We start from the raw sequence: 144,179 nt of genomic DNA on the forward strand, positions 1-144,179 counted from the left end.
AAAGAATCATATCAAATTTTAAAGTTCATGCCAACAATTTCTTTGTAATGGTTATGAGTGTCCATTGAACAATATTTTTGGCAACAATATTTGTAAGAAAGAAAAAATTCAAAATTGTTTATATATACATGGTTCAAAACTCAAAATGCTAGGAGACAAATACCTCATACAAGAGAAAGAGCATAGATCTTCTTTCAATTGTAGTACCATTGATCTTGAACTTATAAGTTGTATTGTTTAAAAACTCCAAGGTGGCTCTTACACCCTTTAAACTCCATTGAGAATTTACATTAACTTCCTTCTATTCTTGTCCAATTACTTTTACATCTCAAGTTTTAATGGAATACAATCAACATCAAAATCTAAAGAAACCCAAGTACCCTATCTAAGTTTATACCTCCTATAACTAAAAGCATAACAATAGATTGTCAAGAGATCTTGTAAAATATAGCCAAAGGCTAAGTGCATGCATTGCATCGTATAAAATCACCCTTGTGGCCACAATCCCTATTTTTTCAAAGTAGTCCTTGAATGTTATCCAAATCCTCCTATGAAAACTTTATACTTAGCCATGAAACCTTTATCCTCTATAAATTCTATACGAAGACATGTAAGGATACAAACCATGTCAAGCATATTCTTCTCGAGATCCTTCTAAGAATCATGGCCTTTTAAATATCTTGGGATATTCTAAGTTTGAAGCTCTGTATTGTTGCTTCATCAAGAGTCTCCAAATTTAGAGGTGCAAGGCTTGGCAATGGCAAATCCCTAATATATCCATACACACCTACTCTTGAGGGAACCACATATTGTGCATAATAGACAAGAATCCTACCTTCAATAAAAAACTTGCGGTCTAATCAATTTAGATAATGTCTACAAATTCTTCATGAATTACATAGGATGTACCGTTTACGCTCTTCATGAGTTGCCATTGAAAACTTGTTGATGGAAAAATACCTAATACCAACAATCTACAACTTACTACATGCTTTAACAAAAAAACTATATTCGCATACAATATTCAACTCAAAACAAAACATATAATGGGTGTGTTAAGAAAAACATTCGTTTGTGTTAAGAATAGCAAATGATGGTTGCCCATAGAGGTTAGATGTATACCCTGAAGAGACTAGAAGATAGACAAATGATGTATGTTCTAGGAAGAGGATTCAGAATCCCATATGCACAGTGAGGAGAGTGGTACTATTCAAAAGGCTATAAAGGCATGTACTTGACACTCCTTTCAATGTAATGGAACTACCAGTTTGAGTTACTCAAGACTGTCTTTATGAGTTCAAGCTAATCTATCTTGGAACCTAATTCACTGGAGTTACAATCTCTCATTCTGATAATGTATCGTGTGTTTGATTTGCGTCCACCATAGTTAACTAGCTCTAGATGTGTGTTTTACAACAAGTTGGGGGTAAGTACATATCATTCGCCACATCTAAAAATGGGAGCACATATAATGTGCAAAGAAAGTTACTCAAAGAGGAAAGGTTAATGAACTTGAGCGAATGTCAACGAGAATAATGAGAATACAATGGACACCAAGAACAATATTCAAATGCCTAGTTTATTGAATGAGAAGGCTACCTTGTGGATGCTAAGTAAAAATGGAAGTGCAGATAATGTACAAAGAAAGAAATTCTAATAAGAAAGTTTGATAAACTCAAAGTGAATGTCAACGAGACTAATGAGAATACAATGGGTACCAAAAAGAAAATTCAACTGGTCCTCAAAAGTTTCAAAACATATAAAATTAACTTCATTTCACTTTTATGACATCTTTTGTTACATATGCTCAATACCCTACCCTTGTAAGATACCATCAATGATCCATGGTGCTCTAAGTTGTAAGGCCCCCATTATGAGGAAAAGTCATGTGTGCACCCAAACATTGATTGAGTCCTAACTTCTATGTCAGATGAGGTCTATGTGACCGAATGACAAAAAGATGACCATTGTGGATATAGGCTTTGGATTAGATAGAGTACTTATACTAATAGCAACTCAAGGCACAATGCATTGAATTACAAGGTGTGGAGTTATCATCACGGACAATGCCTCCAGCCCGACGATAAATGTAATATTCTCTTGTCAACTAGGAAATGTTCATCATATGGTCAAATAGGTTGACAAGACTACCTTCTTGTGCTATAAAAGGAAAACCGCTCCAAAGCCATCATCAATCTATCTCTAACTCTGTCACAGTTATTTTAGCTAGCCTTGAGCTCTTCACCTATCATCTATTTGAATCGCCATCTAAGTTTCATAGTGGAAGCGCACGGGTGGACAAAGATATCTTTCTATCAATTCGTTTAAAATTAAAGAAATGTCTATTTTTCTCATATTTATTGTGTATTCTTTACTCCTTGCTTAGATTCTATCTAGTGTGTCGTGTAATTTCTACACTTAAGTTAGCTCTTGTTAGTTTTAGGAACTTTGGGACTACCAAAAGATATTAGGTTTCGAATATTTTAGCTTTAAAAAAGAAGAATCCTTGCACTCTACTATCTCCAAAGGAGAGGAGATTAGGATACCATATTCTTGCATACATTGCAAACTTTGTTGACCATTTTTTGAATCCATGATGAACATAAGTGATATTTTTTATGTTTTTTGGCCCTGATACTTTGTGTTTTTCTCCTCTGTCTAGCACCTAGTCTTCCTTGCCGCTCTCTCTCAATCATCTTATGAGGCATGGATCTTTCCCCTATAAATATATACTTTAATACCATGTAAAGAAATAGTGTGTGTTTGTAGGGAGAATATTGAGTGTGTTATAGTAAAACTATGATATAAAACTCAAAAACACAAAAAATGAATGAAACAATGAAGCATGAACAATGAATCATGCTCAATGGTGATGCAATGGAGGAGAGGCTCAAGGTCTTGTCTTCGGACCAATACTAAGGTGAGCAAAGACGAGTTGATGATGTTACTCAAAACTTAGAAATGATTGCACTATCCTAGTAGTTACCTATGGATTAGAATGCTCTATGATAAGAGTAAAATATCCTTTGGAGAGGACATGTGATAGCAGACATTGGGTGATGATGGTGACAAAAGTCAAGTGAATGCAACACAATCCTTAAGAGTTGTGGATGATGAAGATGATGACATAATCTTTTTTGAATGATGGTTGTTGTCAAGTTGACTATTGGATGGTGACCTACAAGAGAAAAGGCAAAGATGTTCGACACCAAAGAGAAACTGTTGAAACCACTCATCCTTGATGGAGAGGATGGTGATTTACTTGATTTTACCAACAATTTACAACAAGCAATACTTTAACTAATAACAAAATTAACGACTTATCAATTTATAAAAAAACCAACACTTGATTGGCTCCAAAATTATAGTTGACTTTTGAGAACTGTCTTTAGAATTTTATCAATTTATGAGAGACAAGCAACACTTGAATAACAATGAAATAACTATAAGTGGATTTTGAGTACTGCCTTTAGAATGTTATGATTGCATAAGATCCTATGTGTAGTAGTAGTAATTTTTCAAAACCCCAATGGTGACACCATTAAAAACCAAGAAAATTTAGGAAGGACTAGGTTCAATTGGCTAAAGTCAATCGAATTCAAAGAGGGTTGAGAAAGGGTTGAAGTCAATTGAATCCAAAAGGGGTTGAGAAGAGGGAAATTAGTTTGCTTAGGTAGGACAAACTAGAAGAACTCCGAGCAGATAATCTATCCTCTTAAATTAAGGACTTTGATGTGTTCCCTAAAGAATTGACTCGCCAACCCCTAATAAGAAACTCAAACATGAAATTGAAGTAATCATTAGAGTTGAATCTACATCCAAGAGACCTTACAAAAGGTTCGTTTCAAAAGCCTTCCAACTCAAGGAATAACTAAAATGGTGATTGAACAAAGATTCATTTGTCAAAATAACTCACCTTAGGATGCACACACTTACCTTCCAAAATAAGGTAGATCCATCAAACCTTGATCTAATAGAGACTCATACATGTGAGTAACCACCTTGGGATTCACCTATTATTTTCCAAGATGGATCCCTCAACCTTTGTACCAATTTCAAATATCTAAACCAAGTAACATCAAGAGCAAGTATCCTATTTTGCAAACCGACAAACTATTGGACCAATTATATAGTGCCAAAGTCTTCTCTAATATTGATCTAAGATGAGGATTCTATCGAATTTGAATTAAAAAGCAAGACATTCCTAAGATACCCTTTAGTACACACTATGGCTATTATGATTTTTGCCATTTGGATTGACTAACATGCTAACAACATCCGATTTGTTAAGTTGAAGACGTATTTTATTCTTACTAGGATGATTTTGTGCTAATACAAGGCTTCTAAAGGATTATGAAGTCAAATTGAGCATTGTGCTTCAAACTCTTTGATAAAATAGCTCTATGCCAAGAAGAGCAAGTGCATGTTTTACACAAATCAAGTCAAATACAAGTTATATTGTTTCTGCCAAATGAGATTTTGTCAATCCTACCAAGTCAAGGATACTCTTGGCACTACGTTCCCAATATGATCAAGAAATTCCACAAATTTTTGGGCTTGGTAGGACCATATCATATATTCATCAACGATTATTCTCTTATAGTAGCACCACTGACTAATCTTTTATAGAAATACATTTAGAGGATTTGGCTATTAAAGCATCAATAGAACTTCAACAAACTTAAGAAATATACCACAATGGCTACTATACTAAAACTTCCAAACTTTATCTATGAATTTAAGGTAGCTACTAATGTAAGTGAACTTGCAATTAAAGTCCCTAGCATAAGAACGAAGACATGTGGCTTTCACCCACCACAAATTGAAGCCATATGGAGCTAGTTATATCATGCATAACTTGAAAATTGTTACAATAATACAAGTCTTGAAACTATGGAGACATTATCTTCTAGAAAGAAGATTAGTAATAAACCACAAGAGCCTTAAGTTAATCTTCATCTCAATATGAGACTATAAAGATAAATAGAAACCCTAAAAAGTGTCCGACTTTGAAATTTTATAGACATCAAGGATACTACTATGGTAAACTACGCTCTAAGTTGGAAAGGATTCTTGAATAATATTAGCAAGGGTACGCCTTAGAACTATTGCTAGCCCTAATAACCCTATCCTAGAACTTATCCACTAAGTTATCACCCTTCACAAAGAATATAAAGCACTCGTGGAAATTATTATTCAATATAGCTAAGCAAGCAAAGATCGATATCTTTACTTCTAAATTTGGCATTGTATTCCAAACAATCATAAAGTCGATCCATATTTTGTGAAAGTCACATGACAGCCCCCTAGTTGGACACTTGCGTCCAACACCTACCCCTAGTCAATTTGTCCACAAAAGTACCTATCAACAAACAATTAAGAGGACTCCTTTTATAGCTCTTTGCAATCAAGAATCTTAAACACCCCTAAATTTTTTTATCTTATCCTCAAAACTCAAGCTTCAAAAGCAATAAAGAAAAGGATTAGAAACTCTGAGTCAATCATCAAGATATTGAGACATCCAAAAATCAACAAAAGATTGCCCCTAAATAATGGCGAGAACATTCAAGGAAACATTGTTTTCCAAAGAATAGAGCCCAAGAAATGCTCACTGTCCTTGGGAAACTATAAGAAACTTAGTCCCAGACACTATGGACCCTATGAGATGATTAGGTCTCTAGAAAAGAAAACTTACAAACTCAAATTGCCCTAGCATCTTAAGGTGCACAATGTATTATATGTAGGTCTACTCAAGCCCCGTGTGAGTAATCCAAATCGTGTCCTCAATGATAACTAAATCATAATGCAGAGTCAAGGGGTTTTCTAAATGCAACCAAAAGGGATCCTTGATACAAGAGAAAACCTCACAAGGTCTCACATCTTATGAGGACCTCACATGCAATGAAAAGACAAGGATATACCTCATGGGTAGAAGAGGCCACCGTTATTAAACATGCCAATTATTCTGAAGGGGGAATGATGTAATGTTACACTAACCTTGTACAATAACCTTGTCAAAGGGAGGTTATTTCTCTCGAGTTGGCACATCTCAATTTTTCTCAAGGGTGAATTTCGTAATGTTAGACTAACCTTGTACTTCTAGAAAACTAGTGTGCCTTGAGTTATGAACTTCGAGTTCAAGAGCCCATAACTAGAAGTTCTCATGAGAGAAAGATGATACAATAGACACCCAATGGATTTTAGTAAGGTTATTGACAAGCGTAAGAAGTAGAAACTAGCTTAAACTCACTAAATACGAAAAGCCCAATAATGTTAAACAAGACATTAAATGATAAAACCAAGAGAAACTGGTAGCGTAGACACATAAAGCTTGAAACTGATCATCCTAGACTTTTCCAGCACGTTAATCTAACATAGGAGCTCTCTAGACAAAAACCTTAAGGCCAAGGAGAATGGCATATTGACCATCAGCATACCTCACCAATGGACTGCGTTATACCTACAAGGATCTCCACCTGCACTGTCCAAGGCCATTTGCAAGGAGTTTTCATAGGACGGGAATCTGATCAACAAATTGGTTACAGTGACGCAAAATAATGTAACAATACACATTCCCAGATAAGACAAAAAAGACAGAAAAACAGCCATAAATTTAATTTTGACAGTAATGTCACTTTGTACAACACATGCTGTGCGTAGCAAGGCCCCATATTGTAGGCTCAAATACTTCTATGAGTCATAGTATACTTCAGAATGAGAATGACGATTATAGAATGTATTCCAACACTACCTGAGGTCTGTATCACTTACACCCAGACAAAAGAGAGAGCCTAAAAGGGTGCCGCATTCTTGTCACAAACTTTTTGCCCTGCAGGACTTTGAACACTAACAGTGATCTGGATTATGGTTTGCTTTTTTTTACTAGTGGCTGTGGTTAAAATAATCGTCTGACAACCAATACCTCACCTTAGAAATCTGTAGACTAATAATAATCAAGTAGGCGAGTCAAAATCGCCATTAATCTATGTATAAGACGCCTAGTCATTCCATCAGGAAGAGATAATCCAGTTTTATTTCTGACTAGGCAAGGAAAGACAAGAATAATGTTCCTGCTGTGAAAGGAGCACTAGATGGACTGCACATAACAATCATATCTAGTAAAATGGGTACACAAATTGATGATGTTCCTGCTGCGAAAGGAGTACTAGATGGACTGCACATAACAGTCATATCCAGTAAAATGGGTACACAATTTGATCTTACATGCGAGCCTCTCTAGTATACCACAAAAGGTTACAGCATTGTACAACCAATGGGAGGATTCAAAGAATTAGAAATTTCTAAGGGTACCCAGAATGGAAGATGAAGCTCTAAGTGGATGAAGATCCTCCTTGAATACTTATACTCACCAGCACAGCTGTCAGCTGACTGAGAATGCAACTGTACATCTTTTCTTATCAGCTTTTCAAAAGTAACATTCGTGGTTACCGCTCACATTCCATGGTTGTAACTTGTTGATAGACTTTAGATGCAAGAATGTTTGCAAAGAGCCGCAGCTGCTATCTGCTGAGTCAATGCCCTTGAGAGATGCTCATCAGCCAGAGTGAGTCAATGAGACCGATAAACACAAAAAGTCCAGAATGCTGAACTATATCCACACTTCAATGAAGGGATGAAGTCATTGATAATCAGCTCTGAGACTACAAATCATTGGGGCATTTAAGAAACTAAGGACTTTTGTGCTGGCTGGCAACAGACTTTCATACCTCCTCGAGACGTGGAACACCATTTGTCAGCATCATCCATTCAGCTACATTTGCCACCAACTAACAACTCTTCTGGAAAGATTTACTCTTAAGGTGCACAAAAAGTCTCTACTCTGCGAAGAGGAATTTCTTCCTTGGCAAACTCAATTTCTTGTCGCTTTAATACCACAAATCTTGAGGAAAGTGATGGGGCCAATCCTGTAAATGAATCTTCCCCATTCCCACAAAACCCACCACCAAAAATTATTTGAACAATGACACATCCAAAGAAACCTGCAAGTAGATTGAAGGTTTGAAGCAGCTCAAAAAAGAACAAGTGGAAAGGCACTGAGATGATACCAAGTCCAGAGGTCATGTTATCCCCCATGTCTTTTGTTGTGTGCAGTAAAAAGGTCCCGGAGAGAATTGTTACAAACCCACAAAGTTCTGTTATGATCTGGGAAGGGTTTTGCCGATCCCAATCCTGCAAAGCAAGAGAGAATATTGAGACACTGTTACATATAGATGCATCTTGAATCTTGAAATATAATTAGTAAGAATGGATACCTTAAACATAATGATGCTTGCTAATATTGTCAAAGACGTGAACATCACGTAATATATTGGGGATACAACTGCAGTATTAAAGGTGTCCAAAGCCTGTAAAATTTATTCAGAGCGTCAAGAATTACGATTCAAGATTCCAATAGGTAGTTACAGGTCTACCCTGTGCTGTACACAACTGCTGGACAAAATACTGTCATGTGAGGAAGGAGGGAAGAAAAGTATGACACATGGCGGTAAACAGCTTGCCTTGTTTAGATAATTCATTTGTGTAAGTATGCACGCAATGACTACTGTAGCAAAAACCCAAGTTTCAGGGTAGACAAGTTGATTCATCCCCTGAAATGTCAGCTTGAGAGCAATACCCAAAGCTTTGACACTCATCACCTGGATAACAGGGACATCAATAGCCACTTGAGTGACACACAGTAAGTAAATATTCTGATGAATTTGAACCAAAAATCCATAATTCTGAGGCCCCTGAAACCAGCAGTAAAATATGAGAGAGATCTAAATGACACTCTAGAAGGCCCCAAGGCGGCCAGATGCAAGCAAGTCTACTGTATTGAGATCTGCTACAAGCTCCTTGTTTGAAGCCAAAACTTGTAAAACATAATAATAATCTGCATCAAATATGAAAAGGAAAAAAAATCAATTTGCTTTCATCTCCCCTCCTAAGTAGTTGTCATGTGGACTAGTCAAGGACATAAAAAACTGATCCCAATGTAGACATACATTTTTCAACCACAGAAGGGGGTATTGCAGAGCTCGTGGGAACTAAAACTCTGTCATTGTGGTTCTAAGGAACTCTTTGAGGATTTATTCACGTTGTTAAGCTTACCCGAGTAAACATGCTGACTTTCCATACATCTTGTAAAATGTTTCACAAGATTGAACTTAGCCTTAGAATTATAGCCATTGGGAAAGTGGGGATAACCATAATCTTATGTAATTTGCCAATGCCTTGGTAGGTAGCCAATGTATAACCTCCTCTAGCATGCTTGGAAGTTGGTTTCTGTTAACAGGTTTGGAACCATAAAGACATTAGACTTTACCGCCACATTTTTTGCCTTATTTTCCAAGAAGCTGAGCTCTTCTCCCGTGCAAATTGTCAAACAGTAGCATAGGAAAAGGGACTAAAAGTGTGGAAAAGAGAGAAGACTGGTCAATTAGCCAAAAGTTTGAGCAAGATGCCCAAGGAACCCTAACCCTAGAATTCATGTATAAAAGTAATGAGCTTGAATGGAAGTGTGCAAACTTTTCTCCTCTACTTTTTTTCTCTAAAGTCTTGTGTGAGAGAGAGTGTGTGAAGAGTGTGAGATTGAGGGAGAGAGTGAGTGAGTGAGAGGTGAGCGACAAGGAGAGTGCCTCTAGCCTCCTCTCTAGTACTCTCTCATGCCCACCATGCTTTCTCTTGCATGACAAGGGCTGTAGAGAGTTGAGGGGCAATGGAGTGCTCACTTGGATCATGGAGCTAGAGCTTGCCACCTTCTTGGTAGGAGACACGTGACCCTATTCTCAATACAACGGATTGCTTCAATTCACATGCAAGTGACTAGGTGAGAGCTAGTTTACGATGTGTGTGTTCAAGCTCTTGAAAGAATAAGAGAATGCCCAATGGCCCCAACATGTTGAACATGTAGCACAACATTTTGATTCCATTGCCAAGGCCTAGGGCACGTGGACCGCGGATCGCTCGTATGGGTGTTACCACGCAATAGGAGAGTACTAATCGTATCAACTCCGAAATGTGTGCGACACTTAGTTAGGTTCGGTTTCATTTTCTTAATGATTTTTGGCAAATGCATTATGTAATTGATAAGTGGATTTTGTTTTGCCTAGTGTAAGATGCATTAAGACTCACGTTCTTTCTTGTAAATATTTTTCATTTTTATTTTTTTATTTTTAGGAAGTAGTGCCCATAACACCCTCTCTCGTACACATGCCGAAGTGTGCGACACATAAAAAAGAGAGAGTTACTCAAATTATTTTTCATTAATGAGTTTTCCATTTTAAAAAAGGCCGCTCGTGCCTTGTAGCACAAGAAGGGGCAAGGATCTAGTTGGGAGCCTCATTCTCAAGTGAATGCACTACATGGAGAAGAGAGTCGCAATTCCAAGGGGGTACATGCGTCAAGTGGTACCTTGAGAAGGGAAATCACCATGTGAAGGGGGGCTTCCGTCCTTATAAAAAAATAACCACGTGAAGAAGGGGGCTTGGGCCCTCCAAAGAAAGTTGTGTGGAAAGAGGGAAACAAGCCATGTAAAGGAGGGGAGTTTAGGTATTTGCAAACCTTGGGTGAAGGGAGGCTTTTTTCTTTTTAACAAACACTTGTTGCTTTTGGAAAGAAGGGGGGCTTTCCTCAATTAGTCATCCCCCCCCCCCTCTCCCTCCTATCATCATTGTCTTCTTCTTCATCATTCTCATCTTCGACTTTCTTCTTCTTCCTCGTCTTTGCCTCCCATCGCTGATGTGCAGCCGCTGCAACTCATTGAAATCCACCACAATGCTTGTCACTGCCCTATGTAGCCATCACCACCGCAACACCTACCGTCACCACACTTATGCATGTCGCCACCCCGCTGTTATCATCGTCGCCACCCCTATGCCATCACTACACTTGTGCTTGTCGCTGTAAAGAAAAATACCCTAACACAAACATAAACAGAAACCGTACGACAAAGCACAGACTATTAAAAAGAACATAGTTAGGGTTAGGGTTAGAGTAACTCAGAGACAATGAACACAGTGAATAAATGAAATGATATGACTACTAATAATACAATGCTCATGCAGCAAACACACTATGCAATGAATGAATATTGAACCTCGAACTCCTATATCTCTAGGATCAGGGCAGGGGTAATGAGCTAGAGAGTGTGTCGTACTCCGAACGGATCCCGAATCGTAGCAAGGCAACCTCCGGATATCAAACACCAGCAAACGTAGCAGTGAGAAGCTGGATCTAATGCAGACAGCAATAAGGAGAAAGAAAGACTAAAAACGGAGCCTGCAGGAGAGAGAAAGACTAAAAACGCAGGAAGGACAGCTTGCAGGAGAGAGAAATACTAAAAACGGAGCCTGCAGGAGAGAGAAAGACTGAAAACGCAGGCAGGACAGCCTGTAGGGGAGAGAAAGTCTGCAGCAACTGCAAACAAGAGAGAGTGAGCTGTCAGGGCGGCAGCTGGAACCTGCAAACGCAGCAGTTTGCTGGAGTGGCAAGCTGTACGACAGCAATCAGTTGCCAGGCAAAAACAGCAGCAATCAGTGTGTGGAGGGCTAAAAACAGGCGCCAGACTGTAGGGAACAGTGATGGATAACAAGGACTGAGATGTCCTCCATGACCGGGGTGTGGGCAGCAAGCTGGTAACACCTGAAACCTGCAAAAACGAGATTGTAAAAGAGTGGAGGGTTGGTTGCCAATTTATAGAAAATTAGGATTCTAGATCCTCTCCCACTTAACTTTCTCAATCCGCTCCCTGTTTTAGGGTTTTGGCTAAAATAAGCCTAAAATAAGCATGTTTTGGGGTTGTTTAAGTGGCTAAGTGCATTTCTTAGCACAACAAACCAACTCAGGCCCAAAATAGGTCAAGAAAAGTAGGCCAACCTAAATTTTGATTTACCCCAAGGCGTCCCACCCCAAAGCAACCAGGGCGTCAGACAAAAGGTGCATGTCGGTTGCTCAGTGGCCTACCAAGACTCCAGAGGCCATGGATATCTTACCAAGGGAGCCCAAGTGATCACCCCAAAGAGGTCAGGGCATCGGACCAAGGGTGCTTGTCGGCTGCCCAAGGGCCTACCAAGGCCTACAAAGGCGGATGGAATCAACAATGGACTTGTTTATTTTGTTTTCTTTTTTTTTCTTTTTTTTCTGAAAAGTGTTTTGAAAATACATAAATAATATAGGGGCAGTGGCCGATTAAGTGATAGATAGGAAAAGATAAAGAGAGTTTTAAACCCAAGTTATTTACAAAACTAGAAAGCCAATCCCTCGCACTGACGAGGATAAGTGCCTAAGGACGATAAAAGTGAGTGTATGTGCCAATCATGTGTTGAATATGTGAGAGGCAAAAAAACCGTGGGCTTAGCAAGACAAGCAAAGCAAGCAAGGGTAGGGTAACTGCCTTTTGGAGAATTGCCATGTGTTATGCTACGAATATGGTGGATCCTAGAGTCGACCACTCCAAAAGACTGAAAATGAATAAATGCACACAGATGCATGTTGACATGAACAGAATGCCAATGCATAGGGTAATGCAAAGGGAGATGCAAGATATCATGCTCATGCAATATGCTATGCAACGGTGCCACTGGGACAGTGCCCTCGCAGGGCAAGTGTTCACTTGTCCAAATGCCATTTTACAATCAGGTCATCCTGATAGTGTGGATGAAGTTACAAATGCCCATAATACAATACAAAAGAATAAGTGAATGTAATGTCTAAAAAACTGTAAGCATCATCACTGTCACGATCAAAAGTAGGAGTCGCCCCCTCTCAAACTGGAAGGGAAAGCAAGAGGAAAGCACCCTCTCCCTGTCAAGCTGAAGAAGTAGGGGAGGGTGTACCCAAGCCGATCCTGGGTAGCAGGTACTGAAAAACCGGCCGGTTGACCGCTTTGGTCAAGATATCTGCAAAATTATCTGATGAAGGCACAAACTCTAGACGAATAGGGCCTAGCTCAACCTACTCTCGAGAAAAGTGAAAGTGGACTCCCACATGTCGTGTCTGTGGTGTGATGATCGGATTGCCCGCAAGGGCAATGGCACTCTGGTTGTCGCAATAGACAACTATGGGAGAGTCACATGGAAAATCCAGTGCCGCCAGTAAACTCCTCAGATAGATAGCCTCGATGGTGCCATCGAAGAGAGCCCGGTACACAACCTCGGGCGTGGAAGCTGCCACCATCTCTTGCTTACGGCTAGACTAAGAAATGGGAGCCGTGCCCAAGATAAAGAGGTAGCCGCCATGGGCACGCCGAGTGTCAGGATCTCCTGTCCAATCAGAATCAGTGTACCCTTGCAAACATAAACTAGAACCATATGTCAAGCCATAAGAAAAAGTACACCGCAAATAACGCAACATACGAAGACATGCAATCCAATGTGACATCCTAGGTGCTGTGAAATACTGACTGAGTATGCTAACTGAGTAAGCTAAATCTGGCCTAGTGTGAATTAACCAAAGAAGTTTTCCTACAACAGAACGATAGGTGAGTGCATCGAAGGGCTGTCCTAGGGTATTCTTCAACAAGTGGACAGTAGGATCAAGAGGCATGGCCACTAGCCGTGTCTGAGTCGAAGTGGTAAGCTTATCTATCTTGTCATCAGGCGTGTGTGTGCACACACAACACTCGAAGACTCTGAAATGGAAAATAACTGACAGTAAGCCAAAAAATGCCTCATACAGGGTCTTCTGAGGAAGAGCCGCAGTCGGACACCGATTAAGGATGTACACCGAAGTGTTAACAGCCTCATCTCAAAGGCGCTCAGGAAGCTCTCTTGCGAACAGCATAGAGCGTGTCATTTCCATGACTATGCGGTTCCTACGCTCTACGACTCCATTCTGACACGGGGAGTTGGTAGAGGTGAGCTAGCGAGAAATGCCATGCTTGTGTAGAAACTCGAAAAACTCGTGGGAGATAAACTCACCACCGCTATCACTCCTCATGCACCCAACATGATGACCAATCTTGTTATGAACTAGCAACACCCAAGCAGAAAAATATGTGAAAGCATCTAACTTATGCTTAAGAAAGTACACCCACATGTATCCAGAATGATCATCCACTATCAAAAAGAAGTACAGCGCGCCGTTCAAAGCAGCAGTGAATGTCGGCCCACAAAGATCAACGTGAATCAATCTAAGAGGCTCCTCAGCTCCATATGTAGATTGCTGAGGAAATGGGATACGGTGCTGCTTCCCGAGCTGACAGGCTTTACAGACATCTCGAGCTAGCTTCAGGTGTGAAAAGCCCTCAACCAACTCACGGCATGACAACTCGTAAAGTGAGTCATAACCAAGATGCCCTAAGCGAAAATACCAAAGACGCTCATTGTGCGTAGACTCCCGAGATGTGGCTAAGGCCTAGAAGCTATGGAACACGGAGCCTTCAGCGGTCGGCTCGGTCAGAAAGTGTGTCATGTAGTATAGGCCATTAGGCTGTGCCTCACCGCGAGAAAAAACTAAACCAGTCAAAGAGTCAAGGACCTCGACTGTAGTCGCTGTAAAAAAAACTGCTCGCCCCAACCGGCAAAGCTGTTGAACAAATAACAAGTTCACCCCAAGCTAAAGGACATGATATATATTGTCCAGCGAAGCCAAATCCGGACCCTTGTCAGTGGCAAAACTGACACAACCTTAAGCTTGAATCTTGACCGAGGAGTAGTTTCCTACACGGACCGCCCGACTGCAAGGGCTCGGGTGCGGAAAATGTCCTCTATGGGAGTCATGCGATGTGTAGCTCCACTATCTACAATCCAAACAGAAGCTGAAGTGCTCGGCTGTGACAAGTGGGCCTCTGCAGTAACCTCGTCGGGAGGCAACTCACAGATGTGAACAAGACTCACATCTGATGTCTCTATGGAGACGATATGGGCCTCTACAAACCAGTCAAACAAGCCCTCTGGAGTTGAGAACGTTGTCGACTGAGATGATTGTGCGGTGGCAGTGTGAGTCTGACCTTTAAACTGCCCCTTGCCATCACCCTGCCTCCCCTGCTGGGGATTGCTCGAGTGAGGGACAGGGGTCTGAGACTTAGGTTTTAGTGTTGTGACTCGTACCTTTGATCAACACTCCTCATCAAAATGGCCAGTCTTTTGACAATGTTGACAATACCTATTCTTTTTAGGTATCTTCTGCCACCCATGTTTGAGTTGTGACTGGGAGTTTCCTTGAGAATCCCCAGATTGATTTAGCTTCTGAGTTTGATTTTGATTTTGATTTTGAGTGGAGGTTTGGTTTAGTTTGCCCTTCCCTTGTTGCCCTTTCTGAGAATGAGCAAAAAGAGCCCCCTCTAAAGAGGAATTCATATGAAATTGATCGAACAACCGTGCGTAACGCAACAGCTGACACTCAAATTCATAGAATGTAGGCATGGTAGGCTTTGAAACTATTCCTTCCACAAAATTGAAGTATTTCTTGGGGAGTTTATTTAGAAACTATGTGACTTGATTGTTAGAGGACTTGGGAGTCCCTGTAGTGGAGAATTCAGCGAGGAGACGCTGATACTCAACCAACTTGACTTTCAAGTCATCCCGGTCAGTGATTTTGAAAAGCTGAAACTCATGGTCAAGATTAATACGACAGGTCCTATCTCGAGCCGCATAGCGGTCAATCAAGTGTGCCCATTGCTCTGACGCCAAGTCAAAATGCTGAAGCTGAGAATGAAACTCTGGCAATAAGCCCTGCATCAGCTCGACAATAGCGGAGGCATTCCTAGCCTTCCATAAGCGGACGACCTTGTATGGAAGAAATGCGGAATCAGGTTGGGGTTCCAACCCCTACACTAGATCCCATAGGTTCTGTGAATCAATGACATGTCTCATCAAATTCGACCAAGTAGTAAAGTTTGACCCGTTAAAACGAGTCTTCTCATTAAATGCATTCTTGGCAGAAGATGAGCTAGAACCATGAGGTGTCGAGTGGGTGGAGTAAGATGATGGTGGAAAATATGGTGGAGGTGAGAATGTCTAATAAGAGTAAGAAGGAGGGCAAAGAGGTGGATAGGCAGAAGTAGGCTGAGTGTCCAATGAGTGCCGATTGATGCGGAGGCACTGGAACATCAATGTTTCCATAAGTTACCGGTATAGGTGGAGGCACTAGGACACAGTAGCCTTGTCCAAAGTAAGGTTGGGACACAGCATTATGACCAGAAGGTCCACTAGGCAATGCCATGGAGGCAAACTGTGAAGGCAATTGATCCACACTCGGGAGAGACTGAGTGGGATACTCAGGCTACAATGATCCTGAAAGTGTGTATGAGGTAGATGAAACACCACTCGGCTGAGAGAAGGATGAGGTCCTAAAGGATGTACCTATGTTTCTATAAACCCCCGATGTGATGTGTGATGCAATATGAGATGTCTGAAATGGAAATATAAATTGTGTAAATGGAAGTAGTGAAACAGCAGAAGAATGTGGTGGGATGGGTGGGTTTTAAAAGTGAGGTGTATGAGGTATAAATTCTTTTTGTTCATTTTTATCATTTAAAGACTGAAAATGAAACTGTGAAGATGATGATACACCATATAATGAAGTGAAAGGAACACCAAATTCAATCTGATTACGTGAAGTAGACGGAAAAGAAGGAAGGACAGAATAAGAGTTACGTGGCTTTTTCTTATAATCCCCGTGACATGTGTTAACATACAAGAATTGATCCTCTAGAGGACCTTTTCCGAGTCAACAAACTGGACTCTTTCTTCCACATAATCTCTACTAGTATATTGCAAAACAGAAGAGGTAAAAGAAGAAGGCACAAAAGACAAATCAAAAGTACCTTGCACCGGAGAGGACGGAAGAGTTTAAAAAAATGGAACATACTCCGGATCTTGCTCTCCAAGAGGAGGACCCATCCCTGATGGAGATCTCGACGTCCTTGCAACATCATCAGACTTACGCGCAACATCTGAAGAGTGAAATCCATATATACATTCATTTAGAAGCTTTTCTTAAAGGTCAATCCTTCGGTCGAGCTCCTCAATCTTCTTTTGTCGATAGGCTATGATCAATTTATATTCCTCAGTGGTCAGCTTGCTTATACTTTCTTCCATATACTTAGATGTTTCTCCCACCATGTCAGAACTTTGTGGAGCAAGCTGATCGGCCCACTCTCGCTCGGTTCTTGGCATAGGCTGATCTGGAGATTGAATCGGTGTTGATGTGTTCGAAGTCATTTGAACCTACTGTTATTCTTGCTTCTTGCAAAGAGCTTTCAGATCAAAGACCTAGATTCTCAAAGAGTACCAAGCTCTGATACCATATAATGAAAAATACCCTAACACAGAAACATAAACAGAAACCGTACGACAAAGCACAGACTAATAAAAAGAACACAGTTGGGGTTAGGGTTAGGGCTAGAGTAACTCAGAGACAATGAACACAGTGAATAAATGAAATGATATGACTACTAATAATTCGATGCTCATGCAGCAAACACACTATGCAGTGAATGAATACTGAACCTCGAACTCTTGTATCTCTAGCATTAGGGCAAGGGTAATGAGCTAGAGAGTGTGTCGTACTCCGAACGGATTCCGAATCGCAGCAAGGCAGCCTCCAAATATCGGACACCAGCAAACGCAGCAATGAAAAACTGGATCTGATGCAGACAGTAGTGAGGAGAGAGAAAGACTAAAAACGGAGCCTATAGGAGAGAGAAAGACTAAAAACGCAGGCAAGACAGCCTGTAGGAGAGAAATACTAAAAACGGAGCCTACAAGAGAGAGAAAGACTGAAAACGCAGGCAGGACAGCTTGCAAGAGAGAGAAAGACTAAAAACGGAGCTTGCAAGAGAGAGAAAGGCTGAAAACGCAAGCAGAACAGCCTGCAGGAGAGATAAAGACTGCAGCGACTGCAAACAGGAGAGAGAAAACTGTCAGGGCGGCAGCTGGAGCCTACAAACGCAGCAGTTTGCTGGCATGACAGGCTATACGACAGCAGTGCAAATGAACAGCAGTCAGTCGCTAGGCAAAATTAGCAATAATCAGCGTGTGGAGAGGGCTGGAAACACGCGCCAGACTGTACGGAACAGTGATGGACGGCAAGGGCTGAGATGTCCTCCATGACCAAGGTGTGGGCAACAAGCTAGTAACACCTGAAACCTGCAAAAACGAGATTATAAAAGAGTGGAGGGCTGGCTACCAATTTATAGAAAATTAGGGTTCTAGATTCTCTCCCACTTAACTTTCTCGATCCGCTCCCTGTTTTAGGGTTTTGGCTAAAATAAGCCTAAAATAAGTATGTTTTGGGGCTGTTTAAGTGGCTAAGTGCATTTCTTAGCACAGCAGTCGCCACCCTGTTGTCATCATCCTCGCCACCCCTGCAACCATTGCCACACCTGTGGCCCATAACCACCTTGATAGACGGCTAGCTGTCCTCGTGGCCCCCGTTGCTACTATTACAGCCGCACGTCTGGCCTTGCAAGACAGGCCACCACTACGATCATCTGCCACCACAATCACTCCGCCTACAGGCCATGTGGACGCTTGCACCCCCTGTCATCATCGTCACCACCCACCATCCTCACCATCATCATCATCTCCTCTACTATCACCACCACCGCTATAGCAATCATCTCCTCCCCATCATCTTCTTTCCCCCACCATCATCGCCATCCTCACTCCCTATCCCACCACCAGCATCATCACCATCTTCACCCATATCTTCTCCACGATCATCATCACCATCTCCTCTGCCATCATCATCTCCCTAATCCCTATAACATGTATCGTTGTGCCCCATGGAGAAGGAGAGAAGAAGAGAAGAGAAGCAAAACCACCATCGAGAGAGGAGCAGCAACCCAAAGCCACCACACAACACAAGCAGCATCGCCAAGGACACCATGGCAACCCAACAGCAACCACAAGTAGGGTATTTAACCTTTTCCGTGTGAAGTTGTTGAGAAGCAAAAAATCTTTGACAGGTTGGGAATCCACCTCACCCTCTCAGTGACTCTCACCCATCCTAGTGGGGTGAGTGATTGACCAAAAGGGAAGTGTGTGTCAAAAACAACCTGGACACATAGATGTCATTAATGATTGCACGAGTAAAAGATTCCCTGATGCATGCATGGACTATGAAGGCTTGGCACTTGCTTCCCCTATGTCAATGCATTGATTACTACACACACACTTTGGCACACAAAAAAATGAGTTATTTATTATTGCTTTTGAATTTGGGTAAAAGAGGGTAATGTTGTTTTTCTCTGTCTACACTATGTGCATCTGCTTGCACATGTATGTAGCAATGTGAGCATAAGGCTCTTCCCCCCTCGCACACTCAGCCATCCAACCTATTGGGCAAGAGGATTGGCAAGAGTGGCAAGGCCGGTGGACACTTAGTGCACCGCGGCTACATTGTGTATCCTGAACCACATGAGCCGCATGACAATGAAACAATCGTGAGTATAATTGGATTTATGTGCATCTTGTGAGTTCAAATTGGTTATCTGCGTGTAGGTTTTATCATTATCGAATCTGATTGATTCTCTGAGTAAAAATTTTTATGTGGACACCCCATTGTGACTCTCACCACACATAGCATGCTACATATATACATTGTCTGCAACGAGCCTCGTCTCCCCCTCCACAACCCAAGTCCAACCTAGTAGGATGGATGGACAATGGGAAGTGAGGTAAGTAGAGAGACAAGCTATGTGCGACACTATGTGTGCTTCACACACACACCCTGCATTCTTTTAAATTGCACATTACTCCACTCATATAGGTGTAGAAAAGATTTCTCACAATGTGATGTGCATCCAAGTGCCTAATCTCTGTCTCTACAATCCAAGTCCCAACCTAGTAGTATGGAAGGACAATGGGAAGAGAGGTAGCAGGAGAAAAATTGGGCTCATACCACCGTGTGCAGTCAAGTGCAGCCGAACAAAACACAGCATGCAGCCGACTGCACATTGGAAGCACCCATCTCATTACCCACAATGCATCCAATTACTCACATTGCTTTCATCGTGTATACCCATGTAGTTTAACATCTTTCCTTGTGCATCTATAATCTCATTGTCCCAATGCATCCATAATTCCATGAAACCCTGTGGATCCATGTCCTTTTAGCCCCTTCATCTCCATACACACCCATACTATAGAGCATCCGCTCTAAGGGTGCCTCTAGTGAAGTGCATGTCAAGTTTTGTTTGTGCTTGCCTTGTTGCCCCCTCTATTGAGGACATGTTATGAAATTGATCGAATAATCATGTCTAACACAATAGCTAACACTCAAACTCATAAAATATGGGCATCTAAGGCTATGAAATCAGCTATTGCACAAAATGGAAATATTTTTTGGCAGCTTGTGAAGGAGCAGTGTAACATGATCGTCAAAGGACTTAGGAGCCCCAATGCTTGAGAACTCAACAAGGAGACGCCAATACTCTTTCAACTTGACTTTCAAGTCATCCTTGTCTGTGATTTTAAAGTTTTAAAGCTCATGATCCAAATTGATATCCAACCAGTCTTGAGCCACATAGCGGTCAATCAAGTATGCCCAACGCTCAAATGCTAAGTCGAAATGCTCAAGCTAAGAGTAAAAATCATGCAATAAGCTCTACATAAGCTCAATAATAGCAAAGGTGTCACGAGCCTTCCATGGGCGATTAACCTCGTATGGAACAAAGGTGGGATCAAGTTGGGGTTTCAACCCCCCTATAAACCCCTCCATAAGCTCAACAATAGCAAAGGTGTTACAAGACTTGCATGGACGGACAACCTTGTATGGAACAAGAGCAAGATCAAGTTGGGATTCCAATCCCTACACTGAATCCCGTAGGTTTTGAGAGTCTAAAACATACCTCATCAAATTTGACCAAGTGGTGTAGTTTGATCTATTGAAACGAGTCTTGTCATTAAATGCACGCTTGGCAGATGAGGAGCTAGAACCATGAGGTATCTGTAAAGAGGGATAAGTGAGATAATATGGAGGATAAGATGGTGGTAATGGTAGTGGTGGTAGATAAGGAGGAGGAATGGGTAAAGGTGGATAAGATATCCAAAGAGTGCCAATTGCTACAAAGGTACCAAAAGGAACATAGGTCCATACAATATCATAGGTAGAGATGGAGACACAAGGACACGATAACCCTGTCCAAATATGGATTGGGGCCCAACATAATGATCGTATGGTCCACTAGGTAAGGCCATAGAGACAAACTGTGGTACCAAACGATTCACATTCGAGTATGTCTAAATATGGATTGGGGCCCAACATAATGATCGTATGGTCAACTAGGTAATGCAATAGAGACAAACCATGGTACCAAACGATTCACATTCGAGTGTGTCTAGGATATACTCCAGAGGGTAACTCAAAAGTATATGTGTGGGAGGTCAAGCCTCTGTCACTAGTACACCACCTGGAAACGGATATATAGAGATCCTTAAGGCTATGCCTAAATGTGCAGAACACCCTAATCTGGTGTGTGGTGAATAACAGGGTGCACTTAATGGAAGCGGAAAGAAAGGTGTAGCAGATGATAAGTGAGGGATGGATGGGAGTCCAAATGGATTTGTGATGGATGTTATTGTGGAAAACATGGTTGGTTCCTTTTGTCCATTAAATGAATTACATGAAGATGCACCTACTCCAAATTGACCATGAGAAATAAAATCATCTGAAGGAAAAGAAAGGTAAGGAATACTTACAAGTTCTTCTTTCAACTTCTTACATATTTTTAAGTTCATAAAGAAATACCTATCTTCCTCATTAGTCAAAAACCAAAGGTTGTTTTGCAGAGTCCCTTCTTGACGAGCATCCCCCGATCCAACACAAAATACAAAATCAGTTGACATAGAATCTGAAATAATAGGATTCATACCTAACATTGAAGAAAAGATGTACTATGGAACTGATGTGTAATACGAGCCACGTTCCACTCACTGATGGCCAGGAGATTCTAAAGATCCTACAAGATCATTAATTCTGTGCACCGAATCTAAAGGAGAAAACTTAGGCTTATCTTTAATCTCCTACTGAGCCCTATGCATAAAAATGAGATCATACTTAATAGCAAAAGTCCTATATGATCTATGGGCTCCATGGTAGTCCGATAGTTCTTCAACCATGCCAGATCGAGCAAAAGCAAGTTAGGAGGCCCACTCCTGATCGTTTCTGTCCATGTTTCGATGTGAAGACTAAAGCGATATAAATGAGTTCGAAGTCATCTACCCTTCTGTTGTCCCTGCTTTTGCGGATGAGCTTTCTAATCAAAGGTTAAGGTTTCTTAGAGAGTACCTAGCCCTGATACCATGTGAAAAAATGCTCTTAACACAGAAAACACAAAACCACTCGTACAACAAAGCACAAACTGATAAACACAGAACGTTCATTAATTAAACATGTATTGGAACCATTTATGTTAGGCTAATGCATTTTTAGCTCAACATAAGCTACAAGCCCAAGTCTCTGAATTTGCCAAAGCCAAGACCCCACAGGAGACCACTATAAACAATCAATAAGAGAAGAAGCAACATGTAGAGTCCATGAAAAGTACCCACGGCCATCCAAAACAACATGGGAGAGGAGGAATTGAAACCCTAGAGAGGATGCGTAAGGAGCTCAAGAGAGCAAAGACTGACACACTTAAAGAAAAATAGGATTTGCAAGTGAAGTTGGTTAACTTGCAGGAGGAGTATAGAATCTTCATTACAGAAAAAGAGAAACAAGCAACAGAACTACAAGAATAACTTGAGGAGAAGGAAGCATAACTCCAAGAAAAGAGAGAGAAACTTGACACAACCAAGGCCACAAGGGGTGAAAACATCCAAAGAGCATTACAGGAAAAGAAGTCCTTGCAAGTAGAATTCCAAAAAATCTAGTTGGAAAAGGAAAACCTCCTAAAGAAACAATTCTAGAAGAAAATGGAGGAGAGGGAAAGGGCCTTGAAAATGGAAAGTCAAACTACCAATCAAAGGGAAATAGCACTTCAAAAGGAGCTGGAGTATAAAGACGGTGTTCTCCAAGACACCAAGGACATGCTTGAGGAAATACAAACGACCTACAAAGCATATCAAACAGAGAATGAAAGGCTTAGGGAAGAAAATCTGCAATTGAGTCATGCACTCACTAAAAGTAAATTAGTTATTCCCCAAAAAAAAGCCAAGGTGCAATAACAAGAAAGAGATTACCAATTGCATTTGCAAGAATGAGAGCAGTGGAAAACAACCTTCAATACCTTGCAACACCAAGTTACAAATTCTATGGAAAAAGAAGCTACAGGGAGGCAACCACTAAAGCATGCATGCCACTGTCCGAGAATCCCAAGGGATAGTGCAAAGTATCTTGGAGGAAATGGTGCAGATCAAGGGACTATTTTATTGACCACCGAGCCAACAAGACAAAAGGTCATAAGGAACTTATTGCAAAATGGATACAAAGGACGGGAGATAGAAATGATGGGGCTAATAGATGACAAATCTTCTCCCCCTAAGTCTCTACTAATCTTACCAGCTGCCATAACCCCTCCAACAGATCTACCCGACTTGCCAAACTTTGACTTTGGAGAACCCATGGAACACCCAATAGAAGAAACCTCAAAACCAAAAAGAAGCTTATGAAGCCATAATTGAGGAGTTGCGGGCACAATTGCAAAAGTTCATCGATTGTCCCTTCCTTCTAAGCTTCTAGTTGATGCAGAGCAAGTAAACCCTAAGGAATCACTATAGAAATACCAGGCACAGGAAAAATGCAGCACTACAGTGATTTTTGACTTTAAGATGGACGAGGGAAATAAGTTCAAGGAACCACTACCTCCACACACAATACGAGTTCTCATCAAGGCAGCTAAGAGCATAGCAAAAAAGTGGATAGGGCAACTTGATATAGAAGCCTTCAAGGAATCTTGTCGGGTCATGAGAGGCAAAAGCAAATACCTCATCTTAAAGCCAACCCCTAGCCAAGGCAATCGGAGTGGAGATACCCTATCCTGGAAAATGACAAGACAACTTGGCAAGTTTTTGTCTATTCAAGCAACATTGCAAAGGTGAACCAGATCCCCTACCCCTACCCTTGTTGACATGGCAAGGAATACACAGAAGAAGAACATGGTAGGTATAACTTTCCCAAAATCCCAAATATAAGAGCCAATGACAAGAAGAAGACCTACCTATTCCAATCCCTTGACCTCATCCCATCATTTGCCGTCTTTGTAAAAAGACTCACCAACTGCCCTGATCCTTCTTTATTCACCGCTTGCAACTATCTCTAACTCTTCATTACTTTACTCCGAAAACCAATCACACCAAATGAGGAGTGACTTCCACCACTATTTTTTAATGTAATCACAGGAATTAACCCAGTGGCAATGATACAACTTCATCTTCGAGCTGCACTATTGCCTCCTTATTGAATTGAGCTACTACAGGATATGGAGATAGTCGGTTTGCACTATATACACATCCCTTCTACTTTGCATCGCTCCTACAACAACGCAATTCATTGAAAGAATACAAGGTCAACATGGGATACCTTCTTTAGTATGCACTAAACCTAGTTCCTGAGTAGTGTGCGTACTTGTCCATTATTCCACTCCCCAAAAAAAAAAAGCACAAGACCACGTTCAAAGCACCTAGAGGTCCATCTCCTAGCCCATTCCCCCACATCATCACTTTAGGGCATGTCAAGGGAAGGGCATCCCAAGTTTGCTTGGCAGACCTATCTCCCTAAAGTCAGCACCACACCAGAACTTTCCACAAACTGAATTCTCAAGTGTGGGAGAACGCTCCAAGTTTCCTTGGAACTTGACCCATCTTCCAATTCCACTACACAAGCACTTCACATCACTGGACAAGTAGTCACCCCACTCACGAAGCGCACCACAACATGGCAGGTAGCTAGAGTGCCTAAAGGCCCATCAACACTTAATTGCTCACATCAACCTCTTTCTATGAACTTTCCTATCTCCGACCACCACAACCCTTCTTGTTTCCACCCTATCCAACCCTCACCATCACCATCTGAGCACCCTCTCCATCAAAACTACTGCATCCATTATCCTAGCACTTTCCACTGGCTAGAGAGAGTGCCATGGGACTAGCACTCCATTAGGAGAGGGTAAATGTTAATGGATTTGGAAGCATAAAGACATTAGACTTTGCAACCACGTAATTTTTGGTAAATTGTACCCATTATTAAAAGCCTTGTATTAATTTTCCAAGAAGCCAAGCTCTTCTCCCGTACAATTTGTCAAACAGTAGCATGAGAAAATGGGCTAAAAGTATGGAAAAGAGAGAAGACCGATCAATTAGCCAAAAGTTGGGCAAGATGCCCAAGGGAAAGAAAAAACCCTAACCCTAGATTTCATGTATAAAAGTAATGAGCTTAAATGGAAGTATGCAAACTTTTCTCCTCTACTTTCTTGCTCTAAAGTCTTGAGAGAGAGTGTGTATGTGTGTGCTTATGAGATTGAGGAAGAGTGAGTGACTAAGAGGTGAGAGGAGAGGAATAGGGAGAGTGAAACATCTAGCCTTCTCTCTAGTACTCTCTCATGCCCACCATGCTTTCTCTTGCATGACGAGAGCTATAGAGGGTTGAGGGGAAAATGAAGTGTTCACTCGGATCTAGAGCTTGCGACCTTCTTGGTGTTGAGAAACCCTTTACCCGCAGTTTTGCGTTCTACGTTTTGCATTTAGGGTTTCACAGTGGACAACCCCAAAAAGGGGTTGGACGCCCACAATGGGGCACCACCTTAGATAGCCGGCGCCCTCCCTCCAAGCGCCACCCTAGACAATCTCTTGCCTATTTATAGGTTGCCTTTGTTACTCATTTGACACGGCTGATTCATTCACTCCATCACCTCTTCTCTCCAACCTCTCCACAGCCCTCACACCCCTTCAGAGGACATTGCAGTTCGTGGTTCGTGGCTGTCTTCATCATCTTCCTTGTGCTACGGCACCCTTGTTCCCTTGTATCACATTCACTCCATGATTCAGATCTTCATCATTCCATTCATCAAAGTTTCTTCTCTCTTCTCTTCTCTTCTCAATGTTTACCGAGTTCACTCCATGTTCCTCCCGCAAACCCTACTATCTCGCTAGTATGTCATCTTTTGACACTTGGTAAGAGGCTCGTGACTCTATGCTCAATACAACGGTTTGCTTCAATCCGCGTGCAAGTGACTAGGTGAGAGCTAGTCTACGATGTGTGCATTGTGCATTCAAGCTCTTCAAAGAATAAGAGTGTATCTAATGGCCCCGTGTTCAACATGTAGCACAACAATTTCATTGTGTTTCTGTCTTGATACTTCTTACAGCATCTGACTGCTGACATTAACCTCAGCACTTTCTAAGGTACTCAGTCAAAAAACAGCTGTGTGCCTGACCATTCTTGCTACTGTTCTAAGTTACCCACATAAGCTCATGGATATGGCACACTAACACCCTGAAGACTATTCCGTCTCTGGATGCATCAGAGCCATGTAGAACCAGGTTTTCAGGGATTCCAAAAGCCTCACTAAATGAACCCAGTTACATGCTGGTGCAAAGTAACTGCTGGATCACAAAAAAACAGATCAGCATCGTGGAGAACTACACTAATGAATAGTTGGGCTTCCAAACTTCCTTTCCAAACAGATGTTGGGGACTTCTCAGGGATCAGCCAACAAAAGGAAAATTGGCAAATGGGAGCCTGCTTTTGTGTATAATCACATGCAAAAGAATATACATCTGTTCAAATTCCCCTGTCCTGAAAGATGCGGCATTATGTTTCATAGGTGCTGAAGACTATATCTGTTCAAGTTCCTGCACCCTGTCCTGAAAGATGTGGCATTATGTTTCTTAAGTGCTGAAGACTACATCTCTGCAATCCTGCAAGCTAAATGATTGGCTGTTTTATGGGAGCTCTCGAGGCAATGTGAAGGACAAACATCTTTTCCACTCCCTCTGTTGGTTGGGCTTTTGGCATATTTAGATGACATAGAATGCCTTCATTTTTTACTTAACATGACACGTCAAGCCTCACTTTACTAGGATTTAAACACTACTTGTGTTACCTCTCCAACAATAGGGACAGTAGGGGTGTGGGTGATGACAAAATAACATCATTACTTAAAAAAGATTGGTCAGACGCACTTAGATGTCTATGTGACCATTAATCAGACAATCACTGCCCCCTCCTGGGGCCAGGGGGGTTGGGGGTAGGTGGCGCCACTCTCCTGATCACCATGCATTATCTACAAACTGAGCTACACCCATTTGGTCATCCAGCAAGCCATCTGCTCTCCTGATCACTACATCTTCAATCTACAAACTGAGCAACACCCATTTGGTCATCTAGCAATAGGAATTAAAAAGGATTTCAACCTGGGTCTATGAGTTGATAACTTAGTGGCTTACAACTAAGGGGTAGCCACTCAACTTTTGCTTTTTTCTTTGGGGTTTGGGGGGAGTTGTACGCATTAGGAAGGGGGCTAAAGTATAAAACTGAAGACATTGCCTTCCATTCATTAACCTCTCCCCCACCCCCCCCCCCCCCCCCCACCCACCCAACAAAAAAGAAAAAAAACACATTTTTTTGGGAGACAGGAAAACAACAAAACAGAAAACAAAGAACTGCTTGAAATTTGTTAAATCATGCAAAAAAGGAGATCTGAAGGTAATTACATTCTACAAGCAAGATTCTTGAATCATACCGAAAGGGAACCCATAAGGGAACAAATCCCTATGTATACCATTACATGTGTGGAGCCGTACTGAGGAACGAAGTGAAATATGAGAACTAGTACCAATGCCACCACAGAAATTGCATAGAGTAGAAATGCTGAAAACACATGACAATTTGTTAACTATCAGATCTAGCCAAAGACCAGCTACTCAAATAATAAATTACATACACATCTAACAGCCAACCCTCTGGTATTTTTCTCTCTGCCTAGAAAGGCAAATGGCATAAGCTCAGGTAGAAGCAAACCAGGTTCAGTAGCCAGCATCCAAACATCTTTAACAGACACAATCTCACGTTCTGCCGGTGCATGGAGTACAATGGTAGTAGAGCCAACCACACAAAGAATGCAACCAAGTATCCCCAGCACATGCAGTCGCTCCTTCAAAATAAAGTGTGCTAGCCCTGCACTGCAAAAGAAACCCAGATTCATTTCTGGTGATTAAAGATGCAACACAAAAGAGAGATGAATCAGATACTGCAGAGATGCTGCACCTCACAATAATACTTAAAGCTCCTAAAGGAGTCACGAGAATGGCTGGAGCAAAGGCATACGCCACAAAATTGGCCACCTCCCCAACAATCACTACAACAGTGAATCTCTAGAAAATCAATGCATAATTTGAGCTTAGGAAGAGAAGTAGATTCCAATATTCAAAACAATTATTGATAAGGCACTTACTGGTAATCATTCCTGTCCACCAGAGCGGTTCATACAAATATGAGTATCCTCCCATTCCTGCCAAACATTTCATAAAATGGAAGTTATATCCAAAGAGTAACTATCAAGCCAACCAAGTTTAAAGGATAACCAGCAACGTGTGCAACCTATCCAAAATAACTGCACCAATGTAGACAAGACCTTGAGAAAACATAAATGTGCTCCTGCTAGCAATTACTCAAGGGATAATTTATAAGACTCACCAGGGTTAGGTTTTTATTATGATCCTAAATCAGTGGCATAGGGGAAGCTGTTGAGGAAAGTGAAACAAAGGGTGGAGTGTCAACATTGCTTGTTTTATAAGGAGCCTGCCTTTATCATGACACAATTGACAGCATGGTCCGTTAACATCTAGGCATTACTTTATTTCGTCACTTGTGCACCGACAAAGGAACCCTACAAATTCCCTTCCATTGCATTCACGTACCCACATGGAAAGTTGCCATTGCCAAATTAAACTGTCAAAAACAGCAAGAACTACCCTACCATTTCGTAGAATTACCTCAATTTGGCCATTCCCATCCTCTTGCCCATTGTGTAGGTGCATGTTCTTGGATTATTGGAGAACTCATGCAAAGGATTTGATGATGCATCTCTGTCTCGTACTGTACTCTCTCTCTCTCTCTCTCTCTCTCTCTCTCTCTCTCTCTCTCTCAGTCGCAAGCGGCCAATGTACTACATGATTAATCTCATCTCTCTCTCGCTCCCTCTGGAGTCCCCCTCCCTCTCCCTCTCTCTCTCTTTCTTCCTTTGGAGTATGCTCTAAGCTTTGTCTCTCTCTTTCTTTGTGTCACACACAGCTTCCAAGATCCAATATGCCGAAGCCATGCAACCCCTATTGGCAGGAGCACACCAATGTCATCCGTGTTATTAATACGCCGACCCAAGCTGGTTCTGGCACGCATAGATGGCAATGCAAGTATTGCAACTTCGAGCTCACGACTTGACAGGTATTGGCACCACCGGAAATTGTGGTGGGTGCAAGCAGGTGCCACAGGATATCAGAGACAAGCTCATTGCTGAGAATTCATCAACAGCAAAGGGTTCAAAGAAGGTAAGGGGCAGCCAACACACTCAAGATGCACTTCATGATGCGCTTGTGGGGGAGATGGGTGATTCTTCCACACAGGATAGCCAGCCTACAGGAAGCAAAAAGAGGGCCCGTGTCATCATGCAGGAGGTTGATGAGGATGAGGATGCACATGTGCTGAGACGAAGTACTTTGCCTTCATGTGTGTCATCTCTTTCGTGGGTGAAAGAGAGACAAAAAGTAGCTGAGATGGAGATTGCTCGCACTCTTGTGGAGTGCAACATCTCCTTCAATGTACCGAGAACTAATCAATGGAAGAGAATGGTGAGGCCCTTAGCAGAGGTCGGCCACACACACTCCTGGTCTGGGGTGGAGTATAACAAAATGTACCGAGAACTAATCAATGGAAGAGAATGGTGAGGCCCTTAGCAGAGGTCGGCCACACACACTCCTGGTTTGGGGTGGAGTATAACAAAATGTGTACCACGATGCTTGAAGAGCAAAAAGCCTTGATAGACAAGGCATTGGTACCTATCAAGGCAGGATGGCAGTATTTTGGGTGCACCATCATATCTGATGGCTGGAGTGATATGCATAGACGACACGTTATCAATATTTTGGAGTCCTCATGTCTTGGCACATACTTCTTGTGAGCTGTGGATGCAAGAAAGGCAAGAGAATCCATCAGTGCTGAGTTTATTTATCACCACATCAAACAAGCAATTTTGGATGTTGGGCCAGAGAATGTGGTCCAAGTGGTGACAGACAATGCTTCAAATTGCAAGCGTATGGGTGAATTGGTCAAGGCAGAGTTTCCTTGCATTGCTTGGACTCCTTGTGCTCCACATTGCTTGGACCTACTCATGGAGGATATTGGAAAGTTTCCATGGGTGCAACCTCATGTTGCAAATGCCACGAAGATTACTACATTTTTCCTAAAAAAACATTAGGCTTTGGCCATCTTCATGAGCCATAGTGCACTTGATATGGTGCGACCCTCCAAGACCAAGTTTTCTTATATGTTCCTGGTCTTGCAGAGGCTTTTTAGATTGCGGGACCCAGTACTACACAGACTGTGATGGACCCGAAATGGAGATTTACGCACCATGCGCAGACAAAGGCCACTAGATACATTCAGCAGAAAGTGCTTGACGAGGCCTTTTGGACAGAGATACAGAGCTTGACAATGGCATTGCAGCCTATCCATGTCCTCTGAGTCACAAATATGGAGGACTGTACTCTTGGACTGTTCTATCATCTCTTCATGGAGATGAAGCGCCATATTGCTGCTTGTACGACATTAACGGAGTCTCGGTGAGTGTACACTTAGATATTGTTCTTGGCTGATTATATTAATATTAAATAATATGCACATTGCAACAATATGTTTAAAGTTATATTATATAATGACTATTGGAATGTTAACTTGTCAATTTGTAGCCGGGGTGACATCCTGGCTATTGTAGAGCGGTGATGGACATTTATGAGCCATCCCATTCATGGAATGGCTGCATTGCTTCATCCCTTCCACAAGAAGTCAAAGCTATTTAGTGAGAGCACTCTACTCACGCAGAAAGACCAGTACATCAACATAATGTACGACGAGGATGAGCAACTTGAGGTTGATGCAAAGATGGTGAGTTTTATGAACAATCTAGGACCATCCTTTACTAGAGCGGTGGTTTTGAGAGAGGAGGAGACGAAATTTCCTCTCACGTGGTGGCAAAGCTATGGAAGACAAGGTCTTCCAAAGCTGACTCATCTTGCTCTCCGAATCCTCTCGCAAGTACTCTTGACTCTTTCATAATTGCATCCATCTTTAAAGTTTAATTCATTAAGGGTTTTGACTCCAAAATCGTATCGTGATTCATGATCGTAGGATTGTTCTAATGGTGCTTGTGAGCGCAATTGAAGCGCCTACTCCTTGGTTCACACAAAGATCCGCAATCGACTTAGTACCGCTCAGTTGGAGCGATTAGTGTATTGCCGAGCTAACATGAAGCTCGTACGAGATTATCATGCTTTGGGGACACCCAAGCACGTATATTTAACTCTCCAAAGTTATACATCTTTTGATACATTTCAATATAATTAAGTCATTTCTTGTGGTTCTGACTTGTCGGATTTTGCTTTTCCACAAGCAAATCCGACCTGTGTGAAGATGGTGCCAACCTCTGCTGAGGACGACGTGGAGCAACGTGTCAAAGACGAGCAAGCAGATATTATACGACTCCTTTATAGAGAGTTGGAGAGCATCGATCACCATGTCATGAGGCCATGCACACGAGCTTTAACCATACCTTTGCGTGAGGAGGCTGCAGATTCAAAGAGCGCTAGATGGAGGAGCATTCATCGAGGGAAGCTGCATATTCGTACGCAACGGACTCGGGCAAATGAGGTTGTCACTCTCATTCATACTCAAAGAGAGCCAAGAGATGATGATGTAGAACATGGATCTCATGATACATCTTTCACATCATCACATGTGCCCGCGATGGCAAAGCCTGAGTATGACGACGAGGGCAATGTCCTGACAGATGGGGACTTGCTCTCTTCTGGTGCATCATCATCATCATCATCTTATGAGGAGTTTTGACTCTTAGATCACGTTTCATTGTGGAGTCTAGACTCTAGACTAGCCCTTATGGACCTTTTGAGGACATTTCTATAATGTAGTGTTGCAACTTGCTATGTAGTATGTGCATTGTATTCAGTTTGTTTTGATGCATTCGCAGCCTTTTAACATGGATGAGAGTCAATACTTTTGTTGTGTAAACACTGATTCATCAGTTTATATAGAGCTAAGAGTGGTGATTGGTGATTGAAGATTGATCTCCGATTGAAAATTGGTTTTGGTATCTAATGTTTGATTTCTGAAGTAATAAGTTTTACAGCGTGCAGCAAGGGTTTTGTGATTACTAATCAAATGCGTATTAGCAAAGACCTTACTAGATTGTCTTATAGGTCTCTCTCACAATTTAAAATGTATTTGGATCTTTTTATGTTTATTTTGATATGAAATGCCATATAGATTGATATTTTTAACAATGGTACATATTTTTACGTACACAAAAATTTTATCTGTACGGAACAACGTACAAATACGTACCGTACATTGCGTACAGTACGTACACATCAACCTTGTATCAGTTCGAGCTGGCACCCACTGCTATCTATCATTCGGCACCTCGTGTCCAGCCTATCTACTGCTGTTTGCAAGTGTTTCCAACCTTCCAGCTTGCTGTCCAGCCAGGCAACTGCAGACTGCACCTTCTCCAACTGCCACCTGCTGCCACATGGCCTGATTTCCTGCATTTGCAGCCTGTACAACTAACTTGATCTGCATTTTGCTCTTCCTAGAGCTGCTTGACCTGCCACATCATAATTCACATCTGCATTTGCTGTTTTTGGAGCTGCCTGGTCTGCCACATCATCATCTACGTTGCATTTACCAAATTCGCTGCATTGCCAAGCTGACACATCATCAATACTTTAGGTGTTTGCTATCCTTGTGCTCAAACTATCCATCATTGATCCGCCGGCCACCATAGAGCTGCATTTGCTGCTGCCAAACATCTTCAAAGGCTACTTGCTATGTTTTGGGATCCATCATAGTATGATACACTCTTCTACTCATACTCTCTACCCTAGTCCTTGAGGCATAAGATTTTAGGAGCCAATTTTCACCTTGCATAGTGTGTTTGCTGCATTAAGCATTTTACCTATTCATTCATTATTCAAATATTATTATCTTCGAAGTTCATTGTATTTGTGTTAACCCTAACCTTAACTGTGTTTCTTTATCAATCTGTGCAACACTAAGATAACTTAAGAGATGGCTAGAGGATGAGAGAGAGAGATTTCAAAGTTTCATCATGAGAAAGGCTGAAAAACTACTGTTGCCTTGCTCAAACAGCCATGGAAGCTATCAGCTATGGCTTAGAACCATCCCCAAGGTTACTGCCCACTCCGGTATACTATCATTTACACCAAAAGGACCTTAGGTTGCTGTCACTTGCACCTAGAATGCTCCAAACTGATATCACTTACTATAGAACTAGCCCTTGGTGGCTACACAAATCACATTAGCAGCATCTCCTTGCTCTCTAATAGCCTCCTCTCTCACAATGATTGGATAGACTTCCACCATACCCCAAAACGTTTTTTTCACTTGCATGGGCAAGTTTTTCCAAGTGGCAACATTCTAATCCCATTTTCAAGCATTATCCAACTTATTAAATTAATTTTTGAAATTAATCAAGTTTTGCCAAGTGGCAACTTTCTAATCACATTTCTAGCATTATCTAGCTTATTAAATTAATTTTCAGAATATTATTTCTGAAAATTAATTTAATAATTATTCTAGTGCTCAAAAAAATAATTCCACCAATCAATAATTAAATTGGCTCAGCCAATTTGTCTTCCAAGAATCCCAGAGTAGTTATTGACCCTTACACTAGCATTAATTAATTAATTAATGCCTAGTCTCTAAGATCACCGCTAACATAAGTGGCCAATAAGTTTATCTAGGCCCAAATCTCACACCGCATACGACCTAGTACCTATCATACATAACTTATTACAACTTTTACCTCTAGCATCAGATATTTCAAGCTCCTAGATCCACATTGAAATAATTAACTTGCACCTCACATGTGCAAGTCACATTTGCACATTTGATTAACTTTTAATCAAATGCTAAGCAAATCAATAAAATTTCATATCCTTGTTACAAATCACCCCCTTGAAATCCTTGCAATCGTCCTCGATTGCATTGCAATGTGCCAAAGCATCTATTGCCACCACTGAAAATACATGCTAGCATCATAGTCAAACAACATGTGCATCTATTGCTTAACCATGCTTATACCCTCTGCATTTGAAATTCCAATCACTTAAACTAGTTACAATCCACACACATAAATCATAACAACTATCAGAACCATAAGGGATACATCCACATGCCAAAACCCAATACTAGTTTAACAACCAAGGCATTGTAATGCATAAACTGTGCATAAACTGAGCATAAACAACACCTCATCAATGATGTACCACATGATAGTCATGTAAAGCATATATCAACTACAAACCACATGTAACTTATGCAATTATACTTCTTTTGCATCACCTACAAATGTACACTACATACCATCCATGTATCCCATACATGCCTTGCAAATGTACATCATCCAATGTACATTCCATGTATTCTATACATGTTAGCAACCTTGCAAATGTATAGTTTCAAAGCCTAGGTGCATACCAACTCACAATGACTAGTACACTAAATAGTGATCCCAATGGTAAAAATACTGTCAATATACAATACCCTAGATGCAAACTAAGTACATCCAAGATCGACTATATAACCAAGCTATCCATCACCAGGAAAGTGGAGATACAAGCTCCCCCTTGAGTATTAGAGAATACTCTAGATCTTTTATGCTTTGTTGAACCTTCCAATGGTCCATAACATTGTATCTAAATACTTGTTGGTACAACTCTCTCATGCCAAATATCACCCTCCTCTCCTCATTATTCTTGATCATAGCACCTGTCTTGTCATCTACAAGGTATCCGTACCCTATCGGGGAATATCTAAGGTGTGGCCTCTCCCACCTGCCGAAGAGGATAAACTACAATTCACCCCCCTTCATCCAATTGCATTATTTTATAGGTGAAACAATGTTGAAGCTTCACCAAGAAACACATAGAAACTTTACCACTAACTTTACTTGCTTCAAAACCTCCACTAGGTTATAGGCATTTTTCCCTTTTAAGCATTGCGGTGCTTTATACTTTCATATTGCCGCAATTCCAACTTAACTAATATGCAACATTTCATCCAGTTGACTAGCCCCTCATGTATACCTGACATACTAGAAGCACCATATATATTAGGAAACATTCTTGTTTGCATACTTTGAACCATTGCAATGTGACCATGCATGGGAATTTACATACTACCAGCCATACCAAGATATATTTTACCATACATTACTAGTTGCATTTTTCCTGATGCAAGGATTATTAGTTCTTTTTTTCTCATGACCAACACTATGCGGAGCATTTGCATGACCAACATTAATGCCATGAGTCCCAAACACAATGGTTGCATACAAGCATTGTCAAACTTGTCACTTTTGTGCCCCAGCATCATGCAAACATTGCTATACATGAGGTTATGCACATTACCAGTCATACTCAAATACATTGGGTCTTGCACACCACGCATTGGTTATTGCATACCATAAGGAATTGTGTTATACTTCCCCATATGCAGTCCCTAACCCGCCATAGCATAAAAACTAGTGCCACCACCAAAGTACTGTGGCTATCCCATCCTTGCATGCATGCCTTGCAATCCAAAAAGCATTGGATTGGCACTTCCAACTTGGCCTTGTATATGTATCATTTGATTAGCTTTTAATCAAATGCTAAGCAAAGCAATAAAATTTCACATCCTCGTGACAAATAAAACCCAAAACTCAACCTTGGGAGATGGAGAGAAGCCACAAGCTCTATTACTCAATGTTGGAAGGTATATGAATGCCATGGCTAAAACATCCAAAGCCCCAAACTAGGAAGAACCTGTAGATCCTGAGTGTCAATGGTAAAAGAAGAATGAGTAAATAGATAAGGAAATGGGTGATCTCACATGAAGATGTAAACCACCCCAAGGGTTGTCCACAAGGTGTGTAAAGAACCATAGGATGAGAAAGAAACCCCTTTGAAGCCAAAGAAATGAGATCCCCCTCTGATAAAGAGAGATGAGCCTTCTACGTAGCTCCCAGAGGTGGCCTCTCAAACCTAAGTAGAAGAGGGAGTGGAGAAAGGAATATCACACAGAATCTACTCAATGCCCGTATCGGAGTTGGTATTCATAGAGTAATACAAGGAATGTGAGGAAATAGATAGCTCCTATAGAGCCAGGGGTGGACAATGGTCACTATCTCTCAATGGAGTGAACTGTGGAGCCAAAGAAATGAAAGGAGTCGAACAACCTCTATCTCTCAAAGAAGCCAATTGATGAGAAGACGGTATCCAACAAGCACTCTCTCTTAGTGAAGTAGATTCCAAAATTGCAGGCCATGGTTGTCAAAGCCATTGAACCTGAAAATAGGTGGAAAAAACCGTTGTAGCTCATTGCAGTGATCTCCAATAGATCGTGACGGTTGATGATTCTCCTTTTACTCATAAGGACTAAGTGTGTGTAACCAGTCTTCCTCCTCAGATAGGGTGGTAAATCCCTGATTATAACTTAATTACAGCAGCAAACAATTAATGCAAATCTGAAAATACAAATTTACCTACTAATCTTGGACAATGTACACCTGATTGGCCCCAAAATTGACGCCCCTTTTGGTATTTCTTTAGCTTTATTGAAGAAAATGTTGATTTACAATGGGATTCTCCAGATTCCCTTCGCAATCCAAACTCTCCTTGCTATCCAAAGTGACCAGCAAGTATTCAATCTATTTTGCCCCTTGATTCGAGCACTTAATTGGTCTTGGAAATGCCCCAAATTCAATGGCTCACTAGTTCTCCACTTGAATTTTGCTGATATTCACCTTCAACCCTCTTGAATCCAAGTCCTGGAGCTTTTTTCACACGCTTCCCGAGGCTGCTGCTAAACCCTAATTTCTGCTGTAAATTAGGGTTTACAATAGAAGTCCTGGAGCTTTTTTCACACGCTTCCCGAGGCTGCTGCTAAACCCTAATTTCTGCTGTAAATTAGGGTTTACAATAGAGAAATTTGCAATTTCTCAACCTCCAAGGGTCCAAATGCTAAGATCTTTGGAGCAAGGCTATGAAATGGCTGGGAGATGAGAGAGAAAGCTGTACAGAGAGAAAATTCAAAGTTTTGTCGTAAAGAATGACTGAAAATCGGTCAAATGCAACTACTACCCTGCCACAACGGCTTGTAGATGCAAAGAACTGAAGAAAATCAGTCATTTACTGATATTGCTCTGCCTCAACAGCCTGTAGATGATGTCACCTGCTGTTGATTGGTCTTCTCTTGCCCCTCACTGCCTCAGAAGGTCCTCCAGACCAGCAGCATCTCCTCCCTGCTGAATACACTAAAAATGCCTCTCTCCAACCTCTAAAGACGTTTTTCAGTCTTGCTTGGGCATATTTGACAAGTGGCAACCTTCCCAAATGGTTTTTCCAACATTATCTATAATTAAATATTAATTTTCAGTCTTTAAATACTAAAAATTAATCTAACAATTATTTTGGTGCCCTAAAAAATAATCTTACTGGCCAATAATTAAATTGGCTAGGCAACTTCCATTCCCGAGTGTCTCTGTGCCATCTTTGACCATCAAAATGGTGTTAGGTACCATTAAACACCACTTCTCTAGTGTCACTAACTAACACTTATGGCCAAATGAATGACCTAAAGCAACAACTGGCACCAGATACCACCACGTACCTGTGCGGCATAATTTATAGCAACTTTTGTCTTTGACATCTCGTGATTTCCTCGGGTCCCGAGGTCATAAATTTACTCTAACCCCAGTTACACCTCACATGTATAACATTTACTTAACTGTGATAAAAAATTAATCCATATGTTAAGTGAGGTTTCAAAAATATATGTCCTCATGATAGTGTGCATCAGATGCATCTTATTGCCTGGAGCGTAATACTCTAATAGCCGATGCAAAACAATCAATATGGCCTAGAATGGAGATGTGACACAACGAGTGCATGGTGGTGGACGTGTATAGTTTAGTGGTATGGGGAGCAAAGATCAAAGTCAACAATCCTCATTAGTATGACCGTTCTTGCCATAGTAGGAGCACCTGGTGGACTCTTCGTCAGGAGAATCCATAGCACTAGAGTATCAACCTGTACAAGGAAAGGTGGGGGAGAGAAGATAAAAAGGATAACTCCCAATGATGTAGCAAAAATGGAGGGATAATCAAACAATGTATCTGCTCCCGCAACCTGTCTTTGTCTTCTCTGATGCAAAAACTTGTCTTGGCTCTTTGAACACCTTTGGCCAACTGCTCTAATATCATGTCAAAATATGACCATTGTGAAAGTAAACCAAAGAAACAATAAGGTTTGCTAGGAAAAACATAGTGTATCACAAACACTGAGAGAGAAGAGAAACTCAGAAAACACAGAAGAAAAAGATAATGAATGATGAATCACTGAGTCATGCTAAGTGAATCAAGCTGATACAGTGGAGTCGAAGTTTTGAAGATAATTGCAATGTTCTATCTAAATCAAGCGGCGACACCTGTAGGGAATCTACATAGTGAAGGGAGCAAAACACAATTCTCCAACTATAGGATATCAAAGATAATCCTAAACGGTGAGGGATAGGATGGCCGGCTATAGAGGGAGCAAAATGCAATCCTCAAGAGCTATCAAAGATAAAGGATATGCTGAAATCTCTTCGAGATGATGGCTGCTATCAAGGCAACTGTTAAGCCTAAAATGCATTAGCATGACTGAAACAACCTCAAAACATGCTCAATTAATGAAAAAAAAACTTTTATTTTAAAAAGAAACGCGATCCTAGAGAGTTCTTATGTCCCGCATGCAAAACCCTAATTTGGGTGCTCCAAACTTTCTATAAATAGACATGCAACTCACCACTCTCCCTTAATCTCATTTTTGCAAGTTTCAAGAGCCATGACTCACCTGCCCATACCCCGTTCATAAAGGACATTGCAATCAAAGCTTCCACCAGCCACTTGCTACCATCTAGTGCCTAGTTCCACTCTTCGTCATGCATATGCTACACTCGCCAAGCTTGTGGAGTTGTCGCCTACTATTGGGTACTGTCGCCTACTATTGGATGCTAGCACCACCTGTTGTCTTTGCTATCACCAAGATTTTCTGGCTACTGCCTAACATTCTCTCACCTCTATAATCTGCGTTTGCATCTAAGAGCTGTCATACAGATTTTCTCTCTCCTCAAGTACATGTGTTTTTAGTCTTTCTCTCTCCTGCACTGCCATCTGCATCAAATCTAGCCTCCCTTGGCTACGCTTGCCAGTGTTCAACACTCAGAGCTGTCTTTGTTGCGATTCGAGATCCGTTCGGAGTACAACACACTCTACAGCTCATAACCTTTACCTTGATCCCAAAGATACGAGAGATCAAGATTTAGTATTCACTACATAGTGTGTTTGCTGCATGAATACTATATATCCACTATTCATTCGCTTTATTATTCATTGCGTTCACTGTTTGTGAGTTACCCTAATCCTAACCCTATCTGTGTTCTGAGTTTATCAATATGTGCTTTGTCATACGATTGGTTTCATACTTTTTGTGTTTAGAGCATTTCTTCACATAGTATCAAGTACTCTTTGAGAAAACTTGGCCTTTGACCGAAAAGCTCATTCGCAAAAGCAAAAATGATAAAAGGGTCACATGACTTTAAATACATTCACAACACTGTTCCAATCTCCACAACCAAACATGGACAAAAACGATTAAGAGTGAGCCTCCCAGCTTGCTACTGTCTAATCTAACCTGGTCGGAGAACCATTGGACTACCATGGAGTCCACAAACCATATCAAATTTATGTCGTTGACTATAATCTTATCCTTATGCATAGGGATCAGCAAGAGGTTGATAAACCTAAGTTTTCTCCTTTAGATTTGATGCACAAAACTATACCTTTATAATCTCCACTATGAACCAGTCATCCACAAGTGAAACCTGGCTCAAATTACACATCACTTCCATAATACTTCTTTTCTCCAATGCCAAGTACGAACCCTATTACTTTAGATTCTATGCCAACTAATTCTATATTTTCTATTGAAACCGGGAGATGCTCATCAAGAAGGGACTCTTCAAAACAAGCTTTGGTTTGAAAATAATAAGGAAGACATGTATTTCTTTATAAACTAAAAACTAGGTAAGAAGCTAAAAGAAGAACTTGTAAGTATTCCTACCCTTCCTTTTTCTTCAAATGATTTTATTTCTTATGGTCAATATGGAGTAGGTGCATCTTCATCTAGTATATTTAATGGACAAAAAGAACCAACGATGTTTCCCACAACAACATCCATTACAAATCCATTTGGGCTCCCACCCATCCCTCCCTCATCTTTCGTCGCACCTTCCTTTTTGCTTCCATTAAGTGCATCATATTATTCACCACACCCCACAACGAGGGGTTCTGCACATTTAGGCACAGCCTTTAAGACCTCTACATATCCTTTTCTAGGTGATATACCTATGACGAAGGCTTGACCTCACACATACACTTTCGAGTTTTCCCCCTCTAGGGCATTCTTGGAGTGTGGATCGTTTGGTGTCGCAGTTTGCCTCTATGGCATTACCTATTGGACCATCCAATCATTCTGTAATGCACTAGCCAACATTTGGACAATGCTATCGTGTCCCAATGCCTCCACTTACACCTATGGTATCTCATTGAACCTATGTCCATTTCGGTACCTCCGCAACAATCGACACTCATTGGACATCAACTACCTATTTCTGCCTATCCACCTTTATCCCTTCCTCCTTATTCACCACCACCACCATTTTATCCTTCATCTTATCCCATCTATCCATATTCATAGTCACCTCATGGTTCTAGTTCTTCATCCGTCAAGCATGCATTTAGTGACAAGACTCGTTTCAATGGGTCAAACTACACCACTTGGTCAAATTTGATGAGGCATGTTTTAGACTCTCTAAACCTATGGGATTTAGTGTAGGGGTTGGAACCCCAACATGATCCCGCCCTTGTTCCATACAAGGTCGTCCACTCATAGAAGGCTCATAATGCCTCTGCTACTATTGTCGAGTGTTGGGTACACTTGACTGACCACTATGCAGCTCGAGATAGAATCCATCACATCAATTTGGATCATGAGCTCCAAAATTTCAAAATCACAAACAAGGGTGACTTGAAAGTCAAGTTGGCTAAGTATTGGCATCTCCTCGTCGAGTTCTTAACCACTCGGGCTTCTATGTTCTCTGGCGATCAAGTTATACCTTGTTCCTTAACAAGCTGCCAAGAAAATATTTCCATTTTGTGCAACAAGTGATTTTACAGCCTCAAATACCCGCATTTTATGAGTTCAAGTGTTAGTTGTTGTGTTACACATAGTTGTTCGATCAATTTCATAACACGTCCTCAATAGAGGGGGCTCTTGTTGCATCTTCTCAAAGGGGGCAACAAGGCAAGGGTACACAAAACTCAAATCAAAATCAAAATCAAAATAGGGCTAGTAAATCCAATGGAAACAATCAATCTACACTTATACCGCAATGGCAAAATGTACCTAAAAAGAATAGGTATTATTAACATTGTCAAAAGATTGGCCCTTATGATGACGGGTGTCAATCTAAGGCAAGAGACACACGACCAAAATCCAAGAATCAGATCCTTGCACCCCAGTCGAGTAACCCCCAACAAGGGAAGTAAGGTGGTGGCAATCCTCAACAAGGGCAGTGAAGAGACCAGACCCACACTGCTACCAGTCCATCATCACAGTCAATGGCCTACTCAACTCCAAAGTGTTTGTCTTATTGGTCTGCAAAGGCCCACATCATCTCCTTAGAGATATCGGATGTGAGTCTCGTTCGCATCTGCAAGTTGCCTCTTGATGAGATACCTGCAAAGATCCACTCGTCACAGTCGAGCATATCAGTACATGTTTGGCTTGTGGACAATGGAGCTGCCCATCACATGACTCCTAGAGCAGATATTTTTATTTCCCGAGCCCCTACAACCGAGAGTATCCGCATAGGAAATAACTCCTCGGTCATGATTCAAGCCTAGGGTCGCGTTAGTTTTCCCACTGACATGGATTCAAATGTTGCTTCATTGGATGATGTCTATCATGTCCCCCAAGTTGGGGTAAATTTGTTGTCCATTCAATAGCTTTTCCAATTGAGGCGAGCAGTTTTCTTCACAGCAACCACAATCAAGGTCCTAGACTCTCAAACTAGTTTGCTGATTGCTCACAACAAGGCACAACTTAATGGCCTTGACCACATGACCCACTTTCCGACTGCCAATGATTTGGAGTTCCACCGGTTCTAGGCTTTGGCCACTACACGAGAGCCTACAGACTCTGAGCATCTTTGGCATTTTCGCTTAGAACATCTTGACTACAACTCTCCCTATGAGCTATCACATTAGGGGATGGTTGAGAGCCTTCCACGCCTAAAACTATCTCGAGAGCTCTATAAAGCATATCAGCTAGGTAAGCAGTATCATACACCCTTTCTTCAATAGTTTATCACTCATGTTGCGGAACCCCTAAGGCTCATTCATGTTGATCTTTGTGAAACCACATCCACTACGGCCTTAAATGATACACTATACTTCTTTTTTATAGTGGATGATTTCTCTAGATACATGTGGGTGTACTTCCTCAAGCACAAGTCCAATGTCTTTACTTATTTCAATGCTTAGGTACTATTGGTCCATAATAACCAAACTGGTCGCCATATGGCTACTATGAGGAGTGATTCTAGTGGCGAGTTTACCTCCCACAAGTTTTCTGAGTTTCTACAGGAATAGAGCATTGCTCGCCAACTCACCTCTACTAGCTCCCCTGCACAAAATGGAGTTGTAGAGCGTAGAAACCAAAATGTCCTAAACATGACACACTCTATGCTATTCGCAACAAAGCTCCCTGAGCACCTTTGAATCGAGGTTGTTAACACTCTATTGTACATCCTCAACTAATGCTCGACTATGGCAATCCTTTAAAAAGGCTGCACACAAGGCATTCTTTGGCTCTCGGCCTGTTATTTCTCGCTTTAAAGTTTCCGGTAGTCGTGCTTATACACGTACTCCTGATAATGAGATAAAAAAGCTCACCCCTCGAGCTTCTCTCTTGATTTTTTGTGGGCTATTCTCTACATCTCACTGTCCATTTGCACAAGGATATCTCGGGTCCGCCTTTTGATACTCATACCTATCATTCAGTTGTAGGAAAATTACTTTGGTTGATTCATACTAGGCCAGATCTTGCATTCTCAATTAGTTTGCTTAGTCAGTATTTTAATGCACCTAGAATGTCTCATTGGACTACATGTCTTCGTGTGTTAAGATATTTAAGGTATACCTATAATTTTGGACTAACTTATGGTCAAGGTTTATGCTTACAAGGGTACATTGATTCTAATTAAGTATAAGATCTTGGCACCCGACATTCTCATGGAGGCTACCTCTACACCTTGGGCACGGCACCCATCTCTAGGGCAAATCGTAAGCAAGAAACAGTGGTGACTTCCACAACCAAGGTAGAGTATCGGACTCTCTTCGATGGCACTATAGAGGCCGTCTATCTGAGAAACTTATTGGCTGCGCTTCAGTTCCCTTATGAGTCGCCTACAGTTGTCTCCTGCAACAACCAGAGTGCCATTGCCCTTACAGGCAATCCTATCATCTCACCTTCGATACGGCACATGGCGATTCATTACCATTTCATCAGAGAGCAAGTTAAGCTACACACCATTCGCCTAGAGTTTGTGCTATCAAGTGACAATTTTGCAAATACTTTAACTAAGATGGTTACCCGGCCAGTTTTATAGTATCTTCTACCGCGGATCCGCTTAGGTACACCGTCCTCTACTTCTTTAAATTGATGAAGAGAGTGCGCTTCCCTCTTACTTCTCCTTCCAATTTAAGAGGGAGAGTTTCTCTCTCTTGATAGTGACAGTCATGATGTTTGTAGCTTTTTACTTTCAAACATTTATTTATTATGTATTGTAGTATTATGTGTTAGTAGATATGTCAGCTCATGTGCGAGTCTGTGCATACAGAGGCTAGGAACATTACATAGGATATTTTAGGCATTTTTTACAATCTTAATTTTGGTCATATTTAGCATTTATTTTGCTGGCCGACCAACATTTACCTGATCATATTGAAGATATACTTTTGTCCTGTATATTCAAGCTCCTCCTCACTCAATGACTCATCTGCCATCACATGAGGAGACTCTATGGAGAGAGGAGCCAATGCCGATGCCCATGTAACCAATGACTCACTCTTGTATGAGACTGTCTCATGTTTGATATATGGATTCCATTTCCCGAGCATACATCTGAGTTCTCATCTGTATTGTCTTCTCTCTTTCTTTTCTTTTCTCTTTTGTCTTGTGTTCAGTAGTTTATTTCAGCACATGTTTATGCTTCCATTGCTACACCACTTCTAACATTATGGACATTTGTAACCTCATCCACATTGTCAAGATGACATGCCCGATCATATTGAAGACATACTTTTGTCCTGTATATTCAAGCTCCTCCTCACTCAATGACTCATCTGCCATCACATGTGCCAACTCTATGAAGAGAGGAGTCAATGCCGGTGCCCACGTGACCAATGACTCACTGTTGTATGCGATCGCCATCTCATGTCTGATACAAGGATTCCATTTTCCGAGCATACATCTGAGTTTTCATCTATATTGTCTTCTCTCTTTTTTTTCTTTTTTCTTTTGTCTTGTGTTCAACAATTTATTTCAACACATGTTTATGCTTCCATTGTTACACCACTTCTAACATTATGGACGACATTGTCCAAGTGACACTGTACCATAGCATTCTACATGAGCATGAATATTTGCTGCATTCCCTGTTGCATTATCCCATGTATTGGCATTCTGTTCAGGTAACATGCATCTATATGCATTTATCCCTTTTCGGTCACCCTTGGAATAGTCAACTATGGATCCATTATACTCATGGCATTGCACATGGCAATCTCCGAAGGCGCTATTTTTCCTATACTTGAATGCTAGCTTTGCTTGTCTTGTTTGCTTTCTCATTTTTTCTCTCTCCATATACTCTCCATATGATTTACACACACACATACTCTTAAGTATCCCTAGGCAGTTATTGAAACTAGCCTTCCTTCCATGGATGGGTCGTAAATCCCTGATTACAACTTAATTACAACATCAAACAATAAATACAAAATTATCTACTAATCTTGGACAATGCACACCCTATTGGTCCCAAAATTAGTGCTCCTTTCGGTATTTCTTTAGCTTTATTGAAGAAGAAGTATATTTAGAATGGGATTCTCCCAATCCCCTTTGCAATCCAAAATCCCCTTGATGTCCAAAGTGACCAACAAGTCTTCAATCTATTTTGCCCCTTGATTCGGGCACTTAATTGGCCTTCACCCACTTCATAGACGATGGAAATGCCCCAAATTCAATGGCTCGCTAGTCCTCCACTTGAATTTCGCTGAAATTCACCTTTAGCCCTGTTGAATCCAAGTCTTGGACCTTACAATTTCTGGCACACTTCTCAAGGCTGTTGCTAAACCCTAATTTCTGTTATAAATTAGGGTTTACAGCAGAGAAATTTCTCAACCTCCAAGGATCCAAATGTTGAGATCTTTGGAGCAAGGCTGTGAAATGTCTTAGAGATGAGAGAGAAAGCTGTACAGAGAGAAAATTTAGAGTTTTGTCGCAAAGAATGACTGAAAATCAGTCAACTGCAGCTGCTGCCCTACCACAACAGCATTAAATGTTGTCGCCTACAGCTAAGACATCCAAATCAGCTATCACCTTGTACCTCGATGCAATCGCCTAGCTGTGGAGGATCTGAATCTACAATCGCCACCTCAAAACTCACTCGTGGCCGGTTGCAATGGCTGAAAATAGGCTGGCCATGGTTGCTCACAGCTCTCCCACATTTGCTTCAGCAAGAATGATCTCATTTTTCCTCTTCTTCAATCTTTTACCAACTGTATGGGCAAGTTTGCCAAGTGGTAGACTTCCCAAATGGTTTTTCCAACATTATCCATCATTAAATATTAATTTTCAGTCTTTAATTACTGAAAATTAATCTAATAATTATTTCGGTGCCCAAAAAAATAATCTGACTAGCCAATAATTAAATTGGTTGGGCGTGTTTCACTCCCGAGTCGCTCTATGCCATCTTTGACCATTAGATCGGCATTAGGTACCATTAAGCACCACATCTCTAGTGTCACCAACTGTTTCTTATGGCCAAATGAATGACCTAGGCCAACAATTGACACCAAATACCACCAAGTACCTGTGCAACATAACTTATAGCAACTTTTGCCTTTGACATCCCATGATTTTCTCGAGTCCCAAGCTTGTAAATTTACTCTAACCCCAGTTGCACCTCACATGTGCAACATTTACTTAATCATGTGATTAAAAATTAATCCACATATTAAGTGAGGTTTCAAAAATACATGTCCTCATGACACTTATCCTAGAACTATATGGGATTGTTTTGTTTTTTTTTAAGGTCATAGAGCTATCCTTCCTTATTTTCCTGTACTTCGAGGCATAGTGACTTAATGGGATGAAAATTGACTTGAAACCATCACTTAATGCTTAAAAAAATTTAAATCACACCAACAACCCTCAAAAAAAAAAAAACAACAAGTCCATTGTTAATTCCATCCACCTTTGCAAGACTTGGTAGACCCTTGGGTAGCCCACGCGTACCTTGGTCAGATGCCCTAGCCTCTCTAGGGTGATCACTTGGGCTCCCTTGGTAAGAGAACCATCGCCTCTATAGTCTTAGTAGGTCACTAGGCAGCAACGTGCATCCTTTGCCTGATACCCTCATTGCTTTGGGGTGGGACGCCTTGGGATACAAGAAAAATACATATCAAGGGCTTATTTATCATGGTTCTATTTTGGGCCTAAGAGGGAGTATTGAACTAAAAATGCATTAGCATGACTAAAACAGCACCAAAACATGCTTAATAAAGAAAACCTTTTAATTTAGAAAGAAACGTGATCCTAGAGAGTTATTATGTCCCACATGCAAAACCCTAATTTGGATGCCCAAACTTTTTATAAATAGATATGCAGCACACCACTCTTCCTTAATCTCATTTATGCAAGATTCAAGAGCCATATCTCTGTTGTCCACATTCCATTTACGAAGGACATCGCAGTCAGAGTTTCCACCAATCACTTGCTACCATTTGGCACTTGATTCCAATCTTCATCATGCGTATGCTATTGTCACCAAGCCTGTGGAGCTGTCATCTATTGTTGGGTGTTGTTGCCTACTGTTGAATGCTGTCACCATCTCTTATCTGTTGTTGCTAGGATTTTCTCTCCTCTGAATGTTGTGTTTGCAGTTTCTAGCTATCGCCTGACATTCTCTCGCCTCTATAATCTACGTTTACATCTAATAGCTATTATGTCAATTTTCTCTCTCCTCAAGTACCTACGTTTTTAGTCTTTCTCTCTCCTGCACTAGCATTTGTATCAGATCCATCCTTCCTTCATTGCATTTGCTGGTGTTCGACGCTTGGAGGCTACCTTTACTGCCATTTGGAATCCGTTCGAAGTACTACACACTCTATAGTTCATAACCTCTACCTTGATCCCAAAGATACGAGAGTTCAAGGTTCAGATTCATTGCATAGTATATTTATTGCATGAGCACTATATATCCATTATTCATTCACTTTATTATTCATTGTATTCACTGTCTTTGAGTTACTATAACCCTGATCCTATCTGTGTTCTGAGTTTATCAGTCTATGCTTTGTCGGACAATTGGTTTTCTGCTTTTTACGTTTAGAGCATTTCTTCACATCAGCTAGAGAAGAAAACACAAGAATATCTTATAAAGATCTCCTTATGTAAGTGACTGCAAATAAGCCACTACTAGTAGGTAGCCCATCAAGAGTGAAGAAAACATAAAAACGCAGATACCTGATATAGGGCTAATAAAGAGGGTGTAACCTACTGTAGATGGCCTAAATCTACTGCAAATGCATCCTAATGATGATGCCATGTGAGGAGGGCTAATGCCAAATGATGTAGGTTACAAAATGTCAGGTGGAGATGGATGCAAAAGCCACAAACCATTATGTCCTCCTCACGAGATGTGAACGGCAATGGAGAGGATGGAGAAAGAAGAGAAGAATATGGAAGAGAGTCACAATGTGTCAAAAGAAATGAATGCGTAGGATAAAGAATGAGGAAAGTCAGTGCCATATTTATAGACACAAACTGTCTCAAGTAGTGCCCCAACTCTCTCAAGTGTGGTGCCCACTGAGGTCTCTGGAGTGGCACCCCAGCTCTCTTGGATGGAATCCAAAAAGCCTTTTTGGGACTGTAAATGGAAACCAAAAATATGAATAGAGGAGGAAAATTTTATTAAATGACTTGGTTCCTCAACATCAAGTGTCCAGCATACCAAGAAAACATTAAGTCTTTTATGTCTCAAACCACCAATAGGCATAGTGTCTATACTAGAAAAAAAGAGAACTTTACTAGAGCATTCGGCATGCTCTTTGTAGAGAAAAGTGTGTGGGAGATGGAAAAAAGGTGGGGCTACTGTCCTCGGCTGTTGGTGCCTGTTTTTGGGCTGCTATGGACATATATTTTGGAGGGTTTTGAAGGGTAAAAGGATGCACATGATTAGGACTGAAAAAAGAAGCATTCTACAGGGCATACATTACATGCATAAAGCTGAATATTAATATGTACTTCAAGCTGATCAAGGGCTATTTTGTAATCTCTTGTATGTTAAAATGCACTATTGTATACACAAGAAAACAAGGCAACACTGCTATTATACATGTTTTCCTACAGTTTCATGCTCATAAAGCCTTCTTCTAAGAAGAATAAGTGGATTCTTTATAAATCTTCTTATATGTATATTGTCCTAAAGATCAAAGCAAGAATTTGGAAAGATTTTGTAGATTGTTCTTGTTCTTATGTAGGGCTTTTTGTATGTGTATAGATGGTTATAGAACAAGACTATTCTAAGGACTATTCTTCAATACTTAAAGCATAATATATTATCTACTCATAGCCATAACGATATATAAGGATTTCGGACTGATATTGGCCATGTCCATGATGAAATATGGACCCCATAATTGATATATATCTTGGTTATGATTCAGATTTATGAATCTTGGAAGCTTTTATGAAATACAGATCAATTTTAAACCCTACATCTTGAATCCTTGTTTCATAACTATCAATTCTTCTCCTCTTCGTTACAAGTCTGGAATTGTTTCTCCTTGTCTTGGGCTCTTCTTACCTAAGTCTCTATGACTTTTGGACATATATGAAAAATCCCCCAACACCGGTCTCAAGCCACTCAAAGCATATTAGACCACAATTAAGTGAAGACTTCATTTGACAATCTAATTCCTTACACAATTGAAGCTAGAGTGCTCCTACACCACACATGATACTTGTTGCCCCCAACGCCTAGTGCCCATGTCACTATTTGTTTAGATTGCTAAAGAATGCACAGAATTAGATACAATTGGCTGAATTTCCACCCAAAGCGCTCAATGACTTTAACACCATCATTATTGGACTCTAACCAACTTTGGACCATTCAAGCACCCACCTAAAGACTTCAACTTGCCAAAACCTAAAAATAACCGCCAACAATTTTAAGTTAAATTTATGGAACATTCGCTTAGATACTCTCCTAGACATTCACCATAAATCCCTACACTATTCCTCTCACAAACAAAGGGATTTCTCTCAATAGAACAATAAGAAAATCACTTTCTCTCCAACAATAGAATTGTCCAAAAAGTGCACAAAGCTTGAGATTTCAAAGAAAGGGAAATAATCTCAGCCTGAGGTACTGAATAGACCTAACTTGATGTGATTTAGGTCAAAAACAGCAGCTTATACCTACTGGTAATGAAATTTTGAAGCTGCCCTATTGATTCCCAATTCCAAGAAGAGAAGATTGGTTGCTTTCCCAACTCCCAACATACTATAGATGCATTCTTCATGGCTAAAACTGAAAAGAATTACAACAAATTGATTCAACAATCAAGAAACATGGGATGCATTGCCAAAGAGGAAGAGTGAGTTGCAACAAGCATACATATCATCTAAATGAATTCTTCCTCTCTAGAATGGATAAGCTGCATTAAATGACAAGGGGATTGCCTAGCATTTTACAACAGCTACTCACTATGCAAAACTTTCAACGTAACTTGATTCTAGGTCCAAGCTTCCAATATGTTTCACATTTAACTTGATCATTTTTCCCATAGCCCATACACTTGTCCATTGCATGCCTATTGTCAAATTCTCCATTGTCAATGCAATTGTCACCATCCATAGAGCTAGGGGTACCAAAATAAATTAAAAATTTATTAAATTTACTTTCATGTTTATCATTATGGTGATACATTTCACCAACCAACCAAGCAATACTACTATCACTACATATACTGCTAATGTAAAATCTCAAAATGGTAGTCACTGCACTAGTAAAAAAACCAAGCCCAACTGTATAATCCACAGCTATCAAAATGGCACCCACTATCCAGTGAATAACCAAGCACTATTGTAGAAACATGAGTGTCTACCGCACTGATCATAGAACTCAACTGAAATACAGTCAGCACACAATACCTGTATGGAATCAAAAAGATCTCCAACAACCTCTACATATCTGAGCATATTTGTACCACGGAAGTCAAAGCACTACCACCCCCTCTTGAGCATGAAGCAATACTCTAGATCTGTGCTCTGCTGAGCCTGACCGAACCATGACCAAAGTCCACTCTAACAAAGTATCAGAGTGATTATTCTCACAATGAGTTTTCTTTCACTATCCACATCAGCAAAACACATACTGTAAAAACATGCTAAAGCATAAACAAGGAGCAAGTTGACAACAAATGGCAGCTAGTTGGCAGCCTGACACACCAGCTGCAAGCCAGGCAGGTGCACAGGCAGATAGCCAAGGATGGCAGGAATGCTTTAAATCTTGAAATGATTCAATCATTTTATTAGTTCAGAGTGGGTTTGCACAGTACAAGCAGCAGCAGTGTGATGGGCGGCAGCATACCACAAAACAGCAAGAGAAGCAATACACAAAACAGCAGCAAAGAGACCATAGTCCAATACTATTGTTGGCCTCAATGGCCTTGTATGGTTCAAATTTTAACATGGATTGCATGGAAATATGTATTATAGACACATGAAGATGTAAGTTTTGTTGGCTACAACTCTGCTTAGTCAGAACACTACGACAATATACTCTATCGTGACATGCCATTGATCAGAGTATACACAAATAGATATTTGAATACTGGTAAAATCAAGCTCACCAAACAAGGAGAAAAAACACAGCTCATGCTTTTCTGAGTGAATTACACCCCATTTCTTTGCAACAGTATCATAGTAAAGAGTCTATGGCTTCCTGCAACAGTATCTTAGTAAAGAGCATAAACATGTATGTCTACGTGTCAGTTGCAGAATGTAAAATGTCACCAAGAAGCAGCATGCACCAGATTATCACCTGCTCTCACATTTGAAGCACCAGCTCGCTTTAATCCCTTCTTCTTTATAATGAAGCTGGAGCCTATGAAAAGGCTTGAGGAGAGAGCGAGAACAAGCCCCTTCACATTGTCAGAGGACATGTAACCAAATGGTGTCCCAGAAGCTTCCGTCATCTTCAAAATGCCAGCCTGTTCTGTGCTTTCAAAACCTCAAAGTGGAGTTCATTCCACTAATAAATCAATACATCCACACTTGCTGAGCATCCTATTCAAGAATCGATTCAAATCCTGAGCATAAGGGACACTTGGTAGATGACCGCAACACCTGCTTTTTGTGCAAACATTAAACAAGAAACATCATGAATTCGAAAAGGACAAGTTGCATTGGCTAATAAGATCCATGCTTTTAAAGCTGACAATGGATTTTATCTTTCCGCATCGTTAGGGTCACATGAAAACACGGTTGCCTGAGAATTACATTCTTTCACCTTTCCTTCTCGCCCATTACTGAAAACCCAAGTCTTTTTCTTAAGAGATAGAAGACTTTGCATGCAATAAGCAGGAAAACTAAGATCATGTGAAACGAGCTACAAAGCCCTGTTACTAATTTACTCGAGACAGAAAGATAATCTGTTTTACCTTTAAAGGAAGTAAGATCTCGAACCATTGACTACCTGATTTCTCGCTGTGAGCAGATCCTGAGAGCGCCTGCATCTGAGAGGAACCACCGAACGCAAGATAGGAAAACCTGTACATCAATAGCAATCTTGTTCACAGCTCCTTCTGACGATGAAGAAAGGGCCCGGTGGAGTTGATGGGAAGTCTTAAGAGACGAAAAACGACTTTTTCAATTACTTTTTCTTTTTAATTTGGGTAATGTGGAACTAAGGCCACAAAGCCAATATATGATGGTAGAGGCCCAGTAGGCAGAGCTGGGGACGATCAACCCACAAGCTAGACAAGCGAGAATGAAGCGTCGGCTGCGACCCACAAGCTAGAAATGCAGATGCAGAGGACCCATCAGTGACCCACAATTTGCTCCGCACTTGGCTTTCACATGATAGCGAGAGAGGGTCTCTGTCAAACCAGCTTCAAGAAACAGGAAGCTGCCTAGCAAAAACAATGAAGGATAAAAAAAGAGTAAACTCCTTTTGTTTAATGAATTAATTGATTAATTAATTAATAATGTGGGCCGTCTTTGGTGCTCGCTTTCATGCAGATCATGGGATGAAAAGGCCTCTTCTGTTACAGTGACGTGTATCAGCACTCAATATTTTATTTTTATAGGGCAAAAGAGATTATCAGCGGGGTGAGGTAGAATGTGTGTGGACTGCGGGAATAATTCGCCTTCTTAACAGCAGCAACAACAACAAGAAAGAGATGAAGAGAGAGAGGATCAACGTGATCTCTCTCTCTCATATGATCCATCGTTCGAAATTTTGCTTCTCTCTCTCCCTTCCAAACGGCGTGTCGTCAGGATAATGAAAAACAAAACTATAGTTATAAAAAGTCCAAATTTGTGCAACCCCCAAGGCCCACGGTCCCCCGGCCAAACAAACAATGGTGCTATGCCCATGGTAAACCAACAATGATGCTATGGTAAAGGCCAAGGGGGCTTCATAAGAGGATTTTCCCACGAAGCATTCTACAACCGTGCACGGTTGCGTGGAAACAATGCCTTCATTTTTTCTATCTCCTTCTTGCGATGACTCGTGAGTTATTCAAATTGAGAGCAGCTAAAACATCTTCTTCTTTTTTGCTAGACTCACATACCCAAACTCCCACAACGGGAGGCACCTCCCCTCCAATATTAGCCATGAAACAACGTAGACATCTCCTATGGACACCAAGGAGCTAAGCGACCGGGAAGCTTCATCGCAACTAGATTCCTACTACTCAAGCCCCTCACGAGTCACCAATTATCTATTTCAAGAGTAGCAACCAAAAAAATTTGTTTCACGAAATACTACTACACCTATTACAGCAATCGTTGAGATGAAACAATTGGCAAGGTTATTATGGAACTTCTTCCTTTTGGCAAAAGTTTCCTTAAATGCATGGGTTTTCATAAATTTGTGGAGATGCGCCATGGGAATGTAAAAAATAGTGGTTCTTCAATGGCAAGACTCACCAAGGAAACCCCTCTAAGAATGTCTTGGAGTGGAAACCATGGTTATATCCAGTGTTTATTCTACTAGACACTTGTTTCAATTTCATGGTTGATTTTGGTGTATCTATCAACTATCTTCTCCTTGTATACATTGCTAGAGTAAAGGGATGATTGTTGATATAAATCTTCTCTTGATAATGCATGCTAGCGCATAGTGTACACTTGTGTAGTGCACATATACCCATGTGTTTATGTGCACTCAAATGTACACAAGTATCTCTGATCACAATGCCTATTAGAGGGAGTATGATAGAGTCCTCATCTTAGTCGTTAAAGACTTGGAAAAAATAATAATTCATGTCTCTAGACCTACAAACACACTAAATATAGTGTTTTTTGCTATGGAAGAGCCCAAATGGAGAGGATAATTAGCTACACTTGCAAGAAATCATTTGTAGATTTTCCATATTTATCAAAAGCACCCATAGAATGTAGAAAACTTGTGTTTTTTATAACAAACACTATGTTGAACATTTGTGCATTTAGGGTGGGCTTCTCTATAGGAAACCTTTATGTCCTCAGTTAGGTGATTATGCAATATGAGAGTGCACAATGGAAGAGGAACACAAACATTGAGAGAGAAAGAGAAGAGAAAGATAGCAAGAATGGAAGAGAATTTTGCACTCAATCTGGAAAGAAAGTTGGATACAATGATGCATTGATCAGCCCCTGAAAGCATTTGTAAGGGCACCAAATTAGGCTAAAGATGATGGCAACACAAAAGATGGAGATAGAGATGAAATATGCAACTTGCAAAACATAGAAGATGATCATCCCCAACTAGTAGGGGATTATAAATAGCCAAAACCCCCAAATTTGGTCAACCAAAAATCTGCCCCAAAAATATGTAGTTGGTTTACTCCAAATTTGGCTGACTAGCCTAGTGTGGTGATGAAAATGCTGATGAGGTACCCTTTGGGTAGATTGTGGATGTCAAGGGGTTGCATAACCTCTAACAAGACATGTGCAATGGTTGCATACAATGTATGAACATGCTTCATACCAACTAGGGAAAGAAATGCACACAAAATTGAATGGAAAAGATATTCAAAGCTCCATGTCTTCGTTATGAAGAAGCTTACAACTAGGAGATGGTAGAATGAGAGAATTAAATGCAAGCTAGCAACATCAACCAAACCGGCGATACATTGTTTTCAAGGTAGATGAGATTGGTTAATTTGCTTTCTACTACTAAATTCCATATGAACGGGTTGATGTACTCTATTGTTTATGTACTCGTGTTACATAACAAGGACTATGATAAGTAAACTGATGGGAGAGGTAACTTTTCCAAGACCCCCAATGTAAATGCAACAACAACTGAAAATATTTACATGCTCCAACCACCAAAGATCTAAAACCTTCAAATCCCAAAGAGTATGAACAAGATGACTTGTAGTTTCTTGATTGCCTTTGATAGCATTGCCTGTTAGGGCATATGCTATTACATATAGTGATTGGGAGATTCTTCTCTAAATTGTACCCTTAGTTCATTTATGTGGCCTAAATTTAGGAAAGAATGCTAATAACAAGAGGTTAATGCTTATGTGCCCATTGATGCACCCTTGTTTGCTAAGGTAAGGGGTTCACAAGGAGGCCATCGAGATAATTCTTGTTGGAAATCAAGCTCCACCCCATCTCTCTTTATTTCTATGTGACTTACCAACATTAGCTGGATACATCTATACATGTGTGTGTCATTGAATAAGTCCGTAGACTTTACATAACCATAGTTAGATTATGGTTAGTCAAACAACCTATTGTAACTCTCTCTTTCAGTGTGTGACTAGGTGAATGAATAATGTGAGGATAATGAAGATCAGAGCTGAAGGCTCATGGTTTTGCTCCACTCTCCATCTCTCCCTCTCTTCCAATATGGTATCGAGCCATGCTAGGTGGGCTCTCTAGAGTAGGAGGCTGTAAGAAGACCTGAAGAACTTGAAGGCCAGAGTATCTAAGAAGAGAAGTAGCCTACCATTGTTTCTTGAAAGGTATGCATTGAGACATTGAGTTTGCATTGCTCAAGCATTCTCTTGGCTTGTCTGGGAGTGTACTAAGGCTCTATTGAGGATGTATCAATGGCTAATGAGTACCATGGGTTGCTAATTTACTAGAGATCCATTCTGCCCAGATTGCGTGATATGCGCCTGTGTCAGGCTAACCTTCATTGATTGCAAAGACATCATATAAAGTGGCTATTGAGTGGTTAAATGCTTGCCTATACCCTTGGGAAGGTGCTTGAAGATTGTAGGATGCTATTGCCTTTGTGGGAGCTCATCCATAAGCTGTAACAGGGAATTACAGATATGAAATACAGCCTAAACTACTGTACACAAGTAGTATACATCACTTACTTGGCATTGGAAAGAGCCTGGAGCCTTTTGACATGCTTAGAAGGCTTCATTGGAGCACATATATGCTCTTATAGACATATGTATTGGCTGTAATACTTATGAGTTGGAATATTTAGTCAAAATACTCAGATCTAAGAGTTTTTTTTACTAGCTGGAAAACTGTCAAAATTTGTGGGCAGCAAACACTTAATGGTCTTAGAACATTGAATGACTTTGGTTAGCTTATGTCTACTGTATGACTTGGTATATGGCCTACAAATGTCTTGTGGATCAAGAAGGGAATTGAATGCAAATGTCTTGGACTGAAACATATGTCTTGACATGGTCTTGGATGGCTATGAACAGTAAATGCATTGTATAACACTGGGTCTTGAAGACGGGACACTGTTGAGAGCTGACAAGTTTATGCATTGATTCTCATGTATGGTGGCATATGTACATGATATCTTGAGGAGGTTTTGGACTAAGATACCTTGTGTTTTGATGAACATTTGTTGACTGCAACCTGTGAACGGGAGTTTTGACACTTGTACTTGCTGGTTATGCACTAATTTGTGCCTGTATGGTCATATTTGGACTGGTACATGTACTAGCAGATGTCTATGAAGTTTCAGAGCATGTATGACATGTATACATCTTAGTTTTAGCTGTGAATCAACTATTGTGAATCAACTACTAGTCACTGATAGCTTACAGATTTCAAACTGCATGTATGTACTCAGGCAGTAAGATTGCATGAGATAGAGTATGGTTATGAGATGTTAAGGGCTGAAATACCTTGTTTTTAGCAATGAACTTGTTGCAGAAAGTTGTCATGAATAGTCAAAGACTGCAATTAGTCAATTGGACTTGTTGGCTTGCAGGAATTAGACATAGTCTATTGTAACATGGCAAATGCATAGGGCACTGATAACATTACATAGATTGTTGGTGAAAAGCTCGACAACAAGAATTTTGCATTGTGGAAGTTTTGTATGAAAAACTTCTTGGTCGACAAAGGTTACTGGGATCTATGCACTGGTGATGAAGTTGAACTTGAATTGCCTAAACGGCTAACACATGATCAAGGAAGAGCTCATAAACAGTGGACGGAGAGAGCATGCAAAGTGCCACATTGGTTTTCCTTATGTATATCTGATGCTATAGCAATACAGATTATGGGATGTGATTCCCCAAAGGATGCTTGGGACATACTCATGAAGAACTATGGAAATGTAACACATTCCAGAAAGACACAGTTAAAGCAGCAATTTAACAACATGTCTAGGAATGGCAGAAGCATCCAAGCCTATACGATGGAGATTAAGACCATAAAGGACCAACTTGCCACTATTGGATCTATAGTGTTTGAAGATGATATGATAGCAGTCACTCTAAATGGACTTGGCAAACAATACAAAGCATTTGACACTTCTATTTCTATTAGAGCTGAACCCCCTGACTGGGATGAGTTGCTTGCCCTATTGTTGCATAAAGAAGTGAAGCTTGGGCTGAACATAGGTTCTAGCTTGTCTCAAAGCAGAGACATTGTCCTTTATTCTAGCCAGTGTGCCAAAGGCAGTAGAGGCCATGGCTCTTTTTGAGGTCGTGCAGACACTCAAAACACCTATGGGCAGCAACAACAAAGTAATTGGCATGACACGAATACACAGGGCCAACTTGGATCTGGCGGCTTTAGAGGCAGGGGGAGATTACCTCGTGGCAAAGGTGGTGGATCATGGTAGTCAAATAATCAATCCAACAGGGATAAAGATTATCATTACTGCGGCAAATATGGGAACATTGCCAAGGATTATCATAAGAAACAGGCAAAAATGAAAGCTAAAGGAAGACAGCATGGGAATTATGCATCACCTAGCGGTGCTCATGATGATCAAGGTGTAGATTGTTTGCCATGCAACATGTTTCCAATAATGCACCTAAGCAGAGCAAAGATGAGAGATGGTACATTGATTATGGGGCTTTTAACCATATGACACCCCACGAAGAGTGGTTCGATGAGTTGGTTGCGGGTTCACATGGTTATGTGTGTACTGGGGATGACACCCAACATGATATTCGGCACATAGGAGTTGTTGGGTTGATGATGTCTGATGGCAAGAAAAAGAGTCTGCATGATGTATTGCATGTACTGTCGATCACAAAAAATCTTTAGTCAGTTGGATAGATGGCAGAACAGAATCTGCGTGTGAGATTTAACACAGATGGATGCTTTATTGAAGAATACCGTAATGATTGCAAATTAATTGCTAGAGGCAGAGGAGATGGCAGGATGTTTACATTGGACATTTCCATTCCAGAACTTAAGACAACCATGTTTGCACATGATAAGGGTGCTATACGGGATGTTGAGATTTGGCATAAGAGGATTGGCCATGTTAACATTCAAAAGCTGAAATCTATGCAGCAAAAGGAAGTGGTACTTAGATTGCCCAAATTCAAGTATAATGACTTTGGCCATGTATGTCCTGCATGTCAATTTGGAAAGCATGCAAGGTTTCCCTTTATGAAGCATATCAAGAATAGTTTGAGACCTTTGCAATTAGTGCACTATGATGTTCAAGGTCTGTCACATAGTGCTTCAGATGTGTTAGGGATAAAGGCGTCTGTGCCTAGCTGCTCATGTATTACTACACTAATAGTACTTGCCACTACACACTGCAAGTGGCAAGCACCTGTCACCTCACTTTATTCTTTATTCTTTTAGTGACAGTTTGAATAAAGGAAGGCCTGGTCACATATTGTGACTATTGGAGTTCCCATTTGTATCTCTCTCTCTTCTTGCTCTTGCTCTCTGCCATAGCTCACTTCCAAGAAAGCTTCGATCCTTCTCACCTTTCAATTGGTATCACAACTTTGGATTAGAGCTTGATCATGGAGCTTGGCCCGGCATTACTTGAGCCCGGATTGAAGACCTAGAGCTTGGAGCTTCAATGCCAGCCATGGCTTCTTCCCCCCGATGTAAGATTTCATCTCCCGTCTCTTTGTACTTGTAACTTGAGTAACTAGGGTTTTGGGATGTGAAAAGGGAGAAAGAGAAAAAAAGAAAAGGACCAAAGCCTGATGCTCTAATACCACTTGTAATGAATGAAGTTGAGAGGAGAGAGGAGAAATAACTGAAGAGAGAGAAAGAGAGCAAGAAGAAGAGAAAGAAAGACTAGAAGAGGAGAGAGACATATAGAAATGAGGGGAGAAAGAATGAGGAAAACATGGAAGTTGAAGATGAAGGCGAAGAGTATGTTCTTGATAAATAATTGATTGCCCTAAACTGGGACTCTTACACCTTATATACCCCGGTTTAGTGTGATGGTGTCTAAACCCTAGTTTCTACGTGTCTTACTTAAAGGTGGAGTCTACCCTAAATGCTATATAAGCTACCTTCCCAAATCCCACTTTCAAATATGGATCAAGATTTAGCCACATGGTCAAACATTTATCATTTATTTGAAATTGGGACTTGGAAAATTTACAAATTATCTTACATGGTGTTAATGGCATTTCGAGTAGTTGTAAAGCCTCTTCATTGAAATCAAACTTCCTTGCTATATTATCCTTCTCAAAATCAATAAGAGAACTAAGAAAATCATCCATAATAGCATCTTGATTGAGAAAACCACAATCCTCACGAGTTTTACCCATGAGAACATCAGCTTCTTGAACACAAAAATGATCTTGTCAATCACCAAACTGATCCATTCCCCTAATGATGATAACTTCATTACTTTAAGCTCCTTCTTTAGCAAAACTGATTGGAGATTGATTATGACATTTTGCAAGACACCAAAATATGCAAAATACCTTTAAGTTATTGATGTAAGGTATGTGATGCTCCACTCTCCCATTGGTAAGCTTCTTTGTTTGATTTGGGCACTCAAGGATCCTTGGCTGCTTTGGCTCTTGTCATCTCTCATTCCCTTGCTTCAATCTTTGGCAAAACCACATTTAAAGGGTCACAATCATCATCATCATCACTTGAACTTGAATCTGAATCAGAAACTGGAACATCTTCATATTTCTCATTAATCTTCTCAACTAGTCTAAGTAATCTCCAAACATGCTTCAAACTAGAGTAAGATTTAACTTTATGGCCTTCATGGTCATCTTGTCACTCATAAGTATCATCAATTACATTCTCAAAATAACTCAACTTTTCCCATGCTCTATCCATCCTTGAACATGTACCAATTCTTACTGTTGATGAAGAAAGCTTCTTGCAGTTACCATTCAATTGTGTACATAGATCAACCATGCAAAAATACTTGCAAGATTTTCCTCTTTCATAGGACTCATAAATATATAGACAACATCTTTAGATATGTCCATATTCAAAGCATGATGAAACATGCCTAGGTTTGCAAATGACCTACTTTTCTTTTAGCCAACCTCCTAACTTTTGCAATCATGATGAAGTAGTAGGTTTTTAACATATGATTTTTAGGCTATTTCTACAATATCTATAGTTCAAGAGGCATGAAAAACTATTTTGTAGGTATTGCCTAAAAACTCCTATATTGATCATATTTCTCTGTATTTTTTGGCTGGTCTTTAATAAATCTTTGACAATTCAGGTTATTCTTTCCATTTCTACAACTCTTGATACTTTTGCACTTTAGATTATACTTGAAAGTACTACAATTCAAGTTATTATTGTTATCTCTACAAATCCTTGACACTTTTGCACTTAAGATTATCCCCTTAGGATTGATTTTCGCAAAGAAAAATCCTTTCTTCTCCTTATGCTTTATCTTATCTTCTTCTACATCTTCCTATTCATCATTTCTTACCAATCCATTCCTGATTATTGCATTTTATTGAAGTTACTTCTAATCTCCTTTATTGTTGGTAGCACTTTTCTTTTGATGATTTATGGTGATAATCAATGGTCCAATAGTGGATTAATATAAGTTTTAATTACAACAATCCCTCTGCCTTACAAAAATTTAACAAATCTAAACTAGAATATGTACATGGATTTAAAAGATGCATTCTTAGGTAAATTTGGAGAAACAATATCATTGATATGATTAAGGGCACTTACTCTAGAATCTAGAAAGTAGTAGGTTAGCTTTGCCTACCTCTAGATCTATCATGATCCAATAAAGTGTTGGTTTTAGATAATTTTCTTTGATCTAAACATGATGTAAGAAGTAGGAAGATCGAGGGAGATAATTATGACTGACATGCAATGTATGAGTCTACAACCACCAAATTTATAAATGATTCATGTAGGTAAAATGGGTGAAATTTCACTTCTTTAAAAAACATACATGCAAATATTTCATTAAGTAAAGGGTCAATTATACATAGCTAATGATGAGTACAAGCAAAAATTAGTGATGACTAACCTTATTAAAGATAAATTACCTAGTATTCTCTAGCCTGAATGAGTGTAGACAACTAATTTTAAAAAGGGGGAGCACACAACCTTGAACCAAAAGTTGGAAGATAGAAGGGAAGAAGATCGCAAATTAAAGTAAAATGGAGAAGCAATCATCTTCATTGGTTTATAGGTCATTGATTTCATCTTTGTCATGACAACGTGCTAAAAAAGAATTAGTTAGCACAATATTAGCCAATGTTAGTCGATGAAATTAGGAAGAAAATAGGTAAGCCATGCGCCTTATTGACAAAAAAAGATTTTTTGAGTGTTTATTAGAGTTTGAATCTTCTATATGCATGTATATGCCTATTGTGTATCTTTTTGTAAAGACATATGTGAATGTGTGTGCGTGCATGTGTGTGTGTGTGTGTGTGTGTGTGCGTGCGTGCGTGCGTGCGTGCGTGCGTGCGTGCGTGCGTGCGTGCGTGCGTGTGTGTGTGTGTGTGTGTGTGTGTGTGTGTGTGTGTGTGTGTGTGTGTGTGTGTGTGTGTGTCCCCATTCCAGGGAGTAGGGCTACAAGATCAGGAGTAAGGCCCACCATGATGCCCTACTCCCCAAGAAGAAGTGTTATGAGCTCTTGCACATTAACCTTAATTCTTGGAAATATTCATTTCTCTAAAAAATGTATCATATGTTTACTAATCAAATTTTAAATCAAAAACATTTTTTTGAAATGGTCTAGTTTAATGAAAAGGGTCTTCAAGAGAAATCAATGTAGATGAATCATTACACAAGATCCAAAGAGCACAATGAAATATATACCTTTTGGGCCATATCTTTAGGCAGTTTCCAAAAGCATTTGTTTGAAATGGTCTAGTTTAATGAGAAAGGTATTCAAGAGCAATCAATGTAGAATTACACAAGATCCAAAAAAGTAGGCATGTTTCCAAAAGCACTGATGTAGGAGATGCTAATATAAGGGACTTTATCATTTTTCCAAGCAGTATGGGTGATGTAGTCACCAACGAATGGTCTGGAGAGTTTAATATATGTGTTTAAATATATGGTTTAATATGTGCCATATGTGTGTCTAAGTGAAATGATATTTAGGGGATATATGCTTTATGGGTTATCATCATGTACTAGCTTACCGTCCATAAGGAATTGATTCACAATTGGATTATTTATGAAGCATAAGCCATCCATATAAGAAATGAATGTTTAAAGGAAGGCATCATATCAAAACATTTCAAGCCTAGATAGTTTCTTGATGAATTCAATTTAAAAGAAACAGAGATATAAGTTGCACCACAAAAAGGAGAACAATTATATCCCATGGGAATCCCTTTTATTGATCTTTTAATTATGTTGCCTACTTTTATAAATCAATAAAATAGTATGTCTTGGCTCAATCTCAAAAAATTGTAAAGATCAATTTGAACATCAAATTTCCTTTTTTACAAGAACCATTTAATTTCTAGATTATTGAAACCAAAAAATCCAAAATTTTGAGCAATTTTTATCAGTCCTTTCAAGGAGTCCATTAAATTAAATTCCCCTTGATGAGGGAGTGGCTTCATATCATGGAATAATATCAAAGGTGTGAATAGAGACAATGTTACTAACAATAGAGATTAGTTTGAACTTTAGAAATCAAACTTAGACCTTTATGCATAATTTCAGTGTATTCTTGGATAGCAAAGTCATTAGAGCTTATAACATTTTAGCTAAAAGAGGTATAATGGATGAAAAGAGGAAATTATGAGCATTTGTAATCCATTCAAAGGATTATTTATGTATTTTTAACATTCCCATTAGACAAGGAATGTTAGTGGACATGGGAGGAGGCATGCTGTATTCTTTTAAAAGGAGTAGTCAAAAGCCATGGTTATGTCTTCTTCACCTCGATTGGTATTTTCAAATTTAGGGCTATCCTCTTTGACAAGCTACTAACTAGTTTTCTACATAACAACAAAGGGGGTTTGGGCTACTTTGTCAAGACCAAAAATAAAGATATGCTTTTTGACAAATTCTAATTCAACCATAATATGGATCTTAAAACCAAGGTTTTTGGTTTTGATTATTTCTAGGAAAAATTTGACTAAAATTTAAAAGAACTTTATTCTTCATGGCTTGCTTATGCTCAATACAATGCTCATATTTAGAGAATGAGCACATTTTTTGCCATCCTACTCATAATTCTTCAGTAAACTGTAAATCGATTCAAGGGGACTAGTAGACTATGCTTCAAGCTATTCTTGAAATTCCTATAGAGGAAGGGTGAAGAAACAAATTAGTATCCAAAGTCAAGACATGGGAACCAAAGTTTAAATTTTTTTTTTCTCTAAGGGAAATTTTTTTAAAGCAACATTACAAATACATTCCTTATCAAGATTGAAATCATTATCAAACACATCCCTTAGTTTGTATCCAAAGAAAATTCTCTAATTGTGAAGGAAAGGATATAAATTAAATATTTGTACTATCTGTATAAAAAAATTTCTAGGCTTAATGAGGTAAAAAATTTTATTTTTATGAAGAATATGCATAAATATTTTACTTTTATTTTTTGCAATATTAAATTTAAGTAATTTATTACTTTTGACAACTAATTGTCTTACATGTTTCGAGTTACTTGCAAATTCTAAATTTTTGGTAACTTCTTCGATGTTAATTGCTCATCTACATTATCTTGGTTTTTTTGTTGAAGAAAGTCCTTTGATCTGGAAGATGGAGTTGATAAAAATCTTTTGCTAGTATTATCTTCCTTTTGTGGCTTTAAGATAATGTCTATGGTTGGCAATTAAGGTACTAAGTAATTTGGGGAGCAAATATAAGATGTCACAAACATGAAAATTTAAGGTACTTTAATCTTATAGAGAACATTTGATTAAGTTATTAATCAAATGTGCAAGGTTGTTTAGCACATGTGATACACATGGTGGTTATTTCATGGTAAGAGGTCAAGAACCCCAAGGAAACAATGGATGCCAAATGCAAAAGTTATAACAACATATGTTTGATAAGTACTATGTGGTAATACTTAGTGTCAGATTTGGGCCTAGACCAATTTATTAGCCACCAATGTTAGTGGCAACATTAGAGACTAGACATTAATTAATTAATTAATGCTAGTCTAAGGATTAATAAACTGCTCAAGGATACTTAGAAGACAAATTGGTCTAGCCAATTTAATTATTGACTAGTAAAATTGATTTCTGAGCATTAGAATAACCATTAAATTAATTTTTAGAATTATTATTTTGAAAGATAATTTAATAAGCTAGATAATGTTGGAGAATGGGATTAGAAGGCTACCATTTGGCAAAACTTGCCCATGCAAGTGGAAAAAACGTTTTGAAGGGATGGTAGAAGTCTATCCAACAAGTGTGAGAGAGAAGCAAGCTGTTAGGGAGCAAGGAGAGGTTACTGATGCAAATTTTAGCCATCAAGGATTAGTCCTACAACATGTGATAGCAATTTGGATCCTTCCAAGAGCAGGTGATAGAAGTCGAAAGGTTCTTTTGGTGTAGGTGATAGCAAGCAAGAGGGAGCAACAGTCTTCTTGGTGGTCCTAAGTTATAGGTGATAGCTTCCATGACTGTTTAAGTAGGGAAATAATAGGTTTTTAGCATTTCTCGTGATGAAACTCCAAAATTTCTCACTCTTTAGTATTCTCTCTCATCCTCTAGCTATCTCTCAAGTTATCTCAGCATTTTCTAGCAATTTGAGCCATCAAAGAATTAGATTTCAATCAATCTCTATTGTAAACCCTACTTGACAGTAGAAATTAGGAATTTTGACAGTCACATTGGGATGTGTGCTTAGAATGGAAGACCTAGGACTTGAATTCTAGTAGTTGAAATTGAGGAATTTTAGGGAGATTAAAGAGGCTAGCTAGCCAATATCAGATTGGGGTTGAATTTTTCTTTCAAGGAGCATGGTGAAGGCCAATCCCCAAGCAAACCAAGGGGCAAACGAGTTTGGAGGCTTGCTAGTTAGCTTCGATAGCAAGATGCGATGCTTATTTTAGTGGAGGAGGCAAAGGATCTTAATTGCACTCCCTCCATTTGAAATGTAAGATAAAGAAATACCACAAGGGGTGCTAGTTTTGGGGCCAATAAGATGTTCAATGCCCAAGATTATTAAGGTAAATTGTGCATTTCAATTTATGTTTCTTTGCTAATTACTGTAATTAAGTGCCGAAGCAAGAAATTACCACCCTCTCCAAGAAGGAAGGCTGATTTCATAGTAAAAGAATAGGGATAGATGTAATCAAGATTATAAAAGCAATGACTTGGGCTGATCCAAATGAGAAGGGGAGAAATTTAGGTAAGTTTTGGAATACAATACAAAAAATAATAAAGAGCCATTTTTAATTATCATCCAAATCAAAATAAAAAAAAGACTCAAAGATCTATTTTAATCATATCAAAATGAGATAAAAAGAGTTCAACTATGGAACTCATTAACATCAATAGTGCTAAATATAGGTTATTTAGCAAAGATATCAAGAATGTAGTATTGTGTTGGCAATTTTGGAAATCCCTCTATAGCATAAATCATTGTGCCAAGATCTTCTCAATCATCACCGCAACTCTATCTAGTGGAAGTGCGGAGATTACTTCCTTATAGATATAGAAGTTTAGATCGATTTGTTGGCCATTAAAGTGTAAAAGAGAGTTTATTCTAGCCTCTCTAAAGACGAAGATCTTGTAAGTTGATCCATCCAACAAATTTACTTAAGATTTGTCTCAAGATATGCTAAACAAACATCATCAATCAAGATATAAACTGCAATCTATATCTAGCAATGCTCAACATAGAGGGGAATGGATTATAGATCTTATCAAGGATCATTACCAACTCATCTCTCTAGATAAAGTCCATGGAAAACATCACTAATGTATACAGACAATTGAATATTAGGGATTGGAACCATGGATCAATTCGTTGTTGTCACACAAGGAGAATGTTGTTTTAAATACCAATTTCAATCTTAATTCAAAATTCAAACAAGTCACATAAGTCAAGTTCAAGAATACAATTTATTTATCCATTGCAAAGATTTTAAAGAGATAAGGTATGATGAGAATAATATCCAGGTTAAGTGATGCTCTAGGGTGAATGATTTTTGCCTTCGGATGTGTCTCAGATAAATCAATGGTTATGATTGGAGAATCCAGCTCACTAGAAAATTTTAGATTTGGGATATATAAGACTTACGAGGTTGAATCAAAACATGCCTAGGGTCAATTATCCTAGCAAGCCAATCATACACATACTAGTTTTAACTCTTAAGCATCGACAAGGATAGAAGTTTCAGACTCTTTGGTCTTGAAGAACAAAAAACTTCAATAAGATGAACCTGCTTGAGGGCCTCACCTCTTTTAAGGTATTTGTCGATGTAAGTAACATTCTATGCATCAACCAAGAGACATCCATTCTACTATTACCATTCTTTTGCATGGGCCTCCACAAAATCTGGGCCAAATATAGCCTTCAGTACCATCAAGGCAATGGAACGATGAAACTAATAATCACTCGACCCATAGGCCAAAGCATATATAGTCTCAAAAACCTCCTAGTCTATAAGCTGATCAAGAATGACCTGATAAAAAATCCATCCTCTAACACATTTCTTGAAAGTTTAATTCAAAAAGTGAGATCAAATAGTTCTTAGGCCTCATTTTTAATTATTTTTCTTGAATGTACTCGTCTTAAGTGATTGGACTCTAATATTATGTGATACATACCTACCTAAGAAACCATGAGAGTAATATTGGGTACTCACCTAGTCACTTGTCCTAAGTGTTAGCACTTAGATGCACATGATTAGATGGTCAAGTTGCTTTTGGGTTAGACTTGATCAATGAGGATCTACTTGAGGTTCCTAAAGACTCAACTACGATTGCTAAAAGCATCATAGAGTGGAATAAAGAAGGCCACTATTGTGTGAACAATCAAAAACTTGAATGGGGCAAGCACCACACTTGGTTCAATGAGAGTGAGGAAGGAGGGAGAGTAGAATGTCAATCCCTCTACCCATGAGGCATATTCTTCCATCGGGCCCCTAAAATGGCAATATGGCAAGTATTAAGAGCTTGACCCAAGGAAGTTGCCATTTAGCTCTAAACTTTAACAATTGAGAAACCAGTCAATTGATTGAGTTCACACAATCATGTGACAACTCTCATGTTGGAAGTTGTCTTCTCAATTTCCATGCACCTAGCCAAAATATCTTTAATTTTCTAATTAAGGTCATAGCACATTTAGTTTGGACATTCAAAATTAGTTTCCTCAATTAGTCATTTAGCATAGGTTTGTTTCATGCCTTTATATCACATACAAAAAAAAAAGTGAAAAATAGTCTTTTGTTTTAAACAAAACAAATAATGGCCATTGGTCAATCACAAAATTGTCTTTGGACAAAAACACCCTATATCGAGCCAAAAACCACTCTAGATACACCCCATTTGATATTGAGAAAACCACTTTGGATTGAAACTATTGGTATCAAGTTTTATTCTTGATAGATTATATGATATCAAGCAAACTCCTCAAAACTAGAACTTTTGATACTAGACCTTCACCAATCCATCTCCTAACTAGTATAAGGACCTTGTGGAATGTATCTAGGATCACCAGTCACACATTGATCACATTTTGGACATGTGAAGGTCTCTTTAGCGCCTTAGTATTTATCATGGTCTTATGTAATCAATCACACCTTGCAGAGAGACCTCTAGTCTGCAGACATGGTCCAATCACACATGAGATGAAACCAATTCCTAGTGGTGTAACTTAATAGTGTGGTTGGTGATAGCAACACTTACTCCCCATACTCTCTTGTATGAACTCAATCCATCAATAGTTTTCTTATTAATTTACATACACAATTATAAAGTAGGCATACCAAGGCAAGGAATACAATCTTTTTCAAATAGTGCTTTTCTTAATTACATTTATTGAATCAAAGCAACAAAGCAAGCAATATGCTATTACTTAACAACTACAAAAGTATACTATGTTTCTCTTAAAAAAGCAAAGGTCTTGATTCATTAGGTCTTGATTAGAGTACAAAAGTTTCAAATTTATGATTTTAAATGGAAGGAAGAAGTGGTCTTTCCACCAGATAAAATATAATTGATCTAAAGTCACTTGGTAAACTAGTGGTAGAAGCAAAATAAGGATGGCAATTATCATCACTATTGCTTGCTCAACTTTAGTTATGGATGGAACTTGCCCTAGACTTATTGCAATCTTATCTTTGAGGCCATCATATTGTATTGAAGTAGAGTGGATACTAGAGAACTTGGTTAGGAGAAGGTGGTGGAAAGTTAGAGAGCTACACCTAAGGTAGGGGAGTTCCATCCAAGGTTGATGATGATTGTAGACCCTTCCTTAGAATCATGGTGTCCTATCCTACTCGTGGTGTCCTTACATGATGCCTTTCCCCTCTTTATATCATAGTGACATTTGGGGGGGGGGGGGGGAGGGGGGGTTTATATTTTGAGATGCTGGGGGGAAATGTAGGGTGACACTTTCCTTGGCATAATTAGCCTTTACAGCTTGGAGGAAGTAGAAAACAAAAAGAAGATGCTTTTACTTTTCTTGATATGGAAAAAAGAGGTTTAGCATTTACATGAGGGTATATCATGACCAAGGCATAGACCTTGGCATACTTGGCATGAGGCGATAGGACTTCGTTTAGCACTATTGCTACATGCGGGGTAGTCCTTATTCATCATTGAAACATGCTTAATGACAAAGTAACTATCCATCAAGCTAGTCCTTGTTCTTGTTCTATATTAGAAAGATAGTTTTTATAAGCTTCTTTTGGAAGATCTTTTCAAGTACCCCACTTAACTAGCATACAATACCTCATCAATAGTGACATTTATCTTTATTATTGAGATACATTTATTGCTAGTGACAACAACATAATGAATATTTTATTGCATGGAAATTGGGTATTACATATTAGAAGTGTGGGATAGCTAGAAATTATCAAAGAAAGTAGAACAACAATAAAAGATGATTTCAATAATTGCAATAGGATGAATAATAGTATGAAGAACTATTCACATGACAACAAGAAAAAAAGTGTTATGTGTGTGTTTTAATCTCATTTTAATGCAAGAAAAAAAGACAAGTGTTAGTGTGAATGAACAATGGATAAGAAAGTTCCTTGGATTGTGAAATTCAACTATTGATGTGATGTCTAAAGAGCCAAAAACAATATTCTTAAAACAACTAAGTAGTATGAAAATCAATGGCATACTCACAATGGACTCCACTCATTACATTTTTTATTATATTGAAAATAAAAAAGAGCTAAAACAACTTATAAATTAGCACACTTGCAAATTGGCACCAACAACCAGCATTACCACTCACCTAGTGCATAGAGAACTATAGTTAAGACATGTCAAATAAAATAAGCATAACACTAGAATAAAAGTATAAAGAGTCCACCAAATAGTTTTCTAGAAAACTCAAAGAACAACATGTTCTATCCCAAACTAAAATTCAAGTAATAATCATACATCTGATAAAAGGAAAACTTTGTAATACACTTATATTTGAGAGATGATCTAAGAACATTTTCCCATTTAGTTATGAATCCTTTAATTTATTCACATATAGAATGCTTACAATTACAAGTGAAATTTCATAGTGCTCACAATTACAAGTCAAATTGCAACATGCTTGTAATAGTATACAAATTTTATATTGTCTCATAATGAACATAAATGTTATAGGTCTTCCTATGATAGAATATTTTGAACTTCAAAAACTATCACTAAATACTGGCATACAATGTGATGTTGATTTTTGTTACAATGTTGCTGATAGCTTTTTTGATTCAAGAGTAAGTTTTTTGCACGTGAGTAATATGTTGGACTATACCAACTTTTGGTTCAAATGTTCTAAAAATCAATGAAGAAAATGGTAGCAAAATTTCTACAATCAATAAGAATTCAATACAAAAAGCAAAGCTCTAGAATAGAACCTTAAAAGGACAAGTTGTCAAAGAATAAGGTAATTGAGACAAAATTCTTCACTTTCAATATAGGATATTGACATATAACACATACATATATCACCAAGGTACCGTATGACTACAATGATGGGATGTGAGGTGCCTCTTCTAAAACCTTAAGGAGTGATTTGGTAGTTGACCAAATCTCTAAGTCCATGCACAAAACCACATACTCTCCCTTCCAGAAACAAATCACTTATTTCAAAATGGAAGTTCTAATCCTACATCACAAAGAAAGGATGGGATGGTCATCCCTATTTTAGTGCCTACTTAAGAATATTAACTTTGCAACCAACCCAAGGTGAGAGTTGGCTAACATTGCACTTGATCCAAAGAGAGTAGAATTGCCTTTTAACTTCCACTTCCTTTTAGGATGAGTGCTCAATCACACTCAACCTATTAAAAGAGTATTAAGCTACTTCTATCCAATCAAAATTTGGAGGGGCATCATATTCTAATAGCTCTATCTTAGGAAATTTACTTGACCTATCAACTCCACCCAACTATGGACTCTCATTCTTTGAGATCAAGGCTGCCCACTTTTCTTAATAGGGTTGTTTTGATTATCTAATTAGTAAGGCATGCTATCGCACTATCTAAACATGTAAAAGAAACTTCTTTTATTAATCCATTTCTTGGGATTCATTAACCCAATGTTTGAGCACGTGAACAAATAATTTGAAAAATATTAACATATTAGTTACATAATTTTATTACAAAGGCATCATCACTTCCATAGGAGTGGTTAAAATTGCCCCACTTAGGATGGGACCATCCAACCCTACAAAGTTAGGCCATATGTAATGACACTCCTTCCATGGTCATAGGAGATTCATGAGCTTAGAGCCTTGGTATCCCATGCCTCCAGAGCTATGCTGAGTCACAAGGCCACTTAAAGGGTACTTATCACTCAGTCCTTTATCCTAATAGATACTCACATTTAAAAACAAATAAAAAACCTACCACTCTTACAAGAGCATAGGACCCTTGTCTCTAAAGGGATTTTTTCTATCATCTCACAAGATTCTCAATACTCATTGGTATGGAGATACCAATGATCTTTATCAATTTATTCTCTTTTCCATTTGGTTGTTATAAGCACTTAGTTCATTGATGTAATACCATAGACATAAAATATTTTTTAACTATTAAATGACCATGATGTAGATGAGTTTACCCTTTCATTTATACACATTTTTCATTCCTAAAAAGAAAGTGACTTTTAAAGTTGATTTGATGATCTCTTGAGTTAACTTAATTTAATTCTTAATTGGTATACTTTTTAGAGATAAATTATTATTTTTAATGTGTTTTTAAATACTCTCAAGGTTTTTGCTTTTCTCTACCTGTTTAGCATATCCATAATGAACACCACGAATTTAAGTGAGAGAGTTGGGGGAGGGAAAAGCATGACATGCTTTTCTTCGTTTCCAATGTTTTTCTTTCAAAAAAGGCAAAGTTGATCGGATTTGAGCTTTGTTAGTCATATCTTCTCAACCACATTATTTCTTACCCCTCCTCTATTTCTCAAAAGAAAATTAGGATTTATTTTCTCCCACTCATTTTATCTTATTCCTAGCACTATTTTATAGCTCAAAAAATGTGTCCTCATCTATTTCTCATGGGTTTACTCTATTGTGCTGTCAATATTGATTTAAGGTGCCACAAAAAAGAGTGACTAACTTTTTGAGATGAATGCATGTACACAAATAGTTTCACTTGATTTTGTCATTCAATGTTCCATTTTAATTTCTTGATTTTTCATGTGTCTTAAATACAAAAATTAAATCCTATTATTTACGCTCATATTTAGCAACATGTAAATATGCAAATGTCCTAATAATTCACTTTTGCTCAACAAAGAAACTTGGTCGACATCTTTTGCATATTAATTCAATTTCCTCAAAATGTCATGTCATTTTATTAGTAAAAAGTTGTGAAATGGAGATATTACATCATCCCTAAAAGAAATCATGATGTCTTTATCTTGAGAGGAACTAGGGGTATTGTTTTTGAAGGGAAGCCTCATCTACCCATGTAGTATCATGTCGAAAACAATCATTCGATTGTACAAGGTGTTTCATTAGGATTTAACTTCTCAAGTGCCTGTCCCTTGTCTCAAGGGGCCTTTTCGATTGCATTTCAATAATCCATTGGGCTTTCATCACTATCTATTCATTCTAGAGTACATATTCAAGGTAAGAGACACATGGTTGAGGATGCTCACATGGAATATACATTATGTATCTTGAGATGGGGTTGCAGTTTGAGCTTATAAGTTCCTTTCCCATCACCTTGATCACATCATACGGTCCATAGTATCTTGGAGTAAGTCTCTTTAACCTTTTCAGGGATAATGAACTTATCTCTCACCCTTTAGAAAATTATGTCTCCAAGAAAAACCATGTCTCCTTCTTTGGAGGTATATATAGTCCTTTGGGGATTTGAATAAGATTTTGGCCTATTCTGGGAAACTTTGATGTAATGAAAATTGCCTAAACTAGTTGGTCTATTTCTTTGAGCATAGCACTTCAAGCTTCCACTTTGAGAGTGGGGCTCAAAAAATTCAATGAAGTCAGTATTCTTGCCCATATAGGGCTTGTAATAGGGACACCTTAATTGTCCATTGGTATACAACATTATAGGTGGATTTCGCAAGGGGTACATGCTCAATTAACCTTCCTATCTCTTTATCATAATATAATTTTAAGATACCTTGATGATCTAGTTCCCCTCTCAATTTGATCATCAGTTTGTGGATGATAAGTAGTACTAAAGCATAATTGAGTTTCGATAGTGTGCGATGGGCAAGTCCAAAATTTTGAAGTGAATTTCAAATCTGTATCATTGATTAAACTCTTTGGAAATCCAGATAGTTTTAATATTTCCTTGATAAAGATTCATGCAATGTTGGAGCATTTGTAAGTAGTCTTAGATCTTGCACACATAATTACGAGTCTTTATATAATCCAAATATCTAGCCATTGGGATGCCTTGAGACTTCTACAAGATTTTAGCCTAAAAATAATCCACACCATCTTAACTCCTTGGAATACAGAGGTAATCTTGGGAGTAAAGGTATCCATCACTTGTATGATGATACTTTATTTTGGCTTGCTCTTTTTTGAGCTTCTGCATTGAAGCACATTGTCATGGACAATTCATAGTCCTTGTCATGGGGAATGGCTTAGCATACAAGCTCTAGGGAAATACTATTGATTACAAATAAGTACCTTATGATCTTAGGAAAGTATTCTTGGAAAACCTTGTACTAGTTAATGGGTAGGTTTGGTGGATTGCCTTTAGGTTTGTAGGGCTCTGATTGTGAACTAGATATGATTGGTTGGGCTAGTATTATTATATCAACTTCTTATAATTAAAAAGAAAAATTTCACATGATTGCTTTCTCTTATATTAGTGTCTTTGTTTTAAGTAATGTGAGGGAACCTATTCTAATGGGCATAATTAAGGAAGTTAACTTTAAGTATCAAACTAATGCTGTAGGATAGTTAGAAAACTAAGTAAACCATGTTTCATTGTGGGTGAGTAGGAAGCGAGAGGGTAGATTCCTAGCAAGTTCATCCTACAGTTGGGTAGTCCTGAATAAGTTGGGAGGCTTCTCTCATCAGAATGATAGTATTAATAGGGCTGACCTATGGTCTAGTCTTAGAACTAACTTAATGCCATTTTAGAGGACTAGGGTGAGACTATGCCCTATCAATAGAGAGGTCAAAATTTTTTCTCCCCCTTGTTTCATACTCTCATTGAACTAAGTACAACACTAGTCCACTTTGAGAATGGTTGTTCACACAAGTGGCTACCCTTTCTTGATGCTACAAGGTTGTTATGAGACCATTGAATTGTCAACTAGAGACCTCAAGTTGATCCTTATCATGGTAAGCCAAAGTTTCCCCTATAAGGTATATTTGGGTGTTTCAATTGAATAACAAAGTTATCAATTTCCTTGGGATTCTAGACAGCATTGCTTAGTATTAAGACCTAAATGGGATAATAATTGTGACTATTCAATTATGTTAGGACATGCATATTATATAAGGGGAAGGTGAGGGATAAGAAGCATACACTAGAGGTTCTAGAAAGCACATGGGGGCACTCTCCACAAAGTAGAAATATTTGGGAAACAACTTGCAATATAGTAGAGGAAGAGAAAATGTGTTTGCCAACATTTGTAGGATCCCATTGGAGAAATAGGGAGTACCCAAGGATTGATTCTAAAGTCCAATTGGAAACAACTAGCAAGGGAGAAAATTTTGTCAAGATTTGAAGCTCAAACAAATTTTGAGAAAGAAGGGAAAGATGGAGTCAACATGTAGATTAAGGATCATGCTATATAGGAGAAAGATAGTTAGGGATTCAATGTTGGAAAGAAGACCAAATAACCATTGTAAGATGGAGGAGCATGAGTGTTAGGTTGGTGATATTCAATGTTAAAGGCATTGATGCCAAGAGACATGGTGAGCATAGAGAAGATATGGGATTAAGGAGGGAAGAAGAAGAACAAAAATGAGACCATAATGAAAGAGAGAAGAACTTGATGATTCATGGTTGAGCAAGTACATCTATTTATAGCCTTGAAGCTTGGATACACACCTCATACTTTGCTTATGGGATCTAGTTACATGTGTCTCTAGCACCATACTTACATTTTAACACCCCTTCTTGGTACTATACTATCCTATAAATGAGTGCACCTATGAGTGTAGTTCCCCCATGAATGCTGGCGAGTTCTCTAGTCCATGCAGTGCTAGATAAAAGTGTAGGTAAATTTCCACTCATAAAAAGGGTTTCATGATATTGTTTAGAATTTGTTTCTTATACAAAACTTACTTTCTAACTCCAATATTCTTTCATGGTGTGTTCGAATGTGTAACGTACCTGCCTATCGGCTGTCCAAGCACTTTTAGTAGTCCATCAAGAAATGATTCTAGGCATCGCTACTCGGAACTCCCATGGAATGTTTCGGGGTTTGTTGCCTAGGGTTTCCCAAGTCCGCCTCGCAACGGAACGTCCATGACCAAACCCACTAGGATCGACCTAAAATTTGGGTTTCTAGTAGACAAGGTCTCCTGATAGCATCCTAGCATCGGGTTTTGGACATCCTACTTTACGTAGAGATACCCAATCTAAAGCAGATCCATACTGCACTTGGTTCAAAGAGAATGGGAAACGAGAGGGATGCACCACTCAACCTCTCTGCCCATAGGGCAGAGTCACATTCCAGTCCCCTAAAATGGCATGAATTGGGTTCTAACTTAACAATACCTAAAGTTATCATCAGTAAAACCTTATGAGAAGCCTCCCACCTCTCTACGATCACCCAGCCATAGGACGGACCCATCACGGATTCTTCCACCTGCTTCCCTTGATAGCTTTAGTTTTCTAATTAGGTCCTACCACATTTATGTGTGACATTTAAAATCAACTTCATTAATTAAGCCTTTTAGAGAACAGGTTTTGTTTGCATAATTTATAGCACAGAACAAAAACAGAGCAAATAGATCTTTTGACAAACAAGTTCCTTAATTTATCTTCAAGTTAATCTTTGTCTCCTGCCCATATAGGAGAATTATGTATCCCTTCTATCCAACAGAAGTACATGGTCCAAATCACATGGCACTAAAATTTCCATCCTTTATCTAGAATAGGATCTTCCAATGCCCTAGACGTTGGGCTCACAGGGATCTCCAACTCCATTTTGGACAAGCAAGGGGTGTCTAAATCTCCACCTGACCCACAAGCGGTCTAAGAGTGAGATGCCATTTCCGTGGTTGACCTTTTCACCACTCAACCATCGGCCTGTGAATCGAGTAGTGCCCTCTCGCGGTAATCCGTGGTGCAATCTTGGAGATGATCCACATGTGTAAAATATCCTTCCTTAATTAATCCGATTAAGAGTCAAGTACAATCAAGGCAATCAACCCTAATATCATCTAAGAAAACATTCATTTATTCCCATGGGAATTTGTCATTACAGAACCCTACCATGCATTGGCCATCAACACAAGCCTTGGAATATTTATCCAAATAAAAATGAAACAATCAATTGATTGAAAGAAAAACATTTAGGATGTTGTTCAATCAACCAACAAAACTAATTGCATTTTCCCCAAACAATACAAGAATGGGCACGATAATAATTCAATCACATATTTACTCTCCCCCTTGGGGTCAAAGAGCAATTCTATGCAAAATTTACTTAACACTTGCATGCACAATTCTTAATGTTATTATTTTTAATATTATTCTATTCATAACCCCTGATTGATTGCCCTATCAATGAATAAGCCATACACAACTAGTGTAATTAACTTCCCTTGATACATGCACTTTGCAAACTCCATCTTTCAAATATGTGGGAAGAGGTTTATCCCTTCCCATGACCTATTCCTGTATGTCATAGCATGGGCCTAATGTATCTCATGCGAGAGTCAAAGAAAGCATCTAATAATTTAGAAAATACATTACTTATGACCAGTACCGCAATTAGATTGACAGTGATGCCTTCGCTTGAAGCTTCATTGTTGGTTGTAGGATTGCCATCTGCATGCGACATTCTTCACTCGGAGGCCATCATCCGCAAGTAGATTTAAGAGATTAAGAAGGCAAAATAGATTCAAGGTGGAAGAGCATAAGAGAAGATGGTTAAGTCGAGGATAGAGATAGAGGGGAATTGAGCTAACTCTTTCTCCCTTGCAATCTCTTGGGGTAACTCTTCTCTCTCTCTCTCTCTCTCTCTCTCAAGCTCTCTGTCACAATCTCTTGGAGGAGTATCCTCCTCTTTACCTCTCTCTTGCAGCCTTTCGGGGTCTCCTTATGCTCCCTTGTGCCTCCCCATGCCTCATATTTATAATGAATTAGAGAGGAGGGGATAAGGTTGAGAACAAGAGTGGAGGGGCTCTTGGAAGACTTAGTGATCTGATGCTCAGATCATAAATCTGATGGTTGCATTGCCTCCAAAAGGGGGGTAAAACCCTAAGACACTTGATTAGAAAGCTCTCAGTTCACTCCTTCTTCTTTTCTCTGTTTGAAGTGTTGTCTATTGCCTATAGACTACGATTGTGGTGTGTGCGATTTCACGAGTCACTTTTCTTTATTTTTTTCTTTTTATAAAATCTCCAAAACTAACTAAAACACAACTTATATTTTCTTTTAAATGACTTTCAGTTCTATCTTTTTAAAATAATATCTAAAATATACTAGTTTTTTTTCCAAAAATCTAATATTTTTGGACCATTCAAACTATACACATTAATACTAGTGATTAATATGGCTCATAAGTCCCGTTCACATTGTACTTTTCGTGAAGGGTGGCTACGGTCCTTATCAATCAGAGAAAAATGTCTGATTTATGACTCTCGATTTTTTAAATATATTTTTAATTGAATGAAAATTATTAGCTATTAATGCTAGTCAGTTTTTATCTTAGTTAGTCTTTAGTTAGTAATCTTACTAACTTATTAACTGACTAACTAACTTTTGAACTAGCCAACTAACTTTTATTGCATGGAAATATTACAGAATGTGTTGAAATTCTCTTGCACTTGGGCTTCCCTTTGTTCCAAAAATCTTGCTCTTTGTGTCCCACTTTTTTGCATGCCTTACAAATAATTTTTGAATATCCTTTGCTATAAAGTGCATAGATTATGGGATTCAATGTAGTATATTGGGCCTTCTCTTTGATTTTTCTCTCTTGCTCATAGAAATCGGTTTCCACTAAGTTGATTTTTCTATTTGATACATTCCTCAAGGTTTCTACCACCTACTCATAACCTTTGCTATGTTTATGCACACTATGGAGTAGTATGTCAATGGCTTCATCTTGTTCAATATCTTTACTAAAGGAATATTGGTGCACTTTCAAGCTTTTGAATTTATTTATCAATGAGGCCAAAGAGTCATAATTGTTTGTATCCAACCTGAAAATTTTCATTAAAAGATTTATCTTTGAGTTATTTGCTTGGGAGCCAAAGGTTTTATCCAATTCATCCCATGCTTCTTTTGCTTTTGTAATACCGAATATGTGATGAAGAACATTTGATAAGCTCCATGCTATTATCACGAGTGCTTTATGATTTTTTCTTTTTCAATTTGGATCATTAGGCACTTGGGTTCCTCAAACATTTTTCAAATGTCTTTTTGCATTAGATGATACATGGTTTTCATTTTCCAAGTGCAAAACTCAGTTACCATTGAGTTTTCCCACTACTTCGATTTGGGACATTTTGTGAATGGAGAGGTCTTATTGGTGACTCACATGGCACTGTCTAACTCTAGTTAGAATAAGATATTTTGTGGGAGTTACAAGGAGTTTTAGTAGATTGTAATGATGAGTACTTGAGAGAAATTGGTTTGAGACTCAAGTTTTGGATACGATGAGTAATTGAGAGAAATTCGTTTGAGAATCAAGTTTGGATACGATGTGTAGATAAACTAGTTTAGATAGTCTAAGTGTGTCAAGAAGTCAACTGGAGAGAGAGAAAGAGGAGAGAGAATATTGTAGAAGAGAGAGAAGAAGAAGTGCAAAAGAGAGAGAAAGAAAGTGACAAGGAGAGAGAAAGTCATGAAAGAGAAAGAAGTTATTGAAGCTGAGAGCAAGGTGAAGAGGAGAAGGACATGAATGTATTAATGTGTCAAAAGATGAGAAAAACTACATGTTCTCTCCTTTTATACCAATGTCAGTGTAACATGGCATCAATATTATTTACACACTAGATCCTTATTATTCCCAACTTCTTAATCCATCCCATCCCAAAGGTTTTTTCCCTCAAAAACAAACTTACAAAGACTGGAAAATGATGGATAGAACAACGTGCTACTCTGTTTTTAACTTTACAAATGAAAAAATGAATAAAAGATGAAAGATATATGGATTTAAATGGAAGAATGAGAGTAGGCCTCAACTATATGCATGATCAAGAATACTTCGAAGATACTTGGAGCCTTAAAGTCTTCAATTGATGAGCTCAAAATGACATAGACAGCTTGCTATATAAACAGACCTTACTGCTGGACCAAATCTGCCATAAATTCTGGTAGAATTGTCCAAATGAGACATGCCACATATCAAAATGTAGCTCTTGAAGAGTAATTTGACTCTATGTAGGTGGCATAATTCTGAAAATTAGGCAAAATAGAAATTGTTCTAAAATAATCTACTGTCAAGTCCCTGTCTGCACCATAATTGGCTCCATAGTCAGTAAGTTTGAGCCACCAATGTGTCCCTTATGAAAGAAAACTCACCTAATATGGAATCAGGCCTCCAAGAAGCTTCCTCAGGTGGTAAACCTCTCCATTTGAGCAAATATTCAATGATGGAACGAGATCAAATCTTCTTCTCACGTTGACCTATGACAGCCTTTGGGATGTATTGAATAAGACATTCTTCATCAATAGGTGGTAGCTCATCAACTGTATCAATAGGATCACCATAGAAAGGCTTGAGCTAACTAACATGAAATACATTATGAATCTTAGTAGAAGAGGGTAGCTCCAATCTATATGCCAAGTCTCCAATGCGCTTCAGGATTCAATAGGGGCCATAAATTTTGTGAGCAAGCTTATTACTAGATCCATCTTTCAAAGTAGTGTACTGAGACTTGGGCACCTTCAACAAAACCAATTCTTCATCCTGGAGCTCTAAAGGTTGCATCTTCTCATCTGCATACATTTTCATTTAGTCTTGAGCGTTTCTAAGATTCATCTTGCACTGCTGAAGAAGTCTCTACATTCTTTCCAATTCTTCTTTCCCTTGAGGATTGATTATTTCATTAAAGATGACTATGGATAAGGGCGCCTTATAGCCATATATAGCCTCAAAGGGAAAAACTCCAATGCTAGTATGAGTGGAGTTATTATAGGAAAACTCAGCCAAGTGTAACCAACAATCCCATGAATTCTAAACATCATAACAGAATTGGCAAAGATAAGTCTCCAACCACTTATTTACCCTTTCTATCTGCCCATCAGTCTACGGATGGTTGGCCATAGAGGGAGCCAATTTAGTGCCCATGGATGTGAATACCACTTGCCAAAAGTAACTCATGAACTTTGAGTCTCTTTCATAAACAATCACTTGCGGTAATCCATGTAGTCTAAAAATGTTGATTGGCCACTTGAGAAGCAGTAAACTGGGTCTTGGTTGGTTGGAATAAAATGGGCTACCTTGGTGAGTCTATCCACCACCACATATATACTATTCCATTCCTTTTTGGTAGTAGGCAAGGTAGTAATGAAGTCCATGGTAATGTACATCCATTTTCCTGTAGGAATGGATAATGGCTACAACAAACCACCTAGATTATGGGTGTTGTCCTTATTTTGCTGACAAGGTATACACTTCATGACAAAGTCTTTAACATCTTTCCATGCTGCTTAGGAGTAAGATTAGACTGAGTGAGAAAATACTTAAGGACCATGTCATCACTTTGAACTCTGAATTGGCCACCATAAAAATAATGGTGCCATTTCTTTATTGCATACAAGATAGCCAACATCTCTTGGTCATAAATATGCATAGCCATTTCCTTATCTGTAAGCTTATGGCTTTCAAAGGTAATCTCCATGTTCCTATAACAAAATCGTCCCAATGCCTCAGCCAATGGCATCACATTGTATGGTAAATTCCTTTGACAAATTCGAGCATACTAAAATATGGAGCAGAAGTAAGGAGTTCTTTTAATTGGTTGAAGCTACTATCTACAAGAGCATCCCAAAAGAAAGCTTCCTTCTTCAACCTATTAATCAAAAGAGCTGCAATAGTCACATAATGCTTGATGAATTGGTGATAAAATGAAGATAGACCAAGAAATCCTCTAAGTGAAGTAGTGGTAGTAGGTGTTGGCTAATCTTTAATACACCGCACTTTCCTCGATAGCTTTAGTTGTCTAATTAGTTCCTACTACATTTATGTGCGACATTTAAAATCAGCTTCATTAATTAAGCCTTTTAGGGCACAGATTTCATTCACATAATTTACAACACATACACAAAAACAAAACAAGCAGTCCTTGTATCAAACAAGTTAACTTATCTTTAAGTCCCATACAGGAGGATTATGTATCCCTTCTGTCCAACAGAAGTACCCGGTCCAAATCTCATGGCACAGAAATTTCCATCCTTTATCTAGAATAGGAACTTCCAGTGTCCCAGACGTTGGGCTCACGAGGATCTCCAACTCCATTCTGGATAGGTGAGGGATGTCCCGAGCTCCACCTAACCCACAAGCGGTCTAGGAGTGAGATGCCCTTTTCGTGGTTGGCCTTTTTACCACTCGACCATCCGCCTGTGAATCGAGCAATGCCCTCTTGGGATAATCTGCAATGTAATCTTGGAGATGATCCACGTGTGCAAAATATCCTTCCTTAATTAATCCAATTAAAATTCAAGCACAATCAAAGAAATCATCCCTAATATCACATTCTAGAAAAACATTCCTTTATTCCCATGGTAACTTGTCATTACAAACCCTTGCCATGCATTTGCCATCAACACAAGCCTTGGAATATTTATCCAAATCACAATGCAACAATCCCTTGATTGAAAGAAAAACATTTAGGGTGTTGTTCAATCAACCAATAAAACTAATTGTATTTTTCTCAAACAATACAATAATAGACACGACAATAATTCCATTGCATATTCGCTCTCCCCCTTGGGGCCAAAGAGTAGAATCTACTTAATATTCCCTCCTTTAGCCTAAGGCATATGCTAAAGGTTCCAATACTATACATGACGTAAGTCCTATCATTTCAATGCAAATTAATCAATCTAGCAAGAGCATTTATGCCTCTTCTCTAAGTGACAATTATCTTTTAGCATTTCCCTATTATGCAACATTTTTTCTTTGCTTTATCTTCCTTTCTCCTAAGGCAAGGATTTGCATGTCATCGATGTAAAGTTTACATAATCTCTCCCATGTATGTACCATGTATATGCATTTGCAAACTTTAAACAATATTATCCTCGGTAAAGATTAATCAAAGACTCATCGATGCTCAATACTTTAGCGTCCCATATGTTGCTTATGTTATGCATGGATTCAACACATAGCAACTAGGTGCAATTTAACTCCCTTTGATACAAGCACTTCACAAACTTCATCTTTGAATATTTGAGATGTAATTTATCCTTTTCAATGACCTATTCTAGTACCACAAGGTATGGATCCTAATGCATCTCTTACGAGCATTAAACAAGCATCTATCAATTGGAAAAAAAAAATACATTACTTACGATCGGTACCGCAATTGGATTAATAGTGATGCCTTTGGCCGAAGCTATGTTGCTGGTTGTAGGATTGTCATCCGCACGCAACATTCTTCGCTTGGAGCCCATTGTCCGCAAGTAGACTCAAGAGATTAAGAAGGTGGAATAGATTCAAGATGGGAGAGCGAAAGAGAAGATGGTTAAATCGAGGATCGAGATAGAGGGAAATTGTGTAGCCTCTCGTGGTAACTCTCTCTCTCTCTCTCTCTCTCTCTCTCCCTCAAGCTCTCTCTCACAATCTCTTGGAGGGGTATACTCTCTCTCTCTCCCTCTCTCTTGCAGCCTTTCGGGGTCTCCTTATGCTCCCTTGTGCCGCCCCATGCCTCATATTTATAATGAATTAGAGAGGAGGGGATAAGTCTGAGAACGAGAGTGGAGGGGCTCTTAGAAGACTCAATGATTTTATGCTCAAATCATAAATCTGATGGTTGCATTGGCTCCAAAAGGGGGGTAAAACTCCGAAACACTTGCTTAGAAAGCTCTTAGTTCACTCCTTCTTCTTTTCTCTGTTCGAAGTGATGTCTATTGTCTGTAGATTGCGATTGCGGTGCGTGCGATTTTTCTTGTCACTTTTCTTTATTTCTTTATTTATAAAATCTCCAAAACTAACTAGAACATCACTTGTCTTTTCTTTTAAATGACTTTTAGTTCTATATTTTTAGGATAATATCTAAAATATAATAGTTCTCCCCCCCCCCCCCCCCCCGCCCCCCCAAGAATCTAATATTTTTGGACCATTCAAACTATACACATTAATACTAGTGATTAATATGGCTCATAAGTCCCTTTCACATTGTACTTTTTATGAAGGGTGGCTACGGTCCTTTTATCAATCCAAGAAAAATGTCAGATTTATGACTCTTGATTTTTTTAAATATATTTTAATTGAATGAAAATTATTAGCTATTAATGCTAGTCAGTTTTTACCTTAGTCGTTAGTTAGTAATCTTACTAACTTATTAATTGACTAACTTTCGAACTAACCAACTAACTTTTATTGCATGGAAATATTACATTCTCCCCCCTTTTCAAGTAGTGCACTCATATTATTCAAATTAACTATAGGTACAAGAGTAGGATTTATTCTCAATTGTGTTACATGTCAATTAAGCTTCTAGGAATTTTAGTCCTCCTAATAAGGTTTAGTGGGCTCTAGATCTTCGTCTTCATCTGATTCGTCTATATATCCATAGACTGCACCTGTGTAGTTTCATTTTCTTGGAGGCTCAATGTCTTCTAGACTTAGATCAGGGCAGTCTGCTTGGATGTGTCCTAGCTCATTACAATGGAAGCATTGATGGTAGGGACATCTCCTACTCATGTGCCCTATCTCTCTGCACATATGGCATCTCTTATCCTGATCTCCATAGTCATCTTTGCTACAATTGCCCGATTTAATTTCTTGGACGATTGGATTTGCTCGGAGTAATGCGTCTTGCAAGTTTGTTGGACGAATTGCTTCAAGACGGTGGTTTAGAGGAGTGTTTAGGCCATGGCAAAACTTGGATACTTGCTGTGCAATATCCATAGGTGGCGCATATTTTAGTAGGATTACAAACTTTGAGTAGTAAGCTTCCAGGGTTAATTCCAACTGCTTGAGCTTGAAGAATTCATTCATCTTCAAGGTCTGGTAGGTTGGCGGAAGGTATCGTCCGTGTACATCATCTTTCAATTGAGTCCACGTAACAGCGGCTTGAGAAATACCTTGATCTTTGCACCATTGCTTCCATCATAACCGAGCCTAGCCAACTAACTTCAGTTTTCCAATCATTGCTTGATTCATGGAGGTAGTTTCCGAAGCAGAGAAATATTCATCCATCATCTCAATCCATATCTCTGCTTCTGCTGCGATGTCTAACCCTTCTCCATCACACTCGGGTGCCTTAATTTGCTTGAGAAGAAATTTCTTCTCTTGCATGTCAACATTTGTGGGTGCAGAAGGTGCCTGAAAATCAAGCCATTCCACTCAGGTTATTTTTGTTTAGGATATGTCTATGAACCGAACATTAATCAATCATGTATCATCATGAAGTTTCGCTCTGATACTAACTATAACATGTCTGCTTGTCCATTTGTGGGACACATCTTAGCAGCCCATCGGGAGGGGAGTCTAGAAAGCGCCACCTGACACTCGCAAGGAATGTCATAGAGTTTGCAATCTAGGTCTTTCCGATTCTGCCCCGAAGTAGAAGTATCCGGCCGTTCCCACTTAGGACCAACTTGAAGTCAGGGTTTCTTTCCTATCAGCGAAGTCTCTAGGAAGTAGCTAGCATCGAGATCCCGATGAACCACTTTGCGTAGGAACAATAGAGCCGAAGTGGATTTATGCTGCAGTTGGTTCATGGAGAACGGAAAACGAGAGGGATGCGAAGATCAACCTCTCTGCTCATAAGGCATAGTCCCATTCCGCTCCCCTAAAACAACATAAATCAGGATTCTAACTCTACTGACTCTAGGTCTTCACAGTTTCGTTGTTACGTGTTTTGAGAAAAGTTCCTAGCTAACCGGGACCACCCTTCCGTAGGACCCAAGTCACGTCCACCGCACTTTCCTCGATAGCTTTAGTTGTCTAATTAGGTCCTACCACATTTATGTGCGACATTTAAAATCAGCTTCATTAATTAAGCCTTTTAGGGCACAGAGTTCGTTCATGTAATTTACAACACATACAAAAAAACAAAACAAGCAGTCCTTTCATCAAACAAGTTCCTTAACTTATCTTTAAGTTAATCTTTGTCTCGTGCCCATACAAGAGAATTATGTATCCCTTTTGTCCAACACAAGTACCTAGTCTAAATCTCATGGCACCAAAATTCCCATTCTTTTTCTAGAATAGGATCTTCCAGCGTCCCAAACGTTGGGCTCACGGGGATCTCCAACTCCATTCTGGATAGCAAGGGATGTCTCGAGCTCCATCTGACCCACAAGTGGTCTAGGAGTGAGATGTCATTTCCGTGGTTGGCCTTTTCACCACCTGACCATTGGCCTGTGAATCGAGCAGTGCCCTCTCGGGATAATCCGCGATGTGATCTTGGAGATGATCCACATGTGCAAAATATCCTTCCTTAATTAATCCAATTAAAATTCAAGCACAATCAAAGCAATCAGCCCTAATATCATATTCTAGAAAAACATTCCTTTATTCCCATGGCAACTTGTCATTACAGACCCTTGCCATGCATTTGCCATCAACACAAGCCTTGGAATATTTATCCAAATCACAATGCAACAATCCCTTGATTGAAAGAAAAACACTTAGGGTGTTGTTCAATCAACCAATAAAACTAATTGTATTTTTTCCAAACAATATAATAATAGACGCGACAATAATTCCATCACATATTCGCTCTCCCCCTTGGGGCCAAAGAGTAGAATTTACTTAATATTCCCTCCTTTAGCCTAAGGCATATGCTAAAGGTTCCAATACTATACATGACGTAAGTCCTATCATTTCAATGCAAATTAATCAATCTAGCAAGAGCATTTATGCATCTTCTCTAAGTGACAATTATCTTTTAGCATTTCCCTACTATGTAACATTTTTTCTTTGCTTTATCTTCCTTTTTCCTAAGGCAAGGAGTTGCATGTCATCGATGTAAAGTTTACATAATCTCTCCCATGTATGTACCATGTATATGCATTTGAGAACTTTAAACAATATTATCCTTGGTAAAGATTAATCAAAGACTCATCAATGCTCAATACTTTAGTGTCCCATATGTTGCTTATGTTATGCATGGATTCAATACATAGCAACTAGGTGCAATTTAACTCCCTTTCATACAAGCACTTCACAAACTTCATCTTTGAATATTTGAGATGGGATTTATCCTTTTCAATGACCTATTCTAGCACCACAAGGTACGAAGCCTAATGCATCTCTTGCGAGCATTAAAACAAGCATTTATCATTGAAGAAAAATACATTACTTACGACCAGTACCATGCTTGGATTCATAGTGATGCCTTTGGCCGAAGCTCTGTTGTAGGTTGTAGAATTGTCATCCGCACGCAACATTCTTCGCTTGGAGGCCATTGTCTGCAAGTAGACTCAAGAGATTAAGAAGGTGGAATAGATTCGAGATGGGAGAGCGAAAGAGAAGATGGTTAAATCGAGGATTGAGATAGAGGGAAATTGTGCAGCCTCTCATGGTAACTCTTCTCTCTCTCTCTCTCTCTCTCTCTCTCTCTCTCTCTCTCTCTCAAGCTCTCTCTCACAATCTCTTGGAGGGGTATACTCTCTCTCTGTCTCTCTCTTGCAGCCTTTTGGGGTCTCCTTATGCTCCCTTGTGCCTCCCCATGCCTCATATTTATAATGAATTAGAGAGGAGGGGATATGTCTGAGAACAAGAGTGGAGGGGCTCTTAGAAGACTCAATGATCTGATGCTTAGATCATAAATCTGATGGTTGCATTGGGTCCAAAAGGGGGGTTAAATTCCAAGACACTTGCTAAGAAAGCTCGTAGTTCACTCCTTCTTCTTTTCTATGTTCGAAGTGTTGTTTATTGCATGTAGACTGTGATCCCGACGTGCGTGATTTTGCTAGTCACTTTTCTTTATTTCTCTTTTTATAAAATCTCCAAAACTAACTAGAACATCACTTGTCTTTTATTTTAAATGACTTTTAGTTCTATATTTTTAGGATAATATCTAAAATATAATAGTTCCTCCCCCTCCCAAGAATCTAATATTTTTGGACCATTCAAACTATACACATTAATACTAGTGATTAATATGGCTCATAAGTCTCGTTCACATTGTACTTTTCATGAAGGGTGGCTACGGTCCTTATCAATCCAAGAAAAATGACAGATTTATGACTCTCGATTTTTAAAAATATATTTTTAATTGAATGAAAATTATTAGCTATTAATGCTAGTCAGTTTTTACCTTAGTTAGTCTTTAGTTAGTAATCTTACTAACTTATTAATTGACTAACTAACTTTCTAAGTAACCAACTAACTTTTATTACGTGGAAATATTACAAAATCAATGGAGTGATCCACTACTCTCTTGGGAGGCAATGAATTAGACACCTCAAACAAGTCCATGTACTCCTCAACAAGAGCTTTCAAAGCTGGGTGACTTACTGAATATATGGATTGATCTTCAATTTCTTTATTCAAGTGCAAAACAAGTATCTGTGTGAGCGCCTCTTGTACTCCTTTTTGAGTTGTTGAATGGTGATACGCTGAAAATCCGATCTACTAGGAATTCGTTGTAAATGAATGAGCTATCCATCAAAGATAAATGCTATATACAACTGTGAGAAATCCATAGTCATTTTATTTTTGCCTTTATGCCCTGCCATAATAGTGTAGTCCTGCAATACCCTTGTCAAAAAAATGGCTATAACTTGAGCTAGGAAGCTTTGATTCCAATTTTTTTAAATTCAAATCAAAGCCAACAATGCCATTTTAAGACGAGATATAGCATGCTATAATAGATTTATGACAAAAAATTATGCAATTCATTCTTTGAGTCTGAACTATCCAGGCTTGCACCCTGTTTCAACCTGTGATTGCCATGTTTTCACTTGTAAGGTAAAATAGTGATTCCAAATGGCTACCAAACCCTATAGGAGGCTAAATAGGACCTATGGGCACCCTATAGTATCTGCACCTGTACTTCAGTAATGAATTTGGTACTTGTAAGAATCTATAAATACCATGGAGTGTCCTGTAAAGTCCATGTTTTGCCCTATTTTGCTCCTGAAGATACTTGAGTCTTTGAAGGCACTTGAATCTTCAATTCTCCAATCACTATACCTGTGTGAGGGATAAAATGGTAGGACACGCTCCCTACATGGGCTTGGAATCACCGAGAGGTGGGCTAAGTTCCCCTCGGGTCGCGGCTCTTACAAATGATTGCTAGTACTTACCCTTTAAAATATTTCAAGCTTGGATAAAATAAATCAACGAATCAATGGATTAGAGTGAGCAAACTTATCAATCAATAGGCTTAATCAATCAGATTAAATGAAAGGCTGGAAATTTTAGTTTGAAGCTTCCAATTCACTGATTAGAACCAATATGCATCAAACAAACATTGCATCATATAAATGGATTGATTCAAAAAATGGTTGACTGAGATTTGATGGAATTTATTCAATTCTTTAATCTCTCAATCAAATGGATTAAGCTCAGTAAATGGATTAATGAGAGAGATTAAAGAAGAGTACCTTTGACATGGTTGATGATGACTTGATTAATCCCCAAATTCTTGATGAAGCCTCCGATGGTCCAATGTTACTAAAATAATATTCAAGGCTTGTATATTTAATTATTGGGAGCAATCTTGAATCTTCAGATGCTTAAGATTGAAGCATTAAACCCATTTCCCCCAAATGTTGGCTCCATGGAAGCTCTTGAGCTTCAATCTTTGACCACAATCGTGCTTAATCCTTGCAATTTATTCAAGAATCGTTACTGAAATGATCCCACGGGCTGAACTGATGAAGAATCTTCAAGAAATTGATGAGAATTGAAAGCTTGGACTGAAGCTTTCATGGCTACCCATGGACTGTTTATCTAGGGTTTGAAGAGAGTGAAAGGATGAAGAATAGAGCTTCATTTGAGAGTCCAGACATCAAAGAGTTGAAGTAAGCAATGTCAATGATCATTTAGAAGCATTAGTGCTAAAGATGTACTGAAGAACAATGCCAGTGATCATTTAGAAGCATCAATGCTCAAGATTTGTTGAAGAACAAGGTTGAAAAATTAGCGCAAATTTTGGGTTGCTCTCATGCACATGTGGCTGTCCACACAATCATGAAAATGGTATTGTACATGCTAGATTTGATGCCTAGAAGGCCATTATGCATGCCATTGTTGAAGAGGAGCAAAGATCAGTGAAGGAGGAGATCTTTGCTAAAAACTCCATGGAAGCTTAACCAAAGCTTGAAGAAAGAGGAAAGAGAAGCCTCTCTTGAAAAGCAACCTCACAGTTTAACTCCCAACTAAGCTTGGTTAACTCTCATTTGACCTAGTTACCTCCGAATTGCATGGAAATTTGATGAAGACATGCTATTTTAGCCTATCTGACCTTGAAGATCTCCAAATATAGTCTCTTTCTAATTGTAGATGACTTGCAAACCTCTAGTAGTCACTGCCTATGTTAAGTACTTGTAGTACTTGTCTGAATTTGGTTTTGATATATAAAACTGGGTTTCTTTTATTATTTCATTACACAAAATTCATTAGCACATCCTTTAGCACATAGCAAACACTTCCAAAAAAAACTATACATTGATCATTATCAAGATATACAAAACTATAACTTATAGAACGATATAGAACCTGTCTCTCCACAAGAGAAGACAAGTGTCCCACCTAGGATGGGATCTTCCAACCTTGCAAGGTTATGTTTTATATGATAACACTCCTATGGACAACAAGGAACATATTGCCTCAGAGTCCCACTAATATTCCCTAAGTCCCTAGATTCAAGCTACAAAATAGGGGCACTTAACACTTAGCCCTTGGCCCTACTAGGTGATCAAGTAATCCAAAAAGCAAAAATGCCTACATCCCACGAGAGCATAGGACCTTCACCCTCATGTGAGTTTTTAAGCATCTTGCAAGATGTTAAAGTGCATTGATGTGGGGATTTTAATACCATAGACCACCATATCCCTTACTTGCTCTTGCTATCACAAGCATGGATTTATAAGATAAGTTGATGTACCACATTCAAAATAAAAAAGAAACCATAATCATAAAAATAATATTTTAAAACTTTTTTAGACATGTGCATAGAAACTACCCTTCTTATTACCATGTTACATTTCTTAAAAGAAATTATGATTCTAAACTAAACTTTATAATTTTATTCCTTCTCATTTAATCAATTTACATCTAATATAATTTATGAGAAAAATCAACTCTACATGTCTTTTTTTCTCTATTTTGAGTTCCTTCCTTTCAGTAATGTAACCATGTGTATGACTACTTGCATAATTTAAAGAGGAAAAATAGAGAAATATTAAGTAGTATTTTTAAATAGTTGTAACAATTAAATTTACTCAAAGCTAATTATTAACTCATCTATCGTTGCCTAGAATTAGCACAACTTTGAGTTGGTGTGCGACATTCACCTTGAGTTGAACTTTAATCTAGGTTCCTATTTTTCCTTAATTTGATCAATACATTCTAACTACCCACCTTCGATTCCTCCACTAACAAGCCCTTTATACTCACCATGAGAGAAATAACTAACACTTTGAGCATGTATCTTATGTTCTTAAACCAATACAATGCTACACCCACTATTAAGGATCCATCTCCAAAAAAGGCATCTTTTTGCTTCCCATTCACTTTTTAAGATGTATGTATTGTACTAGAGGCACATTTAATCGAATCCCATAAGCAAAGTGTGAGATGTGTGTCCAAGCTACAATGCTATAAATGGATATACTTACTCAACCATGAATCATCAAGTTTTCTCCATTTCATTGTGGTCTCATTTATGTTATTATTCTTCCCTCCTTAATCCCCTATCTTTTGTATGCTCTATCATGTTTCTTGGAATGGTACAAGAGCCTCTTTCCTTGAGGCTGTGAGGAAGAGACCCACATACATTGCTACATAGGAGGTGAAGGAGCTTGAGAGGTTCAAGGCTCATATAGCTCAAGACAAGGAGGTGCTGCTCAAGAAGGCTAAACCTTGGTTTGAAGCTTACAAGGGTGTGAAGTCTATTTGAGTTCAAAGAGACTGCCATTAAAGAAAGGTATTGAGATATATCCATCAATTGGTCATTATCATATCAATTAATTTAGAAGGCTTATATTATTAAGAATGAGAGTTTTGTAGTCATTGAAAGGTTGAGCTCTTGCTGTCATTACTTGCAAGTAAGGGGCTTGCACAAGGGGTTGCTGGAGTCTAAGCTCAAGACCTTCTTTCCTAGACAACTTGGGAACAGCTTGAAAGCATAAGTCGGGGCTTCCTTCTTTCGAAAGATCAAGGGTTGCTTGCTTAACAAGCTAGGGGTCTGCTCTCTCTGAATCAAAGACAAAGAGCTTGAAGCTCCAACTTCATTGCTTCCTACTTGAAGACATTGCTAGACAAATCGTTGCTTGTCAATACATCCTGCCACCCTCCAGAAATCACATCATTTTAAGGTGGCCCCACTCCACAACAATACTCTTTTTTGTTCTTATTCTCTAACTATAAAGGTTAGAGGCTTGATATTCTTAACTCCATTCACATTATCTCCTCTTGAACAAATTTCTTACTAATACCCATTCATTTGTAACTTGCAAAGTAGGCTTTTGTAGGGACTATCCACACTTTGTAAGAAGCTAGGAAGAATAAGGATTTAGTGTGTAAATAGTATTGATGCCATGTCACATTGACATTGGTATAAAAGGATGGGACATGTAATTTTTCTCATCTTTTGACACATTAATATATTACTGTCCTTCTCTTCTTCACCTTGCTCTCAACTTCAATGGCTTCTTTCTCTTTCCTCCACCTATTCTAGTCTTTCTCTCTCCTCATCACTCTCATTCTCTCTCTTCTACACTTCTCTCTCTTTTATAGTCTTATCTCTCCTCATTCTTTCTCTCCAATTCACTTCTTGACAAGTTGTATCAAAGCATTGTTCTTGGAGCCATTTTTCCTTCTATTTCAGTCTAAATTTTCTCCATATTGGGAGGCCTTTCTTCTAATGACAAATTGCATGTGGCTAGGAAGACCTAATAAGTCAAGTAACTTTTTTAAAATACTAGATAGAGTTGATAAAAAGTTTCTCCAAATTTGGTAGGATAATTATCAAGCTTAACACTATTTTAGAGAGTTGATTTGAGATTATACCTCTTGAGCAAAGGGGTTGATGCTCTACTCCCCCTTCATTTCTCACTCTCATTAAAACAAGTGTGGTGTTAGTGCTACTCTCATTTTTTATTGATTGCAAAGTGACATTTCTTAGGTGGACATTAGATTGCTATTGGTTGTCCACACTTCCCCTATAAAGTAGAATTGGAATTTCCATGTTCTACTAAGTCTGATGTTTCTTGAGGGGAGACTACACTATGATATATATGGACTCAATTTGGTTGATAACTAGAGGTATCCTCTAGGTTTATAGAGGAGACACCTCAAATAGCTTAATGAACAAAATAGTATAGAGTAAGATAGTTTAAGATCTCCTTTTTTCTTAAAATACATACAAAATTGTAAAAAAATTCATCTAGAATCTTATGTTAAGATAAATATATTAAATTTATCCAATCTTCTCCTTACTTTCTTAGATGTTGTAATCTATGACATACTTTGGTTAGATCATAAATACTACTACACATGATTTGGGAGTTGTTGAACACTTAAAACTTTTTCTTCTTTTTGACATCAAATGTGGTAGAAAAGTGGCTTCAAATCATTAGTACATGCTTCAAGGTTGGGATAATCCATGATTGCATTCATCCACATGTATTGTGATTCTTCATTCTACAAGTAGGAGTGCTTCATGATCACCTTGATTGCATGTTTTCATCACCACAATTGTTGGTTGTGAAATCACTTTCCATAGCATATCACATAGTTAAGGATGACAACACATTTTTTGACATCTAGAGAACTAGTCATAATAATTGTGCATCAATCAAGGTGTAAAACATTATGATTATCCACATTTGAGAGCTCTCTTTGATTGGACAATAGCTACCATCACATCAACTATTAGTATTTTGGAATTGAAATTCATACTTTCATACATTGTGATAAAAACATATGAGAAATCATCTAGGAGAAAGATATATACATCTAATATCCATTAGCAGCATAGCTTAACCACTTATGCACTAATGGAAGGCCTTTAGCCATTATCTCTGGTAAGGGAACAATTAACAATGCAATACATATATATAACATAGCAATCCTAAACTCGAGGAAAGTGTTGCAATACCTAAGGGTCATGCAAGTTGGTGCATCTCACCCTAGATGAAAATTAGCTATGAGATGTGCCACTCTAGATTATATGACAAAAGATTGGGTTGATTCACCTTGATCCTAAGGAAAAACCCTAAGAGTTGGTTTTAAGTCAAGGGAGCCTCAGGTTGACTTCATTGAAAAAGTTGTGGGTAACCCTTAAGATGTGTGTCCTTTGGTGACTCCACTCTTAATGTGGTGATAATATACTTCAATGTCTGGCATAGTCATGCTTCTAAGGATCCTAATGTGTGTGGGTCTTGTGTTCTTTAAGGTCAAATGTTAGGATCTCCACATTGGAAGTAAAATTTCCACCTATTTCATAAGTAAAGCTTGAGACAATGAATATGTAAGGACACTAAAGACTCCTAGGGTGTCCCATGATTAAAAGGTTAGGATGTGTCCCTAAATGATGTGTTAGGGGTCTCAACTTCCTCCTTAAGTGGCCTAAGGTTCAATCAACTAAGGTACAAATTTTATTTATGAGCTAGTGTAGGATCTTCTCAATGGCACAATAGTGCCACTATAGGGTGTTCACACAAGGCAATTGTATGGTAGCTTGATTTTTAAAGAGAGCATTAGCAAGAGCTACGACCCCTCAAAATACTATTGGTAGTAATACTTTGAAGGTGCTTAATCAATGGAATGCATGGTCTCTCTCCACAGGCCATGGATGGTATAATATCCCTATGCAAGTAAGGTACTCTTGATTAATAAGCAAGGTCATCCACTTGATAAAAGGATATCTAAAAGACATTCATCCTTAGAAGGCCATCAACATTAAGTGGCTCTTATTCTAATTTTTATGACTTCTTGCAATGATCTTTTCAATATGTGGAAGCTTCCCCACTAATCTAAGGTAAAATATCAAGTGCTTAAGTGGTTATCACCCAAGTCAAGGTGTTTAACTATCTAATCTATACACCATTGAGTTATTGGAGTATTAATACCTTGAGAGAGACTCTCAAATAATGGTTTCAGGATTAAAAAAGTGTCTTTTTTATTGCAAATAATTTTGGAGTACAATTGCTCTAAGTTTGGTTTGGTTTGATTCTTGTTTCTTGTTCATGTTAATTTGGTTTTCTCATATCCTTGTTGATAACCTTAATCACCATTGTGTGCTTACCTTTTTCTTCTGAGATGGACAAAACTTTGCTAATTGGGTTTTGTCTCCCTTTAGGATCTTAGTATGCCTACTATTAGGCTTGTTGGCATACTCACTTTTAAAATTGAATGATATACTTGATCCCCCCTTAACATGAGTATGACCTACTAATTATTATGGTTGTTATGAATGTCTATCATATGATACTTGTCTCATCTAATTGTCACAATGATTAATCATGAATGTGAAATATTTGAAGGCTGGTAAAAATTACTGTAGCCCACTCTTGTGATGCATATCAATTACTCTTGATACACTGATTCTTATGTTCATAGTTGAGGGTATTATATACATACATATTGAACTCATTTATTTATTACAACATGCAACTTCATGAGTTAATTTTATATAAAAGAGGATTGTTATATGGAGAACGTGAAGTTTAAACATTTATGGGATTATCTTCCATATGATGTTCATCTCCTTCTATTTTGTAGCTTGGGGTACACTTGGAAGCTTGACCTTGATAAGCATATAGTCTATATAGACTCATAATTTGGCACTGCCATCATTAGCAGGTTTGGAAATATGATTTGACACATCTTAAAATTCTTGCAAATAGTGATGGTGGATTAAGCATACTTTACTTTTTCGAGGCCTATCATTGGGTAGGTTTAAGCCAATGGTGGGTCTCACATGTGATAATAAACTACATTGTTAAATCCTTAACCCTTCCTTGGATATCAAGATAGGCTTCTTGATATGATAACTTACATGATTTTACACATTCTTCTAAGTTCTTTTTGTAGTTTAAAAATAGTGTCAATATGGTTGCTTATGGGCCTAATCACTTGTAGTGAAAAATGCGATCATCAGCTACATTGCTTCAAATTTGCTACATCACCTCTATTCCACCACATATTCTCCATGGCATAATCTCCAGTATATCAAAAGATGAACTTCACCTCTAGTCATAAATATTACCCATATTGTGTTACCTCCATTGTATCACCTCCACTCAAGCAGAAGATACTAATCACCTCCCTCCACTTCTTCATCTCTACTAGATCACTCTGTGCAAATTTCAAAATGATAGGGTGTCAATGATGAGGTATTTTGGAGATATTCCAACTCTAGATAGATGCTCCATCATGAAAGAAAAATGTGAGTCAGAACCATCATCAAACAAAATTTGATGGGGTTTCTTGAGGTAGGGGTAGTAAAGGAGAAGCTCTAAGTAGAGTGAAACTTATGAGAGTGTGAGAGGAGATATAAAGTGATTTGAAGGTTTTCAAATGTGCATCCACAATAGGAGATACATATATGACCCAAATGTGATTAGCTTATGGATATTTGATAAGAAGGGACCCAAGGGAACATTGGGTTGATTAGTAATTGAATTTTTACAAAAGTGATAGGTAGTAAGTATTGGGTGGATAAATATGTGGAAGGGTGAATGATAAGTATCCATGGAGTAGAGAGATGACATGATAACATGCAATGAATGATAAGCATCCAAAAACAAATCATAAAAGGAGTTGTCCAAAGATGGTACCTATAGAGGTATCATGGAAGTACTTGACTGAGTGTAACGTCTTGGATTCCTAAGGGCATTTTCCTTTTGCATTGTGTATACCTGAAACTTTTAAAAGAAATAGTGAGTTTTCTCTTCAATACCCCATGTACTTTGGAGTTTATCCTTCACAAAAACACAAAAATTGATATCTCAAAGCTCTATCCCATACAAGAATCCTAGACCCTTAAAATGTTTTCATTCCGGCCCTTGCATAAGAACAAGGCTCATAGTTAATAGTAATGGTTAAGAATGAGAAAAATTAAAACGTTTGAAAATTTAAGTAATGTAAATATAGAAACTTACCTTTCACTTACTCTTGAGCTACTTCTGACTAATTGCAACCATCCTTCTCCCCTCCACATTGATGATGATCATCATTATTACCATGATGAAGATGACCTTGACTCAAAGCTTCTTCCTATCCTCAGCTGCAAATGTGGTGGCCATGAAAAACTACCCCTAACCATCTAGCAATGTGAATGGGAAGACACACACACACACACACACAGAGAGAGAGAGAGAGAGAGAGAGAGAGAGAGAGAGAGAGAGAGAGAGAGAGAGAGAGAGAGAGAGAGAGAGAGAGAGAGAGAGAGAGAGAGAGAGAGAGAGAGAGAGAGAGAGAGAGAGAGAGAGAGAGAGAGAGAGAGAGAGAGAGAGAGAGAGAGAGAGAGAGAGAGAGAGAGAGAGAGAGAGAGAGAGAGAGAGAGAGAGAGAGGGGGGGGGGGGAAAGAGAAGGTGTGATTAGAGAAAGAGGTCAAGTTGAGTGAGAGAAGATGAAGGGAAGCTAAAGAAATGGAAGGGCATCCCCCCCCACACCCAAAGGCCACTCCGTGATAATCAAAATACTTTCTCTACTCTTTGCAAAGGACTTCTCACCACATTGTGAAACTCTCCACGAAGGCTCTATTGCCTCCGCTCTAGCCACCATTCTCAAGTCCACCAAACTTCTATCTGAGGAACAACATATTTTCCATGGCTCCTAAGAGAAGAAGCTCAAGAGATGTCAGAGTTGCAAGAGCTGCGGGACCTACAAGAGCTACATTAGATAACTCAAGCAAAGATAATGTTCTAGTCCCTACCATGCAAACCTCGGTTCCCCTATCTCTACAAGTTGCTAAATAAAAAAAAAAACAATTCTCAAAAGGTTAATTAGCATACACATCAAAAAGTGATAGTGTTGGTATCCAATACTATTCTCAAAGATTTCATAGAAGGTTGTAGTGAAGAAGATCTAGGGAAAAGGAGAGACAAGGGGAGAGAATATGAGAGAGAAAGACTAGTAAAAGAGAGAAAAAGAGAGGGACAAAGCCATGGAATCTAGGAGGAAGGTGAAGAGTTAGTTATTGACAATATGTGGATGCCCTACACTGGGTCTCTTATATCTTTTATAACCTGGTTAGTGTGACTAGGTATGTAAACCCTAGTCCCCATGTGTTTCACTCTTTACACTCCATCATGACCCCAAAAGTTTTCTTCCTACAAAATAGAAAGCCACCGGAGGGACTTGTGATAGTGGTTAGGGAGTGGGGGTCATAAAGTGCTACTCTGATCAACCTCTGATCAACATTACAATGAGGGAGTTTGATGGATGGAGAGGTCATATCTAAGAAGAATGGGGGCATAAAGCTATGTATATTTTATATAAAAAATTTGCGCATGGACACAAGCAAACTCGGCCACCAATTCATCTTAAATGAGGTCATGGAGACTACGAACATCATGCTATCCACCACATGCTTGTTGAGATAAGCTTTCCATAACTTTTGATAGAATGCTTCTAATGGGTCATATTGCATGTCAAAATGAAGTTTATTATGAGAACTTTCACTCCATATATGAAGCTCTTGGCTATAATTACTACATGTACAAAATTGTTCAAAAATAGAGTATAGCCTATATGTAGTTTAGGGTCAAAACAGGGCATATCCAACTAATCTTTACCTCGTGGGGCCTCTCTTAAGTGGGAAAAATCCTCTAAAATAGTGGATGATTACCAAGAGTCTTCTTCCATAGGTAGACCTTGACATTTGATGAGGTATTCCTTGATGGATCAATATCTCAAATGCTTATCTTGTTGCCCAATGATTGCGTCAAGGATATACTAAATGATGCCTTCTTTATCTACATGATGTGACTCTTCCACGTAGTCCATTGAGGTGCCAAAGAAGGACTTTAGCTCAGATACATGAAGCACATTGTGAATTGATGAGGTGGAGGGAGTTCTAGTTGATAAGTTAACTCACCAATTCTCTTCATGATCTGATAGGGGCCATAGAATCTATGGGCCAACATGTTACTGCTACCATCCTTGAGAGTATAGGACTAGCTCTCCCTCTTTGAATTCCATATGCCTTCTCCTCTCATTAGCATAAAGATTCATGTAGAGTCTTGTCCATTTCAAAGATTCAATTTACATTGTTGAAGAAGGGTATGCATGCATTCTAACTCCTCTTTGCTCTAAGGGTTTATCTTGTCATTGAGCAATAGGACAATAAGGAGGGAACTTATAGCCATATAGTGCCTCAAAAGGAGAAATCCCAATGCTAGACTAGATGGAGTTATTGTATGCAAACCAAGCCAAGTGGAGCCACATATCCCAATCATGCTATGCATCATGGTAAAAGCGCCTTAGATAGGTCTCAAGCCATTTATTGACCCTCTCTATATAATCATGAGTATGTGGTGGTATGTAGTGGATGGAGTAAGCTTGGTATCCATAGATGTGAAAATCACTTGCCAAAATTTACTCACATAAACTTAGCATGCTTGTCATCCACTATGACTTGTGGTAACCCATGTGATTTAAAAAAATGCTCTATGAGTTGAGTGGCCATCTCAGACACAATATACTAAGTTTTATTGGGAATCAAGTGGGTCTTATCAACTACCATAAATATGCTATTCTATCCTTTCTTGGTTACGGTTAGTCATATAATAAAATCCTTAGTGATATGTGTCCATTTTCTTTCACGAATAGGCAAGGGCTACACTACTACAATGACCCCCCTATAGCGAGGCATAAAGCAATGGATTGCCATTGCATGAGTGATGTAAAAAGCCATCGCTTTCCTCATTGCTACTGTACATAGTTTAGGGCCTTGAATGCATGTGATGTAGAGGATATACATATAGTAACTTCCCCGAGGAAGCATCTAGGGTCTTCTTAACTCTTTGCAATTGGTAAAGGAAAACATAAGTGGGGAGTCAAAGCGCTTGAAAGTTCTTGAAACTCTTAATTGGGTGGATCATTTCCTATGTTGATATTTGGAAGGGTCTTAAGTCAGGATATTGATAAGGGTCTTAGGCTAGGGCATCATCCCTAAGTTGACTAAAGGTACCCTTTGATTGTGAGTATGTATGGTTGGGTGTTGAGGTAAAATGGCCATGCATAATGAGACATATTGAGACCCTAACTTATAGTCGATTTTTACCTACATGACCCTCTCTCACCAATCTATCTTGCCTGTAACCTTGAGATTTCTAAAATGTAATTGTTTCCCCAATGTACAATGTAATGGTGTGCATGCTCATTGAGGGTGCTTGCTCATTGTTAGAATATGCAAGATCTAGAGCATGGCAGATGCGGAAGCTATGGAGGTTGAAAGAGAAAGAAGAAACTCATGAAAACATGGTCCTTGACAAATACAAATTGTTACACAAGTGAATTAGGTTCCAAGATTGAGATTTGGACTCATAGACACAATCTTGTGTATTGATAGTGACAATACACTTTATTGGAAAGAAAAGAGTACTATCATTGCATTAGAAAAAGAGTGCAAGTACAATGCTTTATAGGAATTGAGTGGTGGTACTTTCTCCTACTGTGCATGTGGGATTCTAGTCAAGAGCCCTCACTGCTCCTTACAAAGCGACTGAAGTAGGTGTGATTGCAAATATCTCAACACCCCTCCTCAATCACAACCAGAAGTACAAAGTGTGTAGACGCTTTAGTGAAAGTAACACTTGCAAAGTGTGGGCACACCATAAACATGGCACAACTCAAGAGGTTGTTGCAAAAAGGGCTAAGTGTGGGTACCACAAACATGATGGACATCCAGAGGCTGTAGCAAGGGCCTCACAGAGGCTATAGTACATGGCCAACTAAGGAGTTTACAAGTTTATGTATGAGGCATTAGGGCTAGGAAATACAAAGCTAAAAAAGTCTATCTGAATAGAAGGACTGATGAGGTTTGTCCTTCTTCTGGTGGTCTTCTTCTTCTTCTTCCTTTGCTCTGTTTTCTTCTTCTTTTTTGACTGCAACTAGATAGGCCTTTTGGGACCTCTTTCTGGCATGGCAGAACTTCTTGGTGTGTCCAGCAAAAGCTAGAGAAGACCTGATCCTTCTTGCCTTTGTACCTTTTGCCAACATATAATGCATGTTCATCTCTAGAGGTGCTTGGTTCTTCCTTAGTTTTTAGCTTCTTTTCCTCCTCTAAAAAGTGATGCTTGAATGTTGTAGCCTCAAGGAGGTTTGGCCATTGCTTCAACCTTCCCAAATTCCTGTAGATTTTGGTCATTTTCTCTCTATACTAGTGCCTAACTTGATCTCGATTCTAAACCGAGTAAGTAGTACTCGTTAATTCTTTGCTTTTCTTTCCTTCCCACGTATATCCATGGTGCAAGCCTACAATGTAGGAAAGTTACACAATGTTCATTTATCTACAAAGTTTTTCCATGGGTTTGCCTTGGTATCGTGTTCACACTATTGTACCAGGTCGTCCAATATCAACAAGTTCAGGGTTTGGCATGTTGGTTAAAGTTGTTGATACATTATTATATTTAGGAGGCTAACTCTTAAGTAGAACATTGATGCAAACATCTTCTTCCATTTTAATGTTGATTCCTGCAAGTTGGGTTAGAAGTCCTTTCATGTAATTTAGATGTGTGGCAAGTGATGTGTTGGACTTCATTTCCAACCTAAAAAACTCAATCAAGAGACCATACTTTGATGATTTAGACTGTGCACCAAACAAGGTGTCAAGTCTCTTCCATGTATCCTATGAAGTCTCACAGTTATCCACATGGCGGATATAGCTATCATCTAGCTCTAGTTTGATAATGGCATGAGCCTTATCATCGTTCTTTTGCTAAGTGACAACAAGGTCTGCATCATGAGGCTTATTTTGTTTTCCGATGTGGTAATGGCCCAGAGGTCCTTCTTCATCAGGATGAGTTTGATGCGGGTCTGCCAGGTATGAAACCTAACACCTTTGAAATGGGCAGTTAGAGAATCTTTGCCCATGTTAGACTTGCGGGAACATTAGCAAATCAGCTTCAGAATTATTAGATTCAAGCAACAGAAGAGTTGGTTGATATGTGTCAAAAGGCATAAGTGTGGAGAGCACTAAATGAGTGTCAATGGACACTATGTTTCTTCCTTGAGTCTTCCAAATCATCTGCAAAATCCTTCAAGTTCTTTCAAATCCAGATCTTCACCTTCTTGGTTTGATGCTGGGACCTTTAGATCTGAGTCACAATGGGTTGTTCCAAGTGACAGGAGAGAGAAAATGATGAGATTTTTGAGCTTGCTAATGTTTGGCTATGGAGTCACAATTGGGGTTTTTGGGGGCATCCTGGTTTTTGTGACATTGCAGGGGCTATACTTGATCATTTTGAAAACTTTTTATATGATGATAAATCTTACTTCAAGGGCTATCAATGCCTTATGGTGCTCATCGACATCGCGAACTCTACTGACGGCGGCAATTGTACGAATGATAGCAGGTGCATTCTAGGTAGTGACCACAAATTTCTTCAATACTGGGCTTTGGAGTGGCCAATGTCAAGGTGTTAGGTGATAGGAATCTTCTCCCTAAGCAATAGCACAACTCTCTAGAAGGAAGCTTCCAAATATATGAGCTCTATGATGAGATATGAAAGCTCCAAGTGCGGTAGGTCTTGTCCGGCTATGGCTGCCACAAGGTGATTGTGAGATTCAAGTGAGAAATGAGGGTTATGCACTCAACATGAGTTGGACTGAGATGAAGAGAAGCTAAGAGAAGTGAAAGGATATCTAGACCATGCTTAGCTGAGCTCTGATACCATGTTAGAATATGTGGGATCTAGAGCATGGCAAATGCGGAAGCTATGGAGGTTGAAAGAGAAAGAAGAAACTCATGAAAACATGGACCCTGACAAAGACAAATTGTCACACAAGTGAATTAGGTTCCAAGATTGAGACTTGGACTCATAAACACAATCTTGTGTATTGATAGTGACAAGACACTTTATTGGAAAGAAAAGAGTACTATCATTGCATTAGAAAAAGAGTGCAAGTACAATTGCTTTATAGGAATTGAGTGGTGGTACTTTCTCCTACTATGCATATGGGATTCTGGTCAAGAGTCCTCACTGCTCCTTACAAAGGGATTGAAGTAGGTGTGATTGCAAATATCTCAACACTCATCAGTACATGTGCAATTAAAGGTTATCAAAAACATTACTCTTTTGAATAGTCCTCTATGTCTTGGGGCATAACCTTTTTATCTCCTAGATACCCATCTTTTTGGTAGCCCATAATATCTCCTAGACACCCATCTTCTCAACGCATTATACAACAATAAAAATTATAATAAGCAGACTCAATTAATGAATTAATTCTCTACCTTGATACTTGGGTACAAGGTACTTCGGAATGAGTTGATGTATAACATTGAATTTGGTATCTTGGTGGAAAACATGGAAACCACAAACTTGTTGATGTTACAGCCCATCATGGAAAATCACAAAGTTGTTAACGCAGGATATATACTTGTTAACTTACCAACAAATAAATAAATTTTGGATATATATTGATCTCGACAATAAACAAATTCAAATACGAAACCAACAAAGTTCAATGTATACCATCAAGAAGTATCTACAAATGTGTATATACAAAGCATGCATGTCTAAGTGTAGTAACATTATCCTTCCCCTATACAAAATAGACAAACACACGATTTTCATATCATTAATAAATTTGTACGAATGTGTGTATACAATATAGGTCATGTCAAATGTAAGCTATTTATTGCACATACCCTCTCCTAAGGAAAGTTGATCGTAGGCGTCTCTCCCTACAAAAGTGCTGCCACATCTCCATGCACAAATTGGCCTTCCTTTTGTTTGTCTCCACCATATAGTAGCTCCTATTTTTTTGGCCACACTAAAGTAAGAATTAATTCCATAACATCAATTGATGATTATTCTAGTATGAAAAAAAAAACAGGGGCTACTATATAGTAGAGACAAACAAAAGGAGGATTGCATGCGCACACACACATGCACAGATATATATATATATAAATAAATAATATTGTGTGTGTGTGTGTGTGTGTGTGTGTAGAGTTTGTTCTTCACAGAATAAGCACTATAAGATATCACAAAACCTGTTAGATTTCATTGTTATACTAGTGTTATGGTTCTTTATTATAATTTATAATTTAATAAATGTCTCATATTTTTGTGATTCTTGATAAGTAGATTAGGACAGGTTAGAGGGTACATTGCCACCTCCTACCGGTGATGGCTGGGGTGGACAAAGTTGCAGTGCTGCACATGGACCTACATATGATGATTTTTACTATGAGGAGCATGTGATATGCTGGTGTGATCATTGTCGAGGCACGTATCCGAGGCCATGACAAGAGTGCCATTCACATCATATGCAGTAAGGTATTTATGATCGAGCGCTAGGACTTGAGGAGTGACATGAAACTATGGTACGTGACTCATCCTTCTTACTTTCATTGTTAGTTTTTGTAATGAGCATTGAATTATATATGTGATGTAAACTACGTTATATATGTAGGGACCCTCACCTAATGAGGAGGATGACTACAGTATTGGTGGGCCACATGTCCCTCACACACGGCGTGGACATGCCATTGGTCAGTTGCAGTTTGAGGTTTCTTGACAACACCTTGCCCCTGGTCTAGAGGTTGAGACGCCTGGAGATCATCCATTGCCTACTTTGCATACTATAGTGCAGACATACAATCTAAGAGGATATAGAGGATGGCAAAGGGGATCACTTCCATTAGATGGACATGTTTTCATCTTTTGGGGAAATCGGTACATGATTGCTCCATCCACAATCAATGGAGCAAGACGAGGCCTATTTATTACATAGGATTTACATGTGCCCCCTCATTCAAAGGTCACTCTTATGTCTTTTTGTGGACCTATATATGGGTGGGGACCATGGCATCAGCTTTCTCGCTACATTCAGAGCATGAATACTTATGGGTTGTGTCTCAATGCAGCCTCTCTTTCTGAGAGAGGCATCACCCATGTAGAGGGGGAAAGACTCTATATTCATGGGAGACCTTACTCTGAAGGAAACATAGTAGGTTTGATCAATAGTAGCCGAGGAAGAAGCATAAGAACCCATTGCACATTTGTAGAGATTGAAAATAGTCATGAACCAGGACATATGAGTAGAGATGTACCAAGATACATCGTTGTGAATGCTATTACATCATTGCCTACTGGAGATCAATTGTTAGTTAACTATGGTTGGCATAGGCCTCCATGAGCACCCTTTATAGATGAGGATTAAGAGCTCTAGTGTATACAATATATTTTTCTAGAACCTCGTACTATAATTTTGGACTTTTGTACTACAGTCTCATAATGTTATAAACTTTTTGGGCAATCCTTGAAAGCTTTGTATATGTACAATAAAGTGCGGTTCTAATTATTATTAAACTTGCAGCCAATGATTTGTGTGTGCTTGTGTGTGTGTCTCTCTCTCCTTTTGTGGTCAAAGCATGCCATTGATGTATGTCTTCTTTGCCTTCAAATATGCAACATCCGGATCACGACATTAATGATGTCATAAATCAACCTTCACATGGCACATCACATATGTCAGTAGAGTGCATGAGGATCCTACGTAGGAGTGATCCTAACATGTATGCAAGACTAAAAGAAAAATATTCCAAGGAGTTTGATCCACGTGATGGCATCTTTGATGATGACGACGGCATGGATGATTTTGTTGATGATTGGTATCAAAATGATGGTGTGAATGATATTCCCGACAATGAGAAATAACTTTGAGAAGAAGCTCTAAAGCATATCTATACATGAAGCCAATTGACATGTCTAAGTGCAAGCTTACTTATTCTCAATCTTTGAAATCGATTTGGATGGAGTAATGTATTTGTTACGGCACTATTGAACTATGTGACATACTTTTTTTAGCTAATTCCATTTCATTGTTGTGTGATTATGCTTTTTATTGTTTCCTATGCTTGATAGCTTGTGTAATTGACTTACAAGCTACTCTTTGAGAAGTTCCTACCTTCAAGCAATGCCCTCCCTGCATCACATGATGCGGTTTAAAAAATGATAAATAGTCTTGGACTTGACTATAAATCTATACATGCATGCCCCAATGACTGTATCTTGTATAGAGGTCAATATAAGGATGATGTGACATGCCCAAAATGTTGAACATCTCATTATAAAGAAGGTGAAAGTAAGGTTCCTAGAAAGGTATTAAGCCATTTTCCCTTGGCTCCACGTATAAAGCATATGTTTCAAAGTTTGAAAATAGCTAAGCTTATGTCTTGGGGAGCGGAGCATAAGAGCAAAGATGGAGTAATGCGAATTCCATCCGATAGTCCTCCATTTGAGCACATTGATTTATGTTGGCTAGATTTTGCAAAAGAACCACACAATATTAAGATGGGCATATGATTGGATGGTGTGAATCCATTCTCCATGAGATCAAGTAAATGGTCTACTTGACCGATGGTAGTTATTAACTATAATCTGCCCCCTTATCTTAGTATTAAGAAGGAGCATTTAATGCTCTCACACTTTAGAAAAATGTCAAGTTAAAGACCTTAATGTTTATTTGGCCCCTCTCATTGATGATCTTCAAGATCTATGGAGAGGGATTGATGTCGTGGACATGTCCAAAAGCAATGGTCAAAGACAATTCGTCGTTTGTGGGATTGTAACATGGACTATTCACAACTTTCCAAGATATGGTTTTTGCTTAGGTATGTGGTTCAATGTATACACATTGTCTCATGTGCTTTTATGATGTTTTTCAAGTAGGTCGTTCAATTTTTTTGTTTTGTTTTTGCAGGGATATCTACCAAGGGTTATAAAGCTTTTCCTTTGTGTAGCGATTGGTTGAGTTTGACATATAGCAAAAGTCTCAACAAAAATATCTATCTTCAGCATAGATGATTTTTACCTGCAAATCATCATTTAGAAGCAAGGGACAAGCCATGCATTTTAATGGAAAGGTGGAGAATGGGAGATGTCCCATGTGGATGACACCATTAGATTGGTATCAAAAGTGGACTACTGGACCCGCTATTGATGCGGAGTCAGAAATCATAAGCGACGATGAGAGCGATGATGTCCAGATGCAAGCTAGAGGAAAACATTCTTTGGCATTAAGTCCCTCGATATGGAATGCTTTAGAATACTGGAAGGATTTGAAGATTTATCAACTTCTTGATCCTATGCATATAATCAAGAACATTGGTCATTCCTTATGGCAACACCTCGTTGGTTTGAAAGACACAATTGCAGCAAGAAATGAGTCAATGAACCAAAACTCAAAGCCCAATCTATGGCCACAATTTGATGAAACTAAAGGCGAGAAAACTTATGAGCCCGCCCCATGGGTGCTCACATTGGAAGAGATGAAAACTCTCAACCAATGAATTCAATCTATTTGTATGCCTACAGGGAGGGTATGGCGCATCTTGTCGAAACATGTTCATAGTAGATGACAAGAGCTTGTGTGGCCTAAAAACACATGATTGGTATATTTTTTGAAGGTAAATCTCTCTCGATATTTGAAAGTAATTTTGAATACCTTCCTTGTTTCGTTCATCAAGCTTATCATGGATTCATATGTGCATCATGTCCTACCCCTTATTATTGATGGATGCACTACAAGAGGCGTCAGAGATATCATTTACCATCTTGGGTGACTTACAAGGTATTCATTTGTTCGTTAATTTGCAATAAAAAAACATTCAAAAACATGTCTAATATATTTATTTTCCTCTAAAAATGGATTACATCTAAAGAAATTGACAAAGGGTCCATTCCACAAAAGAAGCGCAAATGCATAGAGCTTCTCTGTATTTAATGGAGAAGGAGCTTCCAACATCCTTTTTTTATATCCACGTTCATGTTTTGATCCATGTAGTGGACGAGATAAAGATCGACGATGTTGTGAGCACTCGATGGGTGTTTTTGGTCGAGAGATTTACGGGAGTTTTAAAAAAGTATGTACACCAAAGGGTGAAACCAGAGGGTTCCATGGCCAAGGGATGGGCGCTTCAGGAATGCATGTATTACGTCTATGAATACCTAGAGCCAACTAATGAGGAGGCTCCACATGCATGGACAATTGAGTCTTCTTCTACCATGTCAGATGATTGGTTAGGGAGTCCCTTTCTGCCTCAAGGTCCAAGACAAATTGGATATATCTACTTTCATAGTCTACAATAGCGAATGCATGCAATAGTTCGTTGATGAGTATGCTGCAGAACTTGCAAGCAGATGAGTTGGCAGTCATAGAAAGAGGAGATCAAGATGTCAAGCCGATGTAAATGAAGAGGAGGACGTGCCTTCTTCCATGGATTGGATATACACCCGTATGCAATGGGCGATTAGAAATCATGAGCCTATCTCAGATGAATAGAGAGAGTTTATGATTGGGTGTGAAAGATAGGTAACTTTTTTTTTAAAGTTTTGAGAACTTTGAACTAACCAGGTGGATTTTATATCAGTTAAATTTTTATGGTTTATTTGTTGAACAAGTTCACAGTTGCATGTATACAAACATGTGGGCTTATGGACAATATCTAAGGGTGAAGAATATTGACGACTTACATCTCACTCAATATTCTTGCATTGTTGCCTCTTTCAAGCAAGTATCACATGCAAGTTCAAGAGACACAAATCTTGGCAACAGTGAACTTGGCTAAGTGGGAACCATAATAGGCACTTATGAAGTATCATATCGTATCTTCAAGCAAGTAAATAAAAACACTCTCTTGAATTGTGTAATCGTGACATCTAGACTTCTTGAATTTATACATAATTCTAAAGCTTCAATTCACACATTTTAATAGGTGTTTTTGAAGGTGGATTGGTTTTGAGTAGAGTATAAAGGTAGTAATGCCACAATGAGAGAAGAGCCATCTGAATTTTGGTCCATCCATTCCAAGGTAATACGGGCTTCAAAGGAGCCATATATTTTGCCAGCTCTTGTTGAACTTGCTGAAATCATTTTGAATATTTTTTAAAGTGGAAATTTAAGAAAATAAATTGTAAAAAATTTAAAAATTGAAAATTCCTTCAAAAATCCATGTAAAATGAGTAAAATTCATTACAATTGGTAAAAATTTAGAAATAAATCCAAAAAATTTCCTAAAAAATTTACAAATACCCTTGCCCCTTTTGCCACTAATTTTTCAATTAAAAATGTTTTCATAAATGGCCAAAATATTATTTGAAGTCAAAACCCTAATTTTGATATTGCACTTCATAAAAAATCATTTTAAATTTCAACAAACTGTTGAAAAATCATGGATAAATTACAACACATTATTGACACTTGTTGGATTGTTGAAATTCCACCCTTATACTTCACAACATATTCATGTGTCATATATCCCATTTTAATTAAAAAAAAAACAAATAAACAAAACCAAACACTATACACAATACAAACACACCTAAAATTCAAAGATGAAAAAAAAATAAACAAATAAAAAAATAAAAAATAAAAATAAAATCAAAATAAAACACAAACACTAAGGTGCTTTATTTTTTCCACTCAGTGGTGTTTGTTTTTTTTTACTAGATTCCTTGCATTTGGGAGACTACTCCGTGCGCCTTCAGTCCATTGCATACACACTCCTACCAGGTATTTATTTTTAAGTTTTATTCATTTTCATCATTCCTTAACCACAATTAATTGCTAAAATGAACTATACTAACCCACTTTTCCACACGCATTCGCGCTAAACACATAGTTTCTAAAAATTAAAAAATCAACCAGCCGTTCACTTTGCACGCGCTACATGCACTTAAGAGGCACCTTAACTTTTAATAAAAATGAACCAGCCATCACAAAAAAAGCACGCGCTAGCAAAAAAGTGCTCCATGTCACTATTAATTTTTAATTAATGAATTTGCATTTAGAGACCCCAGTTTGGGAATCGTAGTCCAGATTTCAATAAAGCACCACTTCACCCTAATAATTTGTAATTAAAATTTGATGGGGTCCCTTCCCCACTCTTCCATTCTATTTCACCCTGTCCTCCAGGTTGTTCCTTGACAGTTTGCCTTTATTCTTTGTTTTGCGATTTTTTCATGTGAACGCACCCTACGTTCGTCGAAATCCTAATCCAACCTTATACCCGTGTTCGTCCCTTCAAACTGTCAATTTTTCCTTTTTACCAGCCCTTGTTCCGATAGATGGTTCTCAAGTTATTAATTTTTGAAGCAATTCCTGTAAATTGGACTTTTTTCATGTGAAATGCGTCTTTCTTGCTTTAGAACCCTAATACGATGTGCCAGCCCTGTCCTACCCCTTACCCCTGGCATTTTTCCTTTTTACTCCGTGTCATTTCGATGCACGGCTCATCCGTTATTAAAATTTGTGGGTTTTCGGACCCTTTTTCGTATTTATTTTTCACATTTTTCCATGTGAACATGCCTTATTTTCATCAGAATTCCAGTTTTAATTTGACAACCGTGTCTTACCAGCCTTTCCCCCACTTTTTTCTTTTTCCTCCCCCCTCTTCCGACTGCTGGATTTTTAGTTATTAATTTTTTCGAGTGTTTTTAGATGTGTTTTTCGTGTTTTTCCCATGTGAACCCCTTCTAATTTCCCCCAAACTGAGTTTTGATGTGCTAGCCCTATGACTCCCTTTCTTCCGGACATTTTTCATTTTTACCGTCCTCTATTCCGATGCACGGTTCTTCCTGTATTGCACTAACCTAACTTAACAACCTAAACTCACCTAACTAACCTAATTGATTTCCCACACTAAACTAACTTAATTCACTTTCTCCAACTAAGCTAACTTCCTTAACCTAACCAACTCAGTCAGCTCCCATTCTTGCCCCTCCTCCTCCGTAGTCTTCCCGTTGTGTATGGGTGTGTTAGCGGGCGTTCACACGCGAGGGCGCGCTTCTGACTTGTTCGTGCGGTGGAGTGTTGCAGTTAGCCGTTCACACGCAATCATCCTCCGCCATTCACATGCAATCCAGGTACAAAAAATACCTCTGCCGTTCACACGCAATCATCCTCCACCGTTCACACGCAATCATCCTCCGCCATTCACATGCAATCATTTGGAATATTTTTTAAGTGGAAAATCAAGAAAATAAATTACAAAAAATTCAAAACTTCAAAATTCTTTAAAAAATACATGTAAAATAAGAAAAATTTATTAAAAATTGGTAAAAATTCAAAAATAAATCCAAAAAAATTCCAAAAAATTTCACAAATCCCCTTGCTCCTTTTGCCACTAATTTCTTAATTAAAAATATTTCCATAAATGGCCAAAATATTATTTGAAGTCAAAACTCTAATTTTGATACTTCACTTCATAAAAATTCATTTAAAATTCCAACAAACAGTTGAAAAATCATGGATAAATTACAACATATTATTGACACTTGTTGGATTGTTGAAATTCCACCCTTACACTTCATAATATATTCATGTGTCATATATCCCGTTTTAATTTAAAAAAAAACAGAAAAAGAAAAAATAACAAAACAAATAAACCAAACCAAACACTATACACAATTTAAACACACCTAAAATTCAAAGATGAAAAAAAAACCATAAATAAACAACAAAATAAAAAATAAAAATAAAATCAAAATAAAACACAAACACTAAGATGCTTTATTTTTTTAAGTCAGTGGTGTTTTTTTAAACTGGATTCCTTGCATTTGGCGGACTACTCTATGTGCCTTCAGTCCATTGCATACACACCCCTACTAGGTATTTATTTTTAAGTTTTATTCATTTTCATCATCCCTTAACCACAATTAATTGCTAAAATAAACTATATTCACTCACTTTTCCACGCGCATTCGTGCTAAACACACAGTTTCGAATAATTAAAAAATCAACCAGTCGTTCACTTTGCACGTGCTACATGCGCTTAAGAGGCACCTTAATTTTTTAATAAAAATGAATCAGCCATCACAAAAAAAAAGCACACGCTGGCAAAAAAACGCTCCACATCACCATTAATTTCTAATTAATGAATTTGTATTTAGAGACCCTAGTCTGGGAAGATTCCTTCTATCTCTAAGCAGGACTTGGCAGTTCTCCAAAGACAGGCCACATTGTGTCCATTGTTCCAAGATAAAGTGAAAAGATTGCACTCTAGGATGGATTTGTTATGGTCTACCTTTGAGCACTTTCAGGAGTATGTTCCTCTGGACCATTCTTTATTTTTCCACTATCAATTTGCAGAAGTTGGCCTTTTATATGAAGCTTTCAATGATGGAACTTCCTCTTCCAGAGGATGGTTGGAGTGGGGCTTGATCTTCTGAGTTGCTGAGAGAAGTGCTCCGTATGGTGTTTGAAGATTGTATGATGGCGGATGCCATGTTGCTGTCTTACATGTATCTACGAGGAGATCTGTTGATTCCAGATGATGTAGATATGGCCTGGTATGTGGGGGATGTGGTTTTGCAAGCCGTCTTGTATGTCAACTATTTGGAGTTGCGCATAGAAGACATGTTCCAGTGTTATTCTTCAAAAGTGGCTACTTGCCCTGATAATTCATGGCACTCAATGATTGATTCTGTGGTCCTGAATCAACGTCAGAATACAATTTCTACCTATGTACAGAGCACTAACCAACTGAGGGTGGATCTCCTAGCTTATCTTTCCAAAAACCATCCATTTGATTCATCCTTCTTTGCTGCCTACCAGAGAAGATCTGTCTTAGGTCCCTATGTTCCTAGCCTATTGTACTATCAACAAATGGCTCATCGCTATGATACATATCTTTCCCTTTATAAAACCAACTCAGCAGCTATCTTACCTCTTCTTTTCCAACCTCACGATTTTCTTTAAATTCCTATATTTACCTATTGTTCTTTTATTAAAGATAGAGTATTTTCCCCTTCTCCACCATGCCCTTCTCCATCTATCCATATACCTTCTACTTTTCATGTTTATCAATTGACACCTTTCCTAACCGATTCACTTAAATTTCTAGCTACTCCTTCTTTAGCCTATTTATCCTTTTATGATTTTGCCTACCCGTCTCTTCATCCACTTTTACTTATTCCACTTCCATCTCCTGCCACTTCTATTTCACAATCCCCTCAGTTGGTTAGTGAATATGATGGATTTGATCAGCAGATTCCCAAAAGAAGAGGATGGAGCTCAACTGATTCTCTTACAGAACCACAAATAAACTGGCCAATAATTCCAGGAGATTGGACAACTGCTAGTCAAGCATACTAGAATTACTTTCATTTTGCTCACCAATATTCACAATCTCCAGATCCTTCAGTGAGATTGACATCTCATTTTGCTTGGTATCTAGCATACATGCATAGGCATTCCCATAATGATCAAAAGGCCATTCCAAAGCTTTGTATGAATGTCAATGTGAACATTGATTCCCAACAGTTGGATGTCCTCTATTTTCATGCCCTCTGTCTCCCTAGCAGATACCTTGTTTTGCTAGAAAGGATGTGCTGCTTGCAGTTCTTTCAAAATCCTCCCAAGACATTTGTAGATGAGTCCTTTTCCATGGATTGTTTTTGAAACCACCAATCCTTCAAAAGGGATCACCTTCATTGATGCCTTTGCAATGTATTTTGGATAATTCTTAATTATATATACCTCTTTTTGGAGGTGTCATTTAGATGGTTGTGTTACTATTTTGTGTGTGTGTGTTATGGGTTAATTGTATGTATGAGTTCGTGCTGATTGAGAATAATTTGTTCGAGAGCTCTTTTCAAACTATTGATAGTGGATGGAAAGTCTATGGTGAAAAGATGAAGAAGAACCTCTTATATCCTTTACAAATTTGTTATGACTTTTAATTGTTTATCAGATGAGTTAATGAATAACGCAGTTTTCCTTTAGTAGGATTTTCTAAAGATATAAGTGATAAGTTGGGGTCGTGGTTTGGCGAGATTATTGAAGATCCTACGAAATATAAAATTGAGCTCTTTAGTGAACTTATATTCTTCTTTTCCTTTGGTCGTGAGGACGCTTTCTTTTTGTGTGGGGATATATTGAGAGTGGAAAAAGATTGAGTTTTTGACTGATTTTTGTTGTTTTTGAGGACAGAATGATTGATTTTTGATGGATTTAGAGAGATGTATGGTTGTTAAAGGAAGTGTTTGAGAGTGTTTTGGATGATATTGATTATGTTTTGGAAGTTCATGATGATTCTTAGTGGAGATATGAAGCTCTATGATGTTCTGTTGAGGTTCTAATTGGTTCTATATAGCTTCTATTTTGTTCTGATTTTCTTCTATATGAAGCATGGATTGATGATTGATGAAGATTGAGATCTTTTGGAAGCATATTAAATAGTTTGGAATGGCTCTCTCTCTCTCTCTCTCTCAATTGTACATCTCCTTACTACAATACTCTCATAATAACTCTCAATAATCCTTCTTAGGTCGTGGATGCACCTCCCAAGAGGTATGTTTGATGTGAAGAGGCACAAGAGCCACTACAGTGTCTCTTCATAGCTCACTACTGTCACTGTCACTCTAGTCTTCTCTTCATTCTTCAACAGAGCTGCTTCTTCCATTTGTTTTAGCGCTTTTGAACTTAGATTCATCATTTCCAAAAGTTAGAAAACTTTTTCAAAGTCACACATACATTCTACAGAACACTTACAGAAGGTCTACAGAATAGTACAGTACAATACCGTAGCAGATACAGAACAGTTACAGAGCAGAGACAAAGTAGAGACAGAGGCTCTATAGAAGGTTTACATAGGGTTACAGAAGGTCATCAAAACCTCATAACTCATACTCAAACCATTCCAAACTATCAAAAACTATTCAATAGGCTTCCAAAAGATCTCAATCTTCATCCATCATCAATCCATGCTTCATACATAAGAAAATCAGAACAAAACAGAAGCTATACAGAAGGTATACAGAATCAATCAGAACCTCAACAGAACATCATAGAGCTTTATATCTCCACTAAGAATTATCATGAACTTCCAAAAAATAATCAATATCATCCAAAACACTCTCAAATACTTCCTTTAACAACCATACATCACTCTAAATCCATCAAAAATCAATCATTCAGTCCTAAAAAACAACAAAAATCAGCAGTCTTTTTCCACTCTCAACATATCCCCACACTTAGATAGGAAGCGTCCTCACGACTTAAGAAAAAGAAGAATATAAGTTCGCTAAAGAGCTCAATTTTATATTTCGTAGGATCTTCAAGAATCTTGCCAAACCACGACCCCAACTTATCACCTGTATCTTTAGAAAATACTACTAAAGGAAAACTGTGTTATTCATTAACTCATCTGATAAACAATTAAAAGTCATAACAAATTTGTAAAGGATATAAGAGGTTCTTCTTCATCTTTCCACCATAGACTTTCCATCCACCATCAATAGTTTGAAAAGATCTCTCGAACAAATTATTCTCAATCAGCACGAACTCATCACATACAATTAACCCACAACACACACACAAAATTGTAACACAACCATCTGAATGACACCTCCAAAAAGAGATATATATCATTAAGAATCATCCAAAATACATTGCAAAGGAATTAATGAAGGTGATCCCTTTTGAAGGCTCGGTGGTTTCAAAAATGATATATGGAAAAGGACTCATCTACAAATGTCTTTGGAGGATTTTGAAAGAACTGCAGGCAGCACATTCTTTCTAGCAAAACAAGGTATCTACTAGAGAGACATAGGGCATGAAAATAGAGGACATCCAACTGTTGGGAATCAATGTTCACATTGACATTCATACAAAGCTTTGGAATGGCCTTTTGATCATTATGGGAATGCCTATGCATGTATGCTAGATACCAAGCAAAATGAGCTGTTAATCTCACTGAAGGATCTAGAGATTGTGAATATTGGTGAGCAAAATAAAGGTAATTCTGGTATGCTTGACTAGCAGTTGTCCAATCTCTTGGAATTATTGGCCAATTTATCTGTGGTCCTGTAAGAGAATCAGTCAAGCTCCATCCTCTTCTTTTGGGAATCTGCTGATCAAATCCATCATATTCACTAACCAACTGAGGGGGTTGTGAAATAGAAGTGGCAGGAGATGGAAGTGGAATAAGTAAAAGTGGACGAAGAGATGGGTAGGCAAAATCATAAAAGGAGGAATAGGCTAAAGAAGGAGTAGCTGAAAATTTAAGTGAATCAGTTAGGAAATGTGTCAGTTGATAAACAGGAAAAGTAGAAGGTATATGGATAGATGGAGAAGGGCATGGTGGAGAAGGGGAAAATACTCTATCTTTGATAAAAGAACAATAGGTAAATATAATAATTTGAGGAAAACCCTGAGGTTGAAAAAAAGAGGTAAGATAGCTGCTGAATTGGTTTTACAAAGGGAAAGATAAGTATCATAGTGATGAGCCATTTATTGATATTATAATAGGCTTGGAATAGAGGGACCTAAGACAGATCTTCTCTGATAGGCATAAAAAAAGGATGAATCAAATGGATGGTTTTTGGAAAGATAAGCTAAGAGATCCACCCTCAGTTGGTTAGTGCTCTATACATAGGTAGAAGCTGTATTCTGACGTTGATTCAGGACCACAGAATCAATCATTGAGTGCCATGAATTATCTGGGCAAGTAGCCACTTTTGAGGAATAACACTGGAACATGTCATCTATCTCCAACTCAAGATAGTTTACATACAAGACGGCTTGCAAAACAACGTCCCCCACATACCAGGCCATATCTACATCATTTGGAATCAACAGATCTCCTCGTAGATACATGTAAGACAACAACATGGTATCCGTCGTCAGAGAATCTTCAAACACCATATGGACCACTTTTGTTAGCAACTCAGAAGACCAAGCCCCACTCCAACCATCCTCTAGAAGAGGAAGATCCATCATTGAAAGCTTCATATAAAAGGCCAACTTCTGCAATTGATAGTGGAAAAAGAAAGAATGGTCCAGAGGAACATACTCCTGAAAGTGATCAAAGGTAAATCATAACAAATCCATATTGGATTGCAATCTTTCCACTTTATCTTGGAACAATGGACACAATGTGGCTTGTCTCTAGAGAATTGCCAAGTCCTGCTTAGAGATAGAAGGAATCATAGGAACATTGGGGCTTGGAGGAACGGATCGTGACTATGTCAGTTGGTCCTGCAACTACTTGATCTGGGAAGCTTGTGATTCCAATGTGTTATGGACAGTCTGTAAAGCTGACATTTTTGCATCTAAAAGAGTCTGAAACTCTTGGGCTTCTTTGGACATCCTCTCTTTCTCCTCCGAAACTTTAGTAACCTCTGATTGAGCTTCTGTTAACTGAATTTTCAAAGAAGATATTTCTTGTCTCTAGGTCTCAATCATTTGGGCCTGCTACTCCATCTGCTTAAATAGATCTGCAAGTGTGTCTTTAGCAGAGGCTAAATCTAAGGTTGCCTTATGCAATTGGTCTTTGGACTGCATCAGTTCTTTATAGAAAGAAGCATACACTTGTTGAACATAAGCTGTCTCACTGAAAGTTCAATCGAACTCTGGATGTCATTACAAAGAAATGGAATAGCATCTCTTGATACTAAACTGTTTAGCGAAGGGACTGATATCTCCAAGGAACACTCTCTATGTGCCCTGAATAAATTATTACATGTGAGGCAAGCAGGGAGGTCACTGCTAGATGTAGTCGGAATTGTGATTGAAGGAAGGACAAAAGGAGTTTTATCTGTCACACGCTTCAAGCGCTTCTACTGAATGACCAATGGAGGAGGGGAATCAAGATCCTCTATGTCAATAGGTTCTGACTCTTCTGGAGGTGGAGGGGGAGGTACTGGATCAGATGGAGGAGGTGGTAGCACACCCTTCTTTAGGCCTGAGTATGTTAAGAAAGCATACGGGTAGGATCCATAGGTGACATTTGTGACATTTCCTCTGGTTACTTTGACAAAATGTTGGTCCATCTTTGTAAGCAGGTAAGTACTCCAATCAATGGCCACCCCTTTTAACACCATCTTGGAAGCTGTAAAGAGTTCTTTGGACAAGTAATGAGATGATGTTTTGGTAGGCATAAACCTGTCTTGGAGAAACTGACAGACTAACTTCCAAAGAGGATTAGATCATGGAAAAAGATACTCCTGAAGTGTTTATCACTTTCTTGACATCCAGAATCTCTTTGGTCTACTTCTGTAACAGCTTGAAAATCTCATCATTGGAGAATAACTGTCTAGCTGTAATAAAGGGCTCTCCTTTGTAGGGAAGAGACAAAGCCTTCCCTAACCCTCGAGGTGTCAATACCATTGAAGCACCATGAACCATGTCCAACTTCTTATTGTATGATGCAAGAAACTCATCGCACAAGGATGGATCATCTAGAATTAGTGGGAATGAAGCAACCACGAAAGTCGCAAGTCTTGCTTTCGCTATAAGCTCAAAAGCCAGTAGGGAAGAATAATCCCTACTGATCAGCGGAACATACTGGATAGGCGGAGGAGTGTGAGGTGCCATTCAGATGGAAAACACACACACCACAATATAGACAATCACAAAGAATGCCTGCAAAACAACCAAAATAGCTATCAAACAGAAATCAATCAAAAGAAGGACATATACACATACGTAACTAACCAATTTACCACCCCAAACAACCCACATCCTAGAAAAAATTAGGCATGACCTCTATACATATACAACTGAAAACTTCATGTGATGCAACAAACAGGCACCCAAACCCCCGTATCAGGCAAAAAAAAAAAACTATAAACCGCACCCGTAATCATAGCACATAAGCAATCCATAATGCCATAAAAATCTACATTAGGACCTGACCATAACTTTGACCAACAATTTCAACTTAGAGGACTTTACGCGCCAATCCCACGAAGCGTGTTTATTAAAAAAGGAGGGAAAAAAAGTGTAGTGAGGGGAAATTGTTTTATTGAAGGGTTTATTTTAAGAAATTATTAACAATGGGTGACGTTTTATTAGGTGATAAACCTTAATAAGAAAACAACGGTTCCTTCTTAAAATTTTAATTATAAATTATTAGGGTGAAGCGGTGCTTTATCAAAACCCGAACTACGATTCCCAAACTGGGGTCTCTAAATGCAAATTCATTAATTAAAAATTAATAGTGATGTGGAGCACTTTTTTGCCAGCGCATGCTTTTTTTGTGATGGCTAGTTCATTTTTATTAAAAAGTAAGGTCTCTCTTAAGCGCACGTAGCGCGTGCAAAGTGAACGGTTGATTGATTTTTTATAAATAGAAACTGTGTGTTTAGCGTGAATGCGTGTGAAAAAGTGGGTGAATATAGTTCATTTTAGCAATTAATTGTGGTTAAGGGATGATGAAAATGAATAAAACTTAAAAATAAATACCTAGTAGGGGTGTGTATGCAATGGACTAAGGCACATGGAGTAGTCCCCCAAATACAAGGAATCCAATTAAAAAAAAAACAACACACCACTAACTGAAAAAAATAAAGTACCTTAGTGTTTGTGTTTTATTTTGATTTTATTTTTAATTTTTATTTTGTTTTTTGTTTATGTTTTTTTTTCATCTTTAAATTTTAGGTGTGTTTGTATTGTGTATAGTGTTTGGTTGTGTTTGTTTGTTTTGTTTTTTTTTCTTTTTTTTGTAAAAAAACATTAACACAGGATATATGACACATGAATATATTGTGAAGTGTAAGAGTGGCATTTCAGCAATCTAGCAAGTTTTAACAATGTGTTGTAATTTATCCATGATTTTTTAGTTGATTTTTGGAATTTAAAATGAATTTTTATGAATGTGAAGTATCAATATTAGGATTTTTGGCTTCAAATAATATTTTGGCCATTTATGAAAATATTTTTAATTGAGAAATTATTGGTAAAAGGGGCAAGAGGGTTTGTGGAATTTTTAGAAAATTTTTGGATTTATTTTTGAAAATTTACCAATTTTTAATGAATTTTACTCATTTTACATGTATTTTTGAAGGATCTTTGAAAATTTAAAATTTTAGTAATTTATTTTCTTAAATTTCCATTTAAAAAAATATTCCAAATGATTTTAGCAATGATTTGAGCAATTTTTGGAGTTTTTATGTGTTTTATGTTTATTTTTTATGTATTTTGCGGGTTTGAAAATAAAAGGCGGTACCCGGACTGCGTGTGAATGGCGGAGTATGACTGTGTGTGAACGGCTAACTGCAACACTCCACCGCACGGACAAGTTAGAAGCGCGTCCTCGCACGTGAACGCCGGCTAGCACACCCGTACACAACAGGAAGACCACGGAGGAGGAAAGGCAGGAACGGGGGTTGACTGAGTAGGTTAAGTTATGGAAGTTAGTCGGAGAAAGTGAATTAAGTTAGTTTAGTGTGGGAAATCAATTAGGTTAGTTAGGTGAGTTTAGGTTGTTAAGTTAGGTTACTGTAAGTAATGTTAGTCTGTTTAATCTGTTTAAGTAATGTTAGTGAGGTTAGTCTATTAAGTAAGGTTAGTCGTGTTAAGTTGTGGTTAGTTTGTGTAAGTAAGGTTAGGCTAGTCTAACTAGGGTTAGTTAGGGCTAACTGGGGTTAGGTTAGTCTAACTAGGGGTGAATTAGTCTTACTAGGGTGTAGTTAAAGTAACTATGGGGTAGTTAAATTAACTATAGTGTAATTAAATTAACTATGGTTAATTAAGGGAACCAACCAGGGTGGACGAGAGGAAGGGTCGGAGGAGGAGGAGGCATCGGTGGTTGGCGGGGCGACGACGGAGGTCGTAAGCGGGCGAGTGACGAGGAGTCGGTGGCAGCACGGTGTCAGCGGCAGCGGCAAGGAGTGAGGGGGACCACAACGTCAGCGGCGAGGACAAGAGCGAGGGGGAGGAGGAGGCGCTGATCAATCGGCGGCGCCCGTGTAGTGCTAGAGGAAGGAGGAGGAGGATGAGGATGACGACGGGCGGGGCAGTTGGAGAGAAAGGGGAGGAGGAATGAAGAGACGATGGGCAGGGCATGGAAGGAGGCGACCAATAGGGGCCGACGGGGAGAAGGTAAGGCAGTTAGGTTGTTTTTTCTTTATTATTTTTATTTTTTTTGTGTTTTTAAAAAATAAATTAATTTGTTTAATTTGTAAATTTTTAAATTAAGTGGTTTGTTTGTGGTTGTCCCATGTCATTGAATGGTTCGTGGGGTGGGTGTGTGTTTATTATTATTATTCTATCTTTTTCCTTTTCGTTTTTTTTAAAAATTTTTGTTTTTTTGTGTGTTTGTTGCGTTTGTGTTTTTTTGTTTTTCGTTCGTGGATTTGGTTGTTAATTGGTTTTTTTCTCTTTTTTTAAAATAATAATAATAAATATTATGATTTTTATTGTTTGTTTTTTTAAATAAAAAATTTGGTGTATTTGGTTTGTTGTGTGTTTGAATTTTTTATTTGGTTTTTTTAATAAAAAGAAATTAAATGTGGGTGTGCAAAAGAACGCACCCTGGTCTCGCGCGCATGCACGGGCGGGCTTTAAAAAAAATTTGCAATGATGGGATCAAACAGGGTAGGGACGTCGATGCGCGAACCACATATGCCACGGGGGCGTCCCGAGGCGCATAAAACCAAAAATAGGCGCGTTCACGCTGCGCGACACGAGAAACACGGTCACACAGCAAAAATGAATAAAAATTAATAAAACCCAAACTGTTCATCGAATTGAAAAACCATAACAAGGAAAACTGTGTCGAGACATGAGGGAAAAATAATGGAAATTGGCAACACGGGATCCGGGGCAAAATGAGGGTGTTCACATGGAAAAAACGCAAAAAAAGCCTCAAAACACATTCGGGTATTAATATTAGAAAATCTGCATGTCGGAATGAAGTGTGGAAAGAAGGAAAATTGTGCAGAACAAAGTGACCAACAACCCTATCATGGCAAAACACAGTTCCGATAGAGATAGGATGCGTTCACATGGGAAAAACCCCATAAAGGAGCTCAAAAATGGACTCCGAAATTAATACAGGAAGAACTGTGCACCAGAATAGAGGACAATAAAAAGAAAAAATGTCCAAAAGAAAGGGAGTCAAAGGTTTGACACATCAAAACTCAGTTTGGGGGAAATTAGGAAAGGTTCACATGGGAAAAGCACGAAAAACACATCCAAAAACACTCGGAAAAATTAATAACTAAAAATCCAGCAGTCGGAAGAGGGGGAGGAAAAATAAAAAAGTGGGGGAAAGGCTGACAGGACACGGTTGTCAAATTAAACTAGAATTTTGGTGAAAATAGGGCAGGTTCAGATGGAAAAATGTGAAAAATAGACAAGAAAAGAGCCGAAAACCCGCAAAAATTAATAACGGATCAACCGTGCATCGGAATGACAGGGAGTAAAAAGGAAAAATATCAGGAGGAATGGATAGGATAGGGATGCCATAGCAGATCAGGGTTCCGAAGCAAGAAAGATGCGTTCACATGGAAAATCGTCCAATTTACAACAATTATTGTAAAAATTAATAACTTTAGAACCGTCGATCGGAACAAGGGTTGGTAAAAAGGAAAAATAGGCAGTTCAAAGGGACGAACATGCCTATAAGGTTGGATTGGGATTCCGATGAACATAGGATGCATTCACATGGAAAAATCATAAAACAAAGAATAAAGGAAAACGATCAAGGAATAGCTCCGGAGACAGGGTGAAATAGAACGGAAGGGTGGGGAAGGAACCCCATCAGGATAAAATGAAGTCACAACGTAGATGCATGATCATAACAGGATATATGCATGGGGGTATGCAACATAGACGCGTAGGGACGCGTCCCCACACTTAAAACCTTAACAGGAAGGATAAACCAAACATCAAGGACCTAGTACCACACATCAGGCCCACCAAGAACGTACCCACACTTAAGACATGACCATCGTTGAGAAACAAAAGGTATAGGGTTAGAAGAACTTGGCCCATATTGTCGAGGAGGAATGTCGACTATCGAGGTTGCGTCTTGTATCGTTGTTGGCTGTAGGAGGTAACAAGGTGTCTTCGCAGCACATGTCCTTCGTGGTAAGGACCACACGGCAGCACCCAGGGAGGTAGCTGGTTGAAGGAATCTCAGGAAATTCGTTGATGACGAGGGATATTGCACTCAACTCACGATCACTCAAATGGAATGAAAGAGCAGTCACTCACCCCATTACTAACATCACTCGAGGAAATAATGATGAGACCTGAAGCTCACACCCGATTTAGGAATCGACAAAGGGATGGTGCAGAAAGAGTATGCTAGGGTGCACAATTGATGGTGCATCAGTGCGTCCCGCCCATTTGGCATAAGTGCAAGTAGGAAGGCCAGAGAGCCTTGTAGTGCAGTATACAGAACAGAGTGACATGTCCTGTGTTGATGGCAGAAACCCGATCCCATGGGTGCATAGGGAAACAGAAATGTACCTGACTCTAATTGTCGTAATCTCCCTCAATCCTTACCTCTCGATAATGGATTGAAGAAACTCCAGTTACACTCAGCCCACCCTCTATCTCACGCTCTGTTGAAAGATACAGAGGGCAACCCATTCCTGAAACCCATTAATGTAATCCTCATTGTCACTTGTGCAGAGATTGTATGCCTTGTGCGCATTGATTGTGCAACTGTGCATCCCGCCTTATGCTGGCATACAGTGCAAGAAGGAAGGCCAGGGAGCCTTATGATGTATTGTGCATTGAGAGGCCCATCCCGTGCGTGCAACACTCCGATCACACATCTCACCTCTCATTTGATTTGAAGGGAAAGACTAGTCACTCACGCTACCATCTGTCTCACTCTCTGATAGATATAGAGGGGGCAGCCCATACTCACGTCCCCATCCTGTTAGGATGAAAGCTCGCATTACTCAAGGGGTTGGTGATGAAGATCATGTCGGCTATTGTTGTCATCAGGATCTTGAAGACGAGGCGTACCCAGGGAGGCAGCCAACAAATCTCATACTTTAATAATTTGTAAGAAGAATCGTCTGTTAAGAAGGGCAGACAGACTAATATTGCAGAGACAACGCACCAAGGGAGGTGGCTTCAAATTGCTTTCTGAAGAGGTTCTGCTGGTGAGTCAGCTATCCTGAAACTACGGGGTGTTGCCACCTTTTCCACAGTCAGCTTCCCGCCCAAGGGTGTTTCCACCTTTTCTTGGAACGAGGCCTGTTATGACAGGGAATTTAATCATTTTCTCCCATAACAGTTTTGTTTGGTTTTTTTCTTTTTTAAAATTTTTGTTTGTTTTTTCTTTTATTTTTATTTTTTTTGTTTTTGTTTTTGTTTTTGTTTTCTTTTTTCTTCTCTTTTTTTTTCGATGAAAAAGAGAATGGTAGAAATACCATATGTCAGGACCAACCTCGCCCACTGTTGTTGGATTAGACGAGAAGAAAACAAGATCAGGTTGAGATGTTTCTGCGAGGGGTTAGCAGAACGAGATCACCTCATGAGGAGAATCATAAGGGCTATCAGAAGCACGATGAGAAGGACAGTGCACCGCCCAAAAGGGGAAGGGTAGATCGACTGTGATTGTCAAGATCCCCAGGGAGGGAAGTACTTCTTCAGGCGATAGCCATTAATTAGGAAGGGATCATCAAAGGCATCAATGGTTTGCACCTGAACAGGGCCGTTAGGATTGACAGCAAGTACCTTGTACAGGCCCATCCACCGTTATTGAAGCTTGCTAGGAAACTTGTCAAATCTCGAATCATAGGCTAGGACAAGATCACCTTCTTTGAACTCCTTGTGCTTGATGAAACTATCATGATAGGCCTTGCGTCGTGCTTGAGTGGTTTCCATGCATTGTAGGGCCATCCGTCGTATCTCATCCAAGCATTCTAAGTGTAGGAGACGGCATTGCAGTGACTTAGCATCTCCCAAGCGTTCTTTAACTGCCACTCGCAAAGAGGGCAATTCCAGCTCAATAAGGAAGATGGCTTCTATACCATACACTAGCTGGAAAGGGGTCTGTCATGTAGTTGCCTTATGGGAGGTTCTATATGCCTAGAGGGCCTCTGTAAGTCGATCGTCCCAGTCCTTATGATGTGCGGCAATTGTTCTTGTCAGAATCGAGCAAAGGATGCGATTGGTGACTTCAACTTGGCCATTGTCTCTGGGGGGGTAATAAGGAGTGGACTTATGATGGCGGATCTTATACAATTCCGTTAGCTCCTCCATGATTTTGTTAAGGAAACGAGTACCTCTGTCACTCACTAGCTCAAGGGGATTGCCAAAACGAGTGATAATATTCTCGTACATGAATAGGGCTACGCTGTTACCATCGTCCCGCTTCAGGGCTTTAGCTTCACACCACTTTGTGACATAATCCGTACATACTAGGATGTATTTGTTCTGCTTTTGCCTGCAGGTGGATCAATGTGACCCACAAAATCAATCCCTCACTTCTCAAATGTCTTTAGGGAAAGAATGGATTGCAGTGGCATGGCACTTGTTTTGGTAGGTTTTCCCATTCGCTAACAAGCATCACATCTCTTACAGTAATCGTATGCATCCTTGTGGAGGGTCGGCCACCAATATCCTGCTAACAGAGCCTTCCTAGCTGTCGCTTCTCCTGCGAAGTATCCATCACATGGTTCATCATGGCATGCTTTCAATACTATGCTGATTTCATCCTCTGCAACACATCTTCACAGCACTTCATCTTTACCTCTCTTGTACAGTGCACCGCCTAGCAAGGTGTAGGGGGCTGATTCTAACAGAAGCTTCTTCTTCTCATGGTTTGAGATGCCAGGAGGATACTGTTGAGTTGCCAGGAGGTTGGCTATGTCTGCATACCAGCAGTAACTGTTTCATAGATGATTAGCTAGGACATGGGAACGGCCAGGCTTAGTGACCACTTCAAAATCGAACTCCTAGAAGAGGAGTAACCATCTCATCAGTCGTCCTTTAACATCTGCTTTGTTCATCAAGAAGGATAGGGCTTCATGATCCACATAGAACTTGAAATGCGTTGACAGTAGATAGTGTCGAAACTTTTCCAATGCAAACACCATTGCTAAGCATTCAAGCTCTGTCACTATGTAGTTCCGTTCCCTATCAGTGACCTTTCGGCTTGAATAATATATTGGTTGATCTAATTTAGAAGGACCCTTTTGACATAGGATAGCACCTAGCCCTTTAACTAATGCATCTGTCTGCACATGGAACTCCTTTGTCTAATCAAGAGGCTACAAGATAGGAGCTTGGATAAGGCATTGTTTTAGGGTATTAAAGGCTTCTTCACAGTCATCAGTCCAAAGAAAATCTGCATCTTTCCTTAGGAGCTTGTGCAGAGGGGCTACCTTGGTTGCAAAATGTGCAATAAATCTTCTGTAGTAGTAGCCCACATGGCCAAGAAATCCTCTCAATTGCTTGAGATTTGTTGGTGCTGTGAAGGCGGCAATCTTTTCAATATTCACCGGGTCTGTTGCAATCCCTCGTGCAGAGACAATATGGCCCAAAAGAACTCCTGAGGAGACGCCAAAGACACATTTGTTAGGGTTGAGAGAAATCCCATACTCCCGGCATCCATCAAAACATTACTCTAGGTGTCCCCAGTGCTCTCGGATCAAACTATAGACACAGAAGTCATCAAGATACACCTCAATAAAATCATGAAGATGATTCTGGAAGGCAGCCATCATTACTCGTTGGAAGGTGGCAGGAGCATTACAGAGCCCAAATGGCATTACTCTATATGCATAGGTCCCCCATTCTGTGGTGAAGGTTGTTTTGGATTGGTCCTCTTCTGCAATTTGGACTTGGTTATATCCGCTCAATCCATCCAAGAGGGAATACAACTCATGGCCTACCATTGTGTCCAACAGTTGGTCGGTAAAAGGGATAGGAAAATGATCCTTCTTTGTCTTCGAATTGAGCTTTTGAAAGCCCACACATATCCGAAGTTTCCCGTTCTTCTTGGGTACCACCACAATGGGCAAAACCTATTCACTATTAGCCACGGGATAAATGAACTCTCCTTTAAGAAGTTTCAATAATTCAGCCTTCACCAGTGCAGAATAATTAGGATTCATACGCCTTTGTCTTTGCCTTACAGGTTTGGCATCAGGCTCTAGGTCAATGTGTTGTTGGCATACTGTGGGATCAATCCCCTTTAGGTCTTTGTACAACCAAGCAAACACATCTAAGTTCTCTTTGAGTAGGTCTCACAGGATCACTAGTTCTTCTTCTGGAAGATTGAGACCCACTTTCAGGTGATGTTCAGTACCATCATTATCCAAGAATGTCACTTGTCTTTCACGTTCCACTTCACAGATAAATGTCCCATGGATTGCTTCTGGATAGAGGTCCGACTCTTTCAAGGAAGTAGTGTCCTCGTCTGATGTTCCACTAGAACCAGTGTCCTCCTTCCGAACACATGGCTCATTTATCTGTTGAGGTTGCTAAAAGGGTATCAGAGCTTTGTTTGCTTCTGTGTGAGGGGTGATTTCTTCTGGACTTAGGGATTCATCTTTAGAGGATGAGTCCAAGAATGTCACATAGCACCGACCTTCTATGGGTCATGGCTCTGAGGGCTTTGGCTTCTGTTTTGACAAGGGGCGTCATCATCATCTTTTCTCTAGACTGAACAGTCAGGGCAACAGGAGCCACTAGTGAACTTAATTTTTATGCTTTTAATCCATTTCTTATGCAGATTCTACATACTTTGTGGTCCATTGGCCAACCCAAATGGAACCATAGTCATTCCTTCCAGCACCCTGAGATCTTCGGCCTCTGAGATCTCTGTAGGGACATCAGCAAGATCATCCACTTTTAGAGAAAATTCTTCATCTGTACTTTCATAACCTGCTTCATTTTCTTCCTCATCATTTTCATTCTCTTCCTTTGAAGGCTCTGTCTTTGCTTTTGTAGAGGCTTTGTAGGAGAAGAATATATCTTCTGCCTCTGCATCTGCTTCTGCTTCTATCACAGCTTTTGACTCTGCTTCTGCCTCTGGCTCTGGCTCTGGCTCTGGCTCCATGTCGGTTACTGTCTCTGTATCTGCTCTGTCTCTGTTCTGCCCCTGCTCTGTCTCTGTATCTGTTACTGCTCTATATCTGTTTTGTCTCTGTTCTATCTCTGCGATTGTTATGTAACAGGGAGAACAGTACATCCATGCTTCTATTTCAATATTAGAGGTGCCTTCAGAAGTTAATTCTAGTTGAGGTAGGAGGTATTCTCCCATGGACAAGGATTTTGCTTCCCTTGGCAGTTGGTTTACAGTGCCCACTGTTAGGGACCGTGCCTCTGTTTTCTTAGGAAAGATCTGCTTAACAGCCTCTTCATCTCCTGATGTACCAGCTGTTACCTCGTTGGACGAGTCAGTTATGAATTCGATGGATGTGGATCCATTGCCTTTTTGTGATCCATACAACTTTAACACCACTTTGTTGGGTCCTCTGCCTAGGGTTAGGGTTCCTTTGAACCAGTCCGTCCTAGCTCTTGCTTCAAAGAGCCAGGGTCTTCCCAACAACAGAGGGTATGAAGTCCCATAAGAATTTGGTTTGACCACCAGATATGTCAGCCAATAGTCTCTTCTTGCAAGGGTTATTTTTACGTATGGGAGGATGCCCAACGGTTTAATTCTGCTTTGGTTTGCCAATTTGATAAGACACTGTGCAGGCAACCCTAAGTCCTTCATTGTCACGTTCGTCATTATGTTTATTGATGAGCCTCCATCAATCAATGCATCTAAAATAAAGCATCCTTCTATCCATACACTAATCTCTAGGGTTCCAAGATCTAGGAAGGCATTAGCCACATCTACTTCCTTTATAGGCATCAGGGCCTTATTGGTCTTGGTTGTTGTTGAAGGAGCGATCCTTAGTCCACGTTTTCTTGTCAAGATGCTTTTGAATTTCTTTCGACAGCTAGGAGATAGCATCAATAACTGTAGGAATGTTAAGTTTGGTTTAAAAGTGTCTAGGTCTTTTACCAAGTCATAATCTTTGATAGGATCCACAGGCTTCTCCAGCTGGCTGGGGAATGGGGCTACACCCATTTTCATCTTTTACCAAGTCATAATCTTTGATAGGATCCACAGGCTTCTCTAGCCGGTTGGGGAATGGGGCTACACCCATTTTCATCTTTCCTTTTTCTTCTAATAATTGCAGCATTAGCACTTCTATTTCTAGAAGTGCTTCTGTATCATCTATCTCCTGGACCTCTAGTCCTATCTCTGGGACCGTCTCTGTGACTCTCTGTAGCACTACAGTGCTCTGTACAGCACTATTCTGTTCTGTATTGCTCTGTCCCTCTATTGGCAGGTTGAACTTCACAATCTTGGCAGGAGAGTTATTTTCGTTCTGAACAACTGGTTCCTTCTTCTTGGTGCACATAACAACGGCAACTTTCAACTCTACCAAATTGGAGCCAGGCTCTTGTACCTTCTGTTGGCTATCAGTGCCATTGGCCTTTACAGGGGCTGGACTCAGACAGTCCTTTGCAATGTGGCCTTCTCCTTTGCATAGATTGCATAAGGGCTTGTAATCCACAGATCGTCTAGGGTTTAGACAATTTGGGGAGATATGTCCCTTTTATCCACACCTATAACATTCCACCTCTGATCTCAGACTGTCATCCTCTGTAACTTTGAGAGGAAAAACTCCTTGGACAGAAATTAGGACCAAATTTCCTAGGCTTTGGTCCAATATCCTGTGTTGTCATTTTGGATTCTAGCAAATTGAATCTTGCATTTTCATCCTTCTGTCTTTGTTCATACATCTCATTCAGAGAGTAAATATCCTTTGTATGGTTCTTCCGCAAACAGTAGGAACAGAAGGCTCCAAGAATGGTTGGTTTTTGGGTACATTAAGTGGCTAAATGTCACGCTTGATGACACTTTTTGCACCATGTATTAGAGCGCATTACATCTCTTCCAGCTCCCGCAAGAGTGGATATATTGGCAATATTCACCTTCAGCATCTGTAGCTGCTCTATAATCACATCTAGAAGCTCTTGCTTGATACTTGCAATTGATTTGGATAAGTAGTCCTTCAGATTTTCACCTCCTGAAGTACTTGTAGTAGGGTTTTGGGAAGCTTCGGTAATTACTGCATACATTGGTTGAGTCAATCCAGAAGGTCCTCTGTTCTGGCTCTGATTCCAGTTGGTAGGATTCCATTGTTGTTGAGTCGCCATTGGAGGAACTGTTTGAGGCCACTGTTGTTGTGGTTGAACCATCATTTGAGGCATTGTCGTTTGCGGCGACCACAGTGGGTTAGGTGCATTATACTATGGCACTATTTGCATCTGGGGATAGGGGTAGGAAACTGTCCCTGGGACTGCATTTGGTGGGTATACCATTCCTGGCATGGGAGGAGGTAAAACTCCTCTTCCTAGAGTCATTGACAACCTTGCTTCAACTTCGTCATACAATCTTGCACATTCCACTGCAACTTGTAGATTGACTGGTCTTCTCAATTACACGAACTTGCAAACTTCTGGTTGTAGACCTTTGAGAAACACTCCTTTTTGGATTCCTTCGTCCAAATGATAGTTAGTCCATCTCTTCAGGATGGATTCCATTCGCGAGACATAAGCTTCTACTCTTTCTCCAGAGGACAGACTTAGGTTTATGAAATCCTCTCGCATCCACTCTTCAAACAAACCTTCACGCCTGAATTTAGTGAGGAAGGCCAACTTCAGGTCATCCCATGTGCCAAAAGTTCCTGCTGCTTGTCTCTCATTCCACTGAAACGCTGCACCCTTGAAAGTGGCAAGGAATATTACTAACCAATGCTCAGGGGTTCTGGCATTGTTAGCCGCACATGCTACTATAAATTCTGCTACATGAAGATCAAGGTCTTCATTGTACTTTCCCTTAAAAACTTGCAATGGGACTACATTTGCTGTCTTGTCATCAATATTTCTAGGATGAATTTGACTAGGAAGGGGACCTTGAGTTGCCATGGGGACTTTTCTAAAGAGTGCTTTTAAAGCGTCAAAGGAAGCTTCTGCTACGAGCTCGTTCTCAGCCTTGATTTTTTCCTTCTCTCTTCTCACGTACCTCTGGACTCATTCTAACACTTGCCTCTTGATTGAATCATTCATCAGGGGGTTGGCTCCAACCAGTTGGTCTATACTCAATAGAATAGTATCAGAGAGGGCTTCAGTCTCTAAGGGATTCTTTGGCCAACATCTCTTCTATTTCCTTCTTTTCAATCTCCCTGAATTCGTCTTTCAACCACTACAGAGGGGGAGATATTCCGTTCTGAAAGTATCAAAACTCAATTTTCTTAGGATAGTTGTTGTGCCATTATAATAATACCAGCTTCTAAGGGTTTCAATAGTGTATGTTGTGAAAAACACTCTATCTACCAACTTCCAGTGGGTTGCTAATTGGACAAACAGAAGATTATCAGTGCACCGGGAATCCCACATATCTTGCTATCGAGCATCAACAAACAAATTCCAACTCTTTTCCTTCTTGTTTTCGTGAACCTCCACAGACCATGACTCCTGAAGCTTCTTCACAATCTCCCACTTGATGATGTCTGGAAACTTCTCAATGAATGCCAAATCTTCCATGGGTGGTCATTCTCTCTATTTTGGCTCTTCAGTTTATTCCCAAATAGTTTGCCACCAAGATGCAAGTTTCTGCTGCTTCAACAGGAAGAGGAAACAGTCCACCACATAAAGCATGCATCGTGATGGTGATATGTTTCTGCCATTGTGGGATGAACTTCTTGTGGAAAGTGGATTTGATAATGAGAATCTCCAACTCTTCAGTGGAAGAAGGAACTTTGCAAACATCCATTGAATTCTCCTCTTCTTGGCAATGCCATTTTCTTCATTTTCAGCCTCTTCTAATGCTTGTTGATGGCAAGTTTCCCCGGCTGCACACAAAAAACATGGAGCCTTTGAGAGTGTTTTGGATGATATTGATTATGTTTGGAAGTTTATGATGATTCTCAGTGGAGATATGAAGCTCTTTGATGTTTTGATAGGCTCTATTGAGGTTCTGATTGGTTCTGTATACCTTCTGTAAAGCTTCTGTTTTGTTTTGATTTTCTTCTATATGAAGCATGGATTGATTGATGAAGATTGAGATCTTTTGAAAGCCTATTGAATAGTTTTTGATAGTTTGGAATGGTTTTAGTATGAGTTATGAGGTTCTGATGACCTTCTGTAACCCTCTGTAAACCTCCGTAGAGCCTCTATCTCTGCTCTATCTTTGCTCTGTAACTATTCTGTGGCTGCTCTGGTACTGTACTCTACTGTTCTGTAGACCTTCTGTAAGTGTTCTGTAGACCTTCTACAAGTGTTCACAACCATATATCACTCTAAATCCATAAAAAATCAATCATTCAGTCCTCAAAAATAACAAAAATCAGTCAAAAATTCAGTCTTTTTCCACTCTCAACAAGCCGATGTAAATGAAGAGGAGGACGTGCCTTCTTTCATGGATTGAATATACACCCGTATGCAATGGGTGATTAGAAATCATGAGCCTATCTCAGATGAATAGAGAGAGTTTATGATTGGGTGTGAAAGATAGGTAACCTTTTTTTAAAAAAGTTTTGAGAACTTTGAACTAAACATGTGGATTTTATATCAGTTACTTTTTTAGGGTTTATTTGTTGGTTCACGATCACATGTATACAAACATGTGGGCTTATGGAAAATATCTAAGGGTGAAGAATATTGAGGACTTACATCTCACTCAATATTCTTGCATTGTTGCCTCTTTCAAGCAAGTATCACATGTGCAAGTTCAAGAGACACAAATCTTGGCAACAGTGAACTTGGCTAAGTGGGAACCATAATAGGCACTTATGAAGTATCATACCGTATCTTCAAGCAAGTAAATAAAAACACTCTCTTGAATTGTGTAATCATGACATCTAGACTTCTTGAATTTATACATAATTCTAAAGCTTCAATTCACACATTTTAATAGGTGATTTTGAAGGTGGATTTGTTTTGAGTAGAGTACAAAGGTAGTAATGCTACAATGAGACAAGAGCCATCCAAATTTTGGTCCATCCATTCCTCCAAGGTAATACGGGCTTCAAAGGAGCCATATATTTTGTTAGCTCATGTTGAACATGCATTCTTCTACAAGAATGTAGATGCTCATCCATGGTGGCAAGTTGTGCATGTCTAGCCGTGATGGTTGTTTGACAGTGCTGACATAGTGGCTAATGATTGGGATGAATCGATTTTTCCTTCAGATCAAAATGCATCAATGTCGGAAAGTCATAGAGTTCTTTCCAATCACGATGACCTTGTTGACGTTTAGAATGAAAATGATCTATACTCCGACACTACAGACACCAAAGAGGAGGAAACAATGGAAATTAAGCCTACGGTAGAAATGAATATCAATATAGGTTTAACAATGGAGGAGATTGAAGAAGTCAACAAGGATAATGAGGATGATATTCTATTGACTATCAATATCAAAGATGACAATGAGGATTACTAGCATTAGCCAAAAAACCTATGGATCAACCAGTTTTGAGGGATGCTTATTATTTCCAATACTTGGTAATGTATCCAACTCTTAATATTTCATTATGTGGTCATGATTTTTTTTTTCCCCATTGTATTCTTACTAACAAGGGAGGGTGGGCAGGGAGTCTCATGATGATAACCACATATGGCTAGTGTCGGGGTTCAATTCCCCTCAGACTCTCTCATATGGGATAAGCTTAATGAACGTATCAGTTACTTTCTCTTTTTGTCATGTACTACAACCATGATTGCCCACATAAAGCACTTGACGGTGGCTAGGGAGATATGGCTGGAGTTGGGGACCAAATGTACAATTGAATGACCATCATGAAGAGGGTTTCATTGGAGGTTCAAATGCAAAGTTTGAGTTGAAAAAAGTCATCTTCAATGCAGGAGCACGTCAACAAGTTGAGGTAGCTTCGAATACAAGTGCAAAATGTGGGGAAGGTGATCACTTCTAAAGACATGGTGATAACATTACTGCCCCAGCTACTGCAACGTTTCGGTGCATTTTATTCCGCCTTGATTGCATTCAGGAGCACGTCAACAAGTTGAGCTAGCTTCGGATACAAGTGCAAAATGTGGGGAAGGTGATCACTTCTAAAGACATGGTGATAACATTACTGCCCCAGCTACTGCCACGTTTCGGTGCATTTTATTCTGCCTTGATTGCTTCAGGACAGACGGCACATGAATCCTTTGATGGATGGTGTTGCCCATTTGAAACCTACGCATGGGCAGATTCTCATTGGAGATAGCTCTTTGGTGCCTATTGAGGGATGGGGTGACATGCCACCATCGAGAGGCCATGCCCCGTCGCTTCAACCTCTCCATTCTAGATAGGCCCATGTGGGACATCTTAGGATGACCACACTCCATCAGTAGTTCCACACTGCACTTGAAGTGCATCAAGATTGTATCTAGTCTGTATACCATTTTGTACCTAGCTACTCACTTAGTTTACCATAGCACTAGATAGTTGCTTTACTAGACTTGGAAAACTTTCTAGACATTCTATATGTAACTTTTTGGTCTCATAGGCCAACTTGGCCTTTTGTAGACGTTAATATAACTTTGTTTCTTCTTTCTTTCACACACATACAAATACACACACATTCATATCAAAGCTTCTCACCGTGCACGGTTGCATCAATTGCCCATAAGAGTAGACATCGCCCCACAAAGCCACTTATGGCTCCATCCTATCCCGTACTCCATCTTTAGTACGCTGATGATATATTTCTTGTCATCCTTATGCTGATCACTGCATTGAAAAACAAGGCCCATTAGTAGTTTTAAATAAACACAATTTATCATTTTTATGTTAATTAATACTCATCCCCATGGAATGTGGATGCGTGGCATATAGGAATAGCATAGCTCTCCTATCCGATGTTGAAAGGCAATGCTTGCTCTTGAGTAGTCAATGGAACCCTCGAGTGCAATGTAGCAGGTAACACCTAGGGTGTCCTTACAAGGGCGTAGCAGGACTCTAGCTACGGATAGTGGTGGCTGAGACTGTTGGGCTTCGTCGTCGCTTGTCAAGAGATTGGGCTGTGTGCTGCTTCGTCAATGCCTACATGCAATAGAAAAATAAGACATTGAGTTCCTAATTATTGAAAAACACACTTAACTTGATGTGTTGTTGTCGTAAATGATATACCTCTGTGTCTCCTAAGTAATAGGAGGTGCATCAGGAGGTACGAGCTATTGACTCGATGGACCTGGCAAAGGTATAGGAGACCTAATGTATACACAGACATCAAGGAGACATTAAGATTTTTAGATTACTATTTTTATTGTTTGAGATGCATTCTATTTTATCGTTTGAGATGCTTATTGATATGTTCTGGCAATACCTCCAACTGAAGAGGTGCCTCCTCTCATAGGTGGCTGAGATGACATGCCCTCCCCAAGCCACATGGGCTGTAATGTCCTCCCCAGTAACTCAATCGTAGTCTCCAATGCTCCATCAGACAACTCCTCATAGTTCGCCGCCATGCCCCCATGTAGATCATGATGTGACACTCCACCAACTCATAGGATGGCCTTTATGGTCACCAGCCTCGCTCTACCAAGTATATGCCTATGGCTACTTGATGCTTCTCGGGCACTTTGGATGCTACATTCGTATTTAATGTATAAAGCACTTGATTGTATTTTTATTGTATACAGTTCGAAGAGCAAAGGCTGCTGTTTGTATGATCCTCATACTCGAAATATTTATGTCAATGGAGATGCCATTTTTGCTAAAAATGCTACTTGTTCTCAGGATCAATTTGAGATGCCAGCCACCTATGAGTCTAGTGATATCTTTGAGGGTCTTTTGCCATTTGTATTGGGATCTAAGCCTGCTATAAATGTAAAAATAAATCTATTACAACAAGTTGTTACGGCTCCACCTGTCCCAAATTAGTCCTTGGTTGATCATGTTTTGCCTCCAACAGTGGACTAAGTAGTTGAGCAAGAAAGGGATGCTATAAATGCAGCAAAACAGTCCTGAGATGGTTGTTACTAGCTAGCAAGAAGGCTATTAGCACTAAATGAGTTTTTAAACTCAAGCGCAAGGCTAGTGGTTCAATTGATAGGTACTATGCACTTGATCTTGAAAACTCTACCTTCTTGATCTTAAAAAATCTACCTTTCTCATCACTATGCTTGCAAAAGAGATTGACTTGATATATTGACAAACCTTCCCTTTTTGCATTAAAATAGCTCCAATAGCATTTGTCCCCATTGCAAGATTCACATAAAAGCATTTCTTCCAATTTGGAGTTCGAAAATTATCCAAGTTTCCCAATACCTCTTTCACCCAGGGAAACACCTCGCACTCCATCCACACAAATGCCCAGGTTTGAAATCAATTTTAGATGTTGATGCCTCTTCCTCATCCATTTCATCTAAAACAAAAATTTAGCTTTTATTTTCTTCCTTCTCTTCCCTTTTATCCTCAATCGGTTTATGTACATCCGGCAAAGCAAACAAAAAAGAGATGAGAGTAATGAAGGCAATAGCCCAAAGGACATTGAAGAGTAAAACTAGAGGGGCTGATTGCTCTAATCGAGAGTAGTCTCTACGCCTTTTACTAATCATGCTTATGTAGTGGATCTTTGTTGCTTTAGGTATCTCCCTTCGATTAATGAAAAGCGTGCAGTGTGAAGAGAAACCTCGGGTTTGCGCTTTTATCAAAATAACACTTCGTGCTTAAGCGACGAATTGTAGTTTTCCAACATCGCTTATGAGCATCGCTTAAGCGATAGCCCTAGCAAGGACACTTACTGATGGTCCTCCTCGTGTAAGTGAGGGAAACATTTAAAAATTCAAATGCCATCGCTTAAAGGATGGTTTTGTCGCTTAAGTGACACCCCTGTCATCGCTTAAGCGATGGCCGATTTTTTTACTCCCTCACTAGGCACAGTGGTAACTAGTAGTGCTATAATAGAGTGCCTCATCCAAGCACGATGTCCTTATTTTGTTGGCATGGAATACAATGAGATACAAAATCCTTGACATCTCTCCATAGGCCCTTCAATGAAAGATCTTGGCAATCCTATCATATATTTTGAAAATATCCAAGTGACTAGCAAGAATGCATCTCTTTCGTGAACTTTCATGTGAAAGGAGAAGTGTGGGGAATTATAATCTTTCCATGGGACCATATGAGTCCATTCTTGAGTTGATATTGAGAGTTTTCTTCCATTATCCCATGTTATAATTTCTAAAATATGTGGTTGAATTCCTCATTTTGCAAGTAGGCATCCTGGATTACCTTAATCTAATCACCATGCAACTTTGATATGGATGACACTCTACATGTCCATATCCATGACATTGAATCAACTACTGCATTGTCTTTATCCCTAGTGTGAGAGATATCAAAATCATAATTTTGCAAGGTTGCCACCCATCTTCTCTATTGAGGAGTCAAAGTAGACTAAGTTAGGAAGTACTAGAGGACTCAATGGTCGCTCTTTACAATTGTCATAGAGATAATTTTGCCATTTCTTAATAGTGTGAAGGATGGCCAACATCTCCTAGTCATAAACATTTACGTAAAGGAGAATGAATATATTCATTTTGAAGCGGTTCAAACCTTGAAGTACTAAATTTTCTCCTCAAATGAGAGAGAGTTGATGAAGAAAATTTTCCTACTCTAATGCCTCTAAAATTAGGAAATAATCATGACCTACACACCATAAGCCTTATCAAGTGCTCTTGCAAAACATCTCTAACATTTTTCATCTTCAACACAGGTGTTATTAACTATGCCCTTGTCATAATCAACATAGCCTCTCCATTGGAATCAATGCTAGGAACTTAATTTTGAGCATTGTGCTAATCAATTAGGATCTCCACATTTGGTGCTTTATCACTATTATTAAGCTTGACAAAGCCATATGTGCATAGGGGCAGTAGAGCATAGAGGTGATATTATAATTGCTAATAACTAATGGCATCATTGGGGGTAGTTTATACAAGAAGTTTGGTGATACCCATAGATGAGATGTCTTTTAAATATTTCTCAACAAGCTTTAGATGTCCACACATCAAGGTTTATACTAGCCACTACATCAAGTGTGGCAATGAGACCTGTTCAAGGAGATGGAGGAGTGATATTGCTAGCAAGCTAGACAGGTGTCGAGATCTTCAAATCTCTTTGAAAGTTAAACATGATTTCAATGTACTGCATCAACTCATGTGAAAATTTAAGGTAAATACAAATGCTTTTGATGCAATGCATCGAGCTCTCTAGATTTTTTCACAAATCCACATGATGTAGTGCATCGAATTGTGTGTATTTTAAAAATAAATCTAATGCATTGTATCGAATAGGGGTATATTTGCACCAAAAATTGTCATATTATCTCACCTTAAATATCAAATGTTACCACTAATACTATGTTTACAAGAGTTTCTAATCCATTTAGACATAGAACTCCATAGGTTGCATCAAAACTAGAGATAAAATCATGTGAGGCTCATGAAGATATACTTGTAGTTTGAAAACTATGTATGATTTGTATGAAAAATATTTCAAAAATAATCTAAGAAGATAATAAAACTTCAGCATACCAGTAAAGAGTTTGAGAAAATTAATGAAATGCATGAAGATGATGCCTAGGATAGTCAAATCGAATGAAAATTTTATTGAATGTATAGGGGGTGATAATGCATGGTGATTTTATGTCCAATGATAAAGTTGGTCCATTATTTGTTTCACCAATATATTGTGAGAATTTAAAATAACAATGGTGGAGATTTTGTTATCAGTAAGAGTCATTTATAAAAGTTAAACATGACCCCACTTTTACATATAAAGGAAGTGTACCAAAGGTGGGATATTTGAACCATATGTAGAGATAAAAGAGAGTAATATTCTATTAGTTCTCTTACATAAAACCACTATTTAAGAACAAAATTTTCCATTTCCATGGGCATGCTAAGCATTGGTAGTACTATTCATAAATATGACACTATAGCTGGTAATCCACAATATAACTTGAATGAACTTTGTCCAAACCTAACAAAATTGACTAAACTACATTTACTTACCATCAACAAAACTTCAATCTTGCTGCATTTGGTGAGAATAGAATACATATAATGATCCCCCTTACTATTGTTTTACATGTTTTTTGACATAGTCAAAAGTGTTTGTATGAAATGGAGACCTAAACTCTCAAAAGCAAGACTTTATGCTAAAAGCATAAGTAATTGAATACACATATAGAGACAATTGACATATCAAATTACTATTCCATATAATAGTTTTAAGTTTCCAAAAAGCCTAAGTTTTAAAGGAAAACATTTTCTTATTGACAATAACTATTTGTATTGGTGTATATCAACACTTTTTGGGTGTATTTGTAAAACATTAGAATTTCTCCTCCACACACATACACATATTTTAAAATTTCAACATTTAATATCTACACAATAGTTTCAAGAACTAGAATTTTGATAATTGAATATAGTTCATGGTACAAACATTACAAGGGAATAGGCAAATAGCGACGACCGCTTGCGATGTAAAATAGTGGTGTCGCTATAGCATCACTATTTGGATCACTAACATTGTCGCAAATTTTAGTTTGCGACGCTTAGCGACACAAATAGTGATTCTATCGTGATGCTGCGTGTCCACCACTGCAAATCTGAGGGCAGAGTTTTCTTTCGCCAAGAATATAAAAAAAAAAGTCAGCGTCATTAGGAGTTTATTTCCCGTTATGTGTATCTTTAGTGTTTGCATTTGCATGACGCATGTGCACATGTAGTTAGGCTAGGCATATTCTCTTTAGTGCATTCGTAATCTATGTGTGGAGCATTGATTGACTAGTTGCCTATCATGGATCCAACATTTCGTATTTTATTAAATCATGAATGCATGAGCACTAGGTTTTGTTTCAAAGCATATGTTTTTGTTAGGGCACAATGTGTTCATATGAAGGTTTCTGACTCATGAACTTGAGGAAAAGATTGCAAAGTTGGTCCTTCACTTTGGTCTTTTCCCATGTGACTTGAAATTTGGATGTTGCTAGTATAGATAGTAAGTCACTTCAAAAGTGAAATTGGTTTGAAAGTTAAAAGGTATTTGCTTATATCATGGACATTTAAGTGGAGTATTGCTACATTTGTCATTTGCAAAGGAGGAGACTTTCTGTGCTACTCTATTGTGGGTTCTGTTCAAGTTTACAAAGGGTCAAGATGGACATGCAAACTGGAGAGGTATTGAAAATGCATGCAAGTTGGAATTACTATTTCAATGGCGAAGCATACTTTTTGGGTGAGGCATCTTCCCTTGAGACTTAACTGGTACATGGCAATGATCCTGACTATGGACAACTTGAAACACCAACTATGAGCGGGAAGAAGCATCTCCAACAGCAATGGAATCCTTGAAGAGCCATAAATGAAGCTGAAATGTTAAGTTGTCATTTGTTCTCAAAGGTGTGGAAGCAAGTTATCTCATTTCTTTGTGGACTGAGAAGGCCACCACAAAAGAGGTGTAAGACGATGAAGAAGAAGAAGAAGAGAAAAAAGACAGAAAAGGAAGAGGAAAAATTGTTGCTGGACATGATAGTGGGCGAGACATAATTGTCTCCTCTCCAATTCGGAAGATAAGAATGAATATTCAAGCTGTTGGGGGGGGAGGAATGTCGACGTAATCACTGATGAAATAAAGTTTTTTTTTTGTTGGCGCCATAATCAAAAGAAGCCGAATGATAATTTGATCAATGCTTTTATTTTTTTGAAGCTTTTTTTTCCATCTTTAAGCGACAATGAACGATTATAAAGGCATTAGGAGGCCGCTGGAAGAGGAATCGGCAAGGACAGCTAGAAATGGACAATGGCCGTGCTCATAGTCGACAATGGAGACGCAGAAATGGAAGAGTCAAAGGAGATACGAGACGTTGAAGCAAGGAAGTTGACGAAAGTGTGCTGAGATGCAGATGACGTGATGAACTAGATATTTGAGGTTGCAATGCAACCGAAGATGAAGAGAGGGCGACGAAGGCTCTGTCGAGACCTGAGAGTGCGCATGCGGCAGTACTACGCCTGATTCACCTCTTGCCCTCCTCTTCTCGCTCCTACTATTCGCGCTTCGCAACCTACAGAGACGAGATTGACCCTTCATCCATCACTACCCTCTGCGGCGAGCATACGTTACGACGCTGGATTCTCAACAAGTATGGAGTGGAGAAGACGGCAGTACAGATGGTGAGGAATCGGAAGACACTGTAGAAGCTGCAGACGACCCCGTGAGGACGAAGGTGATGACACTCAGGCTAAGATTGCGAATGCGATAGAAGACAACGCAAATCAAAGGAAGATGAAGACTATAGATGAAGAAGAGAAGATTCTCTGGTGACGACGCTTGCAAAAGGGGAAAACCAGTGAGATCTCGGTGTCTTTCAAACACACGGATCAAGGCTTCCCTCATCGCAGCACGACTTTTTCTCACCTCTAGTCCTTCCTATTCATACCAAATTGCAAGGATCACATCAACATTACCTTCTCTCTCAAGGTGAGGTAATCAGAAACACCTTTAACCTTAAGGAGTTACCTCCACATCAACTACAAAAGTGGTATATAAGCTCTTCAAGATACATCTCGATTTTGTCTTCTCACTCTCTAAGTTGTTATCTTGTGCCTTGTCCTCACTCTCCAAGCTGTTATCATGTGCCTTGTCCTTTATGGATTGCTATTCGATGATGCACCTTGTAACTAACCACTTGACATGCTATCATTGAGAGCATCATTGATTTAAGCTATGCTCACGAGTGAAGATAAAACATCAAAGCCAGGGCTACGACTTCATCGATATTTTATGGAGGGTTTATGTAGTTTGTTGGCATATATGACGGTTCATGCTTTATGATTGGAGGAGTATGTCTTTTTGACAACTTATGCCTTGAAGGGAACATAAATCTATGTTGGCTTCATCTTCTTATTCAAACAAAAGTTACCTTAGCTCATGAATTCTTCTTGAATCTAAACTTCTTCTTTTGTGATTTTACCTTGAGTTAAGTACTCTTCATCATCTTTTTCTTCCATCTTGCTAAGCGTCTTTGCGACGAGCGACTTCAAGGACCCCCGTGCGTATTATTCCATTCGTGACATCTGGTGAACTTGATGTGAAAATGCTGCCTTTGATCGTCGAGATGGGAGAATATTTGAATACTCCACCCACTTCATCATTGACTACTTCTTTTTCGACCAATGAGATGAAGACGTTATTGCAAACTCTTTCTTCAGCCATTATGGTGCAGAATCACCAGATCAAGTTATCTATGCAGCATCAACAGCAGTTATATCAACAACAATTGGATCAACAACGAATGCTGGATTAAGAACAAGAGCATACACATGGTGCAACCAAAGCGATTGAGGCCGTGGTAAGTGAGTGCAAATTATTTTATGGCTGGAATGTCTCAGCTTATCTTAAAACTTTTGAAAGCCAGATGCGCTTCTTCGGAGTTCCTACTAATTGGAGCAACTATTTCCTATAGCTTGAGATTGATTTATTTGTGCAAGATTCAAACTTGAATGTTTTCAAGAAGGCGCTCAAAGATGAATATTTTTTGGAGGATTATGGTATTGGTACGTGGAAGACATTCAGAGAGTGGGTCTATGAGCCCAATAAAGGACTTCTTGCTTCTGAGCTATTGCAGGAATTTGAAGAGTGATATAACTAGTTTGATGCACTTGAGCAAAGAGCCCTAAACTCAAAGAAAGTGGAGTTATTCTTGCAAGTGACTGATCCTACACTTCAGGACAAGTTGGGAGAGCTTCTTGAAGACCGTATACAACCTATGGGATTGAAGACGGATTGGTAAGATGCGGTTGATGCGGTTTCTACATTGATGAAGAGGCGGAGATAGAAGGCTTGCTTGCAGAACGTCATGTAAACACCTCTAGCAATGTCTTCTCCTACCTTGACTTCTCCTACTTCTCCTTTGCTCCTTCCACTTATTCTCCTACTTCTTATTCTCTGTCTATGCATACTTCTATGCCTATGCCTATGCCTATTCCTGCTATGATTGTCAGACCATCTGCCAAATCGATTGTCGAAGACATGATAGAAGAAATTTCAAAGAACTTGAAAGATCTTCAAATTAAGATGATTAGAAGATAACATCAACCACTTAACCCAGCCCCTATTTTTTTCCCAACCTCTTCTACTCCTATGAAATCTTCCAAAAATGAGCATGTTTGCCATCGCATGTGGTGCGATAGTCCAGACCATGAGCAGAAGGACTGTCAAGACTTTGAAGAGGTGAAAAGGCTGAAGTTGGTGGTCTAGAAGGACAAGATGATATGATTCAGAGATACAGAGCAACTGCTTAAAACAAATTTCGACAAAGGAGGTATGAGGAAATTATTGGAGGAATATCTTTTACGCTCTTCTTATGTGAAGCAAGAGGTGACAAGAGAAATTGCTACCTATGGTCTTCAATTGGAGTAGTTGCCAAAGGATAAGTTTCCTTTATAGTCTTATGAATTGCATGCAGAAAAGAAAGGTAAAGCTTCATAATCCAAACTTTCATCCATAGGAGATGCAATTAGAAAAGAGACTGGATGGAATGATCGCGTATATGTCTTTTCCATCTATGCTTACATTGCAAAATATCAAGGATTTGAAGCGCTTATTGAAGAAAAGTGGAAAAGAGATAATGATCAACCTAAAGGATTGAAGAGAGCAACTAGGAGGAGTGAACCAGTTCTTCAGGACCGGAGCAGACTATGGCCAAGATACAAAAGCCAAAAGTACAAGAAGATTAGAAGGCCCCAAAGACAAAGGATTTGAAGCCAAAAAAGCAACCCAGATTCAAGCTGCTATCTGACATTGAGATGACCACGGACTTGAAAAAGGTACTTGAGGATCAAAATCTTAATTGCAAAATTGAATTTACTCTTGGGGAAGTCTTGGGGGTTTCCAAAAGAGAGTTTCATGATATTATCATCGACATCATTTAAAAAAAATGACAAGTTATTGAAGAGCCAACGTAGGATATGATCCATAGAGAGACCGAGGCTATTCTCTGTGGGTTGTAGATTGAGAAGGTTGATTCTGATGAGGAGACTATTAAGGAGTCTACAGATAGAGCTCTATGTATGCAATCCAAGAAGTCTCTTCATCCTTTGCTTCAGCCCGTACAATATGATGAGAGCAAAGATGCACCTAGATTGGTATCTCGTAGCCATTTTTCTCGTAATCACTGGGCTCGTGCGACTATAGAGACTGTAGTTAAGCTTGGCGAGACAGAGACTCCTTGTGTTGCTCTTTTGGATCATGGCTCTAAGATTAATGTCATAGTGTGCAGTTTATATGATACTGGTAGATGGCCAGTTGATGTGAATCATGGTTGGCACATGCGTGCAGCCAACAACATTGCAGGATATTTGTATGCTACTTGTCCAAACCTAAAGTTTCTATTGGAGATGTGGATGAGTCTTATCATTTATTTGTATAGAACTCTTGTTCTTATCCTATCTATTATTTTGGGACAGCCATTTATTGTCAAGTCTCGGATGGAGACTAAGGTTTTGGACGATGGGTCTGCCTATGCATGGATTCGAAGCAAGGATGGAAAGAGAAATGTCCAGTTCATGATCATTTGTATCAACC

At 39.0% G+C, this 144,179-nt stretch overlaps 1 protein-coding gene and 2 pseudogenes across 1 annotated transcript; 2 read left to right on the forward strand and 1 right to left on the reverse strand.

Annotated features, from left to right (window-relative positions):
• Positions 1 to 7,062: 7,062 nt before the first annotated feature.
• LOC148019587 (putative magnesium transporter NIPA4) lies at positions 7,063 to 53,075 on the reverse strand. Its single transcript, XM_087699599.1, has 10 exons — positions 52,327 to 53,075; positions 51,673 to 51,977; positions 28,340 to 28,396; positions 28,153 to 28,243; positions 27,907 to 28,067; positions 27,629 to 27,756; positions 8,520 to 8,657; positions 8,274 to 8,366; positions 8,067 to 8,190; positions 7,063 to 7,937 (listed from the first exon to the last, which is right to left on the reverse strand). The coding sequence occupies exons 2-10, from the start codon at positions 51,824 to 51,826 to the stop codon at positions 7,816 to 7,818; spliced, it is 1,068 nt and encodes a 355-aa protein (XP_087555725.1). The 5' UTR covers positions 51,827 to 51,977; positions 52,327 to 53,075; the 3' UTR covers positions 7,063 to 7,815.
• LOC148019588 (uncharacterized) lies at positions 29,194 to 32,011 on the forward strand (annotated as a pseudogene).
• A 4,670-nt stretch (positions 53,076 to 57,745) lies between the features above and the next one.
• LOC148019589 (uncharacterized) lies at positions 57,746 to 104,974 on the forward strand (annotated as a pseudogene).
• Positions 104,975 to 144,179: the final 39,205 nt, after the last annotated feature.

The sequence above is a fragment of the Lygodium microphyllum genome, chromosome 19 (assembly GCF_053477565.2).
Source record: "Lygodium microphyllum isolate KBCC chromosome 19, Lygodium_microphyllum_v1.1.10, whole genome shotgun sequence".
Taxonomy (NCBI): Eukaryota; Viridiplantae; Streptophyta; class Polypodiopsida; order Schizaeales; family Lygodiaceae; genus Lygodium; species Lygodium microphyllum.

Excerpts from the sequence above, each read along its gene's own strand:
- LOC148019587 (XM_087699599.1), bottom strand. The coding sequence starts at position 51,826 with ATGACGGAAGCTTCTGGGACACCATTTGGTTACATGTCCTCTGACAAT. Across the intron at positions 28,244-28,339 it reads GTGGACAGGAATGATTACCA|TGATTGTTGGGGAGGTGGCC; the intron begins GTAAGTGCCTTA and ends TCACTGTTGTAG. Across the intron at positions 8,367-8,519 it reads AAATGAATTATCTAAACAAG|GCTTTGGACACCTTTAATAC; the intron begins GCAAGCTGTTTA and ends TAAATTTTACAG.